Source organism: Podarcis muralis, chromosome 13, assembly GCF_964188315.1.
Source record: "Podarcis muralis chromosome 13, rPodMur119.hap1.1, whole genome shotgun sequence".
Lineage (NCBI taxonomy): Eukaryota > Metazoa > Chordata > Lepidosauria > Squamata > Lacertidae > Podarcis > Podarcis muralis.
The window spans coordinates 38,822,772-38,933,373 of NC_135667.1; the positions used below are offsets into that span (position 1 = coordinate 38,822,772).

Consider the following 110,602-nt stretch of genomic DNA (forward strand, 5'->3'; position numbering starts at 1 on the left):
GCTGAAAATATATAGCAGCTCAACTGAAACTTTACTTACTAGAGAATCACCTAGAAAGGAATGAGAAGCTAGCTATAACTAAATAAATATACAAGACTCCCAATAAACAGTTTTCTTACATTTAATTTCTAATTAATTACACTTTGGTGATCTAGTTAGGCCTCAATATTTTGTGGTATCAATGACAGGGTTGGGGACCCCTGTCTCAGAGACTCCAAAGGATTTTTAAAGGACCTGCAGGTAGGAATTGTAGCAGATGAAATGCATCATAATTATATGATAAGAATGAAGAGAGATTATTTTGATTTATATAATGGTACAAAAAACAAAACAAAGATGATGATATGATATAATTTACATCTTCCTCTTTATTAACTGCTCCTTGCTGTTCAGATCCGGCCTCAACACAATGATGTAGCATTTGGGAGCAAAGATGGAGCCCAGTAAGCCAGCACTGGAGGCCAAGATGGAGAAGATCTCCACAGCCACCATGTATTTCCCCTTGGTGCTCAGGTACACTGGAACAAAGGAGATCCAAGCACTACAAAACAACAACATGCTAAAGGTGATAAATTTGGCCTCATTAAAGCTGTCAGGCAGTTTCCGGGCTAAAAAGGCCACAACAAAGCTGATAATGGCCAAAAAGCCCATGTAGCCCAGGACACAGTAAAACAGGGCAACTGACCCTTCATTGCAGCCAAGAATGATTTCCCTCACCACAGAGTGCATGTCAGAATCAGGGAATGGGGGAGAGGTTCCTAACCACACAGTGCAAATGCCTGCTTGGAAAAGAGAACAAGAAAACACAATGGAGCTTGCCAGTCTTTTCCCCACCCACTTCCTCATTCTGGATCCTGGTTTGGTGGCCACAAAGGCCAGAACCACTGTGATCGTTTTGGCCAGAACACAAGAAACGGTCACTGTGAAAACAAGGCCAAAAGCCATTTGTCGGAGCAGGCAGCTCACTCTTTCTGGAGGGCTGAGGAAGATCAATGGGCAGAGGAAGCAGAGCAGGAGGAAAGTGAGGAGAGCGTAGGTGAGGTCCCGATTGTTTGCTCTGACAATGGGTGTGTCCTGATGTTTAATGAAGATGACTAGGACCACCACTGTGAGGAGAGAGAGAGAAAGAGCAAACAATGCTAAGCTCGTCCCCAGAGGCTCTTTAAAGGACAGGAAGCTGATGGTCTTTGGAATGCATTGTGATTGTTCCGTGTTGGGATAATGATCTTCAGGGCACGCAACACAGTCATCCATATCTGGAGAGAAAATAATACTTTCAGATTTCAGATGTGTTGGAGGACAACTACTAATGGTGTTAGTATGGAACTCATAAGCTTAAATTAGATATATCACAGATATTTCCAGAGTAAGCAGATTGAGAGTGCTGCTTGAGAACCCCACCTCAGCACTGTGTCATGAGGGGTGTCCTGTGATGGCTTACTAACTCCCCATAAACCATGTTGTGCAGTTTAGATGGACAAAGTGGTAAGTACAAATACAAATCAGCCTTGCATTATAATTGTTCAGAACAGGAACACAGGAATGTGTCATACCAACTCAGATCACTGGTCCATTCAGCTCAGCATTCCCTGCTGTATTTTAACATACATCATGGGTGACAAATCCTTTTTTTGGGTGGGGGGCAGGGACAACGTCCATATTCCTTTATGGGGGCTGTGTGCCAATAGGGATATATGAGAAATTTGATTTTGTTGACATTTGGATGGGAAAGTTATTTAAATTGCACTTCATGAACCAACACAAAGCAAAATAGAGTTTCCCTCCAAAATGGTGCAGTTCCTCAATCATCAAAATGTAGAAAAATGCATATTTCCACAACTTTTCCATAATTTCTAACATGACTTATGTTTGAAAAGTACATATCCTGTGTTTCTTACCATTCTCGGATGAAATCTTTCCTTGAGAACATGGAGCACAATCATAGCAGCAGAATGGCTCCCCCTCCTTCTTTTCCTTCCTGGAACCAGGGGGACAACTTGGGTTGCACACAGAAAGGGGTGGAACCTGCCCATTTAAAGAAACACTTAAACATTTTAGCACACAGAAATCATTAGCACTTTTTGTGTCCTTTTTCTTCCAGCCAGCAGTAGGAAGACACTAAAGTACTTATTCCAAACTCAGTGCCAAGCTACTCACTTTCTTTTTCTTTGGGTTTTTTAATAATAATAATAATAATAATAATAATAATAATAATAATAATAATAATGCTGAAACTTACCATGTTGGAGCCCCTTTCAGGCATTCAGGAAGAATGCATGAGGATGCAAAGGGGAAGAGGATTGGGGATTCACCTTCACCAGCACTGTGCCTATTGTCCCCATATAAAATGTAATACCTGTTGCACCCCCAGTTTTCCAATCATAGCATGTGTAAAACAATCCTGCTTCTTGGAGAGGACAGAAGCGTCATCCCAAGAATGAGCTACAAATCTGGAGACTGTGTGGAGAGTGATCTTATGCTCAGGTCCAACTTGTAGGCAGTGGCGTAGCGTGGGTTGTCAGCACCCGGGGCAAGGCAAGTAATTTGCGCCCCCTAACCCGTGGATTTGCGCCCCCTAACCTGTGGATTTGCCCTAACCCCAGATGTTGCGCCCGGTGCGGCCGGCCCCCCCTGCACCCCCCACGCTACGCCACTGCTTGTAGGTTTCCCACAGGTATCTGGTTGCCTACTCTGACAACCAGGGGCATTTTCTGTATAAAAACACAAATATCTACCTTATACAGTAAGTCCGCTCCACTTCACTGTGGGGAGGAGTTGTGGTGGACCGCGTGGCCACCCACTCTCCTCCGGGGGCGGGGGACGAAATCTCGCGTTGCCTGGGGATCTCACCGCGTCAGTGACCAGCCGGCCAATCTGCTAGCTGGTGGGGTCATGGCCCGGACCATTTAAGCTGAGGCACGAGCCGGAGGGCTTCCTCTTGGCACACTTCTCCAATCTCCCGCCCCCCCTCCCTATTTTACAGGTTTCTCTTTATTGGCCTTGCAAGACAGAGCTGTTCCGCCTGGCCTTTGGTTTGGACTCAGTCTGACCCTCATGTTTCCCTCCCCTTATGGTCTTGATTTATCGGCTACTTTTAAAATGAGGCTGCATTTTAAATTGCATTTTAACCTGTATTTTAATTTTTTTTCCCCTGTTATGTTTTTACTGTGATTTTATTGGTGTTAGCTACCCTGAGCTGGGGAGGGCGGGGTATAAATATATTATTATTATTATTATTATTATTATTATTATTATTATTATTATTGACATTGGTTGGTTGCCATTGAGGGGCCTGGTAGGAATTTTTCCACTTGGCAAAATTGGCATGGGGCCATTTGGTTTTCGCCTACCTCATAGTAATCGTCACAACTTTGCAAGGTTTTGTGGTTAGGCATTGTTTGACCTTATGATGGGGGAGGGGAGGTGTGGCCATCACCTGCCCCTCCAAGCTTAAGGGTATTCTGTTAAAGGAATCCGGGGGTGTGGATCTTGTCTCAAGCCCAGTGCAGGGCTAGGGCCATGACACGACCCCGTCAGGAACACCTGGGGGAGGTCAAGTTGGTCTGCACCAACGGGGCTCCCCCTTCTGGTGGTTTACCCTTACCTGACTCCCTGCGCTATGGGCAGGAGTCGGATATAGTCGGGTCTATTCAATGCCTAAGCCAATACCACTCACATTCTGTAATCAATAAAGTTGTGGCCAAAATTTGCCCAATTACATTAACCTAATATTTGTGTCCTGGTGTGTTTTTATTCTTCAACGAGGGGGTGGTTGTGGGGTCAAGACATGCAACAACCAAAACAATATCATTCCCAGATCAAAAGGTGAATGATACTCTAATCTGATGGTCAACTAGGAGAAGAGGAATGTTTTCACCTGGCACCTAAAGATATGTAGGTTTGAGTCTTCATCAGTCTAAGAAGCTGAGGCTCCAATACTTTGGCCACCTCATGAGAAGAGAAGACTCCCTGGAAAAGACACTGATGTTGGGAAAGATGGAGGGCACAAGGAGAAGGGGATGACAGAGGATGAGATGGTTGGACAGTGTTCTCGAAGCTACCAGCATGAGTTTGACCAAACTGCAGGAGACAGGGGAAGACAGGAGTGCTTGGCGTGCTCTGGTCCATGGGGTCACGAAGAGTCGGACACGACTAAACGACCAAACAACAACAACAACAGTCTAAGAAGTCCATTTCCCCATTTCCCTCTTGGTGAGAAAGAACCTGCTTCCTTCCCATCAGAGCAACAAACACCTTATTCTTGACAAGAGACTTGTGAAATACCCTGGGATAGAGAGAGAGACACAAGCTAACAGTCACATGCATGCCATATCCAGATGCAGACAGATGCAGACTGGCCATTGGTGTTATCCTGGACAAGCTGGGCCATTGGCCTGATCCAACAAGCTTTTCTTATGTTCTTATGTAGTGCAGAGGAAAATCTAAAAGTGCAATACCATTGTTTTCCTATATCTCATGGATGTAGGAAGTATGCCCCACCTGGTGAAAGCTTCTGTGCCACACTATTCTGTTGTCATCAATGGAAATTTGCTGGCCTGGGATGGCTTCCACATCCACCCTTCCAACCTTGACCCTCACAAAGGAGTTATTTGGAAAAGTGACCAGGTTGGTAATATCAAAGCCAGCTACTACTTCCCTGTTCCCACCAAAAGATACAGTTTCTCCAGCAGAGTTGTTGAAGGAGACAGTCCTAAGGAGGGGATGGAGCTGCATTGGAAGAAAAATAAACATAGTAATTATAAAGTAATGCATATGTCTCTCCTTTTTGGCACTCACAATGCCTCCAGTGTCTGTACATGCAGGAATTGCTATAAAACCTAATCTGTTCTTGGGAAATCATTAGTAAGGAGAGCCTTTGCCTACTGAGCCGACAACTTCTATTCTTTCCTATTGGGAGAATCCCAATGCATTCCTGACCAAGAAGAAATGAGAAAAAATCCACGCCTTTCAGTTCCCACTGCTTGGATATCCTCTCTGTAACTTGTGTGCGGAGAAGATTAGATTAGATCCGCCTTCACTAACAGCTCCTCTGCACATAAAGGAAGTTGCTCACAAAAAAGCAGGACAGTGCAGGATTGAATCCTCCCGCTTAACAGCAGATAGGCATTACCTGCCAAGGCCGAAGCTCTTGCACCTCTCCTTCCTCCACTACCCTATATTTGGTTCCAGGCAGGAACATGGCATGTAAAGCATGTGCTATGGTATGGATAGCATTATAGAGACTGTAGCTGTGGCCAGACATGGTCATCTCAAAAGCAGACGAAATTAGATTTTCCAGCTTCTCATCTCCAGTGCAGGTTCCACTGGCCTGCTCCTCTGTATTGGAGCTTGGAAATAAACAGAGAAAGACTTGTGCCCAGAACTGCTTGACAAAGCCATTTCCATTTTCCTCAAAGGGATTTTGTGCCTCAAGAAAGGCTTTGAATCCTTGTACCACATTTGAATGAACTGCAAAGGAGAGGGAACCATGGAAGACTTGCATATCCCGGCTCATTTGATAGGTCAATGCTGTGAAATCCACCTGTGCTGTCAGAATCCACACCTTGCCCTCAGGTGTCATGGTCACATTTTCCAATTCACCAAGAGCTACTATTTCTCTCAAGCCAAGCATGGACTTTGTTGCTCCATAGACAACCACCACCTTGGCTTTACTTTCCATAATAGCTTGATAAATTTGGATCCAATGGGGAAACACATCATAATAATCAGCCAAGTACGTCGTTTTCAGGTTTGTCTCTGAGAAGGCTACGCAAATGCCTTTCTGGGAGAGCAGAAGTTTCAGGTTCTCAACAAATCTCTCTCCACTGTCATTATCTCCAGCAAGCAACACAACCCACGTCCAACCAAAGTGCAGAAGTAACTCAACAATCCCAGTGCGCTGATGGGCTTCACTGGGCACCATCCTGTAGAAGGAAATGGATTGGCCTTGAGCAGGATCCTCTGGAGCAAAGGACCCATAAGTGAGCTAAAGGGAAATAAAGGAGCATCATCCATAATTGAAGAAGAACTGGGTATGTGCATTGAAGGCATACCCACCAAGGAGCCAGAATGAGCCAGTTGCCATAAGGCAGGTTCCAGAAAGCTGGGAGTGGGTGCAGATTGCACCCTGTGTTTCTCAGCTTCCAGCTCCTTCTCTGCCACCCCTGCATGCTCAGTTTCCTGTTTTCCTGCTTCCCACTCCTTTTCTTTCTCCACTTTGGTGTCTAGGTTTTTAGGCGCTGCTGCTTTTCTCTCCCGTTTCTTTCATGTTGCTTCACCACAACATTTCAGCTCCTGATTTCATGGTTTCTTCCCTTCCCTTCCCTTCCCTTCCCTTCCCTTCCCTTCCCTCCCCTTCCTCTCTCAAACCACTAACACCCAGAACCCCCATCAAGTGCCACAATGTGTGGGCAGCTGACTCCTGATCTGCAGGCTTCCAGCTTTGCAAGTGAGCATCTTCAGTCTCCAACCAGTAGGCCATGTAGCAAAGGTGAGAGGATGTCGGTCGGCAGAATGGAATTTGGATACATGTTTCTAGGTGTGTGTGCATAAGGAAGTGGGGTGAGATGAGCACTCTTCCACTATCACATTACCTTGTGAAGGGCAGGATCACTCTCCTTTGTCTCTCACAACTATTTCTATATAATACAAATCCTTTATGGATAAAAGACATTATGGTGAATGTGTGAAATCCCCAAGGCAGTATCTTACCTGTGGAATCTTGTAGATGCCCAAGATGTTTGCTAGGTAGATGGAGGTATCAAAGTACAGTCCCCCAATAACTGCCATCAGGTGTTTTTGGATGTTGCACTTGTAGTTGGGTATAAGTGTGGAGGGAAGGTTCAGAGCAGCCCGGTAGGTCATCCTTTCATCAAAGTAACTGTCATAGATGTGGAATCCCAAGGTGATATTAAGTAAGATCTTGGGGTTCTCATTGATCTCTTTGACAGCAAATACCAAGGCCAGAATATGCTGGTAGTTCTTTGGCACAATACTGCAACAAGAATTTTATGCAGTATCATTGAGAGATATCCTCTGTATTATTTTTTTAATAGGCTTATTTATTCAGTATTTTAGTGCAATTTGTACCCTAATATACACATATATGCAAAAGAATTTCCCCCGAATGAATGCATTGTATTCCACTTCTATTCCTCTTGCACTAGTATATGCATTTCTATAGACACTTTACCTTCATATAGTCATTTTTGTTTATATTGCTTGGCTGGAGAACTACTCAGAAATTGGTTTACCAGCTAGGTAGAATGTGCCTCTGACTGGCAAACTCCTCAAATTATATTCCTGCCTGTTTGGACAGCTGAACTCCTTTAAGGAATCTGCTTTTTATAATGTTCTACTGGTAAAAACTGAGCAGGATTTTAACTTAATGTAGGGCTCATTCAGACTTCCCCATGCCCTGCCATTTTCTACCGGGAAAACCTGATCTTTACCTCTCAATGGGAACTCACACTTCCCTCATAATTTCTCCCAACTGACAGTTAACTGACATTTCTTCACTGTTCACAACCTTCAGCTGAATACACTCTGAATGTATCTGCTCAAGGCCCTGTCTATTAATATTAAACACAATCATCTAGCCTGACTTGGATCTTCGAGCACCACCTCAGAGGAGATGTGAGCCTTTAATACCCCTCACACGAGAGTTTCTGAGGTGAAGATTAAGACCAGAAAAGTGCTTTCCATTTTAAAATAGGGAGGTTTAATCTGAGAGTCCTCTGGTTAAATTCTCCTAGGGAGAGATTTGGTGGGATGTGGGGAGAAGAGAAGACAGCAACAAGACCAGACTCTCTCATCTCACTGACACATTCAGATCTTCATCTCCCTTCTTCCAATCCAGCTTTTCAGCTTTGTAAATGCCCCCCATTATTTGCCTGGATGTAAATCCCAGTGAAATCAGTGGAACTAGCTTCTGAGTAGGCCTGGTTAGAGCTTTGGGATATTTCAGTATAATCTGATTATTAGACATTTGAATTCTTTACAAGGTATTAAGAAGTTGATAGGTAGTTAGCCTTTCTGTGAAGTCTTCTTTGTCAAAAGCAGTAAAGAGGTGAGAAGCAAGTCCGCCAACAATAAGGTGACCAGGTTGGTAGTATTCATGTGGAATTCTGGACAGATCATGGATGGTGCAACTCATCGTATGTTTGCACACCAGATGTGGCAGATGAAAGAGAAGGGACACAATAAAGAGCAGCATACTGAAGCAAATATTCTTTCTCATCAAACAGTCTTATTTACATCCAGCACATGAACCTTGCTTCACAACCACCCTCAGTACAATATTCTGCCTTGTCACAAACGGCACTTCTCTAACAATTCACAGATTAAAATCCTATTTTATACATTGATTAAAAGAAATGTGAAAATCCTTCCTCTTCCTCTGTCCTCTCCCTTGCTTAGAATGACAGGAAGAGGTTTTCATACCCATGTTTTGACATTGGTTAGTATTCTCTGGAAATCTTCAGAGACATTATTCAAGGGAGACTTAGTCATGATGAGAGTGATAATTATAGGTGAGGTAATAACAAGCTCTCTTTATATCAGGAACATCAGAAAATGACCAAAAGAAAAAAGAAAAGCCCTGCTTCTGATGTTTCATCCAAAGTGGTTTCTGACTGTTTATGGGACAACAAAAGGGCATGCAGAATTAACAGCAACAAGGAAAAGAAGAACAGTTGGCCAGTCTCTTATCAATGCTAACCAGTGGAAATGATTTGTTGTTGTTTAGTCATTTAGTCGTGTCCGACTCTTTGTGACCCCATGGACCAGAGCACGCCAGGCACTCCTGTCTTCCACTGCCTCCCACAGTTTGGTCAGACTCATGTTTGTAGCTTCAAGAACACTGTCCAACCATCTCATCCTCTGTCGTCCCCTTCTCCTTGTGTCCTCAATCTTTCCCAACATCAGGGTCTTTTCCAGGGCGTCTTCTCTTCTCATGAGGTGGCCAAAGTATTGGAGCCTCAGCTTCAGGATCTGTCCTTCCAGTGAGCACTCAGGGCTGATTTCCTTAAGAATGGATACATTTGATCTTTTTGCAGTCCATGGGACTCTCAAGAGTCTCCTCCAGCACCGTAATTCAAAAGCATCAATTCTTCGGCGATCAGCCTTCTTTATGGTCCAGCTCCCACTTTCATACATCACTACTGGGAAAACCGTGGCTTTAACTATACAGACCTTTGTTGGCATGGAAATGATTAATCTGACCTAAAAATCCCACCTGAACACCAGTTCATTAGATTTCTGACCATTATACCAGGGCCCAAGAATGGTGAAAAGGACTGAGTTACATAGGTGGCTTGCAATGGTAGCAAGGAAAAATGTGTATCAACAAAGGAGAATGCTCTGGATGCCAAGATCCAGGTTTGGGGCACAAACTCTTTTTTTGAGAGAGATTCCCAGCTGAGATTTTAAATCACAAAATATGCAGTGAAATAAAGTGTGGGAATATAGGTTGCTAGACCTTTAAAATATGACCTCCCTCTTCCCTTAGCATAGCATAAGACTAAACATTTGGTAAGTTAAGATCTGGTATATTTACAAACTCTCCAAAGGTCAGGGTCGTGTGCTTTCCCACATATCAGTCAGAAAACACAGGCAGCAAAAGTTATTTTCAATGCTGAAAGTTCCAGATTATTGGTATAGGAATGCAGTGAAGGCCTGTTAGAACCATGCGGTCTGAGTATGAGGAAACCAGTTCATCTAAAACGTTGTGCTTCTCAGGTAGAGTGAAGGAGAGCAATAGATCTGATTACCAATTGACTCTCAAGCATGTCCAGCTTCGCTACATACAACACATGCGCTGTATATCGGTTTGCCGCCGACGCTGCTCCAGCGCCATACAGACAGTGGCAGGGATCCTCTGCTTGCAGCTATAGAGGTGACTGAGGAATCCAGACACCATCTGTATGGCGCTGGAGCAGTGTTGGCAAACTGCTATGCAGCACATGTGCGGCGTCACTACGTACAGCGCATGTGTTAGACGCAGCACATGCGCTGTACTTCGCAGTTTGCTGCCGGCGCCAAGATCCTCTGCTTGCCGCTGCAGCCGCAAACGGTGATTCTCCACATGCAGCTGTGGCAGCGCAATGGCTGCTCGCGCCACTGTGAGCCCCCGTGGGATGACTTCTTGTCACCCCCGCAGACATGGAACCCGGGGCAAACTGCCCCCCACCCCTGTAGCTCAAGGTGAGCTAAGTCTGGCACAGCAGCTTACTCTGTAGCCTAATACCTGTTTTGTATTAATACAACTTTGTGGTTCGAGGACCCGACTCCCACCATGTGAAATGAATACACAAGGACACGTGATGTAAGGTTAATGGGCAAGAAAAGGCCACAACTTTATTGATTACAGCAGTGAAAAGGTATTGGCTTAGGCATTGGATGTCTAAAACAAGGGGGTTTATTCACCAGTAGGTGGAGCCTGTTGATGCTAATCCAACTATAGGCTCTCCCCTGATGTCACCGAGGGTCGTGCCATGGCCTCCCGCCAAGCAGGCATCGGACAGAGTACACGACCGCCAGATTCCTTTAACGGAATACCCAAAAATTGAAGGCATAGGCGATGGCCACACCTAGCCCTTCGGCACACCACAACACATTATTCCAATGCCTAACCTACCCACCAATACCACAAAAGTTGTGATGATTGCTATGAGGTAGGCGAAAAAACCAAAAAGCCTAATGCGATGGGACGACGGAGAAGAATGAGGCCGAGGAGACGCTGGCGCTGCAGCAAAAGGCTGCTGTACACGCCCCCTCGGAGGCACCTGGTTGGGTGCCTGCCGAGGGGCATGGGCGCCAGCCAGGTGAGAGGAGGAGGCAGGGGGCTAATGCCCCCTGCTAGGGGCGGAGCTCGGGCTCCCGCCCACAACCACTCCCCTCTCTTCCAGGGAGGAGAATCTTTAGCATATTGGCCTTGGTGACTTCTTGGTAAATGGTGGGGACTGTGTTTTGGTTTCAACTGGTTTCCATCGATTTGGAATCAGCTGAGCTATTTCCTGATGTTGTAGGAGGAAGGGGAAAGCCTGGCTCATGCCTGTGTGCAGTATCTCCAAGGCATGTCAGAAAATAGTAGAGTAGCTGGTGGGTGGAAAAGTAATTCCCTTGCAGCTCCCATACAGAGCCCAAAGAAAAACATACACAGGCATCAGGCTTTCTTCCGTAATATTTTACTGAGGTTCTTAAAGCATTAAAATGGTTATAAAGCCCAAAATTCTCGCTGGATGCCCAGGCAAGGCTCAAAACCTAGCTCAAAAGAGTGTATCCATTTAGAGAAACAATAAAGACAGGTAGATTTGTACAGGAGAAAGAAAAAAATAGAGAATGAATACAGAACTGCTCAGTAGCAGGATATTTATCTCTCGAGTTTTTGACCTTTAGTGTCACATGACACCAGCTGCAGAGAAGCTTTGAGAAAGTTCAATAACATTGTGCACCCATAAAACTTACAATCCATGACACACAGACTGGTCCCCAGTGGTGAAAATGGGTGTAGAAAACCCTCCACCTTCCTTACTTGTGAGCATCTCTCTCAACTTCTTTACATGGTTTGCAGCAATGGGAATTTAGCCCTGGGAAGATGTCAAGAAAACATGCCTTCTTCTTTACAAGCACAAACAACTATTTGTGTTCCTGATAGAAAAGCACCACTCAACTGGTTGGTGGGACAGTATATAGAAATAATAAAACGTAGTGTGTGGTGGTATTATATTTTCTAATAAAACTGAGCTTAATCTCACTCATGTTCAATATACTTTTACTCCAAAATATTCATTCAGAGGCATTCTGCCCCATCTTATAACAATAAGACCATTAAAAATACCACAATTGCCATCCATTGAATTTTAAGTTTTAAAAAAACTCACCAGGAATGGTCTAGAACAGGGGTCTGCAACCCGCGGCTCCGGAGCCGCATGTGGCTCTTTTACGCCTTTGCCGCGGCTCCGGGGCAGATACTAGCGAGGGGAGGAGGCGCATTGTGCGCCCCGACACTCCCCACTGTGTCGGGCGCTGTACTGGCTGTGACGTTGCATGGGGGCAGTGCGTGCATTAGTCACGCACCGTCCCGACGTCACCTTCCCGCCCGCCCGCTACATTGTAAGGGGCATGTACGCTGGTCACTGCATTGAAAGGGGGCATGTACGCTGCTCACTGTTTTGAAGGGGAGTGAAGAACACACACAAAAAAAGGTAACTTGTTAATTTAACGTTTATTTCTATGAGGAGGAGTAATCCTGAGGGGTCAAACAAAGAAATAATAAAAGAAAGTGACAAAAAAGTTATTTTTATAATGACGAGTTTTGCGGCTCCCTGTTGTTTTTTTCTTCGGAAACGGGTCCAAGTGGCTCTTTTTGTCTTAAAGGTTGCAGACCCCTGGTCTAGAATATATTGCCCATAACCACAGGCATCCCCCACTGAACACGAATAATAATTAAATAATTAATACCCAGAAATGGATCAAGAGAGCTTGAGAGTTCTCATGGCTTGTGAGGGCAGAGAAGAGACTGGAGGTGCAGCAGGGGGGTGTTTATGCTGCTCAGCCCCCCCCCCCACCTGACGGCTAATGTGCATAGAAGAGCACAGAAGCAGCAACTTTTCCACATATCCTCCAGTCAGCCCCCAAAATTCCACGTGGGTATTTTAGGTGCAGTATATTAGATCTGGAATGGAGAGAGAGCAGTAGAGAAGACATTCAAAGGGTTTAGAGGGTGCTCCCCACTAATCAAATCTTCATTTATGTGGGAGGGGACACTGGATAATAATCCAAAGTAAGTGGGGACTCGCTGTACTGAAATATCTGAGACTGGTTAATCATGACAGTAGCAACTCTACTGAAACCTTACCCGCAGGAAAAATAAGCTAGAAAGCAACAAGACCTATATAAAAGTTTTCTCTCAGTGTATTGTTTTTTCATGTTCAGTTTGTTGTCCATCACCCTCTGAAGTTCTAGTTAGGCATCAATATTCTGTGGTACTCATGACAGTTTTTTAGTTTTCCAAATAAACCTTAGGGCTAAAACAAGATCAGGGACCCCTGTCTCAAAGAGACCCCAGGGGATTTTAAAGAGAAATTGCACATAACAATTGCAACACAGAGAATACAACATAATTTAATGATGTGGATAAAGAGAGATTATATTGCTCATAGTTTGGTGGCAAGAAACCAAAAGATGATGGTATAATTTATTATTTCCTCTTTATTAACTGATCCTTGCTGTTCAGTTCAGGCCTCAACACGATGATGTAGCATTTGGGAGCAAAGATGGAGCCCAGTAAGCCAGCACTGGAGGCCAAGATGGAGAAGATCTCCACAGCCACCATGTATTTCCCCTTGGTGCTCAGGTAGACTGGAACAAAGGAAATCCAAACACTACAAAACAAGAACATGCTGAAGGTGATGAATTTGGCCTCATTGAAGCTCTCAGGCAGTTTCCTGGCAAAAAATGCCACAACAAAGCTGATAATGGCCAGAAACCCCATGTAGCCCAGGACACAGTAAAACAGGGCAACTGACCCTTCGTTGCAGCCTAGAATGATTTCTCTCATCATTGAGTGCATGTCAGAATCAGGAAATGGGGGAAAGATTCCTAACCACACACTGCAAATACCTGCTTGGATAAGGAAACAAGAAAACACAATGGCACTTCCAAGTCTTTTCCCCACCCATTTTCTCATTCGGGATCCTGGTTTGGTGGCCACAAAGGCCAGAACCACCGTGATCGTTTTGGCCAGCACACAAGAAACGGTCACTGTGAAAACAAGGCCGAAAGCCATTTGTCGGAGCAGGCAGCTCACTCTTTCTGGAGGGCTGAGGAAGATCAATGGGCAGAGGAAGCAGAGCAGGAGGAAAGTGAGGAGAGTGTAGGTGAGGTCCCGATTGTTTGCTCTGACAATGGGTGTGTCCTGATGTTTAATGAAGATGACTAGGACCACCACTGTGAGGAGAGAGAGAGAAAGAGCAAACAATGCTAAGCTCATCCCCAGAGGCTCTTTAACGGACAGGAAGCTGATGGTCTTTGGAATGCATTGCGATTGTTCCATGTTTGGATAGTGGTCTTTGGGGCACCCAACGCAATCTTCCATGTCTGGAAAGAATGTAATGTGTTCAGATTTCAGATGTTAGGATAGTAACAACCTGCTGTATGGAACACTTAAGGTTAAATTAGACAAAAAAAAAAAAATTCCTTGCAGTAGCACCTTAAAGACCAACTAAGTTAGTTCTTGGTATGAGCTTTCGTGTGCATGCACACTTCTTCAGATACACTTCTTGTATCTGAAGAAGTGTGCATGCACACGAAAGCTCATACCAAGAACTAACTTAGTTGGTCTTTAAGGTGCTACTGCAAGGAATTTTTTTTGTTTTGACTATGGCAGACCAACACGGCTACCCATCTGTAACTGGTTAAATTAGAGTCATCACAGATATTTCCATAGTAACCAAACTGAAAGTGATGCATTAGAATCCCACCTCAACCTTTGTGTTGGGTTATGTGGGGTGTACTGTGATGGCTTGGTAACTCCACATAAACCACATTGTTATTGTTCAGAACAGGTACAGTCCATGACCATTTTACACAGGAGTTCCATTCCCAGCCCCTTTCCACCCCCACATACTAGGTTGAAAGCATTACACCACGCCTGGGTGTACGATCACTCATCATTCATAGACGTGTTTATTTGCTATTGCCTGAATTAAAGAAGGTGTCTCATACGAAGTCATATCACTGGTGCGTTTAGTTCAAAATTGTCTGCTGTACCTTAACCTGTAACGAAGATTAGATCACAGGTCACAAACCAATTCTTTTTAGGAGATGGTCCATATTCCTTTGTGGGGGCTATCTGTCAATAGTTATGGAGGAGAAATTGGCCACTTGAATGAGAAGTCTACATTGCCCTCCTTGAACCAAAACAAAAAAATTCCTTCCAGTAGCACCTTAAAGACCAACTAAGTTAGTTCTTGGTATGAGCTTTCGTGTGCATGCACACTTCTTCAGATACACATGAACCAACACACTGACCAAAGTACAGATGCCCTTAAAAATATGTACTTCTCTAAACATTTGTAATGCAGTTCTCCATTCAAACAATATGTACAAAAATGCACACACCACCACTAATTTATTTATCCTTTTCCTCAACCTCTAACATGACATACGGTTTGAAAATTATATATCCTGTGTCTCTTACCCCTCTGGGATGAAATCTTGCCTTGAGGACACGGAACACAATCATAGCAGCAGAATGGCTCCCCCTCCTTCTTTTCCTTCCTGGAACCAGGGGGACAACTTGGGTTACATACCGAAAGGGGCAAAACCTGCTCATGTAAATAATGGGAAAGAGGGTGAGGAAAAGCTTTTTCTCTGTCTCTCATAACACTAGAACTCAGAGATATCTAATTTGATTGATTGGGGCACTTTTTCACGCAGTATAGCTAAAACTATGAGATCCAATTCTACAGGAGACAGTGACGGGCATCAACTTGGCTGACTTTAAAAGATGATTGGAAAAACTAATGGAAGAGAAGCCTATCGGAGACCACCACCCCTTGGTGGAGGGACTGCTTTTACTCAATGGTCAGAGGCAGTATGGTGCTGGATACCAGTTGTCAGAAACCACAAAAGGGGAGAGAGGTCTTATGATCATGTCGTACAAGTGTCTGGTTGGCCACTTTCAGAACCTTATTTAGTTATTTATTTATTTATTTATTTATTTATTTTACCATGCCACAGGACAGTTTACATTATAAAAACATAAAAAGGAAAAGCATGACAAACAGAAACAGTAACATCCCAGTTTGAAAGACCATAAATAGTTTAATTCACTAATGGCTTGGGAGAAGAGGAATGTTTTCGCCTGGTGCCTATAGATATGTAGGGAGGTGCCAGGCAAGCCTTCTTGGGGAGGGCTGATTCTTCTCCTATCTAAGAAGCCCCTTTCCTCATTCTACACTTGGTGACAAAGAATAGCTACCCACAAACCTTCACAGACCCTACTTCCTTCTCAACCATCATGCATTTGAACTGCAAGCAGCAAACACCTGCTTCTTCTTCCCAAGAGACTCATGAAACGCACTTGAACGAAAAGAGCCCCAAGCCAAAAGCCACATGCCATATCCAGATGCTGGACAAGACTGGCCAATGGCATTATTCTGCACTAGCTGGGCATTGATCTGAGCCAGCAAGATCATATTATGTTGAGATTCCTGTATCCTGGACAACATGACCTTCAGGATGTCTTCCAACCTTATGATTCTATTATTCTTAAGCAGTGCAGGGGAAAATGTTTCGAATCTGGTTGGAAAGGCAGGTATGTGCTGGACTGATGATCTGTAAGTAGAATAACATTCTCTTTTCCCATCTCTCAAAGATGTAGGAATTAAGCCTCACCTGGTGAAAGCTTCTGTGCCACACCATTCTGTTGTCATCAAGGGTGAATTCCTGGCCTGGGACAGCCTCCCCACCCAGTCTTCCAACCTTGACTCTCATGAAGGAGTTATTTGGGAAAGTGACCAGGTTGGTAATATCAAAGCCAGCTTCTACTTCCCTGTTCGCACTAAAAGATACCGTTTCCCCAGCAGAGTTGTTAAAGGAGACACTCCTAAGAAAGGGGTGGAGCTGCATGGAAAGGAAAACAGTAACTTTGAAGTAATGCAAATGTCTTGTAATACATACATAAAGGGTTTAATGCTGTAGAATAAGGTGTCCTGACAGGCTTGGCCTATGTCACTTCCTCTTACCTTGGGATGAAATGGGCAACAAAGCCATTTGTTCTGCTCACTCTAAATGTGAATTTGGTGTGTGTGGAGTTCTGACCTGCTCCGTACAGCCACATGGATTTAAGAAAAAAACAGAGATACAACTTAGGACACTTTCGGACCATAACCCATGGAAATTGCTGGCATGGCAGTTAAAGAAAAAAGAAAGTGAAATTTTAATAAATAAACTGAAAGTAGAAGGGAAAATAGTAGATAATCCAAAAGATATAAGGAAACAGTTTGTCATTACACAGAGCTATATTGAGCCGGTGAGGAACACAGAGAAAAAATAGGTTATTTAAAGCAGAACCAAAAATTTCAAAGAAGATCAGTTCTTTGAATGCACCAGTAACAATGATGGAGATGCAACAGGGAATAGGCCAGGCTAAAGCTGGTAAATCGCCAGGACCGGATGGACTATCAGCTAAGTATTATAAGAAATTACCGTATTGGCCTGAATATAAGCTCCACCTTTTTCCCAAATTCAGACTGTGAAAAGTTAATGTGTGGCTTATATTTGCGACCTTATGATATGTAGCCAGGAGCGTTGGGGAAACAGTGCCAGGAGCGTGGCAAAGCAGCTCCTGCCCCGTGCATAGTCCCACGTCTTCTCCCCCAAGGCCAGGAAAGGATAAGGCTGCCAGCAATGCAGATCCGCCCCCCTCCCGCCCCCAGTATGCAGCCAGGAGCAGCGAGGAATGAAGCTGCTTATATTCAGGTATTTTTTTCTTTTTCTCTCCCCCCCCCCTCCAATCTTAAAGGTGCAGCTTATATTTGGGTGCAGCTTATATTCGGGCCAATACAGTACAGGATTTTCTGGCACAACCACTTAAGGATATAATGAATGGAATATTAAATACAGAGAAACTGCCAGAATCTCGGAAAGAGGCATATATTACACTGATTCCGAAATAAGATACAGATTTATTTTCAGTTAAAAATTACAGGCCCATCTCTTTATGAAATAATGACTACAAACTGCCAATATTTTGGCAAATAGAATGAAAAGGATTTCATCCATCAAGATTAAGCCGGCTTTCTTCTTGGTTGGCAGATGAAGGATAACATGAGAAATATAATTGATTTAATAGAATATTTGGAGGCCAGAAATGATAAGCACGCAGCATTAATATTTATAGATGCAAAAGAAGGCCTTTGACCATGTTTCCTGGACTTTTATGGGGGGGGCATTAGAAATGATGGATTTTGGAGAGACATTTTATAGAGGAAATGATGCAATTTATTCAGAACAACAGGCAAAGCTGATTGTGAATAATGTAATAATGGAAGATGTAAAATAATGAAAGGAACAAGACAGGGATGTCCCCTGTTGCCATTACTGTTTATTTTAGTACTAGAGACATTGGCACAAAATATAAGATCAGATGAAGAAGTAAAAGGAATATTGGTGGGAAATAAAGCATGAATCTACCATTTTGGGGGAGGACATCTGTGATAAAAATGAACGTATTGCCAATAACGTTTTTGTTTCAATCGATTCCTGTGATCAGTGGGGCAGGGCCCTTTAAGGAATGGCAAAGAGATATTTCAAAATTTATCTGGCACGGGGAAGAATCCAATAATAAAACATAAACTATTAAAAGACTCTAAAGATAGAGGTGGCTTTTCCCTTCCAGATTTAAGAATATAATATGAGGCGTCCTGACTTTGCTGGTTTTGGGAATGGATAACATTACAAAATACAGATATTTTGGATTTGGAGGGTTCTGCTAACAGATTTGGTTGGCATGTGTATCTATGGTATGAAAAAGTTAAGGTACACAGAGGATTCCTGAACCATGAAATAAGAAAGTAATTATATGTGGTATGGGATAAATATAAAAATTGGCTAGAACAGAAAACACCATTGTGGTTCTCCCCATTAGAAGCGATCTCTGTGAAGAAACTGAATATGAGAAAAGGCTGGGCAACATATTGGGAGTTATTAGTAGAGGAGGAACACCAGCTGAAATTGAAAAAAATTGAGGACATAAGAGACCTTTTAACAGATTGGTTACAGTATCACCAGCTGAATGATGTCTTTAAAATAGATAAAAGAAAAGGTTTTGCTATTAAACTATGAAGGTTTGTGAAAGAATGGTTGGAAAATAATGTGAAATTATTTTCTAAAATGTATAAATTGTTATTGGAATGGTTTACTAAAGATGAAGAAGTTAAATCAGTTATGATTCAATGGGCAAGAAATATACAGTTCGCAGCATGGAAAAAACTCTGGAGAGGGGATTTGAAATTTGCGGCGTGTTATACTTTAAAAGAAAATTATATGTAAATGATGTATTGCAGAGGAAATGAGCAAAAATGTATAGGACAAGTTCAATTGTTTGATGGAAATGTAAGGAAAAGGAAGGCACCTTTTATCATATGTGGTGAAATTGTAAAGTGGTAAAGGAATTTTGTGAAATGATATACATTGATTTTTTTTAAAAAAGGTTTAAAATAGCTATGGTTAAAAAAAAAACAGAAGGCTTTTTGTTAGGAATTGTTGGTGCAGAGATACCGAAGGAACTGAAAAGACAGTTTATGTATGCTACAACAGCTGCAACGATGCTTCTTGCCCAGAGATGGAAAGACGACAAGATACCTACTGGGGCAGACTGGCCGATGAAACTATTGGGCTATGCAGAGATGGCAAGATTAACCAGGAAAATCAGAACTCAGGAGGATCAAAACTTCAACAAAGAATGGGACAAATATATATTGTATTTGAAAGACCACACTGTAAAAACTTGAACTCGTTGGCAGACTTTAAAGAACTCTTGCAATGATACATGGATACAATGAAGGATGATAAATTAGATGGATTTATAATATGCAATTTAAAAAGTTATTTAAAGAATCAATGATGGGGAGGAGGGAAATCTTGAGATTCAGAAGAATCTTGTGCAAGTTTTAATATCTGTAATAATACTATGCATGTAAATGAATTTGTAAAAACAAATAATTTTTTTTGTTTTTTTAAAAGCAAGATGGTCTGACACTTCACTATGCTAGTCCTTAATGAGCAGCTTCTCTGCACAGAAGCGGAGAATGTGGAGTTTGAATTTTTTCAGGGTACTGTTTTACATATCACTGCCTTCGTCAAATAAAGTATATCCCATGATAGGCATTACCTGCCAAGGCTGAAGCTCCTGCCTCTCTTCTTCCACCACTCCCCTGTATTTGGTCCTGGACAAGAACATGGCATGTAGAGCATGTGCTATGGCATAGACAGCAGTATAGAGACTGTAGCTGTGGCCAGACATGGTCATCTCAAAAGCAGACGAAGGGAGATTCTCCAGCTTCTCATCTCCAGTGCAGGTTCCACTGGCCTGCTCCTCTGTACTGGAGTTTGGAAATGAACAGAGAAATACTTGTGCCCAGATCTGCTTGACAAAGCCATTTCCATTTGCCTCAAAAGGATTTTGTGCCTCAAGAAAGAATTTGAATCCTTGTACTACATTCGAATGAACTGAAAAGGAGAGGGAACCCTGGAAGGCTTGCATATCCCAGTTCATTTGATGGCTCAATGCTGTGAAATCCAGTTGTGCTGTCAGAATCCACACCTTGCCGACAGATATCTTGGTCACGATTTCCATTTCACCTAGTGCTACCATTGTTCGCAATGTAAGCATGGACTTGGTTCCTCCATACACAACCACCACCTTGGCTTTACTTTCCAGAATAGCTTGATAAATTTGGACCAGCTGGAAATACATGGCATAGTACGCAGCCAAATGTGTCGTTTTCAGGTTTGTCTCTGCAAAGGCCAAGCAAATGCCTTTCTGGGAGAGCAGAGGTTTCAGGGTCTGGGTCTACCATCCTGTAGAAGGAAGTAGATTGGCTTTGACCAGGATCTTCTGGAGCAAAGGAGCCATAAGTGAGCTAAAGGGAAATAAAGGAGCATCATCTATTATTGCAAATGGACTGGGTATGTGCATCCAGGGCCTTCCCACCTAGGAGGCAAAATGAGCCAGTTGCCTTAAGAAGGCAGGTTCCAGAAAGCTGGGAGGGGGGTGGCAGATTGCACTCTGTGTTTCTCAGCCTCCACCTCCTTCTCTGCCACCCCTGCACGCCCAGTTTCCTGCCCTCCTGCTTTCCTCTCCTCCCTCCTCCTTTTCTTTCTCCACTTTTTCCTCTATGCCTTCCTGTGTTGCTGCTTTCTTCTCCCCTGTTTCTTTCTCTTTGCTTCACCGCATTTCAGCTCCTGATTTCATGGTGTCTTCCCTTCTTCTCTCAAATCACTAAGACACAGAATCCCCATCAAGTGCCACAATGTGTGGGCAGCTGACTCCTGAATGGCAGGCTTCCACCTTTGCAAATGAGCAGCTTCCGTCACCAACCAGTAGGCCATGGAGCAAAGGTGAGAGGGTGTCAGTCAGCAGAATGGAATTTGGATACATGTTTTTAGGTGTGTGTGGATAAGGAAGTGGGGTGACATGAGAACTCTTCCACCATCCCATTACCTTCTCTTCATCCACAGACACTGTCAATTTGATGCTATGCATTCTATTTAACTGTGCATAGCACACTGGGAACACTTTTTCTGAAGGGCAGAATCACTCTCCTTTGTCTCTCACAACTATTTCTCTATTATACAAATCCTTTCTGCATGGAAAATATCATGGTGAATGAGTGTGAAATGCCCAAGCAGCATCTTACCTGGGGAATTTTGTAGATGCCCAAGATGTTTGCCAGGTAGACGGAGGTATCAAAGTCCAGTCCCCCAATAACTGCCACCAGGTGTCTCTGGATGTTGCACTTGTAGTTGGGTATAAGTGTCAAGGGAAAGTTCAGAGCAGCCCAGTAGGTCATCCTTTCATCAAAGTAATTGTCATAGATGTGGAACCCCAGTGTAATATTGGGTAAGATCTTGGGGTTCTCGTTGATCTCCTTGACAGCAAATACCAAGGCCAGAATATGCTGGTAGTTCTTTGGCACAATACTGCAATGAGAATTTTATGCTATATCATTGGGGGATATCCTATGCATTATTCTTTAAAAATGGGCTTCTGTATGAATCTTCAGTATCTTAGTGCAAATTGTACCCTAATATCTGCATGCAGAAGAATTTCCCCACAGGAATGCATTGTATTCTGCTTGTATTCCACTTACACTAATCTATGCATTTTAAGGGATACTTTAGGGACCTCCAGATATTCATTTTTGGTTATATTGTTTAGCTGGAGAACTGCATTGAACAATTCGGAAAAGTGTGAATTTCAAATGATGGCTGTGTTTTATTTCTGATATATTTTTAGAACATCTCTTTTTTTGTAGTTTCACCTTTGAATATGAACTGATTAGAATTCCCTCCCCCCATTCCAATAATGAAATATTGATGTTTACTTTGGGGTCCATCATATACTTGACAACACTTCTTGAAGATCGAAGAGATATTCTTGCTGACACCAGCATCTAAATCTTTTTCTCATACCAACATCCCTAAGCCTCCCCTCCTGTCCAATTCACTCACAAATTGGTTTAGCAGCTAGGTGCAATCTGCCTCTGACTGGCAAACTCATCAGATTATGTTCCTTCCTGCTTGGACAGCTGAGATCATTTAAGAAATCTGCTTTTATAATGTTCTTCTGGTATGAACTGAGCAGCATTTTAGCTTAATGTAGGGCTCATTCAGACTTCCCCTAGTCCTGCCATTTTCCTCCAGGAAAACCTGATCTTTACTGCTCAATTGGAACTCACACCTCCCTCAGAACTTCTCCCAGCTGACAGTTAACTGACATTTCTTCAGTGATCACTACCTTCAGCTGAATACAGTCAGAATGTATTTGATATAGGCCCTGTCTACAAATATTACATTCATCTAGCCTGACTTGGATCTTCGAGCACAACCCCAAAGTGGAGATAAGCCTTTAAGACCCCTCACAAGAGAGTTTTTGAGGTGAAGATTAGGAATAGAGAAGGGCTTTCCATCTTAAATTAGGGAGGTTTAATCTGTGAGTCCTTGGAAGAAATTGGGTGGGATGTGGGGAGGAGAGAACACATCAGCAAGACCAGGCTCTCTCAACTCACACCTCCCTCAGAACTTCTCCCAGCTGACAGTTAACTGACATTTCTTCACTACCTTCAGCTGAATACAGTCTGAATATATCTGATCCAGGCCCTGTCTATAAATTATAAACACAATTGTCTAGCTTGATTTAGATAAGAACATCAGGGGCTCTTTGAGTGCCACCTCAAAGGAGAAGTGAGCCTTTAATACCCCTCACATGAGACATTCTGAGGTGAGCATTAAGAACAGAGAAGGGCTTTCTATCTTAAACTAGGGAGGTTTAATCTGTGAGTTCTCTTGTTAACCTCTACTTCGAAGAGGTTTGGTGGGATGTGGGGAGGAGAGAACACATCAGCAAGACCAGGCTCTCTCATCTCACTGTCACATTCAGATCTGCATCTCCCTTCTTCCAAGCCAACTCCTCAGCTTTGTAAATACCCCCCCCCCCACCATCTGCCTGGATGTAAATCCCACTGAAATCAGTGGAACCAGCTTCTAAATAGGCCTGGTTAGAGCTGGGGGCTATGTCAGTATCAGCTGATTATTTGACATTTGAATTCTTTACAAGTTATTAAGAAGTTGATGGATAGTTAGCCTCTCTTCGAAGTTTTCTTCATCAAAAGCAGTAAGGAGGTGGGAAGCAAGTCCGCCAACAATAAGATCACCAGGTAGGTGGTATTCATGTGGAATTCTGGACAGATCATGGACGGTGCAACTCGAGGTATGATTGAACACCAAATGTGGCAGATGAAAGAGAAGGGGCACAATAAACAGCAGCATACTGAAGCAAATATTCTTTCTCATCAAACACCCTTATTTCCATCCAGCACATGAACCTTGCTTAACAACCACTCAGTACAATATTCTGCCTTGTCGTGAACAGCACTTCTCTAACAATTCACAAATTAAAATCCTATTTTACAAGTTGATTGAAAGAAAAGTGAAAATCCTTCCTCTTCCTCTGTCCTCTCCCTTGTAAAGAATGGCAGGAAGAGGTTATAATACCCATGTTTTGACATTGGTTAGTATTCCCTGGAAATCTACTGAGACATTATCCAAGGGAGACTTAGACATGCTGAGAGTGATAATTACAGGTGAGGTAATAACAAGCTCTCAGAAAATGAGCAAAAAAAAACCCCTGCTTCTGATTTTTAATCCAAAGTGGTTTCTGTCTGTTTATGGGACAACAAAAGGGGATGCAGAATTAATAGCAATGAGGAAGAGAAGAACAGTTAGCCAGTCTCTTATTAATGCTGACCGGTGCAAATGATTAATCTGACCTCCCAAAATTTCCCACCTGAACACCAGTTCATTAGTTTCCTGACAATTATGCCAAGACAAAAGAATGGTGAAAAGGGCTGAGTTTTGTACGTGGTTTGTGTTGGTAGGAAGGAAAAATAGGTATCAACAAAGGAGAATGCTCTGGATGCCAAGATCCAGGTTTGGGGCACAAACTCTTTGGTGAGAGATTTCCACCCGAGATTTTAAATCACAAAATATGCAGCAAATTGAAGTGGGGAAATATAGTTTGCTAGACCTTTAAAATATGACCTCCCTCTTCCTTTAGCATAGAATATGACCACACATTTGTTAGGTCAAGAACTGGTAATACTTATAAACTCTTCAAAGGCAAAGTTCATGTGCTTTCCCACACAACAGTCAGAAAACACAGGCAGCAAAACAAGGCTTATTTACAATGCTGAAAGTTCCAAATTCTTGGTATAGGAATGCAAGGGAGGCTTCTAAGAACCAGGTGGTCTGAGTATGAGGAAACCAGCTCAGACCTAAAATGTGCTTCTCAGGTAAAGTGAAGGAGAGCAAGAGGCCTGATTACCACTTCGATCTCAAAGTGAGCTATGCCTGGCACAACATAACTGAATGGGGTGGATAAAGAGAGATTACATTGCTCATATTTTGATAGGAAAAACCCCACAAAGATGATGGGATAATTTATTATTTCCTCTTTATTAACTGCTCCTTGCTGTTCAGATCCGGCCTCAACACAATGGTGTAGCATTTGGGAGCAAAGATGGAGCCCAGTATCCCAGCACTGGAGGCTAAGATGGAGAAGATCTCCACAGCCACCATGTATTTCCCCTTGGTGCTCAGGTAGACCGGAACAAAGGAGATCCAAACACTACAAAACAAGAACATGCTGAAGGTGATGAATTTGGCTTCATTGAAGCTCTCAGGCAATTTCCTGGCAAAAAAGGCCACAACAAAGCTGAGAATGGCCAAAAAGCCCATGTAGCCCAGGACACAGTAAAACAGGGCAACTGACCCTTCGTTGCAGCCTAGAATGATTTCTCTCATCACAGAGTCCATGTCAGAATCAGGGAATGGGGGAAAGATTCCTAACCACACACTACAAATGCCCACTTGGATAAGGGAACAAGAAATCACAATGGCACTTCCAAGTCTTTTCCCCACCCATTTCCTCATTCTGGATCCTGGTTTGGTGGCCACAAAGGCCAGAACCACCATGATAGTCTTGGCCAGCACACAAGAAACGGTTACTGTGAAAACAAGGCCAAAAGCCATTTGTCGGAGCAGGCAGCTCACTCTTTCTGGAGGGCTGAGGAAGATCAATGGGCAGAGGAAGCAGAGCAGGAGGAAAGTGAGGAGAGTGTAGGTGAGGTCCCGATTGTTTGCTCTGACAATGGGTGTGTCCCGATGTTTAATGAAGATGAATAGGACCACCACTGTGAGGATAGAGAGAAAAAGAGCAAACAATGCTAAGCTCATCACTAGAGGCTCTTTAAAAGACAGGAAGCTGATGGTCTTTGGAATGCATTGCGATTGTTCCATGTTTGGATAGTGGTCTTTGGGGCACCCAAAGCAATCTTCCATGTCTGGGGAAAAAGTAATGCATTTTTATTTCAGACGTTAGGATAGTGACAGCTACTGCTGTGAGTACTGAACACATAAGGTTAAATTGTAGTTATCACAGATATTTCCAGAGTAACCAGATTGAAAGTGATGCATCAGAATCCCACCTCAACCTTTGTGTTGGGTTATGTGGGGTGTCCTGTGATGGCTTGCTAACTCCACATAAACCCAGTGGCGTAGCGTGGGTTGTCAGCACCCGGGGCAAGGCAAGTAATTTGCGCCCCCTAACCCGTGGATTTGCGCCCCCTAACCTGTGGATTTGCGCCCCCTAACCCATGGATTTGCCCTAACCCCAGATGTTGTGCCCGGTGCGGCCGGCCCCCCCTGCACCCCCCACGCTACGCCACTGCATAAACCACATTGTTATTGTTCAGAACAGGTACAGTCCATGACCTTTTTGCACAGGGGTTCCATTCCCAGCCCCATTCTACCCCCACATACTAGGTTGAACACATTCCACCGCGCCCGGGTGTACAATCACGCATCATTCATAGACATGTTTATTTGTTATTGCCTGAATTAAAGAAGGTGTCTCATACAAAGTCATATCACTGGTGCATTTAGTTCAAAATTGCCTGCTGTATCTTACCCTGTAGCAAAAATTAGATAATGGGCGTCAAACCATTTCTTTTTTGGGGGAAGGTCCATATTCCTTTGTGGGGGCTATCTGTCAATAGGGATGGAGGGGATTTTTTTTTTTTATGCCACTTGAATGAGAAGGCTATCTACATTGCACTCCTTGAGCAAACACATTGACCAAAGTACAGATGCCCTTAATAATGTGTACTTCTCTAAACATTTGTAATGCAGTTCTCCATTAAAACAATATGTACAAAAATGCACACATCACCACTAATTTATTTATCCTTTTCCTCAACTTCTAACATGACATACGGTTGGAAGATTATATATCCGGTGTCTCTTACCCTTATGGGACGAAATCTTGCCTTGAGGACACGGAACACAATCATAGCAGCAGAATGGCTCCCCCTCCTTCTTTTCCTTCCTGGAACCAGGAGGGCAACTTGGGTTACATAGCGAAAGTGGTGAAACCTGCTCATGTAGATAATGGGGAAGAGGGTAAGGAAAAGCTTTTCTCCCTCTCTCATAATACTAGAACTCAGTGATATCCAATGAAGTTAATTTTTGATTGATTGGGGCACTTTTTCACACAGTATAGCTAAAACTATGAGATTCAATTCTACAGGAGACATTGATGGGCATCAACTTGGCTGACTTTAAAAGATGATTGGAAAAACTAATGGAAGAGAAGCCTATCGGAGACCACCACCCCTTGGTGGAGGGACTGCTTTTACTCAATGGTCAGAGGCAGTATGGTGCTGGATACCAGTTGTCAGAAACCACAAAAGGGGAGAGAGGTCTTATGATCATGTCCTACAAGTGTCTGGTTGGCCACTTTCAGAACCTTATTTATTTATTTATTTATTTATTTATTTATTTATTTATTTATTTCACCATGCCACAGGGCAGTTTACATTATAAAAACATAAAAAGGGAAAGCATGACAAACAGAAACAGTAACATCCCAGTTTGAAAGACCATAAATAGTTTAATTCACCAATGGCTTGGGAATGTTTTCGCCTGGTGCCTATAAATATGTAGGGAGATGCCAGGCAAGCCATCTTGGGGAGAGCTGATTCTTCTCCGATCTAAGAAGTCCCTTTCCTCATTCTACATGTGGTGACAAAGAATAGCTACCCACAAACCTTCACAGCCCCTACTACCTTCTCAACCATTATGCATTTGAACTGCAAGCCGCAAACACCTGCATCTTCTTCCCAAGAGTCTCATGAAACACACTGGGATAAAAAGAGCCCCAAGTCAAAAGCCACATGGCATATCCAGATGCTGGACAAGACTGGCCAATGGCATTATTCTGCACTAGTTGGGCATTGAACTGAGCCAGCCAGGTCATCTTACGTTGAGATTCCTGTATCCTGGACAACATGACCTTCAGGATGTCTTCCAACCTTATGATTCTATTATTCTTTTTTAAAAATAATAATAATAATAATATTTATTACTTTTAAACACTACAATAAAAGAAAGAAAAAAGAAGAGAAGAAAAAACAATACAATACAATATGTAAACATTACACAACACAACATTAACACAACAAACTAAACCAAACAAAGCAAAAACAATTTAAAACACACAGTTTAAAACACATCATACCATTTCAATATCCCATCTTTCATTCCCTTGTTTCAACGACCTCCTCTCACCTCCCTTTTTGTATTCCACTTCTATGAATTGTTTCAGCAATTCCTTTCCATCTTCCTCTATTTTCTGTCATATAATTATCTTAACATATTTTAACCTTATTTTCCCTTAATACTATAATAATTATTTGTGCTTAATTGCTTATAACATTTCTACTAAAGCCATATAACTTCATTCCACATGACTTTCCGGATGACTTCCAACTCTAAGATTCTATTATTCTTAAGCAGTGCAGATGAAAATGTTTTGAATCTGGCTGGAAAGGCAGGTATGTGCTGGACTGATGATATGGAAGTAGAATAACATTCCCTTTTCCTAATCTCTCAAGGATGTAGGAATTATGCCTCACCTGGTGAAAGCTTCTGTGCCACACCATTCTGTTGTCATCAAGGGTGAAATGTTGGCCTGCAGCAGCCTCCCCACCTACCCTTCCAACCTTGACTCTCATGAAGGAGTTATTTGGGAAAGTGACCAGGTTGGTAATATCAAATCCAGCTTCTACTTCCCTGTTCGAACTAAAAGATACCGTTTCCCCAGCAGCGTTGTTAAAGGAGACACTCCTAAGAAAGGGGTGGAGCTGCATGGAAAGGAAAACAGTAACTTTGAAGTAATGCAAATGTCTTGTAATACATACATAAAGGGTTTAATGCTGTAGAATAAGGTGTCCTGACAGGCTTGGCCTATGTCACTTCCCCTTACCTTGGGAGGAAATGGGCAACAAAGCCTTCTGTTCTGCTTATTCTGTGTGTGAATTTGGTTTGAGTGGAGTTCTGAGCTGTTCCTTACAACCAGATGGATTTAAGAAGCCGCTTCTTTCAGAAAAGAATGTAGTCTGGAACTACCATTTTCTATACCAATAAAAAGTTTAGGAACTTTTGCCATTTTGTAACCAAGCTATGTCTTCTGCTTCTGCAACTTTTTTCTGAGTGCTGTGTTCCAAAAACCCTTTGAACTTTGAAGAGTTTTGTAAGTAAACCATGTAGAACCTGCTAAGCATGTGATCGATTTTTGTGCTAGGGAAGTGGGATATTCTGGAATTCACGGGAAAGGGCATGTTTTAAGGTTTTACAGTGTGTCTTTCCATGCTTCTGGTTGCTGCATGTTTTGCCATGCACACAAAGGAAGTTGCTCACTTCCAAGCAGGATAGTGCAGGATTGGGTCCTCCTGCTTAACAGCTGTAAGCAATGTGGCCTGATATTTCACTATGCTAGTCCTTAATGAGCAGCTTCTCTGCACACAAGGGGAGAATATGGTCTTACATTGAAGCTTGATTTTTTTCAGGGTACAGTGTTACCTCGGGTTACATGCACTTCAGGTCACAGACTAACCCAGAAATATTACCTCGGGTTAAGAACTTTGCTTCAGGATGAGAACAGAAATCATGCTCTGGCAGCGCGGCAGCAGCAGAAGGCCCCATTAGCTAAAGTGTGCTTCAGGTTAAGAACAGTTTCAGGTTAAGTACGGACCTCCGGAACGAATTAAGTACTTAACCTGAGGTACCACTGTACTGTTTTATGTATCACTGCCCAGGTCAAATAAAATGTATCTCATGAAAGGAATTACCTGCCAAGGCAGGAATTTCTGAAGCTCCTGCATCCCTCCTTCCACTGCTACCCTGTATTTGGTCCTGGACAAAAACAAGGCATGTAGAGCATGTGCTATGGCATAGACAGCATTATAGACACTGTAGCTGTGGCCAGTTATGCTCATCTCAAAACCAGATGAAGGGAGATCTTCCAGCTTTTCATCTCCAGTGCAGGTTCCACTGGCCTGCTCCTCTGTATTGGAGTTTGGAAATAAACAGAGAAACACCTGTGCCCAGAACTGCTTGACAAAGCCATTTCCATTTGCCTCAAAAGGATTATGGACCTGAAGAAAGGCTTTGAATCCTTGTACCACATTTGAATGAACTGCAAAGGAGAGGGAACCCTGGAAGACTTGCATATCCCAGCTCATTTGATAGGTTAATGCTGCAAAATCCAGCTGCGCTGTCAGAATCCATACCTTGCCCTCAGGTGTCATGGTCACATTTTCCACTAAACCTAGTGCTAGAATTGTTCGCAAGCCAAGCATGGACCTTGTTCCTCCATAGACAACCACCACCTTGGCTTTACTTTCCATAATAGCTTGATAAATTTGGATGAACTGTAATTGCATGTCATAATAATCAGCCAAATGTGTTGTTTTCAGGTTTGTCTGTGAGAAGGCCAAGCAAATACCTTTCTGGGAGAGCAGAGGTTTCAGCGTCTGAATAAATCTCTCTCCACTGTCTCCGTTAGCAAGCAATCCAACCCACATCCAACCAAAGTGCAGAAGTAACTCAACAATCCCAGTGTACTGATGGGCTTCATTGGACACCACCCTGTAGAAGGAAGTGGATTGGCTTTGACCAGGATCCTCTGGAGCAAAGGAGCCATAAGTGAGCTAGAAGGAAATAAAGAAGCATAATCTGTAAATGTGGAAGACAGACTGCATATGTCCATTGAGGGCCCGACCACACAGAAGGTGAAATGAGCCAGTTGCCTTAAGAAGGCAGGTTCCAGAAAGTTGGGAAGGGCAGCAGATCTTGCCTCCATGGAGCTTCTCAGCTTCTGCCTCATTCTCTGCCACCCCCGCATGCCCACTTCCTTGCATTCCTTTTTACCTCTTCTCCCCCCCCCCCTTTTCCTTCTTGAGTTTGTAGTCCTTGGTTTCCTGCACTGCTACTTTCCTCTCTTCCATTTTCTTTCTCCATTACATCCCTTTTTTTCATCACTGCATTTCAACTTCTCATTTCATGGTGTCTTAACTTCCCTTCCTTTCCACACATCTATCAAACCACTAATGCACAGAATCCCACTCAAGTGCCACAATGTGTGCACAACTGCCTCCTGATAGTCTGAGTTCCAGCTTTGAGGATAGCAGCTTCAGTCTTCAGTCAGTAAGCTATGGGGTAAAGGTGGGAGCACTGGTGGAGGAAGAGGGGTGTGGCGGGAGCACACTGCCCCTGGCAGCGCGATCTCAGTGGGTGAGGTCAGGTCTGGCCAAAGACATTCTGCAGCCTGAGATGGAAACTGATTGCACCTGCCATTGAATCTTCCTGCAACACTGTCAATGAGATGGCATCATTTACTGAACTTGAGACACCAAGCTAGTTAGAGGAATCAGGGGAGGCCTGCAGCATACATTACTCATACGTTCAGTAAATAAAAATGGCCAGTGTACTTAGAAGGGAGAAAGGAATGCCCAACTAGAGCAGACATGTTTAAATGCTGCTGATGGCTCAATACTATATGACAGGGTGTGTGTTTTGGTGGCATTTAATTTAATTGAGCAAAGCTTACGGGAAACACTTTTTGTGGATGGAAGGAATACCCTCCTTTGTCAGTCACAACTCCTCTACTGTACAAAACCTTTCTGGATAGAAAATAGGATGGTAAATAAGTATGAAGTCGCCAAGGTGGTATCTTACCTGGGGGATCTTGTAAACGTCCAAAATATCTGCTATTTGGAGGGAGGTATCAAAGTCCAGTCCCCCAATAGCTGCCATCAGATATTTCTGGGTGTGGCACTTGTAGTTGGGGACAAGTGTGGAGGGAAGGTTCAGAGCGGCCCTGTAAGTCATCCTTTCACTGAAGTAACTGTCATAGATGTGGAAGCCCAGGGTGATATTAGGTAAGATCTTGGGGTTCTCATTGATCTCCTTGACAGCAAACACCAAAGCTAGAATATGCTGGTAGTTCCTTGCCACCACACTGCAAAGAGAATTTTATGCTGAACCCTTGGAAAATATGCTATGCAATTTTTAAAAAGGGCTTCAGAATTATTCTTCTGTATCTCACTGCAAATAGTTCCCTAGTATACACATATCTGCAAAGCAATTTTCCCTAAAAGAATGCATTGTATAAATTTCAAATGATAGTTGTTTTTTGGTTTTGTTATCTTTTTAGAGCATGCTAATTTTGGTAGGTTCACATTTAAATGTGAACTGATTTGAATCCTGCCTCTATCTCTAATAAGGGAATACTGATACTTTTGGGTCCTACATATACTTGACAACGCTATCTAAAGATTTAAGAGATGCTGTTAATAATAATAATAATTTATTATTTATACCCTTCCTATCTGGCTGGGTTTCCCCACCCACTCTTTAAAAACACAATACAGCATTAAACATTGAAAACTTCCCTAAACAGGGCTGCCTTCAGATGTCTTTTAAAAGTAAGATAGTTGCTTATTGCTTGACATCCTCTGGGAGGACGTTCCACAGGGCAGGAGCCACTACCGAGAAGGTCCTCTGCCGGGTTCCCTGTAACCTCACTTCTCGCAGCGAGAAGCCTACACCAGCTTCTGAAGTTTGGGTAAATGTTAGTCCTGGCTGGTGGGCTGGTTGTGGTCTCTTCCTAGTTTAAGGGCATCGTGTTAAAGGGATCCGCAAGTTGCCCGGGTGGGGACTAGGGCAATAGTACTTCTCCAAGTGCCCAGATGTGGTTACCATTAGATGCACTCCCAGCAGATGGCCTGGGATGGGAAACGGCTATATCCAATGCCTATAGCCAAACCATTCACATTTGTCATCAATAAGGTTCTGGCCTATTTGAACCCAATTTATATGTTGCTGTCTTGTCTGGTTATTGACCATTAAGGAGTGATAAGGTCACATGGCACTGGCACGCAACACTTTCTAAAGATTCAAGAGATGCTGTTGCTGACACCAGCCTCTGAAAATTATGACCTCAGCCCAAATTCCCTGAACCGCCACTTTTGCCCAATTCACTAACAGATTGTACCTAGCAGCTGAACCAATCTGCCTCTGACCTCAGCATTCAGCCGATTGTATTTCTGGCTGTTTGAACAGTTGAGCTCTTAAGAAACCTGCTTTTATGGCATTCTTCTGGTAAGAAATGGGAACCTTCCTAGCCTAAAAGACATACCAGCTCACTTGTTCTAATCTTCACTACAGCAAATCTTGACAAACTGGGGATAAATACCTAACTATTTAAGTCTCACTTGTCCACTTTTACCTCAGCTTTCTCTTGCCTTTGCCTCACACCTCACTCATTACTTCTCCCAACTGACAGCTAACTGCCATTTCTTCACTGTTCAGAACCTTCAGCCAATCACTGTCTGTTGTTCCCAAGACCAATCAGAATGAATGTACCTGTTCCAGGCCCTGCCTATAAATATTAAATGCAATTGAATCTCTTTCCCCTTCCTGTCTTCCTATCACCAAGTAGCTATAACTGAACAGGTCTGCACAACATTAAGAGCACAAAGCATCAAACTTTGACACTCACACACTGACATAAACAGAGACCTTCAACAGAGGATAGAAAGCATTTTTAAACCACAAAGCACAGAAATATACAAAACATTTATATACAGGTACTGATTTGATCCAATTAAAAATGTGTATCAAAATGCAGAGAAGTAGGTAGCCTAGCTTAATGGAGTGGTTCTCATAATTTCCAAACCTGTGACATATTTTTAACTAGGAGTATCCTACTTGGATGTGAATATCTGGGGGTTTTGGAACCCCACCTCTTAAGAGCTCTCAGCCCAAGCTTCCTGAGGTGAAGTTCAATATTCAGAACAGAGAAGGGCTTTCCATCTTAACTAGGTAATTCTTCAGCTTAGCAATAGTTCCCCACCACCACCACCTCTGCCTGGAAGTAAATCCCACTGAAACCAGTGGCACTTGCTTATGAGTAAGCCTGGTTAGAGCTTAGGAATGTTTCTGTATTATCTGACATATGAAGTCTTTACAAGGTATTAAGAAGTTGATGAGTAGTTAGCCTTTCTTTGAAGTCTTCTTTGTCAAAAGCAGAAAAGAGGTGAGAAGCAAGGCCGCCAACAATAAGATCACCAGGTTGGTAGTATTCATGTGGAATTCTGGACAGATCATGGATGATGCAACTCCTGGTACGTTTGCACACCAAATGTGGCAGATGAAAGAGAAGGGGCACAATAAAGAAGAGCATGCTGAGGCAAATATTATTTCTCATCCTCAAACACCCTTATTTCCATGTGAAACATGACCCTTAGTTTCAATACAACCCTCAGCACAATATTCCACCTTGACAGGAACCACACTACACTACCAATTCACAGATCAAGATCCTATCTTACAACTCAACATAGACAACAGCAGAAATCCTTCCCCTTCCTCTGCCCTCTCCCTTGCATAGAATCACAAGAAGGGTTTTTATATTCTAATGTTTAGACTTTGACTTTTATTCTCTGGAAATCTATTGAGACATTATCCAAGAGACAGTAATTATGAGAGTAATAATTACAGATGAGATAATAACTAGCTCTCTTTACATCAGGAAAATGAAACAGATGACAAAACAAATCACACATCATGTTTGTGATGTTTCATTCAAAGTGGCTTCTGTCCCATTATGGGACAACAGAAGGGCATGTAGAATAAACTGCCATAAGAATTTGGGTCTGTCTGTTATCAATGCTGAAATGCCTCACTTGACCGTGGCAATGATTAATCTGACCTAAAATTTCACACCTGAACATCCGTTCATTAATTTAATGACATTTATACTAAGAGAGGCTAAAGAATGGGGTGAGATTCTCTTGGCGAATCTCATTCAGTTTCTAATCAATCACCCTTGGATGTTCTAGTCAGGCCTGCATATTTTGTGGTACCTATTAGACTTTTTTAGTTTTCCAAAGCCTCCAGCCTCGATCCAGCCCCCAAAATTTTAGATGTGTTTATTTTTGGTGCAGTATTTTTGATCTCGAATGGAGAAAGAGCAGCAGATGTTCATTGATGTTCGGAACATAACCCCCAATTAAGTGTGGAGTGGCTGTACTGAAATCACTGGCACTGGTTAATCAGGACAGCAGCAACTCTACTGAAACCTTACTTATAGGGAAATAACCTAGAAAGGAATGAGACGTGTTTGTTTGTTTGTTTGTTTGTTTGTTTTTTAATTGCCTCTCAATATATTGTTTTTTCTTGGCCACTTCCTAATCAATTACCCTCTAACGTTCATGTCAGGCATCAATATTTTGTGGTACTCATGATAGCTTCTTAGTATTCCAAATGAATCTTAGGAAGAAAAGAGATTGGAGGCACCTGTTGTAAAGAGGCCAGTAGTGGATATTTAAAAGAATTGCGCATAACAGTTGTAAGAGATAGAATACAGCATAATTATATGATGTAAATAAAGAGAGATTATATTTGCTATTTCCTCTTTATTAACTGCTCCTTGCTGTTCAGATCAGGCCTCAATAAAATGATGTAGCATTTGGGAGCAAATATGGAACCAAGTAAGCCAGCACTGGAGGCCAAGATGGAGAAGATCTCCACAGCCACCATGTATTTCCCCTTGGTGCTCAGGTACACTGGAACAAATGAGTTCCAAACACTACAAAACAGGAACATGCTGAAGGTGATGAATTTGGCCTCATTGAAGCTCTCAGGCAGTTTCCTGGCAAAAAATGCCACAACAAAGCTGAGAATGGCTAAAAAGCCCATGTAGCCCAGGACACAGTAAAACAGGGCAACTGACCCTTCGTTGCAGCCTAGAATGATTTCTCTCATCACAGAGTGCATGTCAGAATCAGGGAATGGGGGAGAGGTTCCTAACCACACACTGCAAATGCCAGCTTGAATAAGAGAACAAGAAATCACAATAGCGTTTGCCAGTCTTTTCCCCACCCATTTTCTCATTCGGGATCCTGGTTTGGTGGCCACAAAGGCCAGAACCACCGTGATCGTTTTGGCCAGAACACAAGAAACAGTCACTGTGAAAACAAGGCCAAAAGTCATTTGTCGGAGCAGGCAGCTCACTCTTTCTGGAGGGCTGAGGAAGATCAATGGGCAGAGGAAGCAGAGCAGGAGGAAAGTGAGGAGAGCGTAGGTGAGGTCCCGATTGTTTGCTCTGACAATGGGTGTGTCCTGATGTTTAATGAAGATGGCTAGGACCACCAGTGTGAGGAGAGAGAGAGAAAGAGCCAACAATGCTAAGCTCATCCCCAGAGGCTCTTTAACGGACAGGAAGCTGATGGTCTTTGGAATGCATTGTGATTGGTTCCTGTGTGGATAGTGGTCCTTTGGGCATGCAACACAGTCAACCATGTCTGGAAAGAAAATAATACATTCAGATTTTGGATGTGTTGGAGTGCAACTACTAATACTGCGAGTATGGAACTCATAATGTTAAATAATAATAATAATAATAATAATAATAATAATAATAATAATAATAATAATAATTTATTTATACCCCGCCCATCTGGCTGGGCTTCCCCAGCCACTCTGGGCGGCTTCCAAAAAAAATATTAAAATACTGTACTACATCAAACATTAAAAGCCCCCCTAAACAGGGCCGCCTTCAGAAGTATCACAGATATTTCCAGATAAACCAGATTCAAAGTGATGCCTAAGAACCCTACCTCAGTACTGTGTGTTAGGCTTTTTGGGGTGCAGTTTAGACGGACAAGAGTGGCAACTACAAATAAAAACCATCCTTATAATTGTTCAGAATAAGAATTAAGAAAGGCATCTTATACTCAATCAGATCAATGGTCCATTTATCTCATGGGTGACAAACCTTGTCTTTTTAGGACAATGTCCATATTCCTTTATGGGGGCTGTCTGGCAATAGGGATGGAGGAGGAATTTGGTTTTGTTGACATTCGAATGTGAAAGTTATCCAAACTGCACTCTTTGAACCAACACATGAACCAAAATATAGTTGCCCCCCCCCCAAAAAATGTGTACTGTTCTAAAAAATATGTGGTTCTCCAAACAAACAATATGTTACCAATTATTTACTTAACCTTTTCCACAACTTCTAACATGACTTATGTTTGAAAAGCATATATCTTGTGTCGCCTACCTTTCTGGGGCGAAATCTTGCCTTGAGGACATGGAGCACAATCATAGCAGCAGAATGGCTCCCCCTCCTTCTTCTCCTTGCTGGAACCAGGAGGGCAATTTGGGTTACACTCAGAAAGGGGTGGAACCTGCCCATTTAAATGAACACACAAACAGTTTAACTCACAGAAAGTAGTAGCACTTTTGACTTCCTTCCCCCCCCCCCCAAATAGGAAAATACTAAACTATTTGTTCCAAACTCAAAGACAAACTACCTACTGTATTTTTCAGTGTATAAGACTAGGTCCCCCCCCCCTAAAAAATAATGTCTGGAATTTGGGGGCGTCTTATACATGGGGGTGTCTTATAGACGGATAAATATGGCACTTCTTTGCTATTCTTGGTTTTTAAAAACAATGCGGAAACTCGTGATCTTTGAGCCCGCTTCAGGCATTCAGAAAAATTGCATGAGGGCTCAAATTAGGAAGGGGATGGGAGGTAATCTTCACTAGCCCTGCCCCCATGGTCTCCATTCATAAGGGAATACCTGTTCCAGCCTCCATTTTCCTATCATAGCACATGTAAAAAAATAATGCTTGCGTGCTCCGATGCAAGAGGAATGCAGACTTGTGAAGGGGGTGACCCATGTTCAATGAGACACAGGACATCGGTATTGGGGTGAAATAGGCCACAACTTTATTGTTTTAGCGAAGGAATTGGGTTTGCCTCCTAAATCAAGCAACTGATCCGCTGGTTAATACTGGTTGGGTCAACCGTGGGAAAAGAGGTCACACCCCACCTGTAACATACATTGAGTGTGACACTCCCTCCAGGGCTGCCTCCTGAAGGGGTGCTGTGGCCCATCAGCCCCCATATGGGCTCCCAGAGAGCAATAGCTCTTCCCCAACCCCTTTAGCGAGGTGCCCAGTTCTTAATGATACGGACCCTGTGCCTTAACGGTCAAGTTGTGACAATATGAGGCAGGTGAAAACCCACAGACTGGCCAGTAAGTCTGCAGGAAAAAATCCTCCCTGGTCCCAAATACAGTTACAGAGTATTCCCAAGCGAGGTCTTATTGCATTCTGGCCTGCTCAACTTCAGGTGAGATGACTAACACAGTAAGGTGGTAGAGGGAATGATTCCACACTCAATGCCTCCTGCCCTCCTCTAACTGGCCCGTGGTAAGAGCCCAGTAATTATAATAATTAGAAAAATCATTTTGTTTGTTTGTTTGTTTATATCCCGTCCATCTGACTGGGTCACCCCAGCAACTCTGGGCAAACTTAGTAAAAACACAGCAAAACGTCAAACATTTAAAACCTCTCATTACAAGGCTGCCTTCAGAATGTGCAACAACCTTCTATTTTCTAATATCTCATGGATGTAGGAATTATGCCCCACCTGGTGAAAGCTTCTGTGCCACACCATTCTGTTGTCATCAATTGAGAATTTCTGGCCTGGGGTAGCCTCCACACCCACCCTTCCAACCTTGACTCTCACAAAGGAATCATTTAGAAAAGCGACCGTGTTGGTAATATCAAACCCAGCATCTACTTCTCCATTCTCACTAAAAGATATCATTTCTCCAGCAGAGTTGTTAAAGGAGACAGTCCTAAGGAAGGGATGGAGCTGCATTGGAAGAAAAATAGTCACTATGAAGTAATGAAATGTCTCTCTTTACTAGCACTCAGGATCAGTGGCAGGGAGCAGAGGGGCTGTGGCCACGGGTGCAGAATCTTAGTGTGTGTGTGAACCAGGCCCCCAGGCCCCTACAAAGATCCCTGCACCCTGCCTGGCTTTGGTGGGGGGGGGGCTTGGTGAGACTGCAAGGTGAAGAGCACCCTCCATGCCCTGCCCCCTTCCAGCATGTGAACCCAGTGGGGGGGGGAGGGCTAGGCAAGCACGCTCCACCCACACTTGGCATCCGTGCACCTGCCCTGGGCACCAGCAAGCAACGCTACGCCCCTGCTCAGGATGCCTCCAGGCTGTCAATACATGCTATGCGAACATAATCCTTTCCTGAGAAATGGTTCAGAAGGGATTTGCCTAGTGAGCCGATGACTTCCATTATTTCCCATGGGGGAAATCCCAATGCATTCCTGACCAATAAGAAATGGGGGGGGGGACCCCACAAAACCCCATGGCTTTCAAGTCCAACATTTGCATCTTAACTCAACAAGAGAATTGGAGGGTAACCAGCCTCATGTAACCAGCATGCTTACCCGAAGGGTTCCTAACAAACCATCCCTTCGCGGAACAGACAGGGCGAAACAGAATATATAAGTGCACACGATCACAGTGTGCCCTTATGACCTTTGACAACTTCACATTTGTCCTTTTAATTATCCCAGTGATTTTAAGTGTTCTATACTGTGATGCCAATAAAGCTATTTGTTATTTGATTTTATATTTAACCAATATGCTTGAGTCTAATTAATGCTTTAAGTCTGTCCGGACAGGCTTGGACTATGTTACTTCTGCTCATCTAGTGAGGAAAGTGGCAACAGAGTCTTCTGTTCTGCTCAGAATTCTCTGTGTGTGGAGCTCTGAGCTGCTCCCTTCAGCCACAGATTTATCCAGTTTAGGAACTTTTGCCATGTGGTAACCAAACTATGTCATACTGCCCGTTCAGCTTTTTTCTGACTGCTGGATGGAAAAAGCACACAAATATGACCTTTCAAGAAGATTGCAAGTAAACCAATTGATAACTTACTGAACCTGTGTATTAGGAAAGAGGGATAGTTTGGGATTCACTGGAAAGGGAAGGTTTTAAGGTTATAGAGCCTATATTTAAATGCTTTTATTTGCTGCATGTTTTGCAATTGTTAAATGCCTGCTAGGGTAATTTGCCCAAACTTCTTGCAACAAGAAAAAAGAGAGAGAGCTAAACTCTTGAGAGTCCCATGGACTGCAAGAAGATCAAACCTATCCATTCTTGAGGAAACCAGCCCTGAGTGCTCACTGGAAGGACAGATCCTGAAGCTGAGGCTCCAATACTCTGGCCACCTCATGAGAAGAGAAGACTCCCTGGAAAAGACCCTGATGTTGGGAAAGATGGAGGGCACAAGGAGAAGGGGACAACAGAGGACGAGATGGTTGGACAGTGTTCTCGAAGCTACCAGCATGAGTCTGATCAAACTGTGGAGGCAGTGGAAGACAGGAGTGCCTGGCGTGCTCTGGTCCATGGAGTCACAAAGAGTTGGACATGACTGAATGACTAAACAACAACAACAACAAAGTCCTCTTGTTTGTTGTTTACTGGTCAGGGACAACCATTGTGAGTGCTGCACTTGCTGTTCCCCAGCTCAATTCCTCAGCTCCAGACACATCTTGCCCCAGCTCCAGCTGCCTCCTCCTGCTAACTCCCCCTTTCTCCTCTTAGCAGTCCCGTGCAAAGCTTCTCTGAGGCCCAGGGCAGTTGAGAGGCACAGGGCATTCTTGACATTATAGCTTGAGTCCAGCAGGCCCCTGATGGGGCCACACAACCACCTTAGATGTCCTATTCCCAGGGCAAGTGTACCTGGCTGCCCAGAGCTCTGCACAGGCCTGCCTTTCAGTGGAGGATCAAATCCTCCTTCGTGAGCATCTTCTCTGCACACAAGGGGAGAATCTGATCCTAGATAAGTGCTCAGAAATTTACAGGGTACTATTCTACATATCACTGCCCAGGTCTAATAAAATGTATCTCATGAAAGGAATTACCTGCCAAGACTGCAGCATCTGAAGCTCCTGCAACCCTCCTTCCATCACTCCCCTATATTTGGTCCTGGACAAAAACAAGGCATGTAGAGCATGTGCTATGGCATAGACAGCATTATATAGACTGTAGCTGTGGCCAGTCATGCTCATCTCAAAACCAGATGAAGGGAGATCTTCCAGCTTTTCATCTCCGGTGCACCTTCCACTGGTCTGCTCCTCTGTATCGGAGTTTGGAAATAAACAGAGAAATACTTGTGCCCAGAACTGCTTGACAAAGCCATTTCCATCTTCCTCAAAAGGATTTTGTGCCTGAAGAAAGGCTGTGAATCCTTGTACCACATTTGAATGAACAGCAAAGGAGAGGGAACCCTGCAAGACTTGCATATCCCAGCTCATTTGATAGGTTAATGCTGCAAAATCCAGCTGTGCTGTCAGAATCCACACCTTGCCCTCAGGTGTCATGGTCACATTTTCCAATTCACCAAGTGCTACCATTTCTCTCAAGTCAATCATAGACTTTGTTTCTCCATAGAAAACAACAGCCTTTGCTTTACTTTTCATAATAACTTGATAGATTTGGATGAAGTCAGATTGCACATCATAAAAGTCTGCCAAATATGTGGTTTTCGGGGTTTTCTCACAGAAGGCCAAACAAATGCCTTTTTGGAAGAGCAGAGGTTTCAGTTCCCGGATAAATCTCTCTCCACTGTCATTATCTCCAGCAAGCAACCCAACCCACGTCCAACCAAAATGCAGAAGTAACTCAACAATCCCAGTGTACTGATGGGCTTCATTGGGCACCATCTTGTAGAAAGGAGTGGATTGGCTTTGACCAGCATCCTCTGGAGCAAAGGAGCCATAAGTGAGCTAAAAGGAAATAACGGGGCAGAGTTTGTAAATGTGCATTCATTGCCTGCTTATCTAGAAGGCAAGATCAGACCGTTTCCCCAGGGAGGTACGCTCCAGAAAGCTGGGAGAGGTGGCACATTTAGCCTCTGTGGATAATGAATACTCAATAAATAGCTGACATCATGATTTTCTTGTGAGGTGCTTAGACAATGTTGCATCAAGCAAATGTTATCCCACATTTCCTGTTCATTTTCCCATCATTTGGGGGTGGGGAGTAGTTTGGCTCACAAATTCTGAATCACTTTTAACTGCAGAACCAGAATTTGCTGATATGCAATTGAAATAGTGACAGTCTGGAAAGCATCCTGAGATCTACAAAAATCTTGATTGTAGCTCAGGCACTCAGTGGATGGTGCTGTCCTCTCCCCGCATACTATGGCTGCTATCTCCCCTCCTACTGCTGGGAATGAAAGCATCCCACAGCTAAATACCTCAGATGGAAGCAGGACAGCCTCCCATTTCAGGAAATTGACTGCCAGTTGGTTATTCTCCAGCCAGAAAAGTGGAGGAAAAGACAGAACACAGCAAGGTGCCTACAACTACGTCAGAACATTGATCGATCTAGCTCAGCTTTGTTAACACTGAGTGGAAAGACACATTCAAATGACCTACCTAGAGGTGAAATGGATCGAGCCCAGGAACTTCTCCATTCATTGCAGGTGCTCTATAGTCCTTTCAATGGTGTGGTGATTTGCCATTGAGTAAGAATGAATAGGAAAATGCTATTTTCTGGCACATGACAGCCACCCATTCATTCAAAAGAAATTCACCACAAGATTATTGATGGCTCTCTGGTTCCCTTTTAATATTTTCTTGATAGGCACCCCAATTTACAGTGGGTTGCGGAGAGGTCCCACAAGTCTATCAGTATCTCCTGCAGATGAATTAAATGTTTTAAGCCTGTATTGGGAGGAGGGGCAGAAAGCTTCAGCTGGTACAGAAAACAGCTGTCAGGATTTTGTCAGATTGCTCAATTCAAAGTCCTAGTATTGACCTTTAAAAGCCCTGTATTTTCAGGAACTCATTTATATAAAGGACCACTTTCTCCCATACCATTCACACTTTTTGGATCATTGAGTGAGGCCAAGCCCAGTCAAAGACATTCTGCTGCCTGAGATAGAAACCAACTCAAGTATATCATCCACTGCACTTGAGACACCAGACTAGTTAGAGGGGTCAGGGGAGGCATGGAACATATTCTACTCATTCCTCCAACAGAGAAAAATTGCCAATGTGCTTAATAAGGGGGGAGAGGAAAGCCCAACTACAGCAGAGATATTTAAATGCTGCTGATGGCTCATTACTACCTGACAATTTGGGATTGTCCGTTAGTTAATGAATTCTGGAAACAGATTGGTATAGAAATATCGTGAATTGTGGGTAGGAAGGTGGAAATATCTAAATTAATGGTTCTTATTAGCCTGAGTAGCACCGTAGAAACAAGAGGAATGTAAATGGGTAAAATTGATGGTAACTGCAGCCAGACAGGTTATAGCGAGTAGTTGGAAAAATGCAGAAGAGCTAGGGGAGAACCAATGGAGGGAAAAATTGGAAAATATTATAATCTTAGAATATCTAACTGTGAAGATACATAAAATGAAGGGGTTTAAGGTCAGTGAGAAGGAGGAGGATTGGTTTGAGAAAATATTGAATTATTTGGGCAGGTTTGAACAATTTGGGGCAATTAAAATGTTAAAAGTTAAATAAACCTTGTGGAGGGAGGAGTGTTAAGGTATATAGAATTGTACATATGGTTGATTTGAATATGTTATTATTGATTATGTATACCCAATGCATCAGGCACCTGGGGTTTTTCACTGTTTCTTTTCACTGTTTGTGTTTTGGTTGTTGGTTAAAAAAAAATTACTACCTGACAATTTTATGCTACACACTTTAATAAATTGTGCAAAGCATACCGGACACTTTTTGTGAAAGGCAGGGCCACCCTCCTTTGTCAGTCACAACTATTTCTCTATAGTACAAAACCTTTCTGCATAGAAAAGATCATGTTGAATGAGTATGAAGTCTCCAAGGCAGAATCTTACCTGAGGGATCTTGTAGATGCCCAAGATGTTTGCCATTTGGAGGGAGGTATCAAAGTCCAGTCCCCCAATAACTGCCACCAGGTGTTTCTGGGTGTTGCACTTGTAGTTGGGCATAAATGTGGAGGGAAGGTTCAGAGCAGCCTGGTAGGTCATCCTTTCATTGAAGTAACTGTCATAGATGTGGAATCCTAAGGTGATATTTGGTAAGATCTCGGGGTTCTCATTGATCTCCTTGACAGCAAATGCCAAGGCCAGGATATGCTGATAGTTCTTTGGCACAACACTGCAATGAGAATTTTATGCTGATTTCTTGGGAGATATGCTATGCAATTTTATTTTTAAAAAATTAGGACCTCATGACAATTCTTCAACATTTTCATGCAAATTGTGCTCTAACACAATTTAACACAAATCTACAAAACAATTTCCCCTAAAAGAGCGCATTGTATTCCACTTGTATACTTCTATACCACTTTCACTAATATATGCATTTTTTTGGACACTTTATCCCAGTGTATGTATTTTTGGATACATTTCATGACTGGAGAACTGCACTGCAAAATTTGGAGAAGTGTAAATGGCAAATGATAGCTGTGTTTCGTCATCTCTTTAGGCAGATTTTAGCAGGTGCATGTTTAAATATGAACTGATTTGAATTCCCTCCCTTTCTCCAATAAGGGAATACTGATACTTACTTTGGGTAAGTAAGTAAGTAAGTAAGTACAGGTACTTGATGACACTTTCTAAAGATTGCAGAGATGCTGTTGCTGACGCCAGTCTCTGAAGGCTTTTACCTCAGACCAGATTCCCTATTCCGCCACTCCTGCCCAATTCACTCACAAATTGTAACTAGCAGCTGAACTAATCTGTCTCTGACCTCAAAGTTCATCCAATTGTATTTCTGGCTGCTTGGACAGTTGAGCTCATTTAAAAAATCTGCTTTTATGACATTCATCTGGTGAGAACTGGACAGCCTAAAATAGACTCCAGCTCACTTGTTCTAATCTTCACCACAAGATATTATTAACACACTGGGGATAATTGGCTTAATATTGATACCTTGTTTGTCCACTTTCACCTCAGCTTTCTCTGGTCTTTCCCTCAAACCTCACTCATTACTTGTACCAACTGACAGTTAACTGTCATTCTTCACTGATCGGAACCTTCAGCCTATTACAGTCTGTTGTTGCTAAGGCTATTGAGAATGAATGTACCTGATCCAGGCCCTTTCTATAAATATGAAACACAATTGTCTCTCTCCCCCCTTTCTCTCTTCCCCTGTCCCCAAGTAGCAAACAGGCCCGCACCACAGTAACAGCACAACTTTGACAGCCACACACTGACATCAATAGAGACCTTTAAAATCTTTTGAAAGCGCATAGCATAGACATATATGCAACATTTATATACAGTTACTGATTTGATCCAACAGAAAAGCTGTATTGAAATGCTGAGAAGCAGGGTAGCCTAACCTAATGGAGTAGTTCTCATATTTTTCAGACCTGTGACACATTTTCAACTAGAAGAATCCTGTATATCTTGCCTGACATGGATAAGAACATCTGGGGCTCTTAGAAATCCACCTCAGAAGGAGAGGCAAGATTTTAAGAGCCTTCATCCCAAACTTTCTGAGGTAAAGTTCAATATTCAGAACTAGATTACCAATTTACACACACACACACACACACACACCCTGCCTGGAAGTAAATCCCACTAAAATCAATGGAGCTTGCTTCTGCGTAAGCAAGGTTAAAGCTGGGGAATGTTTCTGTTTCAGATGATTATTTGAGATATGCAATATTTACATGGTATTAAGAAGTTGATGGGTAGTTAGCCTTTCTGTGAAGTCTTCTTTGTCAAAAGCAGAAAAGAGGTGAGAAGCAAGTCCGCCAACAATAAGATCACCAGGTTGGTAGTATTCATGTGGGATTCTGGAAAGATCATCAATGGTGCAACTCGTGGTATGTTTGCACACCAAATGTGGCAGATGAAAGAGAATTGGCACAAGAAAAAACAACAACATACTGGGGCAAATATTCTTTCTAATCAGACACCCTCATTTCCATCTAGAACATGAACCTTAGCTTCAGTAAAATATTCTACCTTGACAGAAACAGAACTTGACTACTAATTCACAGATTAAAATTCTATCTTACAACTTGACAATGTGAGAAGCAAAAATCCTGCCTCTTCCTCTGCCCTCTCCCTTGCTTAGAATCACAAGTAGGGTTTTTTATATTCTCATGTTTAGACTTTGGCTGATATTCTCTGCAAATCTATTGAGACATTATCCAAGGGAGAATTAGTCATGACAAAAGTGATAATTACAGATTAGATAATAACTATCTCTCTTTGCATCAAGAAAATCAAACGGATGACAAAAAAAACATGTTTGTGGGGTTTCATTTGAAGTGGTTTCTGTCCCTTTATGGGACAACAAAGTGCATGCAGAATTAACTGCAATGAGGAAGAAAATAAGAGTGGGTCAGTCTGTTATCAATGCTGAAATGCTTCATCTGACCAGTGCAAATGATTAATATAACGTCCTTAAATTTTCCACCTGACTATTTGTTTATTAGTTTACTGACAATTATACCAAGACAAAAGGATGGTGAAGGGCACTGAGTTTTGTAGATGGTTTGTGTTGGTGACAAGGAAATGTGGAGAACTAAATTTAAGATAGGCAAAATGAGAAACTGGTAAAATAGAAATTAACAGGTTCTATTGACTTCTAAGGGAGACACTTCAATTTACCTCTTAATGCACACATGCAAATGCACATAAAGAATATATGTGCCACCAAAAGAGGTGTAATTTCCAAGGTATTGCACCTGGAACTGTGGGGTGCAGGGTGGAGGAAAATGAGATTACACCCCCTTCACAGGATCGAAAATACAGATCCTTTATTGTGAAGTTATGGACCTAAACAGAGTAAAAACAAAAACAGTTGGTGGGATGGGAGGGAATAATATAACAAGAATAAAAATTACCAGCCAAATTCTTTACTTATATCTGATTCTAGATATAAGTGAGATTATTGCTCAGTCAGACCTGGCAATAATTGTGGAATTCACTATAGAGGATTATTAGTTGTCTTACTGGCTACAGTATGGCTGGAACTAGCTAGTATTTAAAGTGGTAGTTCTGTGCACACAAAGGAGGGAAGGTACAACATCTTTTGGAGCTTAGTATTATCTAAGCATCTGACCCAACTTACGTGAATAATTGAGGGTATAGAGAAATGGGATAGTTTTTATGTTACATGGTATCCATCTGTTACTTGTATTACTAAATCCCATTGTCCGCCTATGCCACCTATATCCCAAACAGCAGTCTGGTGGGGCTACCTCCAATATTGAGAATCACTTCAAAATAACTCTTTTTATGTTTATAGATAATGAGAACAGTCAGACAAGATAGGTTTAATCAGGGAATATTTCCCAGGATTGAAAATAGGAATGGAGTACTCACAGCAGCTGAATAGGCTTTTATTTATTATACACATAGACACAGCCTAAAGCTTTACTAGATCCATCCCCCATTCATTTGTGTTCATAGATATACCTGCATGCCATCAATTAGTGCAGCTTACCACCTGAGTGTCTGGTGCATGTTTACATCAAGGTCACAGTGACTGTACAGAAATCCATGTACTTAGCTGCATGGATTCAAGGATGAACATGGTCTTGTGCTGTGGGAAATAGGCCCTAAGGCCTGGTTGGCTTAAGCACGGTAGTCCAACATGTGGCCCCGCCAGCCTTCTTCCACCCCTTCCTAAACCATAAGAACAAAAAGCTTTTTCTGTTGAAGATTTTTGAAGACAATCTCTTGTTTTCGGCATCTTTCCTGCCATATTTTAATTCTCTCTGGAGTTTTCCCCTTTTTACAATGTGTTGAAAGGAGAGCAGTCTGTAACCAGTACTGAAAAACCCATGGTTCAAGCTATATGTCCTGCTCAAAGACCAAAACCAAAGCTCAATCCATAACAGTTACTTGTTTCAGTTGTAACAAAGGACATAAATTAAAATGTTTGAAGATTTCCAGAAAATACCAGGCAATAACAAACATAAAATACAACATGATATGATGTGGAGAAAAAGACTATATTGTCCATATTCTGATAAAATAAAAAACAGAGATGATAGGATAATTTACTACTTCCTTTTTATTAATTGCTCCTTGCTGTTCAGATCTGGTCTTAACACAATGATGTAGCATTTTGGGGAAAAGATGGAACCCATTAAGCCAGCACTGGAGGCTAAGATGGAGAAGATCTCCACAGCCACCATGTATTTCCCCTTGGTGCTCAGGTACACTGGAACAAAGGAGATCCAAACACTACAAAACAAGAACATGCTGAAGGTGATGAATTTGGCCTCATTAAAGCTCTCAGGCAGTTTCCTGGCAAAAAAGGCCACAACAAAGCTGATAATGGCTAAAAAGCCCATGTAGCCCAGGACACAGTAAAACAGGGCAACTGACCCTTCATTGCAGCCTAGAATGATTTCCCTCATCACAGAGTGCATGTCAGAATCAGGAAATGGGGGACAGGTTCCTAACCACACACTGCAAATGCCCACTTGGATAAGGGAACAAGAAATCACAATGGAGCTTGCCAGTCTTTTCCCCACCCACTTCCTCATTCTAGATCCTGGTTTGGTGGCCACAAAGGCCAGAACCACCGTGATCGTTTTGGCCAGCACACAAGAAACGGTCACTGTGAAAACAAGGCCAAAAGCCATTTGTCGGAGCAGGCAGCTCACTCTTTCTGGAGGGCTGAGGAAGATCAATGGGCAGAGGAAGCAGAGCAGGAGAAAAGTGAGGAGAGTGTAGGTGAGGTCCCGATTGTTTGCTCTGACAATGGGTGTGTCCTGATGTTTAATGAAGATGACTAGGACCACCACTGTGAGGAGAGAGAGAGAAAGAGCAAACAATGCTAAGCTTATCCCCAGTGGCTCTTTGAAAGACAAGAAGCTGATGGTCTTTGGAATGCATTGCGATTGTTCCATGTTTGGATGGTGATCTTCTGGGCACCCAACACAGTCATCCATATCTGGAGAGGAAATAATCATTTCAGAGTTCAGATGTGTTGGAGAGTTTCCAGTGCTGCTAGTATGGAACTGTTAGGGTTAAAGATGTTTCCAGACAAACCAGATTGCAAGCGATGTATGAGAACTCCACCTCAGCTTTGTGTGCTATGTTATTTGGGGTGTCCCCATAAGATACATTGTGCAGTTTAGCTGGAAAAGAGTGGTAACCACAAATACAATTCTTCCTTGTAGTAATTGTTCAGTACAGGAACTTAGGAAGGTGTCTTATACCAAGACAAATCACTGGTTCCTTTTAGCTTAGTACTGCCTGCCTTATTTTAACCTCAAACAAAGATTAGATCATTGGTGATAAACCTTTTCTTTTTAGAGTAAGGTACATATTCATTTATTGGGGCTGTCTGCCAATAGAGATGGAGGAGAAATTTGGTTTTATTGAAATTTGACTGGGAAAGTCATCTAAATTGCACTGTTTTGACCAACACATTAACCAAAACACAGTTACCCTGCAAAATGTATGCTTCTCTAAAAACTTTTGATGCAGACCTCCAATTAAACAATATGTACAAAAATGCCTATATTACCAATGTAGAATTTTTACTTTATACAGTCAATACTTTTTTGTATATCCCATAGTAATTACATTTATTTTCTATATAGAACGTATGTAGCAAAGAATGAATTTGATTCATGTATTCCTGCATTTTGGTAACTCTTTTATGCTGCTCCCCTATACCAGATAAACTGCCGAATCACTGCATTCCTTGCTCATCTGCCCCTGAAGGATTGTATGTCTAGCTAGAGGGCACAAGTGGCTAGGATGTTTTATGTTACAATCCCTGTGAATTCCTTGAGATTCCTTAAGCTGTGGGAAGATACAGGAATGGATTATGGCACTTTCTGAAGGTCTAGTTGTCAAGGAAGATGTACAATAAGTGAGTAAAAGCTTATACCTGGAGCTCCAGAGTTTGACTAATCAAGATAAATGAGGGGAAACATAAAACAGGGACTTTTCACCCCTCGACGTGTAACCTTTCTTGTGGTACGCATTCTACAATGATGTTATATGATGTATGTTTATGTGTGAAAAACCCAATAAAATCTTTGTTAAAATGTGCTTTCAGGCAGTTTGTCTAACTGGCTAACTGATTTAGCGAGGCTGCCTCATTGCAATAGCTTCTCTAATAAACCAGGTCCCTACTGGACACTTCACTTGCATATTCTCTTTGTTGGGGTTTATTTAAAGGTTGTTCCCTCACCTCAGCAAGAACTAGTGGTTTAGAAGTAAATTCTTACCATATCATACCCTCCAACATGTCTCTGATGAAAATAGGGATGTCCCATTCCATAATCATGATTTTACTATTTATACCCCACACATCTTACTGGGTTGCCCCAGCCATTCTGGGCAGATTCCAACATATATAATAATAATAATAATAATAATAATAATAATAATAATAATAATAGACATTAAAAAAATCCTTCCCTATATAGCATATATAGCATTTTTAAGACAGCATCTTAAAAAGCAGAGACATCACCTTGCCAACAAAGGTCTGTATAGTTAAAGCTATGGTTTTCCCAGTAGTGATGTATGGAAGTGAGAGCTGGACCATAAAGAAGGCTGATTGCCGAAGAATTGATGCTTTTGAATTATGGTGCTAGAGGAGACTCTTGAGAGTCCCATGGACTGCAAGAAGATCAAACCTATTCATTCTGAAGGAAATCAGCCCTGAGTGCTCACTGGAAGGACAGATCGTGAAGCTGAGGCTCCAGTACTTTGGCCACCTCATGAGAAGAGAAGACTCCCTGGAAAAGACCCTGATGTTGGGAAAGATGGAGGGCACAAGGAGAAGGGGATGACAGAGGACGAGATGGTTGGACAGTGTTCTCGAAGCTACCAACATGAGTTTGACCAAACTGCAGGAGGCAGTGGAAGACAGGAGTGCCTGGCGTCCTCTGGTCCACGGGGTCATGAAGAGTCAGACACGACTAAACGACTAAACAACAACAACATATAGGATTGCCTTCAGACAGATCGGGGGGTCAGATAAATTCATACCCTTCAACATTTCTCCAATGAAAATAGAGACATCCAAAGGAAAAGTGGGACATTCTGGGATCAAATCAGAAACCAGGACGGCTTCTCTAACTCAGGGACGTCCCTGGAAAATAGGGACACTTGGAGGGTCTGCCATATTAGCAATTATTTACCTATTTACTTAACATTTCCAACAACGTCTAACATGACATATGTTTGAAAAGTACATATCTCGTGTCTCTTACCGTTCTGGGACGAAATCTTGCCTTGAGGACATGGAGCACAATCATAGCAGCAGAATGGCTCCCCCTCCTTCTTTTTCTTGCTGGAACCAGGAGGACAACTTGGGTTACATACAGAAAGGGGTGGAACCTGCCCATTTAAAGAAACACATAAACATTTTAGCACACAGAAATTATTAATGCTTTGGACTTCATCCCCCCCCCCAAGCCAGCAGTAGGAAGACACTAAACTACTGAGGACCAAACTATTTGTTTTGTTATTTGTAGTTTTAAAAAAGAATGCTGAAACTGACCGTCTGTGAAAAGAATGCCTGAAGGCTTAAACTGGGAAGGGAACTGGGAGTTCATTTTCACCAGCCCTCCCCCCCATACATAAAATGAATACTTGTTCACCACCAACCTTCCCATACTGAGTAGACAGTATTAAAAAGGCTGGACATGCTTAGAAGCCTCCATATAATTTGGAACTTTTGTGATGATATACTGCTCTGCCTCCTTTCTTTTAGCAAATGTTTTGTGCCACTGGGGAAGTGATAATTCTGTATTGATTTGTTTTGGATGTTTGTATGTGATGCCAATAAAAGGCTTGAGGATGATGAATTTGGAACTTTGTGCTGTTCTCTTGGTCCCCAAATATGATGAAACTGTAAAGGAGTTCAGCCAAATGCTCTTAGAAGCCCCCTTCACACTTCCTGCCATGCTTTTTGTCTTAATTGATGCATCTTCAAACATATTTTGTACTTCAATGTATATTTTTCAAATGATTTTGGTCCATTTTTGAGCTGAGAACTAGACCACAAAATTCAGAGAAATGTGAAACCTGAAGGATAATTAATTATCCTTCCATCTGTGTACCAAGATACAAAGTCAATCAGTTTTCATTAAATTGTTGTGATATGAAATTCTCCTCCATCCCTAACCCACATTTCCTTTTTCCTTAGGATACAAGTGGCTAATTTAAGCTCTCTCATACACACACACAAATTTGCCTTTGGTGTCTCAGTAAAATTATAAAGAATCTAATGCCAAAGCTATGGTAACTTAGGTGGGATTTATTTATTTTTTTCGGAGTGAAAGGAACTAAAACAGGTCCTCCTGGCACAAATTGTTTGAAACAGCCTTGAAAAAAGGAGGTAATATCTGAAGAAAAAAGCATTTACTGCAAAACCTGAAAGGGCATTAAACTGCTGAAAGCCCAGTCATAATTAGCTGCAAACTGGTCCATTTAAGCTCCTCTCTAGAAACAATCAAGATGTGAGGTGGGTAGTAACATGGTACAAGTGACACAAGGAAGAAGAAAATGAGGAGGTGGAGAAAGAAAAGTTTTTATCCCTCTCACATAACACTAGAACTCAGCAACCTCCAATGACGTCTGTTAGAAGATTCAAGCCAAATAAAAGAAAGTGTTTCTTCATTCAGTATATTTAAAACTATGAAACTCACTCCAAAAGGAGGCGGTGAAGGCCACCAAGCTGGATGGCTTTAGCAGAGAATTAGAAAAATTAATGGAGGATAAGTCTATCAGTGGAGGAGAAGCTATCAATGGGTACTAGCCTTGAGGGAGGTTATGTCTCCATATTCATAGGCCCTATGCTGCTGAATACCATATGATGGAAACCACAAAAGAGGAGAGTGGTCTTCTGATCAGGGTTTCCCACAAGCATCTCTCTGGCCATTCTGAGAACCATATTTTTATTTATTTATTTATTCATTTATTTGTTTTCTGTACCACCCTCCATCCAAAGGCACTTTACAATATGCAGTGGTACCTCGGGTTACAGGCACTTCAGGTTACATACGCTTCAGGTTACAGATTCCACTAACCCTCAGGTTAAGAACTTTGCTTCAGGATGAGAACAGAAATCATGCGGCGGCAACGGGAGGCCCCATTAGCTAAAGTGGTACCTCAGGTTAAGAACAGTTTCAGGTTAAGAATGGACCTCCAAAACGAATTAAGTTCTTAACACGAGGTCCACAGTAAAATCCTTTTTTTAAAAAAATAATACAAAAATGCACAACATAATAACAATTGAAACAAGCAAACAAACAAACAGGTTAAAAGGCCATAGATGGTTTAATCTACCAACGGCCTGGGAGGAATGTTTTCACTTGGTGCTTAAAGATATGTAGGGAGACACCAGGTGAACATCCCTGGGGAGAGCTGATTCTTCCCCAATCTAAGAAACCTCTTTCCTCATTCTATAGTTGGTGACAAAGAACAGCTGCCCACCAACCTCCATGTCACCTGCTTCCTTCTCACCAAGCAGAATTTGATCTGCAAACCACAAACACCTTATTTTTGTCAAGAGACTCATGAAGTTCCCTGGGAGAGAAAGAGCCCAAGCCAACAGCCACATGCCATGTCCAGATACTGGACAAGACTGGCCATTGGCATTATCCTGGACTTGTTGGGCATGGGCCTGATCCAGCAAGCTCATCTTATGTTGAGTTTCCTGCATCGCCGGAGGTTGGACTGAAGCACGAGAAAGTAAGCAGGTACTCGCCCGGTGCTAAATAAGGATCAGGCAGACTCAGCAATGGAGAATAAGAAGGTGAAGTTTATTGGCAGGCAATAAGGACCCAGTTTGGAATTTCTTCCAAAAGGAACTGGGACCCCGATTGACAGAAATCCAGAGGCCTTTATACCTGAGCAGATCACAGCAAATCATAGATAATGAGACAACCATGAGGGACTCACGATATTGTCAGTGAAAATTAGCCAATTAGCAAGCTTCTTGTCATGCTTCCAGCTCCTGGTCAAGCACTGGTCAAGCACGGAGTTCTAGTTCTGCTTTCCGACGCTCTGTCTAACCTCTCCCCTAGTTATGACAGGACATGGAGTTTGGAGATTTTGTGGTTTTGCTCTTCCTGTTCTGTGGATTAATTTAGCCTGTATCTGAGGGGATTTTGTACCAGAATCTCTGATTCACGTCTTCCCCTTGTCCAGGGTACACGGATGTTTGTAGGAGAAAGGTCGGCTCCTAATTTTGCTGTTTCAAGCAATATGCAGTTAGCTAAGGCACAGCTTCCCTTTGATTCAAAATGGATTATAAAATACTGTAAGCCCTGATTATGTGTGAGCATATATGAATATATTGATTACTGATAACTGATTATATGGATAGCATAGGGGTAGAACTTCTTCCTTGCCTCAGGACTACATAACTTCCGGGATGACTTCCGACTCTATGATTCTATTAAGCAGTGCCGAGGAAAATGTTTTGAATCTGGCTAGAAAGGCAGGTGGGGACGTGGGTGGCGCTGTGGGTTAAAGCCTCAGCGCCTAGGACTTGCCGATCGAAAGGTCGGCAGTTCGAATCCCCGCGGCAGGGTACGCTCCTGTTGCTCGGTCCCAGTGCCTGCCAACCTAGCAGTTCGAAAGCACCCTAGGGTGCAAGTAGATAAATAGGGACCGCTTACTAGCGGGAAGGTAAACGGTGTTTCCATGTGCGGCTCTGGCTCGCCAGATGCAGCTTGTCACGCTGGCCACGTGACCCGGAAGTGTCTGCGGACAGCGCTGGCCCCCGGCCTATAGAGTGAGATGGGCGCACAACCCTAGAGTCTGGCAAGACTGGCCCGTACGGGCAGGGGTACCTTTACCTTTAGAAAAGCAGGTATGTGCTGGACTGATGATCTGTAAGTACAATAACATTCTATTTCCCTATCTCTCATAGATGTAGGAATTATGCCTCACCTGGTGAAAGCTTCTGTGCCACACCATTCTGTTGTCATCAAGGGTGAATTCCTGGCCTGGAACAGCCTCCGCACCCAGTCTTCCAACCTTGACTCTCATGAAGGAGTTATTTGGAAAAGTGACCAGGTTGGTAATATCAAAGCCAGCTTCTACTTCCCTGTTCGCACTAAAAGATACCGTTTCCCCAGCAGAGTTGTTAAAGGAGACACTCCTAAGAAAGGGGTGGAGCTGCATTGAAAGGAAAATAGAAATCATAAAGTAATGTTAATGTCTCTCTTTATTGGCACTCAGGATGCCTCCAGACTGTCAGTACATGCAGGTAGTGCTATGCAAACATAATCCATTCCTGAGAGTGTTCACATAGCAAGCTGACGATTTCCATTGTTTTCTATGGGGAAAATCCCAATTTATTCCCCAAAAAGAGGAAATGAGAAAAAAAATCCATGCTTTTTAGGTGCCACTGCTTGTATACAGTCGTACCTTGTTTTGCGGCCAGGATCCGTTCCAGAGCCCCAGCCGCTAGCCAAAAAGGACCCAGGGCAATGCGCTGTGTCTGCACACGTGTGCGGAGCAGTTTGCACTTCTGTGCATGCACGAAGCACGATTTAGCGCTTCTGCACATGCGCAAACAGCAAACCCAGAAGTAATCTCTTATGGTACTTCCTGGTTTTCTGTGGACGTTCACCAGAACGGACTCTAGACGAGGCGGACATTCACAGAGGTATTACTGTATCCCTTCCCAAAGGAATTGTAGGGTAACCAGCCTCATGTAACCAGCATGCTTGAGTCGGATTAATGCACAAAGTGGTTAATGCCATAGAGTAAGCTGTCCTACCAAACTTAGCCTAAGTCACTTTCCTTCACCTTGGGAGGAAATGGGTAACAAAGCCTTTTATTCTACTCAGTCTACATGTGAATTCTGTGTATGAACTGCTCCCTCTAGCCAAATTATTTTAACCAACCTCCTTTGTTTCTGACAAGAATAGAGTCTGAGTCTAGTGTTTCTATACCAATAGTTTAGGAACTTTTACCATTTTGTGACTGCTATATGGAAAAGCACATGAATCTGATCTTTGATTGTTGTGACTTATTAAATGTGTGGTCCATCTTTGTGCTAGGGAAGTGGAGAGTTTGGGGGTTTAGGGGAAAGGACACATTTACGGTTTTACAATCTAGATTTCCACACTTTTATTTTGCCATGTTAAATCTCTGCTGGGGTTCTCTCACCAAAGAGTCCTTGGCAGAAAACTGGGTCTTGGCTTCCAGGGATTTCTAACAAAGATGACTTCAATTAACAATTTCAGTAAGTAAGTAAGCAAGCAAGCACGTACGTACATAAATAAATGTTTAAAACCCTCCCCACTTTTTTTGCTGCTCATGGACAGCCATTTTAGGGGCTGTGCCCAGTCTTTCCCACCTCCTTTCCTCAGCCACAGCTACATTTTGTTCAGCTTTGTCTGCCACTCTCTGCCAGCTCTCACTTCTCCTCTCAGTGTAGGATCAGATCTGCTTCTTATATTCTCCTGCTTCTCTGCACACAAGTTAAGGTGAGGATATGATCCTGCACTGAGTGCTCAAAAATGTTCAGGGTACTGTGCTACATATCACTGTTCAGGTCTAATAAATTGTACTGCGTGGTAGGCATTACCTGCCAAGGTTTTAGCTTCTGAAACTCTTGCATCCCTCCTTCCATCATTGCCTTGAATTTGGTCCTGGGCAAGAACATGGCATCTAGAGCATGTGCTACGGCATAGACAGCATTATAGACACTATAGCTGTGGCTTGTTATGCTCATCTCAAAGCCAGATGAAGGGAGATTTTCCAGCTTCTCCTCTCCAGTGCAAGTTTCACTGGCCTGCTCCTCTGTACTGGAGCTTGGAAATAAACAGAGAAAGACTTGTGCCCAGAACTGCTTGAGAAAACCATTTCCATTTGCCTCAAATGGATTTTGGACCTGAAGAAAGGCTTTGAATCCTTGTACAACATTTGAATGAACTCTAAAGAAGAGGGAACCCTGGAAGAGTTGCATATCCCAGTTCATTTGAAAGGTCAGTGCTTTGAAGTCCAGTTGTGCTGTCAGAATCCACACCTTGCCCTCAGATGTCTTGGTTCCATTGTCCACTGCACCAAGTGCTACCATTATTCGCAAGCTAAGCATGGACTCTGTTTCTCCATAGACAACAATAACCTTGGCTTTGTTCTCCATAATAACTTGATAAATTTGGATCCATTGGGAATACATGGCGTAATACTCAGTCAAATATGCCGTTTTCACGGTTCTCTCTGAGAAGGCCAAGCAAATGCCTTTCTGGGAAAGCAGAGTTTTCAGGGTGTGAATAAATCTCTCTCCACTGACGTTACCTGCAGCAAGCAACCCAACCCACGTCCAACCAAAATGCAGAAGTAACTCAACAATCCCACTGTATTGATGGACTTCATTGGGCGCCATCCTATAGAAGGAAGTGGATTGGCTATGACCAGCATCCTCTGGAGCAAAGGAGCCATAAGTGAGCTAAAAGGAAATAAAGGCGCAAAATCCATAAATGTAGAAGGACTGGGTATGTGCTTACAGGCCAGCCTGCCCAGACGTGAGATGAGGTGGTAGCCTCAAGGAGGGGGGCTCCAAAAAGCTGGGGGTAGTCACAGATCTAGCCTCCACAGAGTGCCCCCTGTGCTTGTAGGTCAAAACCCCTCCTTCTCTTCTACTGCTGCATGCCAGTTTTCCTACAATCCTGCAATGCAGCTTCCCTTTCCTTTCCCCTCATCTTCCTTCCCCATTACATCCCCCTTGCTTTACTAGAACAATTGGTTGTGGTTCGAGGACCCGACCCCCGTGTGGTGAAATAAAGACACAAGGACACGAGATATATGGTTAATGGGCAAGAAAAGGCCACAACTTTATTGGTTACAGCAAATGGAAAAGGTATTGGCTTAGGCATTGGACGATGGGTTCTTCACCAGTAGGTGGAGCCTGTCGATGCTAATCCGACTCTAGGCTCACCCCTGTTGTCACCGAGGGTCGTGCCAAGGCCTCCCGCCAAGCAGGCATCGGACGGATACACGACCCCCAGATTCCTTTAACGGAATACCCCTAAAACATTGACTAAAAGGGAGTGGAGGGTGGGTGACTTCCGAAGTGGCGACGACGAAGAATGAGGCCGGGGAAAGGCTGTCGCTGCAGCAAAAGCTGCTGAACACGCCCCCTCAGTGGCACCTGGTTGGGTGGCCCACCGAGGGGGCGTGAGCGCCAGCCAGGTGAGCTGCAGGCAGGGGGCCACGCCCCCTGCTAGGCGGAGCTCGGGCTCCCGACCACAACCCCTCCCCTCTCTTCCAGGGAGGAGAGTCTTTGTGGTTCGAGGACCCGACCCCCGTGTGGTGAAATAAAGACACAAGGACACGAGATATATGGTTAATGGGCAAGAAAAGGCCACAACTTTATTGGTTACAGCAAATGGAAAAGGTATTGGCTTAGGCATTGGACGATGGGTTCTTCACCAGTAGGTGGAGCCTGTCGATGCTAATCCGACTCTAGGCTCACCCCTGTTGTCACCGAGGGTCGTGCCAAGGCCTCCCGCCAAGCAGGCATCGGACGGATACACGACCCCCAGATTCCTTTAACGGAATACCCCTAAAACATTGAAGGCATAGGCGATGGCCAAACCTAGCACTTCGACACACCACAACACAATTATTCCAATGCCTAACCGCCACCCGAGCCAAAGGCTCGCCGCCAATACCCTCACTGCTGCAACCAATCCCAGATGCTTTTGCTGACACTAGCTAACCAAATGTCGCTCCCCAAGTCCGATAAGTGGACACCATCATTCCGGTATATAGCTTGGTCGCTAATACGGATACGATCATGCCGGATGACACGGCCACACATAAAGCGCACCCAACGGGCTACCGCCCGATTTACGAGTTTCCTGGTTCTTTCAATGGCCAAACAACTTTGCGCTCCGCGCCACTCGATTCTTTTCAGGAAGGAGGACCAGAACACCGTCGTTCTGGGGCACATAGCTGCCAATGTGTTCAAGTCTCTTTTTATGCTCCCCAATAAGTCCGCACTCTTTCTGCTGGTTAGGTCATTCTCTCCCAACTGTATCACAATAGCGTCGGGAGGGCCAAAGTTGGCTACCTTCTCCCGGAGCAAAGGCAACAGCTCCTCCCATCGCATGCCTCTTCTCGCAAACCAGGAAACTCGGACATCATTTGGGAGGCCAAGATTTGGTGCCAGGCCGCAACTTGCTGCACGCACGCGGGCCCAATGAACAATACTGTGGCCGCAGATCCACACGCTTCTTCTGAGCAAAGCTAGGGGTAAAGACAGAAAAGACGGCAGGTAAGTGGGGGCCCAGCGACTGGTCGCGTACTAGCGAATGTAAGATTTATAAGCATTGGATCTCCACCGGCCCATTTCTTTGATCCTATCAGCCGGTAGCCCTAAGTGCGCAGCCGTGGTTGCGGCACCAATCCTAAAAGAGTGCGCAGCGTACTCCAGGGCAGATAGTCCACAGGCCTCGATCGCCTTGCGCAATACCCTGGTGAATTGGTATCTCGACATGGGCGACCCATCCTCGTGAATCAAAAACGGACCTGGGCCCGGTGGCCTAAGGTCGAGATACCGCCTAGTGTCCTTTACCGGACATGGGCCCTGCTGTGTTGACGCTGTGAGTTTGACCAGGACACCCTTGCCAGCCTGATCGGTCTTGGACTGTCGTATGAGTACTGACACGGAAGAGCTAGACAGCTGCACATCCTCGCACAGGAGTCCGCGGTTTGGACCCCGTGCACTAACTTCAAACACAACCTCCCCAACCCTTAGTGCGCCGAAAAAGGCGATAGCATATGCTGCAGAAAAAAGGCGTGCTTCGAACCTGGACCAGCAAATCAACCTAAGTTTTTTGCGAATTTGAGACAACAACCCGTAAGAAATCGGCTTACGGCCTTCGTCCCTGGGAGGCTGTAACCTGCTCCAACCCTCGATTGTCCTACGTATCATGAAGTCGCCACACGGGTCATGGGCAAATGTAGCCTTTGAAAAGAAACTGATAGCTGCTACATGAATTTTTAATGTTTTTGGGGCCCGTCCCAGGTCGTCGAGATGCGAAAGATACTGCAAAACGTCATCTGTGGTGGGGGGCACATTATATGAAAGCCCGGATAACCTGAACCTGAAACCCATGAAATCACCCCAGGCCTTCTTGTAGGACCTGAGCGTGGAAGGTGCTACGGACGCTAATACTCCCTGTATCACTTTGCGTCTCCAATGTTCCACAGGTACTCCGGAAAGGGTTCGGGCGACTGTTGTGCTCCAGGTGCCAGCGACCGGAAGCGAGGAATCTGGAATCGAGACAAGGCATCGGCTATATCATTATTGGCTCCAGGTACGAATTTAGCTGAAAATATTATATTGTACTCAAGGCAACGGAGGACGAAGGCCCGCAGAAGGGAGGAAACCCTCTCAGACCGAGATGACTGCCTGGCGAGAATGTTCACCACCGCCAGGTTGTCGGTCCTGAAGCACACACGATGGTCCCGGAACTCTTCCGTCCAAATGTGAACAGCCACCACTATAGGAAAGAACTCGAGAAAGGTGAGATCCCGTGTGATGGCCTGGCCTAACCAAGCCGACGGCCAACGCTGAGCACACCAACGCCCCTTGAAGTACAGGCCGAAGCCTATGGATCCGGCCGCATCCGATTGTACCTGGAAGTCTGAAGACAAGTTCAAAACGTCCTGCCATAGAGATACCCCGTTGTAATTTACTAAGAAGGCCAACCACACCTCGAGATCTAACTTGACCGACCTTGGGAGGCGAACCCTATGGAGCGGGTGTCTAAGACCGACTGACAATCTAGAAAGGCGGGCACAGAAGGGGCGTCCGGGGGACACCACTCTGCACGCGAAATTAAAGTGTCCTAATAAAGACTGAATCTGCCTGAGGGTAATTTTCTTAAGCCTAAGAGTGTCCTGAATTAATTCCCTCAGGGCTACAATCTTTTCAACGGGAAGGCGTGACGACTGAGCCTCAGTATCTAATTCAATGCCTAGGTAAGTGAGTCGCGTGGCGGGTCCCTCCGTTTTCTCGGCTGCAAGTGGAACCCCCAGGTCCTGCGCAAGGGCTGCGAAGGCCTTAAGTAGGAATGCGCATTCACCCGTGTCGGGGTGACCCACGAAAAGAAAATCATCCAGATAATGCGTGACCCCAGAGGAATTTGTCCTGAACCGAAGGGCCCAGTCCAAGAACGTGCTGAAGGCCTCAAATGCCGAACAGGCCACTGCGCAGCCCATTGGCATGGCCTTGTCAACGTAATATTTCCCTTGAAATTTGAAACCCAGCAACCTAAAGTCGCTAGGGTGGACTGGCAGAAGGCGGAAGGCCGATTCGATATCGCACTTTGCCAACAGCGCCCCGCGTCCAAAACTACGGATTAGCTTGACTGCCTGGTCAAAGGAAGCGTACTTAACTGTGCATAGCTCAGGTGGGATGGCGTCGTTAACTGATCCGCCTTTTGGGTAAGAGAGGTTGTGAATGAGTCTAAATTCCCCGGGGGTTTTCTTGGGCACAATACCTAGTGGAGATATGTGCAGGTTTGGAATGGGAGGGCTGTCAAACGGGCCTGCCACCCTGCCTGCGCTAACCTCCTTGGCTATCTTACGTTCGGCGACTTCCGGCCTTTCCCTAACTGATTTTTGGTTTGGTGAATCTTTCGCAATCAAAGAACCTGCAATAGGAATTCGGAACCCGCTGGAAAACCCTTCTCGTAGATAGGATGCAGCATCTTTATCTGGGTACAAGGCCAAAAGGTTACATAGGGGGGTAAGCTTGATAGGGGAGAAGGCCAATTCCAGATTCACCTCATCTCCTGTTCCCAGCTGCGGGGGCTCCCCTGGGACTGGGATGATGGAACCCCCGGCCACCACGAAAGGGCTGCTTCCCCCCCTTAAAGCAAGATGTAGCGGGGTGAGCCCCACCGCATCTCTCACATTCATGCGGGTATCTACAAGATGGCCTTTGGCATGACCCTTTATTATACTCCCAACATACGCGACGCCTGTACTCTTTCCTCTGCTCATTCCTGGCCGACCGATATGGGTCAACTGATTTCTTCTCCACGTATGGGCCAACCGCCACTGACCAGATGCCGCTCTCAATCTGATCCCAGCGTGCCAACGGGATCCTGGAAGCTTTTCTCCGAAATTTCTTGTCATAACTTATGGCTGCAGCCTCACCGGCCAGGGCGCAGGCCGTGCGAATATGTGAAAGATAAGCGACAAGGTGAACGGCCCTCTTGGGGTAGGCAGCAACAATAGTCCCCATAAAGGCCTGAAAACCATCGAGCCAGTTTTCAAATGTCCTAGGTACGGAGGGGTACCTGCTCCTTTTCTTACCATGGGAAGGCCTCTTTTCTCCCCTACCCAACTCCTCAGCCGGGGGCACTAACTTAAACATGTCAACAAATTCTCCGTTTAATATTTTTCCACGTAGCTTGGGGGAAAGATGATCGCCTGGAATAACATCTGAGGTTGAGTAGGTGGATATGGAGGCGTCTTTTACCAGAGCCCCATCCTTCCACTCTTGCGTCCCCCCGAACCTTTTCCGGTGGCTATTGGCCCTCCTTGAAAGAGCCCAGTCCGGGAGACCAGACACTTCCTCGCCCTTCCCCCAATAGGAACCCAGGGACGCGTCACTATCATAGTCAGAAGAAGAAGTACCTGTATCATCGTCTGTGTCGTCCTTTCTTGACTTGCCTTTCCTACAAAGGTGCTTTTTCTTCTCGCGCCTCTTACCCGAAGGTTTCTCCACCGATGCTGCAGTGGTGGCGTCCTCCGCTTCCCGTGGCTCGTCTTCCTCGCCTGCGGAAGACCCTGAATCCGGCGACTGCTCCCTGGGCCGCTTGTCCTGCGTGCGGGTGGAAGAGCTGGGGGCAGCAGGATCGTTATTACGAGCAGACTTAGAAAGCGCTTTCCCCCCCCGAGCGCGAGGCGCAGAAGCCCTAGCCTGCGACTGGGACCTGGTCTGTACCGGACCAGGGCTAGAAGCCCCAACCCCCTGAGCATCATCAAACAGGGCGGCAGGCGTACTAGGTAATTCATCCCACCGAGTGGATCTTGAACCCCCCGGAATCACCTGAGTCTCAGGGATGACATCTGGCGAAGAGGGGGGGCTAGGGTTCGCATCGGGGTAGCGTTGTTCATATTCGTCGATAAATGATCTAAAAGCATTGAGTAAGTGGGCAACGGGCTTTGCTTTACTGCCCTTCCCCCGCTGACCACGGGATGTGCTCCCCTCAGCGTTGCGTGCGGCTTCGGACGCGTGTTTTCTCTTAGGAGCCATGGGTCCGCTTTGTGCGCTAATACCGCGACGATGCTTGATAGTGTGTGTGTGTGTAGGTTTTTTTTTTTTTTTTTTTAATGTATATATATGCGTATATATATGACTAGTGTTTTCCTAATATATGTATGTATGTATGTTTCTACTACTATCTATGTTATATTAATATTATTTTTTGAATTTTTTTTTTTATTTTTTTATTTTATATATATATATATATATATATATATATATATATATATATATATATATATAGATAGATAGATAGATAGACAGATAGTGATATTTATTTATTTATTTATTTATTTATTTTATTTTATATTTAATATTTATTTATTTATTTATTTATTTATGTATGTATTTTGAGGAGTTGGTTGGGATAGTGAACCAACGTAATCTCTGTATCAATTTGAAATCAATCTGTTACTCTTGCTATCCCACAATTAAAGAATATTATGATCAATTGTCAGTGTCTGGTGATGTTCCCCAATTGCCTGACACAGCACAGTATAGTTGAATTACAGCTGTGAAGAACAAGCCCCTCCCTAAGGGTGTCGACCCAAGGTAAAGCGGAAATAAACACACACAAAACTACTAGGCCCCTCCTAGGTATAGTAAAGAGAACAAAATGCCAGCTGCTCAAACTGCTCAGGCTTCTCTCCCAATGAAACAGGAAACTGCAAGCTATTTGGTTTCTGGGCAACCAGACAACAATCAGAATCCCCCAGCTGCCAAACAAAAGAAGTTACAAAGAGTGCAGCAGGGTTAAATGACTCCTTCCCTCAGGGGAAACCGCCCCTATTCAAAGCCAGGAAGCTGGTGGTGAGGAACAGAACAATAGAACAATAGAACAGTAACTGAGCTGCCTGGTCCCCAGGGGAAAAGCTGGGAGTGAATTACAATCTTCCACTGATGCCAATGCTAAATAACAATGCCTAAAGTACCTATTGTTGGCTGCTGAGCTACAAGCAGCGTTACTGCAGCAACCATGAAACCAACAAAAGCCTTTCCAAGACTCCCAACCTCCAGCAAGCAGACAAAAGGAGGGGCAACTAAATGAAAATAAAAAGGGGGGGTGTTCCTAGAAGGGGGTTACAAACAAGAACAAGAGTAAACCGGCTTGAAAGCAAACGGAGGCTAAAAAGACTCTGAACCCCTCTGAACCCAACACGCTTTAAACTACTGTAGGAGGCTTGTTATTCTTGCAAGCAGCCGCGCTGGAAAATAATTAGCCCAGAGGATACAGACCCGAGTAATGGGGTGGGAGGTGGGTGGGAGAACACACGTGAGCCTGGTGCTAGAAGAGCCACACAGCACAAAGAACAAGGAAGTAACACCAAGAAACCCAAGCCTAAACTGCCCACGCTCGGTAAGAGACAGCAGGGGCCACCAGCAAGCAAGCACAAAGAGCCCAGGAAGTAACAACAAGAAGCCAAGCTTAAACTGTCCACGCTCGGTAAGAGACAACCGGGGGCAACTATACCTAACGCAGACAAAACGGGGAAAGAAACCTTCCAGAGACTAGGCGGTAGCGCCGGCTCGTATTGAATCTCAGCACCACAAAAGGGGGGGCCCCCCACTCACCCACCGTGGAAGATCACGCGGTAAAAGCAAAAGCGGAAAAGTAGAGTAAAATACGTAGAAGCCAACCAGATCAACCAAACGCGCGCATCAGCTGGTGGGCAGCCAAGGTGGCTTAGCGGCAGCAAACAGTAAAATAAACTAAAATTGGAGTACAAGAGGGAAGAAGGAAAAAACAAAAAACAAAAACAAAAACAAAAAATTAATACCGCGTATCAGCTATTGGTTGGCCCCAAAGCTGCCTAGCGGCTGCCTAAGGTCGGGAGAAGCGCGGTGGAGTGAGTAAATTACGCGCGTCAGCTGTGGGGCGGCCGGAAGCGGAACCGGCAGCTCCTGAAAGAAGCTCCCACGTGGGCTGTAGCCCGGACGCGCAGCTAGCAGTGATTTTCCTTGCACTCCAGCCGGAAAGTGGTGGCGATGGTGGGGTTTGTGCTGTAACAAAGGCTTGAGAGAGGAGCCGCCACGAATCCCAGGGGAGAAACAGGCGGGGCAGGCACGCTAGAAAACGCGCCGAAAACACTCAGCAAGCGGTAGGCAAAAAACGCGCCGAAAATCACTCACACTCGCAAGCACACAGCCAGCCTCAGGAGCAGTCGAGATTAAAAGACACAGACACAACCCACAATACTTCCCACCAAAACGCAACACTCAGCCCAGACCCCGCCGCAGTAAACAATAATGAATAAAGGAATAAAAGAGCCAAACCCTCAGCCTAGCCGCAGACAAAAGGCGCGACCCAAAATACTTCCCTGGCTTCAGGTAGCGGAGACCTCCTATTCTGCTGACTTCCGAAGTGGCGACGACGAAGAATGAGGCCGGGGAAAGGCTGTCGCTGCAGCAAAAGCTGCTGAACACGCCCCCTCAGTGGCACCTGGTTGGGTGGCCCACCGAGGGGGCGTGAGCGCCAGCCAGGTGAGCTGCAGGCAGGGGGCCACGCCCCCTGCTAGGCGGAGCTCGGGCTCCCGACCACAACCCCTCCCCTCTCTTCCAGGGAGGAGAGTCTTTATAGATATAGGTACTTGGTTTCAAATAATCACCTTGACGTGTGCTATCTGAGAAATGAAGGGAATAATGAATTAGGGGTTCCTATTTTACCTGAACAGTGGGACAACATTTTAGCTTCTGTAACAAATGTGCCTCTAGATTATAAACTATTTCTTATACACCAAAAGATAAAATTTAGAATATACTGAACCCCACTACATTTGTACAGAAGGGAATTCTGTATCTACAATGCCATCGTGCTGGAGAATAAATAAGGATAATGCTTCTTTGAAACACATGTTTATGTGATGTCCAACACTTACGGATTTTTGGAGGAAAGTATTAGGATGAATACTAATAATACGAAGAAGAAGAAGAAGAAGAAGAAGAAGAAGAAGAAGAAGAAGAAGAAGAAGAAGAAGAAGAAGAAGAAGAATACTTGAGGGGGAGATAAAATTGTCTGATGATCATGGGGAATGAGTGTGAAGTCCCCAAGGCAGTATCTTACCTGAGGGGTCTTGTAGATGCCCAAGATGTTTGCCATTTGGAGAGAGGAATCAAAGTCCAGTCCCCCAATAACTGCCACCAGGTGTTTCTGGATGTTGCACTTGTAGTTGGGCATAAATGTGGAGGGAAGGTTCAGAGCAGCCCGGTAGGTCATCCTTTCATTGAAGTAACTGTCATAGATGTGGAATCCTAAGGTGATATTAGGTAAGATCTTGGGGTTCTCATTGACCTCCTTGACAGCAAATACCAAGGCCAGGATATGCTGGTAGTTCTTTGGCAAAATACTGCAATGAGAATTTTATGCTGTATACTTGGGATATATGCTATGCAATTTTCATTTATAGAAATTAGGACCTCATGACAATTCTTCAACATTTTCATGCAAATTGTGCTCTGACATGCACATATCTGCAAAGCAATTTCCCCTTAAAGAATTCATTGCATTCCACTTGTATACTTGTATACCACTTTCATTAATATACGCATATATATATATATATATATATATAAATCTACGAAAGCATATATATATATATTTACATTTTACCCCAGTATATGCATTTTGTATACATTGCTTGACTGGAACACTGCACTGCAACATTTGGTGAAATGTGAAAGCGCAAAACATACACATACATTCATCTACAGGTACTGATCAAATGAGCTGCATTGAAATGCAGAGAAGTAGATAGCCTAGCTTAATGCAGTAGTTCTCATCACTTTCAGAGCTGTGAGACATTTATAACTAGGAGCATCATAAAAGTCTAGCCTGGTTGGGATGAGAACACCTGGGACTCTTAGATCTCTACCTCAGAGGAGAAGTGAGCTTTCAGACCCCTCACACCAGGCTTTCTGAGGTGAAGTTCGGTATTCAAAACAGAGAAGGACTTTCTATCTCAAACTAAGCAAGTTTAAGCTGTGGGTCTGATTGTTAAACTCTACTTGGAAGAAATTTGGTGGGATGTGGGGAGCAGAGAGCACACCAAAGGGCAGCCTCTTCTCAGTGACATGTTCAGATCTCCAGTCCCTCTTTCCAAGCCAATGCCTCAGCTATGCAAAAGTCCCCCCCCCCCACCACCATTTAAGCCTAGAAGGAAATCCCACTGAAATGAGTGGAACTTGCTTTTGAGTAAGCCCGGTTAAAGCTGGGGAATGTTTTCGTATCATCTGATTACTTAACACATGAAGTATTTACAAGATATCAAGAAGTTGATGGATAGGTAGCCTTTCTGTGAAGTCCTCTTCGCCAAAGGAAGTAAAGAGGTGAGAAGCAAGTCCGCCAATAATAAGATGACCAGGTTTGTAGTATTCATGTGGAATTCTGGACAGATCTTGGATGGTGCAACGAGTGGTATGTTTGCACACCATATGTGGGAGATGAAAGAGAAGAGGCACAATAAACAACAGCATACTGAGGCAAATAATATTTCTTATCACTCATTTCCGTCTAGAACATATTTTCAATATTCTGCCTTGTCACGAACAGCACTTCTCTAACAATTCACAGATTAAAATCCTATTTTGCAACTCGACAACTAGAAAAGCAGAAATCCTTTCTCTGCCTCTGACCTCCTCCTTGCTTAGAATAGCAGGAAGGGGTTTTTATACCCTTGTTTAGACTTTGGCTGGTATTCTCTGGAAATCCATTGAGACATTATCCAAGGGAGATTTATTTATGACAAGACTGGTAATTACCGATGAGGTAATAACTAGGTCTCATTACATCAGGAAAATCGAACAACTGGCAAAAAACATGTTGTTATAGACCTGAACAGAATAAAAACAAAAACGGTACAAATAAAATATTATAATATACACATTAAGGTGGGTTGTAATAAAGAAAGGATATAAAATATCAGGAATATTTAAAATATTTTAAGCTAAGATATACAACGTGATATGTTGAAATGCTGAAGTTATGAATGAGTTGGTGGGCTGGGGAATAACATAACAAGAATAAAAATTACCAGCCAAATTCTCTGCTTAGATCTGATTCTAACACTCAGTCAGAAGTGGGAATGATAATGGAATTCAATATCCCACAAAAAAGGGATGGTACCATTTTGGTGGGACACTGGATTATCTGAACATTTCGCCCAAATTTTAATTTTTATTTTCACAATTAATTTCTACAACTAACTACCAAAAAACCCCCACAAATTCTTCCCCTTGTCCCCATTCACAAAAACATTTCAATACCTTATCTTGAGGTTCTTTAGACCTCATGTCTTCCATTACCCCTTCTGGTTCCTTATATTAACAAAAGTCTTCTGCATTTCCATACGCATATTTCATCAATTATTCTTCTTCTAATTTTAACAAAATTCTTCTGCATTTCCATATGCATACTTCATCAACTCTTCTTCTTCTAATATTATCTAATTTTTGCAGATTGCAACTGTGTAGTCTGAGCCTGCCAATGTATCAATTTATTTACATTATTTTGCACATATACAAGTGTTTTCCATTCTTTTTCCTAACTTTGGCATATTTAAATTTCACAGGAAGGTGACTATCAGTTAAGTCAGATTTAAAATCCTGCTCACCTTCCTCACAGTCTCCTCTTACTCTCAGAGGCTGTAATTTTTGCCTTATTTCAGCCACTAAGGCATTCCCAAATATTCCCTGCCTGCCCCCCATGTCATCCATATCTGCCCTGAGTATCTCCTGGTATTTCTTCATTTCAATCACAGTTTCCATTTTTCTAAAAAGTTCCTCCAGCATCAAGACTTCCACCACTTCTGTTTTCTTTGTCACTGGTTCTCTCTTAATAATCAGTTCTGTCACCATTTCAGTATTTTTGTCCATTTGGGCTATAAGTTTATCTGCTGTCTTATCCAAATTTTGATTTATCTCCTTCATCAACTCATTTCTCAGTTCATAAAAGAATTCCACCCATTCACCATAAGGCTTATTCCCTGTGTCCTTCTGTCCAAACTTGGGGTTGGTTGCTTTTTAATTGCTATGTTCAATAAGTTACTATTAAAACAATCAAAAAAGGTCCAAACAGAGTTAAAATATCCAATACTCCTTCTACTCGATTCACTCTGCCCTTGCCAATATTCTCTTTCCCTTGTTCTCAAAACAACCAATTTTCCAGTGATACCTTATCAGTTTCGTCAAGGCCACCAAGTAACATTTCCCCAAGAAACACAGTCTTTTGTACTTTTCCATCCCTCCAGCACGATTGCCCATTACACATATACAATTCGAAATAAAATGACAATAAAGATATTATTATTATTATTATTATTATTATTATTATTATTATTATTATTATTAAAATCCAGATTTCAAATTAACATTGAAATTAAACAGATATCTACTTTAAAAAGAAAACAAAAGCAGTTTGTCCACACAAAATCACAACGTAATAATCCAGAGGAGAGTAAAAGACTCACTGATCCAGTTCTCTAAAAATGTCTTGAAGTAAGATAAAGAGTTACAGACAGTTGAAGATCATTATAATTCCTCTTTTCTGGCAGAGTCCAAACGCCCTTTACCAGGCTTCCAGCTCTTGAAAGGCAGAGTAGTGGCTCTCAGGTGTTGTCCAATTCCTGGCACTGCCTTCCCTGTCGATATTCAGCCTCTATGGCCAGTTTCAAGCTTTAAAGATCCAATTTATCTTTTAACAAAACAAAAAACTTTAGAAGCAAGCTCAGTCTTCTTTAAATCACTCCAACCAAAATGTGCCTTGCAAAGCCCATAGTTGCTTCCATACACTCACCCCACAGAGTACTTCAATAGTCTTGTTTCAAGCGTTCTCTGCTGGGCTCAAATTCACCCACGGCTTTACTGGAAGGTCCTCTCCACAATTCTCCATTATAAATCCAAGAAAAGGTAGTGAAGAATGGGCTTCAGTTGCTTTTAATCCATCCTTCCCATTGGCAGACATATATCTAATAGAGTCATGTAAAATTGATACCATTCTCACTTGAAAGTTGTTTCCATGCAGTGATAATTAACCAGAAGACGGGGATGGACTTCCTTTTTACCCCTCCGTCTAGCACCGAATTCAGCTGAAATAGATCTAATAATTAATCTTCTTTACGTTTCCATCGGCTTAAATTTAGTTTTCGGAAGATCTCTGCTGCAGGTAGGAGTTTGAGGCTTCGCTCCCATGGAGTTGCGATACTGCCATGTCCGCAGGCTCAATCTTCGGTTCCTACCCCCCACTCCTCGTTCCTCTTAGAACAGGGGTTTGAGGGTCACAGGAGAACCCTTTTGCAGACTGCTGGACCTCTTGACACCTTGAGAACCCTCTCGAGGCTTTTTAAGGGGGGGGGGTGCCTTGCCTTGGCGCTTCCCCCTGTATCTCCGCAGGGCTCTAGTCCCTCAGACGATCAGACTAGCACTCCTTTTCACCATTCACAGAAACCAGAAGTCCCTATTCATTAGTTATACTAATATTGTTGTCCTCCTAGGCAACCTGCATCCCATACAGCAATCTGGGCGGGCTACCTCTAATAATGGGAATCACTACAGAAGAACTTTTCTATGTTCATGGATAATTGAACGTGCCAGTGTGGTGTAGTGGTTAAGAGCGGTAGTCACGTAATCTGGGTAACCGGGTTCGCGTCTCCGCTCCTCCACATGCAGCTGCTGGGTGACCTTGAGCCAGTCACACTTTGAAGTCTCTCAGCCCCACTCACCTCACAGAGTGTTTGTTGTGGGGGAGGAAGGGAAAGGAGAATGTTAGCCGCTTTGAGACTTCTGAAGGGGAGTGAAAGGCGGGATATCAAATCCAAACTCTTCTTCTTCTTCTTCTTAATTTATTTTATTCAGCAGACGTGCATGATACCAGCAGCTGGTTAGGTTTTATGTAGATTTGTTCTGTCTTGTCCACTGAAATCATCTAATGTACTTCCACAAAAATTCAATAAACTTTTCTCCAAACAAATAATGTAAAGTATGAGGCCAGCTTCCAGGCAGGATAGGTTTAATTGGAGGAAATTTCATAGGCTTGAAAATAGGAATAGAGCACTCACAGCAACAGAACACTGACTCCAGAATGTGTGTTTATGTTGTCATGGAATTGGGGGGGGGGGGAACCACTTGCTAAACTGTAGAAATTAATAAATGGTACGATTTTGATTATCTTGAATGTGAAGGGAGAAAATACAAGCCGCAAAGGAATTCCTGGACTAGCCTCTGCAAAACTCCCTGGCCAAACTAGGGCCATTAAGAAACAATGCAAGGTCACTGAGGACCATTGGCAATGCAAAAGAACTGTCCTTCCCCCTTGCCCCAAGGTGTGAACAGAGAAAATGTTTTGAAAGGTTGCCAGGGTAACTGGATGTGAGGTGATAGGGAGTCACAAGCAAGGGTTGCTGGGAAGAATGTTGTGCTTACACACACACACACACACACACACACACACGGTGAGACAAGGCTGTGTGAGGCCTGCGGGTTCCATGTCGAAGTACTCTTGCAGCCAACTTGGTATAAAAAGTTGGACCACCCTGGGCTAAACAAAAATCTACCTTCTTGCATCCAGGCCTTTCTGTCTTGACAATGGTCTTTGATCTAGGACTAATGGTCCCCATTCAGAACAGCCATGTATGCTTGGATAAAGCTTGCTGGTGGGGCCTGTGCCTCTAATTGTTGGGATTAGGGCAAGACAAGCTAGCTCTTGTTATTTTCGGTCTGTACTCAGGTACCAAAGGTGTCTTTGTATCTTTATTTAACTGTAATTTTAAGGTAAAATTGTTCTGTTTTGTACTGTAATCTCTTAATAAAGTATTAGCTTCTATTTGCTTTTGTGGCTTCTTATTGTAAGCTTTTGCTCTGAATCTGGTGCCTGGCAGCTTGCTTATGGCTACTGAGTAACTTGCCGGCTTGTGGCTGAGACGACAAAGAATGGATCTTTGCTTTTTGTCTTGGGGAAAGTCATTGGATGTCCAGGAAAAAACTTGAGTACCCTGACTCAGAATTTTGGGTGACTTCGCAGGGTTGCTGGCAGGGTTGGTTTTCCCTGAGTATCGTTTGGTTAGAGGACATCGTTAGAAATGAATGTCTAAGTCAATTAAAGACCCAGTTGGCTACAATACGACCTCCTGCTGCTTTTACCAGGTAGTGAGGATAAAGGAACAACATACTAACTCCCAGGGAAGTTCAGACATTCACATGTGCCTAAGCACGGGTCTCTATACCTACGGCTTCCTTAGTGGGGAAAAAACAGAACAAATGTCTCTTCCAGTTTGCTCCATGACCAGCAATGGAATTGGACTTCCTTCCCAAGACCTACACCGATGATTTAAAGCAAAAAAGATCCTAAGACCCAGTAGTCATATAAGTTGACAAATAAAATTAATCAACATTTTAAAAGCATTTAGAATACAGAACATAGCACACACACAAATAAAAAGGACTCTTAGCTAGCCTTACCAAATACCTCCTCCCCTGTCCCTACGTCCAAGGCAAAAGGGTATTCACACACCTTCATTGTAAAAGCAGGCCAAAGGAAAACAAGAGGGATAGCAGAAAGACAGGGGTGAGGGGAATCCTATGAAACAGGCCTCAATATTTTGTGGTATCCATTACAGCTTCTTTGTTTTCCAAATGCACCATGAAGTCCAAAAAGATTATGGAAAACTGTCTCACAGTGACCATAGAGAATTCTCAAATAAATTGCACTTAACAATTGCAACTAAACAAAAAAAAAATATAATCATACAATAAGGATAATGAGAGATTATATTGCCCACAGTCTACTAAAACAAAAAACAAAGATGATAGGATAATTTATTATTTCCTCTTTATTAACTTCTCCTTGCTGTTCAGATCAGGTCTCAACACAATGATGTAGCACTTTGGGAAAAAGATGGAGCCCAGTAAGCCAGCACTGGAGGCCAAGATGGAGAAGATCTCCACAGCCACCATGTATTTCCCCTTGGTGCTCAGGTACACTGGAACAAACGAGATCCAAACACTACAAAACAGGAACATGCTGAAGGTGATGAATTTAGCCTCATTGAAGCTCTCAGGCAGTTTCCTGGCAAAAAAGGCCACAACAAAGCTGACAATGGCCAAAAAGCCCATGTAGCCCAGGACACAGTAAAACAGGGCAACTGAACCTTCGTTGCAGCCTAGAATGATTTCCCTCATCGCAGAGTGCATATCAGAATCAGGGAATGGGGGAGAGGTTCCTAACCACACAGTGCAAATGGCAGCTTGAATAAGAGAACAAGAAAACACAATGATGCTTGCCAGTCTTTTCCCCATCCACTTCCTCATTCGGGATCCTGGTTTGGTGGCCACAAAGGCCAGAACCACCGTGATAGTCTTGGCCAGCACACAAGAAACGGTCACTGTGAAAACAAGGCCAAAAGCCATTTGTCGGAGCAGGCAGCTCACTCTTTCTGGAGGGCTGAGGAAGATCAATGGGCAGAGGAAGCAGAGCAGGAGGAAAGTGAGGAGAGTGTAGGTGAGGTCCCGATTGTTTGCTCTGACAATGGGTGTGTCCTGATGTTTAATGAAGATGGCTTGGACCACCAATGTGAGGAGAGAGAGAAAAAGAGCAAACAATGCTAAGCTTATTCCCAAAGGCTCTTTAAAGGACAGGAAGCTGATGGTCTTTGGAATGCATTGTGATTGGTCTCTATTTGGATAATGATCTTCAGGGCATGCAACACATTCATCCATGTCTGGAGAGAGAGAAAATACACTCAGATTTCAGATATGTTGCCAATATGGAACCACATTCTGCAATTTAGTTGGACAATGGTGGTAACTATAAATTGAAATCATCCTTGTATCAATTGTTCAGAACAAGAACTAAGGAATGTATCTTATACCAAGTCAGATCACTGGTCCATTTAGCTCAGTATTGCCTGCTGTATTTTAACCTGACAAAGATGAGATCATGGGTTATAAACTTTTTCTTGCGAGGAAAGGTCCATATTCCTTTATGTCCGCCAATAGGGATGGAGGAGAACTTTGGTTTTGTTGGCCTTTGAACGGAAAGATTACCCAAATTGCACTCCTTTCACCAATACATGAACCAAAATACATTTGCCCTGAAAAAATGAGTACTTCTCTAAAAATTTGTGATGAATTATTTGCTTGATCTTTTCAACAACTTCTAACATGACATACGGTTTGAAAAACATATCTCTTGTGTCTCTTACCCTTCTGGGATGAAATCTTGCCTTGAGGACATGGAGCACAATCATAGCAGCAGAATGGCTCCCCCTCCTTCTTCTCCTTGCTGGAACCAGGAGGACAACTTGGGTTGCACACAGAAAGGGGTGGAACCTGCCCATTTAAAGAAACACTTAAAAAAAATTAGCACAGAGAAATTAATACCAGTTTGGCCTTCTGTTTTCCAACCCACAGCTAGAAGTAAGAAGACACTAAGCTAGTTATTCCAAAGGCAGGACCAAACTGACCATCTTTGAGCCCCCTTCAGGCATTCAAAAAGTAGCCTTGCCCATTTTGTCTCCATACATAAAGAGAATACCTCTTCCACCAACAATTTTACCATACTGAATGGGAAGGTCTGAAACACTGAACATGCTTAGAAGTCTCCTTGTGATTTGTAACTTTGTGTTCTTATCATGTTTCCCAAATATGAGGAGGCTTCTAAAAGAGTTCAGCCGAATGCAATTAGAAGTCCCCTTCACACTTGCTGCCATGCACAGGAAGGCATTGTGGGTGGAGTTTATGCACAGCCTTTCTTAGTTTGAAGCCTCACAAGTTCTTTTGGGAATACTTGAGAAGGGCTTTTATTTTTAAGATAAAGCATGCTCCTGATCTGTCCTGGGGGCCCAGGCTGGGTTGCTGCTTAAAGATGGCTGCTATTTGTCTCTAAAGATGCTGTTTTCTATAAACAAAACCTTAAAGGGCAAATAGTATATGGGGTAGAGGACTGGCAGGAAATTGTGGTACTTCTTTTATTTAGAGGTGCAGGGTGCAGCATTTTGGAAAGGACAAATCAGTATATTTCCTGTCTATATAAATTTCATATGTTTAATCAAAACAAAAAAAATTCCTTCCAGTAGCACCTTAAAGACCAACTAAGTTAGTTCTTGGTATGAGCTTTCGTGTGCATGCACGAAAGCTCATACCAAGAACTAACTTAGTTGGTCTTTAAGGTGCTACTGGAAGGAAATTTTTTTGTTTTGACTATGGCAGACCAACACGGCTACCTATCTGTATATGTTTAATCAGTCCTTATTTCGGGGGGGGCAGGAGTACACATACCTCTAAACATTTTGTGAATCTTTGTACCTTTGTCCATTTACTGTATTTATTTTTTCTGATTTGAACTATAAAATGGTGGTTTTGAGTCAAAATGAGAGTACCCCTAAACATTTTTTTAGAAAAAAGCACTGTGTTTAGTCATAAATTCACTACATCCCATTTCCACATTAATCCACAACTAAATTCACATTTAAATGTCTATCTTATCCTAATATTTGCATTTCTAAGTTTCTTTTATCTTACAATATGTATTTTTCAAACCATGTTGGTCCTTTCTTGAGCTGAGAATCACAAAATTCTCACAAAATTGTATCACAAAATTCAGAGAAATGTGAAACTTAAAGGATAATTAATGGTGGTCTGATCTGAGTACTAATATGAGAGGTATGAATTCTGTCAGTTTCCATAAAACTGTAAACCATATGAAATTATCCTCCATCCCTAGCCCACAGTTTCTTTTTCCTTAGGATACAGGTGGGTAGTGACTTTGGTGTCTCAGTTAAATTCTAAGGATTCTGAAGCCAAAACTATGGTAACTTAGGTGTGATTCCCCCCACCCCAAGTAGAAGAACTGAAATTGAACATTAGAGAACAATTTTTTTTTTAAATACACTTGAAAAATTGGGGGTGGGATTTTTTTTGGGGGGGGATGTATTGCCTGCAAGATTTGAAAGGGTATTAAACTGCTAAAAGCTCTGTTGTAATTTGCGGCAAAGTGTCTAGTCCATTTACAGCTCTTCATGCAGTATAATTAAACTATGGAACTCATTCCCACAGGAGACCGTGATAGCCACCAACTGGGATGGTTTTAAAAGAGGATTTGAAAAATTCATGGAGGATAGGTCTATTAGTGGCTTTAGCCATGAGGGAGGTTATGCTCTGTCTTCACGGTCAGAGACACTATTAGGATATTGATGTTCCGTTCCACCTTAACAGATGTGTGGAGTTGTTGTATGTCACATGTCTGTTTACGTTCCAGCACAGCTTGCTAGGAACTTAGGTTGTGTGTATAGTTTTTGCTTTATTGCTTCTAGCTCTTGGGCATGAAGAAGAGCAGACATGTTTTCTTTGTCCTGTTCTATGCTGAATAAATTGCTTGTAAATATGCTTTACATATGCCTTTGTCTGCCCTTCCATCGCGAAGAGTTTGTTATCTCTGTTGGCTTGAGTGCTCAACTTCTGAAAGGCTTCTGAAGCTCTGAGTCGCAGATTGATGCAAAACCAAGGACTGGAGTTTGACCGGCAACTGGCCGGTGGGCTGGAGCCATCTGGGGGTCTGCCAATTGCCCCCGTTTCCTTGGACGCATCACAATAGTTGAACACTATCTTATGGAAACCACAAGAGTAGAGAGCGCTCTTGGGCCCAGTTCCTGCTTGTGGATTTTCCACAAACATCTGGTTTGCCAATCTGAGGAAAAAATGGTGCAGAAGGTAGGCCATTGGCCTGATCCAGCAAGCACATCTAATGTAATGCAGAAGAAAATGTTTTGAATGAGGCTAGAAAACCAGGTATGTGCTGGGCTGATGATCTATAAGTGCATAATATTTTGTTTTCCTATATCTCATGGGTGTTGGAATTATGCCCCACCTGGTGAAAACTTCTGTGCCACACCATTTGGTTGTCATCAATGGAGAATTTCTGACCTGGGGCAGCCTCCAAATCGATCCTTCCAATCTTGACTCTCATGAAGGAGTGATTTGGAAAAGTGACCATGTTAGTAATATCAAAGCCAGCTTGTGCTTCCCTGTTCTCACCAAAAGATACCGTTTCTCCAGCAGAGTTGTTGAAGGAGACAGTCCTAAGGAAGGGATGGAGCTGCATTGAAAGAAAAGAGAAATGATGAAGTAATGCCTCCAAATGGTCAGTATTTTCTGGGGTGAAATTCTGCACATACTATGCACATGCCAGAATACAGTGGTACCTCGGGTTACATACGCTTCAGGTTACATACGCTTCAGGTTACAGACTCCGCTTACCCAGAAATAGTGCTTCAGGTTAAGAACTTTGCTTCAGGATGAGAACAGAAATCGTGCTCCAGCAGCTGGAGGCCCCATTAGCTAAAGTGGTGCTTCAGGTTAAGAACAGTTTCAGGTTAAGTACGGACCTCTGGAACGAATTAAGTACTTAACCCAAGGTACCACTGTATTAGGTTTGCACAAATAAAGTGGGGTTAAAGCGCTCACACTATTGCAACAAATCCATTTTTCTCAATTCCTTCTCAAACTTTCCCTCCCTCAATCCATAATTTCTCATGCCCTCCCCTTTTTGGAGTGTCCATAGAATAAGAAAGTTCAGATTGAGGGAGAGAGAAGTATGGGAAGAGAGTGATTTGGAGGAGAACGTCATATGGGCAGTGTGGGTGAGTTCTGTGCTGTAGGGAGTGATTACTTTTGATTTGATTTAATATATGTATTCCAACTCCCAAAAAACAAGTATTGAGCTCAAGGTAGCATAAAATAATGTTTTCCGATCCAATAATGTTTTCCGAGCCAGGGTGGTGTAGTGGTTAAGAGCGGTGGACTCGTAATCCGGTGAACCAGGTAAACTTCCCCGCTCCTCCACATGCAGCTGCTGGGTGACCTTGGGCTGGTCACACTTCTCTGAAGTCTCTCAGCCCCACTCACCTCACAGAGTGTTTGTTGTGGGGGAGGAAGGGAAAGGAGAATGTTAGCCGCTTTGAGACTCCTTCAGGTAGTGATAAAGCGGGATATCAAATCCAAACTCTTCAATGTCCTTTTTACTGCCATGCAGCATGAATGGACAAATTAAATGGCAATTCTGGGTTGTCTTTTGTTTTATGAATTTATTAAATTATAGCAATGAAGGAGTAAAGGCATGAGAAAGGAGTTCAGAAGACTACTAAGAGGACTGCTGGGAGACAATCTACACTAATTTCCAGGGCACAGTTCATGTTAAATAAATTGTATTTCATGAAAAGGCATTACCTGCCAAGACTGCAGCATTTCAAGAACCTGCACCCCTCCTTCCACCACTCTCCTATATTTTGTCCTGGGCAAGAGCATTCCATGTAGAGCATGTGCTATGGCATAGACGGCATTATAGACACTGTAGCTGTGACCAGACATGTTCATCTCAAAAGCAGATGAAATTAGTTCTTCCAGCTTCTCCTCCCCAGTGCAGGTTCCACTGGCCTGATCCTCTGTATTGGAGTTTGGAAATAAACAGAGAAAGACTTCTGCCCAGAACTGCTTGACAAAGCCATTTCCATTTGCCTCAAAGGGATTTTGTGCCTCAAGAAAGGCTTTGAATCCTTGTACCACATTTGAATGAACTGCAAAGGAGAGGGAACCCTGGAAGACTTGCATATCCATGCTCATTTGAAAGGCCAATGCTGTGAAATCCAGCTGTGCTGTCAGAATCCATACCTTGCCCACAGATGTCTTGGTCACATTTTCCAATTCGCCTAGTGCTACCATTGTTCGCAAGCCAAGCATGGACTTTGTTTCTCCATAGAAAACAACAACTTTGGCTTTACTTTCCATAACAACATGGTAGATTTGGATCCATTGGGAATACATGGCATAATACTCAGTCAAATATGTGGTTTTCAGGGTTTTCTCTGAGAAGGCCAAGCAAATACCTTTCTGGGACAGCAGAGGTTTCAGGGTCTGAACAAATCTCTCTCCACTGTGATTATCTCCACTGAGCAACCCAACCCACGTCCAACCAAAGTGCAAAAGTAGCTCAACAATCCCAGTGTACTGATGGGCTTCGTTTGGCACCATCCGGTAAAAGGGAATGGACTGGCTTTCATCAGTATACTCTAGAGCAAAGGAACCATAAGTGAGCTAGAAGGAAATAAGGAGACATCAATAGAGTAGAAGGAATTGGTATGTGCATCTCTAGCAGCTGTTGTGGCAAAGACAGTTGTAATGACAGTAGGCAGTTCTCTTTACCTCACTCTCTCATGGACAAGGGAGTCAAACAAAAACATCTTCCCTAGACTCTCTGGCCCATGAGGCAGTGACATAGCTGCATGCCAGGGAGGGGAAAGGATTCATTCATGGTGAATGAATGTGAAATCTCCAAGGCATCTTACCTGAGGAATCTTGTAGACGCCCACTATGTCTGCCATTTGAAGGGAGGAATCCATGTCAAGTCCCCCAATAACTGCCATCAGATATTTCTGAGTGTCACACTTGTAGTTGGGTATAAGTGTTGCTGGAAGATTCAGAGCAGCCCGGTAGGTCATCCTTTGATTGAAGTAACTGTCATAGATATGGAATCACATTGTGATATTAGGCAAGATCTTGGGGTTCTCATTGATCTCCTTGACAGCAAATACCAAGGCCGGAATATGCTGGTAGTTCTTTAGCACAACACTGCAATGAGAATTTTATGCTGATTTCTTGGGAGATATGCTATGCAATTATTATTATTTAAATGATATGCTGTGCAATTTTTCAAGCACCTCGTGATTATCCTTCAGCGTTTTTGTGCACAGTGTGCCCTATTATACAGATATCTGGAAACCAATTTCTCCTAAAAGAATGCATTGTAGTCCACTTGTCGACTTCTATACCATATTCACTAATATACGCATTTTTTAATAAATACTTTACCCCAGTATATGATTTTTTTAATACATTGCTTGGCTGGAGAAGTGCACTGCAAAATTTGGAGAAGTGTGAATTTCAAATAATGACTCCGTTTTGCTTTTCCTATTTCTTTTGAGCAAGCCAATTTTGGGAGGTTCACGTTTAAATGTGAACTGATTTCAATCCCACCCCAATCCCTAATGAGGCAATACTTATATTTATTTTGGAGTCCTGCATGTACTTGACAACACTTAAAGATTTAAGAGATACTGATGCTGACACCAACCTCTACAAGGCGTTTACCCCAGACCAAATTCCCTAAACAGCCACCTGCCCAGTTCACTCACAAATTGATTCAACTGCTAGGTAACATCTGCTTTTGGCCTGCAAAGCTCCACAGACCCTATTTCTGGCTGATTGGACAGTTGAGCTCATTTAAGAAATCTGCTTTTATGGCATTTTTCTGCTAAGAACTGGGCAGCTTCTTAGCCTAAAATACACACCAGCTCACTTGTTCTAATCTTCGCCAAAAATATTGTTAACAAACTGGGTTTAGGGAGCTTAAGCCTTCTTTGTCTGCTTTCACCTCAGCTTTCTCTTGTCTTTGCCTCACACCTGTCTCATTACTTCTTCCAACTGACGGTTAACTGCCATTTCTTCACTGCTCAGAACCTTCAGCTAATCGATGTCTGTTGTTCCCAAAGCCAAACAAAATGAATGTACCTGAACCAGGCCCTGTCTATAAATATTAAACACAATTGAATCTTTTCCCCCTTCCTGTCTTCCTCTCACTAAGTAGCTGAACAGGTCTGCACCACATTAAGAGCACAAGGCATCAAACTTTGACACTCACACACTGACATCAACAGAGGCCATAAAACATTTTGAAAGCACAAAGTACAAACATATACAAAACATTTATCTGCAGGTACTGATTTGATCTAACAAAAAGCTGTGCTGAAATGCTGAGAAGTAGGTAGCCTAGCTTAATAAGAGTAGTTCTCATAATTTTCTGGCCTGTGACACATTTTTAACTAGGAGTATCCTATAAATCTTGTCTGAGTTTGATGAGAATATCTAGGGCTCTTAGATCTCCACCTCAAAGGAGAAGTGAGCTTTCAAGATCCCTCCCCCCAAACTTTCTAAGGTAAAGCTCAATATTCAGAATAGAGAGAGGCTTTCCATCTTAAACTAGGTAAATTTAAGCATGTTCAGGGTTGGGGGATGTTTCTGTACCAGCTGATTCTTTGACATGTCCTTACAAGGTATTAAGAAGCTGATGGGTAGTTAGCCTTTCTGTGAAGTCTTCTTTGTCAAAAGCAGTAAAGAGATGGGAAGCAACTCCACCAATCATAAGATCACCAGGTTGGTAGTATTCATGTGGAATTCTGGACAGATCATCAATGGTGCAACTCATGGTATGTTTGCACACCAAATGCGGCAGATGAAAGAGAATGGACACAATAAACAACAGCATACTGAGGCAAATATTCTTCGTCATCAGACACCCTTATTTCTGTCTAGAACATGAACCTTAGCTTCAGAACCACCCTCAGTAGAATATTTTGCCTTGACAGGAACAGCACTTCCCTACCAATTCACAGATTAGATCCTATCCTGTTGTTGTTTAGTCATTTAGTCGTGTCCGACTCTTCGTGACCCCATGGACCAGAGCACGCCAGGCACTCCTGTCTTCCACTGTCTCCCACAGCTTGGTCAGACTCATGTTGGTAGCTTCAAGAACACTGTCCGACCATCTTGTCCTCTGTCATCCCCTTCTCCTTGTGCCCTCAATCTTTCCCAACATCAGGGTCTTTTCCAGGGAGTCTTCTCTTCTCATGAGTTGGCCAAAGTATTGGAGCCTCAGCTTCAGGATCTATCCTTCCAGTGAGCAATCAGGGCTGATTTCCATGGACAAAATGCATGGACAAAGACAACAAGATCCTATCCTACGACTTGACAAAGACAACAGCAGAAATCCTTCTTCTTCCTCTGCCCTCTCCCTTGTTTAGAATCACAAGAAGGGTTTTTTTTATATTCTCATGTTTAGACTTCGGCTGGTATTCTGTGGAAATCTATTGAGACATTATCCAAGGGAGACTTAGTCATGACCAGAGTGATAATTACAGGCGAGGCAATAACTAGGTCTCTTTACATCAGGAGCATCAAACAAATGACGAAAAAAAACATATTTGTGATGTTTCATTCAAAGCGGTTTCTGTCCCTTTACAGGACAAAAAAGGTGCCCCTCCTTCTCTGGCATTGGGGGAGGCATTTTGTAGTTCACTTCGGGTGCCAAAATGTCTTGAGCCAGTCCATCTGAACATCTGGTTTTGTAGGGAGAAGGGGGAATTGCCTCACTTATTCTCAACCAATGTATATTGAAATTGGGAGGATGAATCGCACACCTGGGTGTATATTTTAAAGATTCCCGTTAATATGCTTCCTTAAAGTATTATATAAAGAAGAGAAGTAATAAATAAATAACTTGTTTGACTACTAGGAATTCAGGGCAGGGAGCATTCAACTCAGTTTGCATTTAAAACCCAAACGATCCGATTTGTACTTTCCGAAACAATATGAGAATCGAAACACAACCCTCGTTAGAAATCTGCACTTATCAAAAAATTATGATGTTGTTCTTCAACCAATGTTTACAAAAATGCATATTTTACGGGTAGATGCACTGACATCACGTGTGTCGTGAGAAGGCCGCAAGGCCTGGGAAGGGGCCCTCTGCCCAGCGGGGCCTTTCCATAGCTGTCAACATTTCCCTTTTCTTGTGAGGAATCCTATTTGGAATATGGGAATTTCCCTTTAAAAAAGGGAAAAGTTGACAGCTATGCCATTGACACAGCAGGGAAGCCTGGTGGGAACTTACACCATGGTGGAGAGGCCTGCCAGGGAGGTCTGCCAGGGCTCAGCACCTCAAGATTGGGGGGCTCAGCCCTGTCCCCACATACTGGGGGGGGGGGGGTGAGCTGTCCTCAGCCCCATAGAGTTAGCCAGTATCATTGGGGAAAATGTCAAAAAATGCATAGTGAACACTTGCAAAGTGTCGTGACTTTATTGAAAAATGTGTTTACTGGGAGAAATTGACACTAAAATACTTAAGAGTTTTCATGAGGGTTTTTTAAATAAAAAGAATCACAGATTGATGCAAAAACTGTGCAGAACTGTATTTAAGATGGAAAGAATGAGATACTGGTAAAGTCAAAATTGACAGCTTCTTCCAACCCTCTTTATTGCAAATGGAGACACTTTTTAATATACCACTTCAATCACACACGCAAACACACATAGAAGTGTGTGTGTGTGTGTGTGTGTGTGTGTGTGCACGCACACCACCAAAAGGTGTGATTTCCACGATTTTTGGCCAAGAGCCAGAGGGGAGGGACAGATTAAACACTCTTTACAGGATTGAAAATACAGGTCCTTTATTATGCAGTTATAGACCCGAACAGAATAAAAACAAAAATGGTAAAATTAAAATATCATCATATACTGTAATATGAAGGTGGGTTGTATCCATAAATGATATAAAATATCAAGGAATAAATAAATAATATTTTTATTAATTTTCAAAATGATTACAAATGGAACCAAATTATTTAAATTTAATACAATTTCTTAAAATCAGGTTTCCTGTTGGAACCATATTCCCCTTTAGCTGCTTCCTTTCTTATTTAGTCTCCAGTTGTCCTTCACTTGTCATTAAGCTGCTCTTCCAGCTGTCTAATTTTCACCTTACAAACAGCAACCTCAGTTACATCTTATATATTTATAATCCATTTCACATGTGTACTCTTTCATCTTCATTTTTGTTCCAGACCTGCTGTGCTGAAAGAGTTCAGTTGTTTCTCTTGTTGCTCCTTTTTTGCAGTATTTGTCTGAGTGGTACAAGGTCACATTCCATTCCATTCCGCTGTTATCAAACTAACACGTGAACCGCAGCCATAAATAACTCGCAAAGTGAACTTTCCAGACGTCCGCCATTAAATTCCCCTCTGCAATTCTTTCTTGGCACACAACACACCACAAAATCTTTCCTCGTATTCAGCCTCTCTTCAACAACTGTCCAGCTTTGGGTCATTTTTTCTTTTCCCCACTGCATTCCCCCAGCAACACCCCCCTTTAGAAGTGGTTGTAAATAAAATCCATTCACCCTCAGCTGAGAGGGGCAGCATAGCAAAACCTTATTAAATTCCTTGTAGAGAATAAATTGAAAGCCCCACCCCTCTTTTCAAAGTAGCAACTACACACATCTCTTCATTGTGTAGAGGAGGACAGCAGAACAAAAAGAAAACCATAAGAAAGTGCAAAGCACCTTTTCCTTTTCCTCCCCCTTTCCTTTCACGGCTGTTGTAGAGATTCTCAAGCTTCCGACAACTGTTCAAAATACCTTCCTGATTCTTTGGGCAGCTGATTAATTGCAGGCCATTTGCATATGTTGCTTCAGGAGCACCTCTTGATTAATGCCAATTATCCAGATTAAGGAGGAACCTTCCACAAAGCATGCCGGTAACAGAGGCTTGTCCATGGCAAGGACACACTTCTAGATCACTCCTGTTCTGCCTTCTAAATTGGCAGACACAGAATTGCACAACACTGCAGGATGCAGTGAACTCCCCAGACCCCACTGGAGAGCATCGAGAGGATTTATGCCTCATTTCCTACCTCTCCCATGCCTGAACCTCTTCACAACCCCTGGAGGCCTGCGAACAACCGCCATTGATCGTGGGCTTACCCGGAAACCTACCATCTTATAAATATAAGGCCATTAAATCCCTAACTTTGTTATCTACTAAACGTTAAGTAAAAATGAACCCCAAAAATGGTCTAGCAAATATTATCTGCAACTACTGAAATAAATGTGACTTGTTTATCATGATACTAGCAGCTCAACTGAAACCTTACTTACTTCAAAAGGATTTGGAAGGAACGAAGAGATGAATCTTTTTTATATGTATAAAAAATGCCTCCCAATATATTGTTTTCTCTTGTTTGGTTTCTAATCAATCATTCTCTCATATTCTAGTCAGGCCTCAATATTTTGTGGTATCCATTACAGCTTGTTTTCCAAATGCACCACAGAGTCCAAAAAGATTAGGGAACCTGTCTCACAGAGACCACAGAGAATTGTTAAAGAAATTGCACATAGCAATCGCAGCTAAAAACACTCACAATATAGTTATAGAATAAGGATAATGAGAAATTATATCACCCATTTTCTACTAGAATAAAAACAGAGATGATAGGATAATTTATTATTTCCTCTTTATTAACTTCTCCTTGCTGTTCAGGTCAGGTCTCAACACAATGATGTAGCACTTTGGGAAAAAGATGGAGCCCAGTAAGCCAGCACTGGAGGCCAAGATGGAGAAGATCTCCACAGCCACCATGTATTTCCCCTTGGTGCTCAGGTAGACCGGAACAAAGGAGATCCAAACACTACAAAACAACAACATGCTGAAGGTGATGAATTTGGCCTCATTAAAGCTGTCAGGCAGTTTCCTGGCAAAAAAGGCCACAACAAAGCTGAAAATGGCCAAAAAGCCCATGTAGCCCAAGACACAGTAAAACATGACAACTGATCCTTCGTTACAGCCTAGAATGATTTCCCTCATCACAGAGTGCATGTCAGAATCAGGGAATGGGGGAGACATTCCTAACCACACAGTGCAAATGCCCACTTGGATAAGGGAACAAGAAATCACAATGGAGCTTGCCAGTCTTTTCCCCACCCACTTCCTCATTCTGGATCCTGGTTTGGTGGCCACAAAGGCCAGAACCACTGTGATTGTTTTGGCCAAAACACAAGAAACGGTCACTGTGAAAACAAGGCCAAAAGCCATTTGTCGGAGCAGGCAGCTCACTCTTTCTGGAGGGCTGAGGAAGATCAATGGGCAGAGAAAACAGAGCAGGAGAGAAGTGAGGAGAGTGTAGGTGAGGTCCCGATTGTTTGCTCTGACAATGGGTGTGTCCCGATGTTTAATGAAGATGGCTTGGACCACCAATGTGAGGAAAGAAAGAGAAAGAGAAAAACATGCTAAGCTTATCCCCAGAGGCTCTTTAAAAGACAGGAAGTTGATTGTCTTTAGAATGCATTGTGATTGGTCCCTATTTGGATAGTGATCTTCACGGCATGCAACACATTCATCCATGTCTGGAGAGAGAGGAAAAACACTCAGATTTCAGATATGTTGCAGAGCAGCTACTAATGTTGGCAGTATCTCTTCAGGTTAGATTAGGAGTATCATAGAAGTTTCCAAACAGGCTAGACTCAAAGTGATGCACGAGAACCCCACCTCAGCGCTGTGTGATGGGTTATGTGGGGTGTTCTGTACTGGCTTGCTAACTCCCCAGAAGCTGTGGGATAACCAGTCAGGCTTAAGTCTAATTAATGAATGAAGGGGTTAAGACCATAGAGTAAGCTATCCTGCCAGGCTTAGCTCATCTTGGGAGGTACTAGGTAATCAAGCCTCCGAGTCCTAAATCTACTTTAGCAGCTCAGAGTTTGATGATGTTTGAACTGCTTGCTCCAAGATCAGACTGCATGGCTGTTACAAGCCATTCTTGTGCTCCTTATACCAATTATTTAGGTACTTTTATTATTGTAGCTAATCCAAGTTTTACCGCCTGGGTTTTCTTACTGATGTGTGGAAAAGCACACGAACTTGATATTTTAATAGTAGTAACCCAATTATTAACTTACCAATGTGTGGTCTTTTGGAAAGAACTTAGAAGGGCATATTTTAAAGCTCTAACAGCTTATATTGCCATGTTTTACTTTTCTTAATATTTTTGATTTTAAATCTCTGCTGGGATTCTCTAACCAAAGAGTACTTGCCCCATACCTGGATCATGGCATTCTCCTTTATATACCTGTTTTTTCCTTGTCACCAATATAAACTACATTGTGCAGTTTACTTGGTCAATGGGGCTAACAATAAATTCTGTGAATTGTTCAGCACGGGAGCTAAGGAAAGTGTCTTATACTCAGTTCATTGCTCCATGTACCTCAGTACTGATTGCTGCATTTTAATCTCTGACAAAGATGAGATCTTTTATAAAACCTTTCTTGTTAGGAAAGGTCCATATTCCTTTATGGGGGCTGTCTTCCAATAGGGATGGAGGAGAAATTTCATTTCGTTGCCCTTTGAATGGGAAGGTTATCTAAATTTCACTCCTTTCACCAACATATGAACCCAAATACTGTTGCCCTGAAGTATGTGTAGTTCTCTAAAAATGTGTGCTGCCATTCTCCAATCAAATAATATGTACCAATTATTTGCTTGATCTTTTCAACAACTTCTAACATGACATACGGTTTGAAAAACATATCTCTTGTGTCTCTTACCCTTTTGGGATGAAATCTTGCCTTGAGGACAAGGAGTACAATCATAGCAGCAGAATGGCTCCCCCTCCTTCTTCTCCTTGCTGGAACCAGGAGGACAACTTGGGTTGCACACAGAAAGGGGTGGAACCTGCCCATTTAAATAAACGCTTAAAAAAATTAGCACAGAGAAATTAATAGCATGTTTGTCTTCTGTTTTCCAACCCACAGCTGGAAGTAAGAAGACATTAAACTACCGTATTTTTCGCTCTATAAGATGCACCAGACCACAAGACGCACCTAGTTTTTGGAGGAGGAAAACAAGAAAAAAAATATTCTGACTCTGAGAAGCCAGAACAGCAAGAGGGATCACTGTTCAATGAAAGCAGCAATCCCTCTTGCTGTTCTGGCTTCTGGGATAGCTGTGCAGCCTGCATTCGCTCCATAAGACGCACACACATTTCCCCTTACTTTTTAGGAGGGAAAAAGTGAGTCTTATAGAACAAAAAATATGGTACTTATCCCAAAGGCAGGACAAAACTGACCATTTTTTAGCCCCCTTCAGGCACCCAAGAAGCCACAAGAGGAAAACCACAAGAGGAAAGAGCGCTTTTGTACTCGGTTCCTGTTTGTGGGTTTACCACAGACAGCCATTGGCCTGATCCAGCAAGCTCATCGGATGTAATGCACAAAATGTTTTGAACCATGCTGGAAAACCAGGTATGTGCTGGGCTGATGATCTATAAGTGCATAATATTTTGTTTTCCTATATCTCATGGATATTGGAATTATGCCCCACCTGGTGAAAACTTCTGTGCCACACCATTCGGTTGTCATCAAGGGAGAATTCCTGACCTGGGGCAGCCTCCAAATCCATCCTTCCAACCTTGACTCTCACGAAGGAGTTATTTGGAAAAGTGACCATGTTAGTAATATCAAAGCCAGCTTGTGCTTCCCTGTTCTCACCAAAAGATACTGTTTCTCCAGCAGAGTTGTTAAAGGAGACAGTGCTAAGGAAGGGATGGAGCTGCATTGAAAGAAAACAGAAACGATGAAGTAAAGCCTCCGAATGGTCAGTATTTTCTGGGGTGAATTTCTGCCCATACTATGCACATGCCAGAATATTAGGTTTGCAGAAATAAAAGCGCTTGGTCACATGTTTTGGGGTTTCGAAAATGGTTGGGGAAGTGACCACCATGTAAGCTTTGTGCAAGCAAATTTCAGAAAAAGTGAGAATCTAGAGGTATCCAAAGCTACTCTTCTCAAAATCACTACCTTCTTCAACTTTCCCTCCCTCAACCCAGAATTTCTCATGCTGTTTTCTTTTTGAAGAATTCATAGAATGAGAAAGTCCAGACTGATGGAGGGAAGTGTGGGAGGACAGTGATTTAAAGAATGTCATATGGGTAGCGGAGAATTAATGGAGGTGCGGGAAGGTTACTATCTACATTAAATGGCAGTGTAGATGAGTCCTATGTTGCAAGGGGTAATTACTTTTGATTTAATAATTGTATTAGTTTTGTCACTTTCCAAAAGCAAATGTTGAGCGCAAGGTAGCTCAAATTAATGTTTTCCTATCCAATGTCTTTTTTTTAACCAACATCCAGCATGGATGGACAAATTAAATGTCAATTCTGGGTAAAATAAATGATAAAAAACGTAATCATTTATTTTACCCGATCAGAGTGCTGGATGGTAATCTACACTAATTTCCAGGTCACTGTCCATGTCAAGTAAATTGTATCTCCTTGAAGGCATTACCTGCCAAGGCTGTAGCATTTGAGGATCCTGCATCCCTCCTTCCATCGCTGCCCTGTATTTGGGCAACAGCATGGCATGTAGAACATGTGCTGTTGCATAGACAGCATTATAGACACTGTAGCTGTGGCCAGTCATGCTCATCTCAAAACCAGATGAAGGGAGATCTTCCAGCTTCTCCTCTTCAGTGCAGGTTCCACTGGCCTGCTCCTCTGTATTGGAGTTTGGAAATAAACAGAGATATACTTCTGCCCAAAACTGCTTGACAAAGCCATTTCCATTTGCCTCAAAAGGATTTTGGACCTGAAGAAAGGCTTTGAATCCTTGTACCACATTTGAATGAACTGCAAAGGAGAGGGAACCCTGGAAGACATGCATGTCCATCCTCATTTGAAAGGCCAATGCTGTGAAATCCAGCTGTGCTGTCAGAATCCATACCTTGCCCACAGATGTCTTGGTCACATTTTCCAATTCGCCTAGTGCTACCATTGTTCGCAAGCCAAGCATGGACTTTGTTTCTCCATAGAAAACAACAACTTTGGCCTTACTTTCCATAACAACATGATAGATTTGGATCCACTGGGAATACATGGCATAATACTCAGTCAAATATGTGGTTTTCAGGGTTGTCTCTGTGAAGGCCAAGCAAATACCTTTCTGGGACAGCAGAGGTTTCAGGGTCTGAACAAATCTCTCTCCACTGTCATTCTCTCCAGTGAGCAACCCAACCCACGTCCAACCAAAGTGCAGAAGTAACTCAACAATCCCAGTGTACTGATGGGCTTCGTTTGGCACCATCCAGTAAAAGGGAGTGGACTGGGTTTGTTCAGCATACTGTAGAGCAAAGGAACCATAAGTGAGCTAGAAGGAAATAAAGGGACATAAATATAGTACAAGGAATTGGTATGTGCATCTCTAGTGGGTGTCGTGGCAAAGACAGTTATTAAATATTCACCATGATTTGTTTTTACAAAGTTTGTGGGGCGGTTAGATGACGTCAGCTATTTATTTATCATTCATTCTAATTTATTTGCAAGGTGGCTAGGCAAGTCCACTTACATACATTGCAGCCTGGCCATGGCACCATATCAATAATCTGGAGTCCGCTTGTGGAGAATTGCAGGCCTGCCTGAAGATTGGCCCAATGGCAGGCAGGCCTGGGTCCAGGGATTTCCCAGGGGGCAGGCCTAACCAGCCAATGAGTATTGCAGAAACCCAGTTCTGAGCTGCACACTTTGGAGAGATGGGGCAGGTGGCACAGGGGAACTGAGGTAGATCTGAGGGCGCTGCCAGAGAACCGCATGGCTGAGGGAAAGTGGCCTGGGTATACCCCATTAATGATAGGTTGCAGAAATGTTCCGCCAATCCATGCAGTACTCCCTGAGTTGTATTAAATTGCTCGAGACTGGTTTTCAGTTCAGTTAGGGGACTCCTAACTTGGTACAGAGACAGCTGGCACACTTTTGACATATGGTCCAAATTCCAGATTCAGTTCAGATTCAGTTTAAAGCCCTGAATGGTTTGGAATCCAGACACTGAACAAACTGCCCTCCTTTGTAAGTCATAACTAATTCTCTATTGCACAAAACCTATTGTGCAGAACCTCTGGATAGAAAAGATCATGGTGAATGAATGTGAAATCCCCAAGGCCGTATCTTACCTGTGGGATCTTGTAGACGCCCAAGATGTCTGCCAAGTAGATGGAGGTATCAAAGTCAAGTCCCCCAATAACTGCCATCAGATGTTTCTGGGTGTTACACTTGTAGTTGGGTACAATTGTGGAGGGAAGTTTCAGAGCGGCCGAGTAGGTCATCCTTTGATTGAAGTAACTGTCATAGATGTGGAATCCCAATGTGATGTTAGGCAAGATCTTTTGGTTCTCATTGATCTCCTTGACAGCAAAGGCCAAGGCCAGAATATGCTGGTAGTTCTTTGGCACCACACTGCAAGGAGAATGTTATGCTGTATCCTTGGGAGATATGCTACGGATTTTTTTTCAGGCCTCGTGAAAATTCTTCAGCATTTTAGTGCAATTTTCTCCTAATACACACATTTTATGCAAATTTGCCTAATATACACATATTTACATATTTACACAAAAATAATGTGGTTTTGTGTGCTACTTTCACTAATATATGCATTTTGTGGACACTTTACCCCAGCATATGCATTTTTATATACATTATTTGGCTTGAGAACCACGTTGCAAAATTTAGATAAGTGTGAATTTCGAAGGGTGGCTATATTTTGGTTCTTGCATTGTTTTGGAGCATGCAAATTTTGGCAGGTTCATGTTTAAATGTGAGCTGAATATAATTTCTCTCCCACCCCTTATAAGGCAATACTGACATTTTCATTGGGGTCTTAAATGTGCTTGATGACACTGTCTAAAAACTCATCATTTTCAGACTTGTGACATATTTTTAACCAGGACTTTGTTCTAAGCCTGACTTAAATACCTGGGGTATTTAAAAAAGAACTCCACCTCAGAAGAGAAGTGGGCTTTTAAGAATCTTCATTTCAAACACTTTTGAGGTGCAATTCAATATTCAGAGCAAAGAAGGGCTTCGTATCTCATCGCTAATGCATTCTTTTCTTTACACACTTTTGAATCAGGATGGAAAAATGGTAGCAGGGCTTAAAGAAGAACACAGAGACAGGAGGATTTCTGTTTCCTTCTCCACCCCTACCTATCATCCCAGCACACTGTGGAGCAGGTCAGGGCTTCCAGAGAACGTGAAAGCAAAAAGAATCCTGCTGGCCTATTTAGTCCAGCATTCTGTCCTCTAAGTGGCCAACCAGATAATTATGGGAAGCCCAAAAGGTGGACCTGAGTGCAGCAGCACTCTACCCACATATTTCTAACAACTTGTAGAGAGATGCACATAGTCTCCAACAATAGATCTAGTATGCAGTAATCATAACTAGCAGCCACTGATAGTCCTATTCTGCATGGCTTTGCCTAATCCTCTTTTAGGGTCATGCCAGTTGGACACCACCACCACAACTGGTATCAACACATCCCATAATTTAACTGTGCATTATGTGAAGAAGCACTTTCTTTTGTATGTCCTGAATATTTCACCATTCAGCTTCACGGAATGACAAAAAAAAAAAAAATCTAGTCAGAAGAAGAGGAGTTTGGATTTGATATCCCGCTTTATCACTACCCGAAGGAGTCTCAAAGAGGCTAACATTCTCCTTTCCCTTCCTCCCCCACAACAAACACTCTGTGAGGTGAGTGAGGCTGAGAGACTTCACAGAAGTGTGACTGGCCCAAGGTCACCCAGCAGCTGCATGTGGAGAAGCGGAGACGCGAACCCGGTTCCCCAGATTACAAGTCTACCGCTCTTAACCACTACACCACACTGGCTCTCTATCCCTCTATCCACTTTCTACACAGTGGGTATCATTTTATACTTTTCTATGACATCTTTTACTTGCCATTTGTCTACACTAAAAAGTCGTAAATGTTGCGACCTTTCCTTATAGTAGAGTGCCTTCAACCCCTTCACTATTTTGGCTGTTCTTTCCAGACATGGAGCTTTAGAAAATTCAGGGCAAAATTAAGTGTGAATGAGCCCTTCTCACTCTTCCCTTGATGCCTCTCCCCACTCTCCACTCACAGATCTCTGTCACTTTCCTCCTCATCTCCTCTCAGCCAACCCTAACATAAAGCTTCATGTAGCTTTGCACAGAAGGGGGATGTAATTTATTTTCCTTATTCTACTTGTTTTGCTCTCCCTCCCCATATTTTTTAACTTTATCATCACCACCACCATTATTATCATTTTCTCTGGCACTTGCGGGCAATGGGCATTGATCTTCAATCAGGAAGGTGTCAGGGTTGAGGGACACTTCAGTTTTTCCTACAGCAGCAAAACATCCAGTGCCAGCTCCTCCCTCAACTACTGCAAATGTTTTCCCACACACACAAACCTCTGCCTGAAAGTAAATCCCACTTAAATCAGTGGCACTTGCTCCTGAGTAAATATACTTAGAGTTGGGGAACGATTCTGTACCATCTGGTGATTTGATATTTGAAGTTCTTACAGGAGATTAAGCAGTCGGTGTGTGGCTAGCATTTCACTGAAGTCTTCTTTATCCAAAGCAACAAAGAGGTGAGAGGTAAGTCCACCAATGATGAGGTCACCAGGCCAGTAGTATTCATGTGGAATCCTAAGCATATAACTGATGGTGCAACTAGTCGTATGTTTGCACACTGTATGTGGCAAAAGGAAGAGAAGGGGCAGAATAAACACCAGCATACTGAGGCAAATGTTTTCTCTTTTCTGACACCCTTATTTCCATCTGGAAAATGGCCATTTGCTTCAGAACCAGCCTCACTACAATATTCTGCCTTGGCGTAAACAGCACTTATCTACCAGCAAGCAGATTAAAATCCTGTCTTACAACTCTTCCAGAGAAAGGCAGAAATCTAGTTTTTTACTCTTCCCTCACCCTTTGTTTGGAATGGCAGGGAGGGTTTTTCTACCCAGTTAAAGACTTTTGCTTGTGTTCTCTGAAAAATCTATGGGGACCTTATCCAAAGGAGATTTGGTCATGACAAGTGTGATAATTACATATGAGGTAATAACTAGGTCCCTTTGTGTGAGGAACAGCAACAGAATGGAGTAAAGCATGTTTGTGACATTTCATCAAAAGCAGCCTGTACTGGGTAGATCAGATGGGGCTCCACTGGATACTAACCCTGCTCATCCCAGCAGACTTTGCTAAGGAATTGCTCATTAAGTCTCTATCATAAGATACAGTATTCTATTTCTTTATAGTAAGCAACAGACAATATTGTCATAGAATCATAGAATAGAATCATAGAATCATAGAGTTGGAATAGACCACAAGGGCCATCGAGTCCAACCCCCTGCCAAGCAGGAAACACCATCAGAGCACTCCTGACATATGGTTGTCAAGCCTCTGCTTAAAGACCTCCAAAGAAGGAGACTCCGCCACACTCCTTGGCAGCAAATTCCACTGTCAAACAGCTCTTACTGTCAGGAAGTTCTTCCTAATGTTTAGGTGGAATCTTCTTTCTTGTAGTTTGGATCCATTGCTCCGTGTCCGCTTCTCTGGAGCAGCAGAAAACAACCTTTCTCCCTCCTCTATATGACATCCTTTTATATATTTGAACATGGCTATCATATCACCCCTTAACCTCCTCTTCTCCAGGCTAAACATGCCCAGCTCCCTTAGCCGTTCCTCATAAGGCATCGTTTCCAGGCCCTTGACCATTTTGGTTGCCCTCCTCTGGACACGTTCCAGTTTGTCAGTGTCCTTCTTGAACTGTGGTGCCCAGAACTGGACACAGTACTCCAGGTGAGGTCTGACCAGAGCAGAATACAATGGCACTATTACTTCCCTTGATCTAGATGCTATACTCCTATTGATGCAGCCCAGAATTACATTGGCTTTTTTAGCTGCCGCGTCACACTGTTGGCTCATGTCAAGTTTGTGGTCATGGTTTACCACAGTACATAATTTTCTCGTTCTTGGTTATTGTACTCACTGGTTTAGCAATTAAAAAAGAAATGTTTTGTTTTGTTTTATTGTTCGTTTTTATTACATGTTTGGAAAATTAATAAAAATTATTTAAAAAAATAAAATAAAAAAGAAAAATATATACCTTAAATTTTATTCTATTATCCCTTCTGATTTAGGGGTGAAGTGTCTTGTTTGCTGAAGTTCATTGATCAGTATATTCCAAATTTTTCTCATAATTCTCATTACTTTTATTGTGCATTATTATTATAAGAAAGCTTTTACACTTCCTTTCAAGCTTCCTGATCTCATTCATTAAATTTCCTATTATTCCCTGATGTCAGAGAGCCCTCGGAGTACTCTGAGCTCCCTGCCATGAGCCCCACCAGCGATGCTGAGCTGGAGGAAAGGCTGGAGGCTGAGCGTGAAGAAGAAGGCTCTGTAGAGGAAGGAGGAAAGGAAGACAACAGGAGAGGTTTGTATTCCCAGCCCACGGAGGGGGAGGAGGACCTTGTCTGGGAAAGAATGCAGGAGGAGGGAGCAGAACAGGCAGAGTCAGAACAACTGGAAAGGGTTAAGTTCAGGCTCGGAGGCGGAGAGGGCCCAGAAGTCTCCGCACGCAAGTCGTTTCGGGAGATTAATGGAAGGTCATAAGAAGGTCGTAAAAGCACCTCAATTCCTGTGTTTTTGCAGGAAGCGGCAATTAGCAGCGCCAACTGAGAGTTCCAGGGAGGACTGATTTACGAAGGCTCTCGGAAGGTTTGTGTAAATGGCAATAAACTAAAGATTATAAAACTGTTGGAGTGTCGAGACTTCTGTGTGCAGAGAGATCCAGTCACACTTCCCTCACAGCTGCTTCTTTTTACATGAGAGAAATCAATAGGCCTCATACTTGTGCTGACATACCATTCTTGCTGATATGTCAGCAGCATTCTTTTTATAGCACTTCCTGCTCTGTAAGTATAGGAGGTCTAAGATTGGACATAAATGTTTCTATACCGTTAATGAACTAATAAACCTAGAAAATTACTTAGAAAGGGATGATTGGAAGGCAGCTTTATTTATTTTTTAAAAAAATATTGCTTTCTTTCATTCACTTTATTATTAATTGCTCTCTGAGATTCTGGTCAGGTCTCTAATGTAGCATTTGGGAGCTTGTTTTGTAGTGTTTGGATCTCCTTTGTTCCAGTGTACCTGAGCACCAAGGGAAAATACATGGTGGCTGTGGAGATCTTCTCCATCTTGGCCTAGAGTGCTGGCTTACTGGGCTCCACCTTTTTCCCAAAATGCTACATCATTGTGTTGAGACCTGACCTGAATGGCAAGGAGTCCATGAAGTCCAAAATGATTAGGGAAACCTGTCTGACAGTGACCACAGAGAATTTTCAAATAAATTGCACATAGCAATTGCAGCTAAACAAAAAAAATATAATCATACAATAAGGATAATGAGAGATTATATTGCCCACATTCTACTAGGGGGGGGGGGGAGATGATAGGATAATTTATTATTTCCTCTTTATTAAGCACTCCTTGCTGTTCAGATCAGGTCTCAAGACAAAGATGTAGCACTTTGGGGAAAAGATGGAGCCCAGTAAGCCAGCACTGGAGGCCAAGATGGAGAAGATCTCCACAGCCACCATGTATTTCCCCTTGGTGCTCAGGTAGACCGGAACAAAGGAGATCCAAACACTACAAAACAACAACATGCTGAAGGTGATGAATTTGGCCTCATTGAAGCATTCAGGCAATTTCCTGGCAAAAAATGCCACAACAAAGCTGGCAATGGCCAAAAAGCCCATGTAGCCCAGGACACAGCAAAACATGACAACAGACCCTTCGTTACAGCCTAGAATGATTTCCCACATCATTGAGTGCATGTCGGAATCAGGGAATGGGGGAGAGGTTCCTAACCACAAAGTGCAAATGCCTGCTTGGATAAGGGAGCAAGAAAAAACAATGAAACTAGCCAGTCTTTTCCCCGCCCATTTCCTCATTCTGGATCCTGATTTGGTGGCCACAAAGGCCACAACTACCGTGATAGTTTTGGCCAGCACACAAGAAACGGTCACTGTGAAAACAAGGCCAAAAGCCATTTGTTGGAGCAGGCAGCTCACTCTTTCTGGAGGGCTGAGGAAGATCAATGGGCAGAGGAAGCAGAGCAGGAGGAAAGTGAGGAGACTGCCCCCCCCCAAAAAAACCCAAAACAGTTTAAAAGGGCCCTTTACCAAAATACGCATTTCCAAAGAAGATTGAGTTTGAACACAAGAAAAGATTTGGATCATTATAGTTTAATCTTAAGACCACATCAAAATTTTGTTCTAGGAATATATGGGAGATTTAAGGAATCTATATAAAGTTAATGTACTAGCAGAGTTTTATTTATAGTATAATTCCTAGCCATTGACAGCCTTACACCTCAAGAGAGGACACCACCAACAACAACAACAACAACACAAAGGACACAAAACAATTACAAAAATATATTACAAAATAACTATATGATAACAGACAGCAGAGAAATAAATACTATATTAACTATAGTGTGGTATGAAAGAAGAGACAGGCACACTAGAATATATTACAGTTTCCTCTTTATTAACTGCTTTTTGTTGTTCAAATTGGGCCTCAACAAAATAATGTAGCATTTGGGGCCAAAGATGGAACCCAGTAAGCCAGCACTGGAGGCCAAGATGGAGAAGATCTCCACAGCCACCATGTATTTCCCCTTGGTGCTCAGGTACACTGGAACAAAGGAGATCCAAACACTACAAAACAACAACATGCTGAAGGTGATGAATTTGGCCTCATTAAAGCTGTCAGGCAGTTTCCTGGCAAAAAAGGCCACAACAAAGCTGACAATGGCCAGAAAGCTCATGTAGCCCAGGACACAGTAAAACATGACAACTGACCCTTCGTTACATTCTAGTATTGTTTCTCCCATCACAGAGTGCATGTCAGTATCTGGAAATGGTGGGGAAGCTCCTAACCACACACTGCAAATACCAACCTGAATAAGGGAACAAGAAAACACAATGGAGCTTGCCAGTCTTTTCCCCACCCATTTCTTCATTCTGGATCCTGGTTTGGTGGCCACAAAGGCAAGGACTACCGTGATGGTCTTGGCCAGCACACAAGAAATGGCCACTGTAAAAACAAGGCCAAAAGCCATTTGTCGGAGCAGGCAGCTCACTCTTTCTGGAGGGCTAAGGAAGATCAATGGGCAGAGAAAGCAAAGCAGGAGAAAAGTGAGGAGACTGTAGGTGAGGTCCCGATTGTTTGCTCTGACAATGGGTGTGTCCTGGTGCTTAATAAAAATAGCTATGACCAATATTGTTAGCAGAGACAAGAAAAGAACAAAAACTGCCAAGCTCAACCCCAGAGGCTCTTTAAGAGATAAGAAGCTTATTGTCTTTGGAATGCATTGTGATTGGTCCTTGTTTGGATAACAATCATCTGGGCACTTGACACAGTCATTCATGTCTGCAGAGAAAATAAAACATTCAGATTTGTTATTCATCGGAGAGCAACTTCTAATGCTGCCATTATGGAACGCTTAGGATTAAATTGGAAGTATCCCAGGTAGACCAGATACAATGTGATGCATGTGAACCCCACCTCAGCAACGTATGTTGGGGTATTAGAAAAAGATTGTGCTGGCTTGCTAACTTCCCATAAATCACGTTGTGTGGTGTAGGTGGGCAAGACCCATACCTTGTAGGCTTACATCACATGGACAGGGGTGGCAGCAACAAATACATCTTCAATCTTCCTAGCATTGATTGTCCAGATCAGGAACAAAGGACATTGTCTTAGACTAAGTCAAACCATTGATGCATTATTATTTTTTTACTTCAAGGACCATGTACCTTTATCGGTATGCATCTCGGGGCTGTGTTTCTGTAGAGCAGGGGGAGAGGAGATTTGGTTTTGTTTGACCTAATTTGTGCTTGTTATATGAACACTTGAACCAAACCAGTTACCCTTCAGAATTCACACTTTTTGTGATGAAGTTCTTCAACCAAACAATGTATAAAGGTAAAGGTACCCCTGCCCGTTCGGGCCAGTCTTGCCAGACTCTAGGGTTGTGCGCTCATCTCACTCTATAGGCCGGGAGCCAGCGCTGTCCGCAGACACTTCCGGGTCATGTGGCCAGCGTGACAAGCTGCATCTGGTGAGCCAGTGCAGCACACGGGACGCCATTTACCTTCCCGCTGGTAAGCGGTCCCTATTTATCTACTTGCACCCGGAGGTGCTTTCGAACTGCTAGGTTGGCAGGCGCTGGGACCGAACGACAGGAGCGCACCCCGCCGCGGGGATTTGAACCACCGACCATGTGATCGGCAAGTCCTAGGCGCTGAGGTTTTACCCACAGCGCCACCCGCATCCCAAAAATAATGTATACAAAAACAATGCGTCCCAAAAACAATGTATACAAAGGTGCATATATTACTGGAAATACACGCAACACACAGGCAAATGTTAGTTAAAATGATATACAAAATGCATTATATAAGGGAACGCTGCTTGCAAAAATGTATATGTTAGTCAAATGTTTGCAGTGTTTGAGACTTTTTAGAGAAAAGGCTAGAAAAAGGTTACATGGTAAAAGTTTGGAAAACCATGCATGGCATGGAGATATTTGTGGACATCCAAAAGCTATTGTTGGAAAAAGCAAAGGTTGGATGATTCAAGGATAAAGTAAAGTACTTACTCATGGAGTGCTTAGTGGAACTTGTTGCTACAGGAAGCAATGATGGCCAGCAACTTGAACAGCTTTAAAAGTATATTAGACAAACTCATGGACAAGGCTACTAGCCACTAATTCCACTGTCAGAGGCATGCCTCTAAATACCATTTGCTGGAAATCACAGGTTGGCAGAGCGATGTTGTGCTCATGGCCAACTTGTGGGGTTGCCACAAGCATCTACAGTGGTACCCCGCAAGACGAATGCCTCGCAAGACGGAAAACCCGCAAGACGAAAGGGTTTTCTGTTTTGGAGGCGCTTCGCAAGACGAATTTCCCTATGGGCTTGCATGTCCCATTAAACTTTAATTAGTTTAATGCTATGCCAATGTCCAGTGAGCTTCCACCGCCACAATGTCCCATTACAGCAGAGCATTTCGCGCAGCAGTTTAAGAAGGGCCGGAGTGTCAGTATCCCTTCAATAAAGGAATCTTGGAGCAAGCGGTTTGGAACTCAAATAAAAGGTTTATTTACACAAAAACAAAAAACCCTGGTGACAAACCACACATATCAGCAAACACGCCCAAAAGAAAGGAAGGAAGGGGACAAACACACGAGTGAGCTGACTATTTATACAAACTCACATTCCTGGAAGCTTAACGACTTTCAGCTGCTCAGTGATTAGAGCGTCTTGATTAGAGCCTTTTAACCCTTTAATACCAACATTGCATCGCAAGACGAAAGCCCATAGGGAAATGCTGGCGGTCGGGAGCAAAGACTTTCGCCCACAGCCGGCCTTCAGAAGAGGACCTCTTCTGAAGGCCGGCGGGGGGCAAAAGTCTTTGCTCCCCCCCGCCTGCCTTCCCCCCACCTGCCCCGGGCGATCTTAAAATGCTGGCGGGCGGGAGCGAAGCGTTCGCTGCTGACCCCCAGCATTTTAAAATCTCCAAGGGACAGCAGAGAAGTCTCTGTCCCGAGGAGATTTTAAAATGCTGGGGGTCGGGAGGGAAGCGCTGCCGACCCCCAGCATTTTTAAATCTCCCCGGGACACGGGGAGATTTTAAAATGCTGGGGTCGGCAGCGCTTCCCTCCCGACCCCCAGCATTTTAAAATCTCCTCGGGACAGAGACTTCTCTGCTGTCCCTTGGAGATTTTAAAATGCTGGGGTCGGCAGCGAACGCTTCGCTCCCGACCCCCAGCATTTTAAAACCTCCCCTGGACACGGGGAGATTTTAAAATGCTGGGGGTCGGCAGCGCTTCCCTCCCGACCCCCAGCATTTTAAAATCTCCTCGGGACAGAGACTTCTCTGCTGTCCCTTGGAGATTTTAAAATGCTGGGGTCGGCAGCGAACGCTTCGCTCCCGACCCCCAGCATTTTAAAACCTTCCCGGGACACGGGGAGATTTTAAAATGCTGGGGTCGGCAGCGCTTCGCTCCCGACCCCCAGCATTTTAAAACGCTGTTCCGAAGGGGGGGGCGGGATCACCTGCCCCAGCCGCCCCACTTCGGAACGCTGTTCCGAAGCGGGGAGGGGGGGCGGGAAGACCTGCCCCAGCCGCCCCACTTCGGAACGCTGTTCCGAAGCGGGGAGGGGGGGCGGGAAGACCTGCCCCAGCCGCCCCACTTCGGAACGTTGTTCCGAAGCGGGGCGGGGGGGCGGGAACACCTTCTGAAGGCGGGCAGGGGGCGAAAGTCTTTGTCCCCCCTGCCTGCCTTCCCAGGGGCTTTTAAATCGCCCCGGACAGCGGAGAAGTCCTCCGCTGTCGGGGCGATTTTAAAATGCCGCCCGCCAGCATTTTAAGATCGCCCGGACAGCGGAGAAGTCCTCCGCTGTCCCAGGGTTTTTTAAAATGCTGGGGGTGGGAAGAAAAGCCCTTGTCCCCCCCCACCCAGCCTTCAGAAGAGGTCCGGGGACAGACTGTCCCCGGACCTGGTCTGAAGGCGGTTTCCCTAGGAACGCATTAATTGATTTTCAATGCATTCCTATGGGAAACCGTGCATCGCAAGACGAAAAAACCGCAAGACGAAGAGACTTGCGGAACGAATTAATTTCGTCTTGCGAGGCACCACTGTAGTTGGCCACTTTGTGGACAGCATGTTATCATCATCATCACCATCACCACCATCATCATCAAATTTCTATACCACTTTATATTTTAAGGGGGGGAATCTAAGTGGCTTGCAATCTCCTTGAAAACATCAGGTAAAACAATCCAGAAGAAAACATTACAGAAGTTCAATATAAAGTATATATTCAAAGCAATATAATTAACAGGAAACGAAAATATCATCTTAAGATGTCTAAATAAAATATTACAAAGGAGGTCAACTACAGAATGCACATTTAACACAGCAAAGTTAACAAAAATACTGTCTTAAAGGAAACATTACTAAAAGAAGTCAAACATAAAATGCAATTTTAAAACAGCGTAATTAGCAAGGGAATAAAATATTATCAGAAGCATGCTGGACTAAATGGGCCATTGGCCTTACTCAACAGACTCATCTTATGTTCTTAAAACTGAATACAAAAATTGGTTTAGTGGGAGGGGGCGTTATACTGACAAATGCTGACAAATATTCATGAGAATATTTTTTAAAATATATTCACAAGTTGTTATAGAAATGTGGAAAATTGAATTTAACACTGGAAAAAATTATAGCCTTTATTTAAATAATAAATATATTTAATGATAAATAAATAAATAAATAGCAAGTACTTTTGACTTCTTCCACTCCATCTGATATGACAAATATTTGAAAAGTGTATATCTTGTGTCACTTACCCTTCTGGGGTGATATCTTGTCTTGGGGACATGGAGCACAGTCATAGCAGCAGAATTTCCCCCCTTCCTTCTTTTTCTTGTGGGATCCTGGAGGACAACTGGGGTTACATACAGATAAAGGTGGAACCTGCCCATTGGAGGAAACACAGAAACAATTCGCACAGCCATTCACTTCAGTTTCTTTTCAGGCAGAATTCGGAAGACATGAAACTACAGTGGTACCTCGGGTTAAGAACTTAATTCATTCTGGAGGTCCGTTCTTAACCTGAAACTGTTCTTAACCTGAGGTACCACTTTAGCTAATGGGGCCTCCCGCTACCGCGCGATTTCTGTTCTCATCCTGAAGCAAAGTTCTTAACCTGAGGTACTATTTCTGGGTTAGCGGAGTCTGTAACTTGAAGCGTCTGTAACCTGAGGTACCACTGTACTCATTCAAAACTCAGGATCTAATGACTCATTCCTAGTCACCTTTTTTTAAAGCATGCTTACAATGTCCATCTTTTTGTGCAAAGCAGTGACACATCCAAAATAAAATACCATGCCTTGCTAGATAAGCAAAGTGTTGAGACACATGGAGTCTTCCTGTAAATGTATGAAGAGGACACTCAGTAGGGTCATATTCCTGGCTTTCCCTGGTGGGAAAAGTTATGATAGGAAAATACTGGTAATCCTTACTACTTCCTGCTCAGAGCTCAGTCTCTTTCTATGCCACGTAGCTGATGAGAAAGGTTGCTAGTTCTGTGCTCTCCAGATTCTGGCTGCCTTGTTTTTCATTGCTGCTTACTGCTCCATCAAGTCTGAGTTCTACACCAGGGGTCAGCAAACTTTTTCAGCAGGGGGCCAGTCCACTGTCCCTCAGACCTTGTGGGGGGCTGGACTATATTTGGGGGGGTGAATGAATTCCTATGCCCCACAAATAACCCAGAGATGCATTTTAAATAAAAGGACACATTCTAGTCATCTCAAAAGACGTTGATTCCCGGACCGTCCTCAGGCCGGATTTAGAAGGCAATTGGGCCGGATCCGACCCCCAGGCCTTAGTTTACCTACCCATGTTCTACACATGCTTCAAAGATGTACCACACTGGGCTGATGATCTAGAGCATACTATATTATAGTGCTTTCCGGTATATTGTGGGTATGGAGATTATGCTGTACCTGGGGAAAGTTTCTGTGCCACACTATTTTGTCGCCATCAATGGAAAATTCCTGACCTGGGGCAGCCTCCAGAGCCATCCTTCCAACCTTGACTCTCATGAAGGAGTTATTTGGAAAAGTAATCATGCTGGTAATATCAAATCCAGCTTCCACTTCCCTGTTCTCACCAAAAGAAACTGTTTCTCCAGCACTGTTGTTAAATGAGACCCTCTTTAGGAAGGGGTGAAGCTGCACTGAAAGAAAAGCAGAAAGAATTCTGTCAAATTACTATTAGAATCATAGAGTTGGAAAGGACCCAAGGGTCATCTAGTCCAACCCTCTGCAATGCAGGAATCTCAACCAAAGCATCCATGACAGGTGGCCATCCAACCTCTGCTTAATACATCTTTTAAATAAGATTAAATAAACAGTCATATGAGAAATATGTAAAATAACTAAGCAAGTATTGGAAATCACCCCAGAATTGGCCTTCCTAAACATCTTCCAAGACAATAATGCTCATTTACACCACAAAGAACTCAAATTATATAGCCAAGATAGCCACCAACTGTAAAGGAGATGAATTTATTTGACCCTATCTACATCAAGCTATATTCTATCTTTATCACTAAACTCCAAATATAATTGCACACTGTATTAATTAACATTATTTTTTTAATATATTAGTGGTCATGTGACGATTTTAGCCTATAAATTTTATTGTTTAATGTCTTAATCTGTATATTAAGGTACTTTTATAGCTCTGTTTAGAGTAGGTTATGTTTTGATAATATAAATGTTTTAAGTTTTTTGTATTAATCCAGCGTATTTTCTTTTAATTGTTGAATGATTCTGTGTACATTGCGGCAGCCTTTGGCTATGTGCAATAAAACTGACTGACTGACACAAAGATCTCATAACCCACCTACTTTCAACAGCCAGAAACATCATAACCAGACATTGGAGAGACCTATCAGGAGTAAGCATAGACCAATGGTACCAAATAGTATGGGAAACAGCCTTACTAGAAAAGTTAACCAATAAACTGAAACTGACACAGGGACAAATAGAAGAAGACGCCTTCACCCCGGTATGGCTCCCCTTTATCACATACACAGCCCAACAAGACAATGACAAAAATCCACCAAAGGCATACAAATCAATATGGCTAACCTGATCCAAAACACCCACCCACCCCACTCACACATGAAAATAACGATCACCGCAGGCAACCACAAAAAAACAACTGCACCCTAGGCCAACCCCAACCTCTCTCACCACCAAAGAAACACAAGTGAATAGCAGAGAACCTGCACAAATGATGCTGACACAAAACCCCACATATATTAAGTAAAATAGAAACATCGCCACCCGACCCCACCCCCACTCACCTTTCCCCCCTTCACCTCTTTCCCCCTTTTCTTCCTAATGTCTCAACAAATGAAACTGATAAAAAACAAATGAAACCGTAAAAAAATGTTGCTTGAAAAGAGAGAGAGAGAGAGAGAGAGAGAGAGAGAGAGAGATTGCACATACTTTGTAAATAAAGAAAATCTTTAATAAATAAGATTAAATAAATGGTCCCGTAGAATAGGAAACTACTACAAGGCCAAGAGTCAGAAGGCTGAAGCTTTTAGTTAAAGACACAATAGCTCCCAAAGTCCAAATAAAAGCTTACATTCCTGAACAAATACTCTAGCACTACTTTGGTTTTATAATTTGCTGCAAGCCTCCCAGTCAGATGGGCAGCACATTTTTGTTGTTGTTATTGTCTTAATAAATTGCACTACAAAAAAAAATGAGACGCCACACACAAACACACACATACAGGAATGCCGCAGACATGAACATGAAGATTGCGTAGGGAAACAATGAGTGAGCAAAGGATAGCAATTGCAGAATAAATGGTTAGTTTGGAAGGTGATTTGGAATCTATGAAGGAAATGCACCAGAGCTAAAATGGGCATTTGTTGCACTGAATAATGAAGGGAATCAGAAAGGAGTTGACTGACAAAAGTGCTGGATCATAATCAACAGTGATTTCCAGAGCATGTTTTACACACTGCTGGGTGTAATTTTCCTGCTCATGTCAAACAGATTGTATCTCATCAAAGGCATTACCTGCCAAGACTGCAGTTTCTGAAGCTCCTGCAACCCTCCTTCCATCACTCCCCTGTATTTGGTCCTGGACAAGAACATGGCATGTAGAGCATGTGCTGTGGCATAAACAGCATTATAGATGCTATAGCTGTGGCCAGTCATGCTCATCTCAAAACCAGATGAAGGGAGATCTTCCAGCTTCTCCTCTCCAGTGCAGGTTCCACTGGCCTTCTCCTCTGTATTAAAACCTGGAAATAAACAAAAAAATACCTCTTCCCAGAACTCCCTGAGAAAGCCATTTCCATTTGCCTCAAAAGGATTCTGGAGCTGAAGAAAGCTTTTGAATCCTTGTATCTCATTTGAATGAACAGCAAAGGAGAGGGAACCGTGGAAGACTTCCATGTCCCACATTAGTTGGAAGTTCAATGCTGTGAAATCCAGCTGTGCTGTCAGAATCCACACTTTACCTTCCGGTGTCTTTTTCACATCTTCCATTTCACCTAGTGCTACCATGGTTCGAAAGTCAAGCATGGACTTTGTTTCTCCATAGACAATGACGACCTTGGCTTTACTTTCTATAATCACTTGATAGATTTGGTTCCAGTGGTGGTGCATGTCAAAATAATCGTCAAAATGTCTAGTTTTTTGAGTTCTCTCTGAGAAGGCCAAGCAAATGCCTTTCTGGGAAAACAGATGTTGCAGGGCCTGCACAAATCTTTCTCCACTCTCATTATCTCCAGCAAGCAACCCAACCCACGTCCAACCAAAGTGGAGAAGTAACTCAATAATCCCAGTGCACTGGTGGGCTTCATTTGGCACCATCCAGTAGAAGGAAGTGGATTGGCTTTGACCAGGATCCTCTGGGGCAAAGGAGCCATAAGTGAGCTGAAAGTAAAAGAAGGGGCATGTTCCTTAACTAGTAAAAGAAACTGGTATGTGCATCTGGAGTTGCAGTGGCAGCAATAAGGTTTCAATATGCAGAGGGCCGTAAGGCCAGCTGGCTAGCCCCAGCTGGGCCATTTCCTTCCAGCCGTCCCACTGCAAAGACCCATCAACCTCTGCTCCGACGTAAATCAGCTACCCGGGCTTCAAAGCCAGGGCACACTATCAGCAGATCGAACTGCGCACACAGAATAGGCGTGAGGCTTGTGAAAGCATACTATAACTACAGATTTACTAATCATAAATCAGGACAAAGAAACATGTCGTCTCTCTCTTTGTCTTCTCAGAGAGACAGAGCAAAGCAAAATCAATACACACAACGGAAGTTCCCAGCAAGCTGTGCTGGAATGTAAACAGACCTGTGACATGCAACAGTTCCACACATCTGCTCCTTAAGGTGGAATGGAAATTCTCAACGTAAGGTTGGGGATTATTATTTTTTATTCAGTTCACATGAAAAGGCAAATCTAACTAAACTAGGTTACATTTCCCAGACAATATGTAAACTGATAAACAGCTATCCTTTGAAATTCACACTTCTCCCAAATTTGCAATGCATTGCGGACCCACCCAAAGCACACACACCCCAGGTCAAAACCAAGGCAACCTCAGGAATAAACAAACCAGATAGGACCACGTTCTGGGATTATCCTTTCACACCAGTCACATATTTCTCCCAGCTGTACAAAACCTTTTTGAGGAGGAAAAGATAATAATGGTGAAACAGTTGTGACACCCCCAAATCAGTATCTTACCTGGGGAATCTTGTAGATGTCCAAGATGGTTGCCATGTCGAGGGAGGTATCAAAGTCAAGCCCTCCAATCACTGCCACCAGATTTTTCTGGATGTCACACTTGTAGTTGGGTATGTGTGTGGAAGGAAGGCCCAGAGTAGCCTGGTAAGTCATCCTCCGATTGAAGTAACTGTCATAGATGTGGAATCCCAATGTGATATTAGGCAAGATCTTTGGATTCTCATTTATCTCCTTGACAGCAAACACCAAGGCCAGAAGGTGTTGGTAGTTCTTTGACACAACACTGCAATGAGAATGTTATGGTGTATCCCTCATCAGGGATACACTATGCTTCGTGAGAGTATTTTCGCACTATTCTGCTGCTCTTCCAAGAATATCTGCTGAATAGGACGACACCCTTTGCCCATCAAAATTATATTGATAACCTAGGAAACTGTAGGGAAATATTCCCTTCGCTACCACCACCATAGGGAAGCAGTTCCTTCAGTCCCATTGTGTATAAGCCCAAGTTTGGATGTTTGTGCTTCTTTAATCTTCATATTTCAAAGTCTATGGAACTCTGAGCCACAAGAAGTCTTAAATGTGAGCCTTTTCCGCTGCCTCCCATTTCCCTACGAATTCTTTCAAGCCTCCCAGTAGTTTGGCATGGCAAACCTGGGCATGTCATTGATACCAACAATGGAGATAGAGCCAATTATTAACTCATATTATTTATTAAAATGTTGTTTTGTACTTCAGGTATACCAATGGGCACATCTCTCAGTTTGGGCTGCTCTCTATTTCTCCATTTTTCCAATCTAAAGTTGAGTTCTCCACATTTCCACATCCGTTGGCATTTTTTTAAAAAAGGTCACGAAAATTCACCAGTATTTTCATATGAACGTCTCCTAATATCCATGTTTGTATGCAATTTACCTAATGTACCCATTTTTGTAAAGTGATTTCCCATAATATAATGCAATCTGGTATTTTACTTCACTAATTATGCATTTCTTTTGGAGACTTTATTCCAGTACAGTATATGCATTTTTAAAAAATCTCTGGTTTTTATACATGTATGGAAACCTGCATTTAGAGATATGCTCGCTTCAAAAGATGGCTGTGTTTTTATTCTCATATTATTTCAGAAAATCCAGATTAAGTAGGTTTACCTTAAATGTGAACTGATTCAAATCCCACCACAGTCCCTACTAAGGTTATAGTGATATTTACTTTAGGGTTGTACATTTGCTTGGAGACACTTTCTAAAGACTCAAGTGATGCTCTTATTGACGTTAGCCTCTGAAAGGCTTCTATCTCAGACCAAATTCTCTAAACCTCCATCCCTGCCAAATTCACCCACAAACTGCTCCAGTTAATCCTTCTCCTGGTAAGAACTGGACAGCCTCTTAGCTGACCATAGCCTCCGGCTCACTCGTTCTGATCTTCAGCACAAAATATTGTCAACACGCCGGGGTTAAGCAGCTTAATATTCAGGCCTTGGCTGTCCACATTCACCTCAGCTTTCTCTGGTCTTTGCCTTACACCTCCCTCATCATTTCTCCTAACTGACAGTTAAGTCCCAAAACAGAAAACACAAACCGACATATGCAAAACCTTTCTCAACAGAGGCAGCTTTTTTCATTGGTTCAAAGCAGTATTGAAACGAAGAGAAATGGGTAGGCTACCTTAAGTGAGTCGTCCTCAACCTTCTCAAGCCGGCAGCATTATCAGGCTGGCTGTGCCAGTTTCTCCTAGCCTCAGGCTGTTAGTTTTCTACCTCAATGGAGAGGTGAGCTTTTAAGACTCCTCACCTTGAACAATTCTGAGGCACAGTTCAATATTCAAAACAGAGAAGGGCCCCACACCTCATCTACAATGTCTTATCCCATTCACTCACTCTTAAATCAAGAAAGGTCAGTGAGTTGTCAGGGTGTAGGTCTGAGGAAGGGGAAAGATTCTTCAGGTGAGAGCTGGGGAATTTTGTGTTTTATTGTGATTATTATTGGTGTTATTCTGAATGTTCCTTATCTCTCTGCTTCCTCTCTTCTTCTTCTTCTTCTTCTTCTTCTTCTTCTTCTTCTTCCTCTTCCTCTTCCTCTTCCTCTTCCTCTATCTTTTCTCTTGCCTTTCCTTTTTGTCTTTTGGATTCTGTTTGTTCAAGATAGCATTTTACTATACAGTGGTACCTCAGGTTACATACGCTTCAGGTTACAGACTCCACGAACCAAGAAACATTACCTCAGATTAAGAACTTTGCTTCAGGATGAGAACAGAAATCGGGCTCCGGCGGCACGGCAGCAGCAGGAGGCCCCATTAGCTAAAGCGGTGCTTCAGGTTAAGAACAGTTTCAGGTTAAGAACAGACCTCCGGAACGAATTAAGTTCTTAACCTGAGGTACCACTGTATTGTGAAAACTTTAATAAAATATTTAGGGGTGGGGGAAAATAAATTAAGGGGACACCATTGCAGAGGTGCTGAAAGAAGAGCACAGAGCGGTTGATTTTCTGTTCTCTTTCCAATCCCCCCTGAAACCCTGTGAAGATGGTTAGGGCTTCCAGACAAGCGGGAGATGAGAAGAGTCCTGCTGAATCATGTCAAAGGCCCATTGACTTCAGCATCCTGTCCTGTCAACGGCAAACCAGATGCATCTAGGAAGCCAGCTCTAGGAAGACCTGAGTGGCAACAGTGTTCTCCCCAATTGCAGTTCTCAGCAACTGGTATTCAGAGGCATAGGCGTACTGCCTTGAACAGCAGAGGCAAATCATAGCCATAGTGGATAGTAGCCATTAATAGCTTTTCTGTGAGAACAGGATGCTGGACTACATGAGCCATAGGCTTGATCCAGCAGGATATTCCAACGTTGCTAGCTATATCCTCCACAAATATGTCCACGGTAAAAGATAAAGGACCCCTGGACGGTTAAGTCCAGTCAAAGGCGACTATGGGGTTGCGGCGCTCATCTCACTTTTCAGGCCGAGGGAGCTGCCTTTTGTCCGCAGACAGCTTTCTGGGTCATGTGGCCAGCATGACTAAACCACTTCTGGCGCAATGGGACACTGTGACGGAAGCCAGAACGCACGGAAATGCCATTTACCTTCCCGCCGCAGTGGTACCTATTTATCTACTTGCACTGGCATGCTTTTGAACTGCTAGGTTGGCAGGTGCTGGGGCAGAGCAATGGGAGCTCACCCCGTCGCAGGGATTTGAACCGCCGACCTTCTGATCAGCAAGCCCAAGAGGCTCAGTGGTTTAGACCAAAGTGCCACCCGTGTCCCTCTAATATGTCTAATCCTCTTTTAAAGCCATCCAATTTTTTTGCCCATCTTATGGGAACAAATTCCATCGTTTTACTATATACTGTGTGAACAATATTCTTTTGTCCTTCCTGAATCTACCATTATTCTACATAGGAGGACCCACGTTCTAGTATTATCAGAGACAGATCAACTTTCTTTATAAGAGGAATACTTTTAAACAGCTTTATCCTGCTCCCCCTTATTTGCCTTTTGTCCGAACACTTTTGCCTGCTTGTTCTCTATCTCCCTCACTCCATGCTTACTCCTTAGTTTTGCAGATGTCTTCCCCACCTCTGCCTGAAAGTAATCCCGCTGAAATCCTTGCTTCTGAGTGACCATGGATGGGATTGGGAAATGAGTCAGAATCCTATGGCTACTTGATGTACAGAGTCCTTACAAGAGATTAGGGAGCTGATGGGTAGTTAAGATTCCACGGAAGTCTTCTTTGTTCAGAGCAACAAAGATGTGAGAAGCAAGAGCACCAACGATGAGGTCCCCAGGCTGGTAGTAATCGTGTGGGATCCTGAGCAGATAATTGAGAGTACAACTAGTGGCGTGTTTGCACACCATATGTGGCAAAAGGAAGAGAATGGACACAATAAACACCAGCATACTGAGGCAAATGTTTTTTTTTTCTAGTCAGACTCCCTTATGATCCCTCAGATCATCTACAACATGACCATTAGCTTCAGAACTCTTCAACAGAGTTCAGCTCTCCCAGAGCAAAGTGGAAATCC

The 110,602-nt window shown here is 43.2% G+C and overlaps 6 protein-coding genes, 1 long non-coding RNA gene and 2 pseudogenes across 9 annotated transcripts; all 9 read right to left on the minus strand.

The window, feature by feature from the left end:
- Positions 1-256: 256 nt before the first annotated feature.
- LOC144325373 (vomeronasal type-2 receptor 26-like) lies at positions 257-7,594 on the minus strand. Its single transcript, XM_077918305.1, has 6 exons — positions 7,470-7,594; positions 6,712-6,994; positions 5,132-5,986; positions 4,501-4,728; positions 1,899-2,025; positions 257-1,256 (listed from the first exon to the last, which is right to left on the minus strand). Exons 1-6 carry the CDS (start codon positions 7,592-7,594, stop codon positions 355-357), a joined length of 2,520 nt encoding a protein of 839 aa, XP_077774431.1. The 3' UTR covers positions 257-354.
- A 3,158-nt stretch (positions 7,595-10,752) lies between these two features.
- Positions 10,753-22,840, minus strand: LOC144325374 (vomeronasal type-2 receptor 26-like; annotated as a pseudogene). The gene is made up of 6 exons (XR_013390556.1): positions 22,800-22,840; positions 21,429-21,711; positions 19,901-20,651; positions 16,402-16,629; positions 15,203-15,329; positions 10,753-14,100 (listed from the first exon to the last, which is right to left on the minus strand). The product of XR_013390556.1 is annotated as a vomeronasal type-2 receptor 26-like (transcript).
- On the minus strand, positions 21,733-38,266 carry LOC114582669 (vomeronasal type-2 receptor 26-like). Its single transcript, XM_077917436.1, has 7 exons — positions 38,137-38,266; positions 36,758-36,884; positions 31,366-31,648; positions 29,478-30,338; positions 28,263-28,490; positions 26,595-26,721; positions 21,733-25,631 (listed from the first exon to the last, which is right to left on the minus strand). The coding sequence occupies exons 2-7, from the start codon at positions 36,787-36,789 to the stop codon at positions 24,733-24,735; spliced, it is 2,430 nt and encodes an 809-aa protein (XP_077773562.1). The 5' UTR covers positions 36,790-36,884; positions 38,137-38,266; the 3' UTR covers positions 21,733-24,732.
- Positions 38,267-38,292: 26 nt separating this feature from the next.
- LOC144325143 (uncharacterized) lies at positions 38,293-43,492 on the minus strand. Its single transcript, XR_013390455.1, has 3 exons — positions 43,389-43,492; positions 40,438-40,501; positions 38,293-38,364 (listed from the first exon to the last, which is right to left on the minus strand). It is a non-coding gene; the product is annotated as an uncharacterized LOC144325143 (long non-coding RNA).
- A 1,631-nt stretch (positions 43,493-45,123) lies between these two features.
- LOC144325141 (vomeronasal type-2 receptor 26-like) lies at positions 45,124-69,029 on the minus strand. Its single transcript, XM_077917432.1, has 6 exons — positions 67,022-69,029; positions 65,828-66,110; positions 56,065-56,928; positions 54,417-54,644; positions 50,726-50,852; positions 45,124-48,441 (listed from the first exon to the last, which is right to left on the minus strand). The coding sequence occupies exons 1-6, from the start codon at positions 67,234-67,236 to the stop codon at positions 47,543-47,545; spliced, it is 2,616 nt and encodes an 871-aa protein (XP_077773558.1). The 5' UTR covers positions 67,237-69,029; the 3' UTR covers positions 45,124-47,542.
- Positions 59,656-62,609, minus strand: LOC144325140 (uncharacterized). Its single transcript, XM_077917431.1, has one exon. The coding sequence runs from the start codon at positions 61,629-61,631 to the stop codon at positions 59,670-59,672; it is 1,962 nt and encodes a 653-aa protein (XP_077773557.1). The 5' UTR covers positions 61,632-62,609; the 3' UTR covers positions 59,656-59,669.
- A 3,537-nt stretch (positions 69,030-72,566) lies between the features above and the next one.
- Positions 72,567-81,007, minus strand: LOC114582056 (vomeronasal type-2 receptor 26-like; annotated as a pseudogene). The gene is made up of 6 exons (XR_013390557.1): positions 80,853-81,007; positions 79,092-79,374; positions 77,977-78,840; positions 76,619-76,846; positions 73,956-74,082; positions 72,567-73,472 (listed from the first exon to the last, which is right to left on the minus strand). The product of XR_013390557.1 is annotated as a vomeronasal type-2 receptor 26-like (transcript).
- Positions 81,008-83,980: 2,973 nt separating this feature from the next.
- On the minus strand, positions 83,981-89,488 carry LOC144325024 (vomeronasal type-2 receptor 26-like). The gene is made up of 4 exons (XM_077916695.1): positions 88,688-89,488; positions 87,726-87,953; positions 86,951-87,077; positions 83,981-85,756 (listed from the first exon to the last, which is right to left on the minus strand). Exons 1-4 carry the CDS (start codon positions 89,480-89,482, stop codon positions 84,858-84,860), a joined length of 2,049 nt encoding a protein of 682 aa, XP_077772821.1. The 5' UTR covers positions 89,483-89,488; the 3' UTR covers positions 83,981-84,857.
- Positions 89,489-96,686: 7,198 nt separating this feature from the next.
- On the minus strand, positions 96,687-106,872 carry LOC114582649 (vomeronasal type-2 receptor 26-like; the record flags this gene model as incomplete). Its single annotated transcript, XM_028703837.2, has 5 exons — positions 96,687-97,663; positions 101,654-101,780; positions 102,812-103,039; positions 104,912-105,775; positions 106,588-106,872. Coding segments are annotated over 5 exons (2,406 nt in total), but the record flags the coding sequence as incomplete, so codon positions are not given.
- Between the last annotated feature and the right edge of the window lie 3,730 nt (positions 106,873-110,602).

Coding starts and splice junctions, on each gene's coding strand:
- LOC144325373 (XM_077918305.1), bottom strand. CDS start 7,594: ATGATTGTGTTTAATATTAATAGACAGGGCCTTGAGCAGATACATTCA. Junction 2,026..4,500: donor GGCACAGAAGCTTTCACCAG/GTGGGGCATACT, acceptor TTAAATGGGCAG/GTTCCACCCCTTTCTGTGTG. Junction 1,257..1,898: donor AAAGATTTCATCCGAGAATG/GTAAGAAACACA, acceptor TTTTCTCTCCAG/ATATGGATGACTGTGTTGCG.
- LOC114582669 (XM_077917436.1), bottom strand. CDS start 36,789: ATGTCCTCAAGGCAAGATTTCGCCCCAGAAAG. Junction 28,491..29,477: donor AGAAATTCCTGCCTTGGCAG/GTAATTCCTTTC, acceptor CTTTCCATGCAG/CTCCACCCCTTTCTTAGGAG. Junction 26,722..28,262: donor GGCACAGAAGCTTTCACCAG/GTGAGGCATAAT, acceptor CTACATGAGCAG/GTTTCACCACTTTCGCTATG.
- LOC144325140 (XM_077917431.1), bottom strand. CDS start 61,631: ATGACAAGAAATTTCGGAGAAAAGCTTCCAGGATCCCGTTGGCACGCT.
- LOC144325141 (XM_077917432.1), bottom strand. CDS start 67,236: ATGCTGTTGTTTATTGTGCCTCTTCTCTTTCATCTCCCACATATGGTG. Junction 66,111..67,021: donor CATCAACTTCTTGATATCTT/GTAAATACTTCA, acceptor TTCTCATTGCAG/TATTTTGCCAAAGAACTACC. Junction 54,645..56,064: donor AGAAGCTAAAACCTTGGCAG/GTAATGCCTACC, acceptor CTTTCAATGCAG/CTCCACCCCTTTCTTAGGAG.
- LOC144325024 (XM_077916695.1), bottom strand. CDS start 89,482: ATGGTGCCAAACGAAGCCCATCAGTACACTGGGATTGTTGAGTTACTT. Junction 87,954..88,687: donor AAATGCTACAGCCTTGGCAG/GTAATGCCTTCA, acceptor CTTTCAATGCAG/CTCCATCCCTTCCTTAGCAC. Junction 87,078..87,725: donor GGCACAGAAGTTTTCACCAG/GTGGGGCATAAT, acceptor TTAAATGGGCAG/GTTCCACCCCTTTCTGTGTG.